The following is a 140212-nucleotide window of genomic DNA, read 5'->3' on the forward strand; positions in this document are numbered from 1 at the left end:
GTTTGTTGTGTGTTAATATGCAACAGACCTATATTTTCTCTCTTTCTGTGTTTCAATCTATCTGTCCTGCAGTCTTTTCTGGCTTTGGCACGAGACATACTACAACAATCCAGCAAGAAGCCAGTAAGCCAAAACACAAGATCAGTAATGCAGCGCTATAAAGAGTAATTTTGCATGCTCTACATACTGTATGACGGTAACGTAATTTTTTCGTCTGTTTGTTTGTCAGGGCCCCAGAGGTCAACAGGTGAAAATCACCAGCAGCACAGAGAAAAAATCCTCCAAGTGCGTTCTTCTCTAGACATGATTTCACTAGTGTATGGAAGAAAGAACATAGAAACTTAGGAGCGCCTGTGTTGACAAGGAAAAATGTGGCAGGGTTTGCAAATATCAACGACAGAGAGGTGCTAAAGCTCTGTTAAACTACACTATACTCCCTTTATAAGTTCTTCCACAAGAATTCTGCTGTCTCCAAAATAATATATGGATAAAGCAGCCCCAGTTTTTCAGACTGAACATATCCTTTATGTGACATCTACTGCGATAAACATGATTCCACAAAAAGTTGGAGTCTGACTCCGAGACCTTTAAAAAAAAAAAAAAAAAAAGGTCCCCACCATGGCACACATTGCTGTCACTGACCGTATATCTTTCTCGCTTACGTTATCGTTCCTACAACAGCACACCAGCACTTAAAAGAACTGCAGCTGTCTCTTAATGCTACCATTTCATTCATTTCTAATGTGTGAGCATGTGCAGGAGTAGCTTTATGGAGCTCAGTTGGCCGTAAAACACTAATGTGGTCTGTTTTGATTCACTTGATGGACACAGGGTTTTATTTAGAGTTCAAGTGGTCATAAGCATCTGAGAAATTGAGGTTTAAATACTACTGGGGAATTCAAATTTATTAAAGAGGACCTATTATGCAAATTTCCAAATTCATATTTTTTAGTCTTGGTCTCTGCTAAAGTAGCTTTACATGATTCACACCTTTTTTTAAATGTGTGACCTTTGTGCAGACCTTCCCTTTAAGCCCACATAAGGAATATGTGGGCTCTGACATGTATAAAACTGAGTTTTTGGCTCACATGAATTGCTTGCAAAAACAGTGACCTCATTATTATAAGTTTTGGCATTAGCACAGTGGCATATGCATAACAAAAAGGAAAAGCATGATAGGTCTGCTTTAAGTTATAAATGATAAAATGACCAGAATTGTTAGAGCGAAGGTAAAAACATGACGTACACATTAATGATGAAACAAGTTGGTCGCTGGACTTGAATGTGAAACAAGTTCTGTGTAAAACAACGCCTTGTTTTAATAGATGAATGGATTGAGAATGTGGATATAGATATTAGATATGGACAGTGATAAGTGCAATATGAGAAGATGAGTGGAGAGATGGGAAAAAAAAAGATGGATTAAGCAAGTGAATGGGCAGGATGTAAAAGCCTAGGAAGCAGCAGCGTGTTCATGTGTCCCTCATAGCGAATTGATTTAGTGGGTCTTGCCTTTTATCTGAAGTGCCTGGGAAAGCTCTTACTAAACGCTACCACATATTAGCGACATCTGACATGGCAGCCTCTCTGTTCAGGCAGTTTGATGATCGTTCAAAATAACCGATTGCAGGTCTTCATCTGATTCTGACAGATCTTTTTTTTCTCTACACACACGCTCTAAATTTCTGTTTTCTTTTGTAATTTCCTCCACATTGTTAGTTTTCTTACACCTGCCAGATTGTATGCAAGACCTGACGCTTGATGAATAAAATTGCAAAACTATAAATATATTGTTTGTTGTATTTTTTTAAGTTCCTGTTGGTACAGTGACGCAATAGTTTTTCTTTCCTGGTTTAGCATTGTCATAAATGTTATTCTCTGTATTCACATTTGCCTTAAGGGGCTTTACAGTTTGTACAGCATCCAACATCCTCTATCTTTAGATTCTCAATCTCGATAAGGGAAAAGCTCCCCTCAGAATCCATTTAAAGGGAAAAAATGAAGGAAACCTCAGGAACAGAGCAGTGATCCCAGATATGTGAAATAGTGAAATGACAGCTGCACAATTTCAATACTGAAAATCATAATGTTATCAATTAGGAAAAATATGGATACAGTGTTGTATTGTGAAAGACTTAGCTAGGCAGAACATCTTTTTTTCTTTAATTAAATACCTTAAATGACATCAATTAAGCGATGTTAAACTCTGTGTCCTAGTCCATAGACTTCATAGAAAAGAGGGACATAGGTTATAAAACTGTGTTGTGGGGTTTTTTGTTTTGTTTTGAAAATTCTTCAGTGTGAAAGCAATTTCATGATATTCAACAAGTAAGTGGTGGCTTTAATTTTTCAAAAGCACATTTTAAAGCATTCTTTAAAATTGGGGGACTTAATTTATTTATTTATTTTAGGGGTTTTTTGGGGGGGCACTGTCTGACATACCTGAGTGGGGGGGCTTTTATTTTGGAAATTTCAAATGCATTTAAGCCATAGTGAGTATAAAAGATGCACATAGCTACCATAGCATCACCCACCGGTTTGTGAAGCCTTGAGATTTGCTATCACCATCTTGGTTTCCAAAAGAAAAAGAAAAATGATGTGATGTGATGACTGACTGTGAAACTGTGCTCATTGGCTAAGGACTTGAGATTAAGAAATTGTTTGCCAATGAGCTGTGGTTTCACACCACAGATTTATTTTGAGACATAATATGACAACGATTTACAAAATACACTCATTAAAAATTATTATTATTCAATAGGACCCCACATGAGTGGCCAAGCCTTTAAACTCAGCAGGAAACTGTTGGCAGAGTTCAAGTTAGAAAGCAGTTTTGTGACTTCTATAGAACTGGAAGTGTTTTTGAAAGTTATCACCTTCTCAGAGTATTCAACACTTCCACATGGGCTTTGTTTTTCCGACCTGGAAGATATATCCATCTTTTATTTTGTCTGTGGTTAAAGCATACTGGACATTCCACACACACAAAAAAATAGGGCTTTTACTGTGAAAATCTATCATCCAAGTATAATGGTAACGTCCTGTAAGTCCCGTAGTATTTATTTTGAGAATCTGACACCGAGATCTGTTAGTCACTATGAGGGTCTTTGAACGAACAAGAAACATTACATATGATAGACACATCGCTGGTTGTTTTAGACGAGCCACCTACAGGACACACATTCTCACTACAAAGAATCTCTGCCACCGTCTATTTCTCTTTCTTTCTTTTTTAACTCTCCTGCCAACAGCAACTGCTTCGGGTTTTTGTGTGTGTTGTTGTTGTTGTTTTAATCGTCGCTGCAGCAGTAAAAGCTGGATCCTGTCGCTAGGCAACCACCCCTCCTTCCCAGCATCAGCACCAGGACTGTGTTAACGCTCTCTGCCGCATCACCGAGTTGGCTGCACGTTCTGCGTGCCTTGTCATCACGTATAGGGCAGGTTGTGGTTTGCAAACACGATCCGTTCCTCTGCCAGAGTCACAGCTCGGCTTGGAAACAGAGGAAGAGATGCGAGGGCAGCAGAGGGGAGGGGCGAGCAAACACGATAATGAAAGATAAACTTAAGTTGCTGTGCTATGAGGGGGCACGGGAAGGCTAAGCGGCTGTATTGGTGTGATGTCTGGTGAAAGGCTGTGAGGTAAACGTCGGGGGTACATACACACATTCACAAACACACGGGCTGAACGGGATGCCCGCGTGACTGCAGGGAGGAAAGAGGCGGCGGAGGAGGAAGAACAAGAGGAGGAGGGGAGTCTAGGTGCTTGTGTGGACCGCCGCAAAAACCTCCGAGGTGGAGTTAACAAAGATAGATAGTCTGCTGGTAAATATTCCAGCCTGGCTGCTATTTTGGTGCAGTTTGAAAATCGATGGAACATTTATTTCCTGTTCATGCCGGGATAGCTAATTAGTCTTAGGGTGATCTTAGGGTTTTGATCTCCTCGCCGTCTTTTTTTCTCTTCCGTGACAGGATAAGGAGCTGATAAAAAGGTCGCGGGAGGGGAGCGCACATGTTCAGATGATGTTCCTCAAGACTGGACGCACGGACTGACCCCCACATGCCGCCTCTGCTGGGAGTAAAACTACAAGCGAACAGCTGCTATCTCTGAGATGCTTTAGAATTTGCGGCCTGCTCGGGTCTCCAGTTACCGCAATGCCACGGGCTAGAGGAGGGAGAGAGGGACGAGAGGAGGTGGAGAGGAGGAAGCAGCAAAAAGCAAATGAGTAATAATAGCAATAATGTGAAGATTTAAAAGGAAAACGAATTGCCCAGTTTGCCTGTTAGCGTTATAATCAAAGAATGGCTGGGCAGCAGAATGGCGTAGACTGTACTATATAAGCTACATTGGCTTCTGAACTGAGTGGGGTGAAAGAGACGCTGTGTGGACTTAAAAGTATAAAAGCTGAAACATCAGATGAGGTGAGTATGGTGCCTGCGACTGTGTGGTAGCAGCTCATTTTTTCAACTTTCTGCTGACAAAGTTATTGGACTCACTGGCTGGACTACAGTGTGCACCATGGGACATTGCGCAGAACCTGCCAGTGGAGAATTTGGTGCATAACTGTGACAGAGCAGAGCTCTGAAGCCAGCATTTATGTCTCTCTCTCTCCTGCTCTCCTGTGCTTCTGCCCACACAACTTGTCTTATGAACCCGCTGTAAGCGTAAACCCTTTCCCTGCCTCCTCCACAAGCCAAACATGCCTTCACCTTCAGACTCTAGCAGCGTGGCTTCAGCCTCTGGGTCCCGGGGTTGGTCAGACAGCCGCAGGGGCATGTCTGGCCGGGGGCCTGGTGGAGCCCGACTGCTCCTTTACCTGGGGCTCTGCCACCTGGGCTTGGGAGCAATGGTCCTGGCCTTCTCTTTCACCAGCATGGCCTTCACCACCACTCCCCGCGTAAGGCAGTCCTGTCCATTCTGGGCTGGTTTCTTTGTAAGTGTAACTCGTACTGAAAACAAACAACAGTATGTTACAGCAGATATACTAAAGGAGGTATTTCATGGTGCACATGCTTTTTGTTTCCAGGTGGTGGCATCGGGGATTGTTGGAATAATCTCATGGAGGAGACCTCTGACGCTGGTGGTATGTGTAGCACATTGCATCAAATCTTTCTGAGAATTTCAAACTTTTCATCCTTTTTGGCATAAAAGTGGGAGTTTAAAATGTGCATTCTTACATAACTGATAATTGAGGGTCTTTGTACTGGGGTGTTTTGTCACTATGTGGTTTAAACAATTCTATATCTGCATGAAAAAATCTATCATATTTTATATTTTGATTACACTGTGCACATGAAGTAAAACACTTAGCAGGCTTAAGATTTCAGTGCATTCAGGACAGAAAACAGGACCAGGATCTAAAACAGGCACTTTCATTGAACATGTTCTTTACTCTGGTTGAAAGCATCTTGAACCATGAGATATCCTGCTGTGGTCTTTGGTTGAATGCCACACTCTAACTCAAACGTCATCTCTGTGTATCTCCACAGGTGTCACTGTTTATGCTGCTGTCTGCAGTGTGTGTGATACTCAGTCTAGCTGGCTCAATGCTGTCCTGTCAGAATGCACAGATGGTCAAGTCCATGCTCACCTGCCAGGTACAGTGAGCAATATTATGCAAGCTTCGTCTTCTACCTTCATGCTTAGATGCATGGAAAACGTGACAGGAATAGCTGCAAATATCCACTTTTGGTCTACCGATTAGTGCTTTACACCAATCCAATGTGTTTAGGTGGAAAATGGTCTGTGTGTGTGCTGTGCACGCACAGACCCCTGCTCCACAGATGAGGAAAAGCTGGTCCTCAACCAGGATAATGGGTGCCACTCAGTCAGAAAACAGCTGAAGGTAGGTAGAATATTTTTTGACCACACTGGAAATCCATTTTCCACATAAAAGATTACATAAACCAAGATTTTGTTTTCTTTTGAATGCATCGTCTATACAGGACCTTTTGTTCAGTGCGTGTGGTCTCAGCATTCTCTCCACCATCATTTGTACCCTGTCCACCGTGACCTGCAGTATCCACATATTCTCCCTGGACCTCCTGCACCTGGTAGGAACAGATTCAGCACATTTTACATTTAAAATGTGGACCCTGCAAATGTGCTGGACTGCTGCCTTAAGAGATTAGAAAATATATAGTGCTGTGAAGAAGCATTTGCTCCCTTCCTGATTTCTTTTCTTGCATATTTGTCACACTTACCTGTTTCTGATTTTGAAAAATGTTTAAACATTTAGATAAAGATAACTCAAACAAATACAAAATTCAGTTTTTAAATGATTTATTAAGGGAATAAAACGTCCAAACCCACCTGGCCCTCTATGAAAAAGTAATTGCCTGAAACCTAATAACTGGTTGTGCCACCATTGGCAGCAAGAACCGCAATCAACAGTTTGCAGTAATAGGCAATGAGTTTTTCAAACTCGCCATCAGACCCAACTGTTCTTTGCAGAAATGTTTTAATTCACCCACACTGGAGGTTTTTCCAGCATGCACAGCCTGTTTAAGATAAGTCCTGTTTAAGTCTTGACTTTGACTAGGCAACTCCAAAACCTTAATTTTGTCATTTTTAGCCATTCAAAGATGGACATTAAGGTGTGTTTTGGATCATTGTGCTCCTGCATAAGCCAAGTGTGATTGAGTTTCAGGGCATGAAATGATGGTTAGACATTGTCCTTCAGGATTTTCTGATAGAGAGCAGAGTTCATGGTTCATTCAGCTAAGGCAAGTCGTCCAAATACTGCAGCAAATTTTTCACGTAGGGCAGGTAGGTTTGCATATTTTTTTCCCTTAATAACAGAATTCATCCTTTAAAAACTGCATTTTGTATTTACTCAGGTTATCTTTGTCTAATTTTAAAATTTGTTTGCTGATCTGAAACATGTAAGTGTGACAAATATGCCAAAAAATAAGAGATCAGAAAGATAGAAGATACTTTTCCACAACACTGTATCTTTTAAAGATGTACCCAATTTTTTATTCCTGTCCAGCTGGCCCCACATCGCTCTCGGTCTGTCAACCCAGAATGCACCACTCCTCAGGATGCCTTCCTGACCAACATCATGGACTTTGAGGAGTTTGTTCCACCCATCCCTCCACCCCCCTATTATCCTCCTGAGTACACCTGCAGCTCTGAGACAGATGCTCAGAGGTACTAAACATGCACTTAAAATGCATCAATATCACTTGTGTTCGACGTTTAGTAGCCATTCACTTACATGATTAGGCTACATTTTGTAAAACCAAATGATTGATATTTTTGAATTCACATTTAGCATCACCTATAATGGCTCCATGGAGAGCCCCGTTCCCCTCTACCCCACTGACTGCCCTCCTCCTTATGAAGCTGTGATGGGACAGAGAGCTGCCAGTCAGGTAAGTATGTGTGTACTTGTATGCGTTTGTGTGATGGACTTAGTGAGAAGCTGATCTTTGTCTTTTGTGACTATCAAGGCCACAGTGTTTGACCCCCACGGCACTGAGCTGTCTGGAGAGAGAGGAACTTCCACCGCCTTCAGTGGAGAAGGTTAGCTAATGGAATATATGTTTTATGGAGCCATTTGCATTTGGAATATTAAAAAACAACTATTATTAAAAAATTATTAGAAAAAGTTACTAAAAATCAACATAATTATCATTTTAAAAACTAGTTCCAAACTTGAAGGGGTACTTCACTCCCAAACCAAATATACAGATTTTTATTTAGCCTTGTGTAGGCGAAGAGGGTGGGGGACGGTAACAATTGGATCCGGGTTGAAATGAAAAGAACGCCAGGCAGAGGTATTTAACACAAAATAAATCTTTATTATAATCAATTAACTCAATATTCATATAAACAGTAACAACAAAAAGAGACAGCAACGCTGCTTTAATGATAAATCAGACAGTCCAACCCAAAGAGATGGTGACCACTTCAACAAAGAAAACAACTATAAGGCTTCAACAGAAAAAGACAGCAACGCTGCTATTAGCAATTACTAGGCAGGCCAAACAAAATAATGGAGGCCACCGACACTTAAGGAAAACCACTGCTCAGTTAAGAGCTACTCACAAAGAGCCACACACAGCAGGCCTTTTCCACACCTAGACCAGTATCACACACTGACCAGCACAGAGGGGAAAACCACCAGAAGTCTCTCCCACATCCACACTGCTCTCCTCCAGCTTATATCACCTCTGAGGGTAATTGGTGGTCAACAAGGGCAAATGAGCAGCAGGTGTGTCCTAAAGGAGAAGGCAGGGACAGAGAGAGACAAGGGGAGGGGCAAGAAAGAAGGAGGAGGAAAGGGAGAGGACAACACCACGCCCACACACTCCCACGTCCTCACAGGATGTAACACCTTGCTTACATGATTGTAAAAAGACCAAAACATTAATACACATATTTTAATTAAAGCAATTTTCAAGCCATACAAGGTAGCATTTTAATATAGGTGTTACTAATCATATTAATAATACTCTGTTCTAAACCGGTACACAAACAGATGATTTAGGTACACCAGTGTTAACCTGCTATTAAAAAATATGACTGGTGTGAACTCTGTCTATCTTTTTCTTTTTTTGTTCGTCATAATTTCAGAAATGGGACAGTACTGTTGTTATGACATTACATAATTTTTGGGTTGTTTTTTTCTTTTCTTCCATTTTTTGTTCCTTTGTACACTGCAAGCCAAGTGCCATCTAGTGCAATTCAACAGAAAGGTCGACATCTCTACAGCCACAAGATGGACAGATACTTTTTTTAAACTACATGCTAGAGTAAAGAAAGAAATAAAAATAAAAATAAAGTGTGGTTAATTTTATATTGGATTAAACACAAGTGTTAAACCTCATCTGCCAGTGACTTTTTTCAAATGTCAGCAATGTACTAAAATCAGTATTCACTGACAGTAAATATATTGAATTAATCAGATCTATATTTCAAATTAAGACAAACTGAAAATGAAACATAAAGCAGTGTGTAAAAGTCTTGCACCACCTCTCATTTCTTTATATTTTGCTCCAAGGAGCCACATATTGTCTCTTTTTTTTTCAGTGATCATAAGGAATATTTCTCCAGGCTTTCTGAAGTTCTTGCAAAGTGTTTATTTGAGGATTGGTTCCTTTGCCACTTATTTTCAATCTAGTTTCTACCTGACCATTTTCAGATTAATGTTTATTTATGGGGTAAGGGTTAAGGTTATGCTTATCATGCCTCTTAAGACTGACCATTCAGGCATGAAAAGCCTCCTAATTCAAGGGATGAACTAGTGTTGTATCTGCACATAACAGAGAACTTAACAAAGAATCCATTTTTAACTGTGTCTTTAGACACTTTGTTATTAACAGCCTGACACAAAAAAACTGATCATTTGTTCACACAATATTTTTCCACCAACAAGGTGATTCCCAAAGAGAAGTGAAGCCTCATCAGAAATGGTCTCAGTGGAAGTCTGGCTGTCAAGAAGTCATTGTTAAGCAAGGGAAACAGGGACAAAAGGCTGAGGTATGCCAAGTTACACAAGAACTGGACAGAAAATCAGTGGCATTAGGTCTTATTGAGTGATGAATCCAAATGTGAAGTCGTTGGTTCAAATCATCAATAATATGTACAGAGGAGGTTGGGTACAATGATCTACAGCTGCCTGTAAATTATGGTTGAAGCTCTGCGATGGTTTGGAGCTGCAGTTCAGCCACAGGTGTTGGTGATCTTCCCAAAACTAATGAAAATATGATCACACAGAAGTACCCTAGAATTTTGATCCACCATGCAACACCAACTGGAAACTTCTGATTGGTAACGGCTCATTCTCCAGCATGACAATGATCTCAAACACACTGCCAATGGAGTGAAACCACACCTGGATAGAAAAACACACAAGGGAACACTCAATTGCAGGCTGACCTCCTCAGAGCCCAGAACTCAACATTACTGAAGCAGTTTGGGATCATCTCAACAGTAAATGGATCAAAAGGCAGCCAACAGCCAAAGAAGAGCTTTGAATGTCCCTCAAAAATCCTAGAACTATTCCTGAACACTACTTAAATAAATGCCAAGAAAGCTCACATAAAAAGATTTCAGGCTATGTTGAAGAAGTAAGGTGGTCATATCAAATTTTCGCTTTCAAGCTCATTAAAACTCCACAAACTCTGTGCAGTGTTGTACAACAGAAAACAAAAAAGCATTAAGTCATAATTTTTACTGACAATATTATTGCTGAGGTATAGTAAGGAGTTTTCTTAGATTACTTAAAAAGTCCTATAAATGAAATCAAAATGTAACATTTTCCCTACATAATAAAGGATTACCTTTTTTTCTTAGTGTCTATGGACAGTGGATCTCTGTTAATGTCAGAGATTGTGGACATCCCTGATGATTCCTCCCCCTCTGAGGACTCCTGCCTCTTGGAGGTTGGGCTGAGAAACCAAGGGGAGAGGCGTAACAGGAACGCTAGTGAGGGTGGAGACGGAGGAGATGGTAGGGAGTATATCAACTTAGGTGGCCCACCGTGTCAAACACCAGAGAGTCCTCTGGCAGGAGGGCCGAGATCCAGGCGATTCCTCAGAGGAGAGCGGTCCAACTCCTGCTCCTCACCCAGCACAGCCACCACCACATACAGGTGAGTGCAAACGTCCGATGCCAGGTTAAAATCAGAAGTTGAAACTGCAAACACATGCCAACATATGTTTTGGCATTTTCCGGTTTTGTCATCCAGGTCTCCAGTGTTGCGGCGCCAGACCATCCTGGCTAGTAGCTGTTCCCAGCTGGAAGCAGTAGGGAGTTGCACCTCTCAACACCAATCCTCGATCCCAGAGATTCGAGTTCGCCCCTCCACCCCTTCAGTCCAAGGAGCCATCCCAGCCTCTTCTGCTCCCCTTACCTCATCCTCCTCTGCTACCAGTGAGCAACCCCATCCGCACCAACCCCTGTGTCTTCACCGGAGAGCTGGGAAGAATGAAAGAGATGGAGAGAATGTACAAAAAGACCGGGAAGGCTTCCTACGCCTTGTGAGGTCACACAGTGAGCCAGGTCTGGGCTCCTCAACTGAGAGAGGTAAGTCAGACACCAACGTAAACACATGTCTTAAACTAGCTTTATAGATCCCATAACCTGTCTGAACTTACATTTCTCTAGTTGACTTTGGCTCTGGAAGCAGCAAGGCATCTATAGACACAGGTAAGAGCTCACTCCTATGGACCTTAAAGATGAGATAAACTTTATCAGGCAGTGTGATGTACAAATGTTCTTAGTTAAAGAGCTGAACCTTTGCTGCATTTCATCACCACCTCTGTCATCCTTTCTTCCTCTTTACTTGAGATTGTCTAATTAGAAGGAGAAACCCCAAAAGAGATCATGTCTCAGTTGTTTTGATCAGACATAGCTCAGCTCATTTACCGCTAATTGCCCTCATTCATCAAAGCCTCTTAGCAACGACTGGAAACGTACGCTTCAGAGGAGACATGGAGATCCAGCCCCATGTGCACGTGATTTATGAAACTTTTCCAGAACATCAAAATTAGCAGTGATTTGATTACATATTGATAAATGACATCACTTTGTGGAAACAGTAATGTGCCTTCTTATCTGCATTTTCTTTTTCAAAGGACAGACCCCAATGGATGGATGCTCAAGCAGCAAAGTCATGGATACAGTACGTCATGGAAAAATGCAATAATCCATGATTATCCATGATACAGGCCTTAATGTCACTATCACAGGCATAAGGTTTTAGGTAGCCTAATTTATTATGGGAGATTATTCCATCAGACACACTAAATAGTATGCTCTTTACTGTCTAGTCAGGGGGACAGTCTGGTACATTCTGTAATACCATGCAGCACTTCCTACAGTCTATATACACTATACCTCTTTGAATCATCAGCAGCAATATTTGTGTTTTTGCAGCTGTTTCATCTGCTTTTTTATTCAGCAAAAGTCAGAATGTTTGTAATTTAGCTGTTAAATTTCAGCTATGTCTACCTGTATGTTGTTTCCCTCACTTCCAACCTTTCTAAGTATATGTTAAGGTTGTTTTTCACCATTTTGTTTTTCTATCAGCTCAGGACTTTTTGGTTTGCAATTTTGTCTTGGACTCGGCCTACATCTTTATTTATATAGATTATACAGCAAGAATAAAAATATCAACACATATTGTACTGTAATGTGGAGGGATCTACAGTTTTCCTGTGGCATCTCCCCAATCAGACTGCAACTACTATATACTGCTGCAGTCACATTTTTTTTCTGTCTGCTGGTTGGGTGAAATTAGCTGAATGTCTAGAGTGAACAAAGATCCATATTTTAAATCAAGTAAATGGGCCTGCCCCTGGCAACTTTTCTAAGGTGTACCTTGCCTTTTGCCCTATGACAGCTGGGATTGGATGGGAGGATGGATAGATAGATAATTTATTCATACTTAGCCCCCTGCAGATCAGCATTATGCAAGTTGCTATAATGGTCTGCACAGCTCTGTGCCTGTGTCTGTTTTTTAAGGATATTTTTGACTTGGCATTGGGCTTGTTTTGTCACACAGACCTGGCAACTCTGCTGCTGGATCAGCTAAAAGGATATTATAGCTCTGCATGTAACATTTTCTTTTTCTTCTTATGCAAAGGCCCATCCTCTGAAGCGTGTCTGTTGCCCCGCACTTCTGTGCCTCCGGTTGCTGCTCTGCCCAGAAAAGGCAGCATCAAATTAGCAGCCACGGGGGTGCAGGTCCCCTCCAAACCTGCACCCACTTCACCGTTACGTTTACCTAAAGACTGCCACCGTTCTCTCGGAGACCTTAAGGCAAGTCAAAAAAAATTCTTGAAGGAAGTTACAGGAGCAGTAAGGTGGCAAATATGAACGGCTGTGCAGTCTGCTCATTCTCTGATCTCCTTGTGTTTCCGTCAGGTCACTCGGGTTCTGGTGGCTCGCTTCTTGCAGCGCTCCAAACGTAACCTGGCACCCCCATCTGAGCATGCTGGCAGCGCAGGGCAGGGACCTAAGAGAAGGAGTGGAGCTGAGGGTGCCAACCACTTGCCCTTGGAGCAGGTATAAAAAGAAGTCCTGATTACGCTGTTATGTCACTTTGCAGCAAACCTTCTGCCCTTTCTCACAACTTCATAAAAATATCTTCAGGTGTTGCGAACGCCTTGGAGCACAAGCCGCGGACAAGCCAACCATCATTCCCATCATCCTCATCGACGCGGACATCACCATTCCCACAGTGACAGTCGTCACAACCGACACTACAGCAGCCGGGCGCCTGAAGGGATCCACCTGCGCAGCTGTGGAGATTTAAGCTTCTCCTCCTCAGCGTCACTGCGTCGATTAGTGACACCTCATGCACCACATGGGTCATCGGGAGCTCTCTACTCAGAGTCTGCACTGTGAAAAGAAGAGGAGAGTGAAGGAGGGGTGGAGGAGGAAAATAGGTGCCACGCAAGATGACAAGGCTGTAGGGGGAAATATCTAGAAGCCTATTGAGATATTATTCCCTCCTTTGTCTCTTATTCACTTCCGTTTCTTGGAGCAAGCTGTGCAAATGGCCTTACTTAGTGGTGCTCTTTATCATGTGAACAACATCTTAGAGCTCCCTCACAGATCAACAGCAGTGCAGTGCTCTGTAGATGTTTATTTCTGATGGGCTCTCTTTAGAGAACCTATTGGCCAAGATCAACCTACCAGAAGCATCTTTTCTGCCACACCAATGAGCTCCTAACTCTGACTGGAAATGGAACTCAACTAGCATTCAGATTTACTTACACTTACTTTTAATCTCAGTCTGTTACACAATGGGTTGCAATATGCTTCTGGCCCTTTTGTACATTGCTATTCATTCACGGGATCGCTCAGGTGAAGTGATCAAGGAAAGCTCTTACTTTGTCTTCCATTGATTAAACAAAATGCATCATCATATAGTCAGCTGAGTACAATGTAAGATAAACAGACAACACATGAGAAATGCTTTCACATTACTGAGTTGCTAATTTTGTGTTTTTCTAATTCAGTCACACTTTTTCCACCTACACGATGGCCTTCGAAAAATAAGGCAGCCAGCATTCAGACACTGACATTAGTGCACGCCACAGACACAGGCTCAGCCTGTGAAATGTACTCTCTGTGGGTGGCCCCTGGACACGGTCATTTCATTTGCTCGTGCGCATGTTTTGCTACAACCGGCGATACAGCAGAAACCTTGTGCATTGAATCCTGACTGTCTGTGTAATTAAGTAACATGTCCTTCAGAATGTCTTTATCTGCATGTTTTGACTATGCTTCCTTTTTTTTCCTCCCCTTGCACCCAAGACCTGTGATAGTCGGCAGTTACAATGTATTTGTTTTAATAGCTAGCTCTAAGGACAAGGATCTGCAGCGCTCCCACGGGCTCCAAACATGCCTCTGTATCCAATTTGATTTTAATCGAGTTTCAATATGTGACACTGGCTAAAGCAGCTTGATCCTGTAAGATAAATAGGTGTAACTTGTACTCCGATGATATGAAGAGTCTCTCGCAGTAAATGTACAGATGAATTGATTAAGTGGTCAGGCTTCACAAAATGTGTTAGCACATGTCCCTGTGGACTCTACGGGTTGCTGATGGTTAGTTGAATGACAAAACAAAAAGAAAATCTTCCAGATACTCTCATGACAGGGAATTTATGATGGGTCTGGCAGCTCTGGGTACTGAATTTTGAAGTGTAATAATATATTTGTATCAGATTGGATTTCTTTTTTTCTTTAGAAAGACTTTCTGGTGTGCTCACCAAGTGATGATACTGAATACGTATCAGTAAAGGCACATTTTGGATACACTCATACGTATGTATCTAAGTTTAAAGATTTACACACATACACACTTACAGGCACATGCATACACCTATAAAGGCACTGAGCTGTGTTTCTACCTCCTGTCTTGCATAAAACATAATTTATTTCAAGAAATGTATATCTGTATTGCAGGCTTAACAGGACAGAGCCTTGAGATCTGAACAATAAATGTAATCTAAGTATGACACCTATTCCAGATTTTAAATGCAGTGTCAATGTATTTCATGAAATGAAATAAATGATAGACAAAATGCAGTGTTGTGCAAAAGTCTTCAGCAACTCCTCATTTATTTAGATTTTGCTAGTAAACTGTAAAGTAGCTTCAGTGTTTTATTGAAATATATGCAAACATAAATGGAAATACAGTGTATAAGGTCAATTTTAAGCAGCTATTATTTAGCTAATATTAAATGTACAACAGCGCCAGAACTCTCTTAGGCAAGATTTCTTATAATTTCTTATGTAGTCTTGAAGGATTGTTGTCCATGCTTCTAGAAGTACAATCAAATCTTTTCTTTGGGTGTTGGCTGCTTTTTCATTTAATTCTCTATCAACATAAAGCCACGGCTCTGAGGAGGCCAGTCCATGACTAATCATGTGTGTGTTTTTTTATCCAGGTATGCTTGTAATGCATTGGCAGTGTATTTGGTTTCACTGTCGTGCTGAAAAAAATAAGTTTTTAACCAAATCAGATACTTTCCAAATGGTATTGAATGTTGGATCAAAAGACCTGTTTTCCAGATTCAGCTTAAGAAATAAGAACAAATTGTGTTTTTTTCCAAGAGACTGCAAGTAACAAAGAGCCTCAAGATACAATTTAAAACTGTTTCTTTGCCAAGTTGTCTGGTATGTGTAGACACAACATTGGTTCATCTCATGCATTAGGTGCATTTTTATGCTTGAATTCTGTCAGATTAAATTGGATTAACAAACAATAAAATAAAGTAATATTTATGGTAAATGGCCTGTATTTATATAGCGCTTTACTAGTCCCTAAGGACCCCAAGGCGCTTTACATATCCAGTCATTCACCCATTCACACACACATTCACACAGTGGTGATGGCAAGCTACATTGTAGCCACAGCCACCCTGGGGCGCACTGACAGAGGCGAGGCTGCCGGACACTGGCGCCACCGGGCCCTCTGACCACCACCAGTAGGCAACGGGTGAAGTGTCTTGCCCAAGGACACAACGACCGAGAATGTCCAAGCCGGGGCTCGAACCGGCAACCTTCCAATTACAAGGCGAACTCCCAACTCTTGAGCCACAATCGCCCACTTATAATAATAATAATCTCAAAATGGCAAGATACAATGACTGGACTGAAAATTAATGAAAAGGTGGTCAATGTCCAAGGAAAAACAAACCTTTAAAAAAGCTTCAGCTATTGCTCAAGATCACTTTAAAAAATTACTTGCTCCATGCAAGCAAAATAGAAAGAAATGAGGAGTGGCTCAAGACACTGTAAAATACCTGTGTTGTATATAAGTACAAACTAGGATATAATATATTATTTTAAAAATACAGTATAGAAATTATCTATGTACTGAATAGGATCATATAATTTTCTTATATACTGTATACTACTGTGTACTATAATACAGTATAGAAATTTCTTCATTTGCTTTATCATACTCCTCTCTCCACTCTTGCCACCCCACTTAAGCTCCGCCTCTTCTCAAGTCCTATTGGTTAGCCATTGTGAAAGCCCATCCTGGTTCGATGCACCAAACCAATGAAACCCCTTAATGTCAAATGGAGCCTTTTAAAATCTCCGCCCATATTTAACCACTCGCAAGGAACACTGGGACATTTAGTTCGACTGCGGTGTAATAAAACAGACAGCAGCGTGATAGCAAACTACAGTCTGATATCCTGGTTTTAGGAGACGTTCACAGACTCCAGTTTGACAAGACTGAGAAAGTGAAGACCGGCATTTTATACTGTATTACATCGTGCAGTCTGGGATTACAGGGCGGCGTTATTATGGTGAGTAAAGGCATTTGTATGAATAAGAAACATTTTCATTCGTTATGTTATAACTAGCCTAGAAGGCAGAGTGAATGAAGGAAAACGATGTAAGCTAAAGTCAGCAAACGCTTCTTTTCATGATAACGGAACTAGCTAGCTAATAATAGTTTCTCTTTAGCTTAATCCACTCTGCCGGATAGACCATTGCCTAGTAGTGTTAAAGTAACCTGGTAGTGTTACAGTCACCTGGTTGATCCTCATCTGGAGCAACCATGTGATTTACCTTTACCTATAGAAACGTTTGTTACTGGTCGGCACAATTGCACGGTTGAAGGGTAATGAGACGCTTGCTGAGCTGGGTCTCCAGTGCCCATAAAATTATCCGGACCGTTTGGCTGACCGTGTCCCCCCTCGGGCCAAGAAACACCTCTCACCTGCTGTGCATCTCGTCTTTGCAGGGAGACAGAGTTTGCAATGGGACGCACAACAAGAAGGCTCTGCTTTCAGACCCTCAGCTGTTTGAAGACCAGTTTGAGGAGCTCGTCACAGAGCTCACAGAGAGAGACTTTACAGATCCCGTGCTGGCAGACGCATTGAAAAGACTGAGAGAGGTAAGTATGTATGACTGGTCTCTTTTTTTCCATTTAGCAGAGGGGGACAATGATATGTAGATGTTCATATGTGTTTTTGTTTGAGGTTTTGGTATACAACACTCCTGGAGGAAAGAGGAACCGAGGCCTTTCTGTGATTGGCTCACTCAGGGAGCTTGTCCCGCCCTCCCAGCTTACCCAGGACACCGTGCAGCGGGCTCTGTTGGTCGGCTGGTGCATTGAACTGGTGAGGGTTTGGTATGGCGTGCTAAATTAAAAGTCTGACCGTATTTCATTAATTTTTTACCCATTAAAAGTCAGTGTCGGTCACAGGTGATTTTAATTCTGTTCCAACCTAATTAAGCATTAAGATGTTAAGCTGCTTTAAAAGATTGCACTACATAGTTATGACCTCCTTTAAAGTCTGCAATCTTCAGTAGGGGCTTGGGACCACAATAAGCAGTACAAACAATATCATTACTACTTTAACCAGTAACTTTACACTATCCTCATCTGCAATCATGTTTAATCGTGATTTATCTTTAATCATTGTTGAGGCTGGATTTTACTAAATTGACAGGAAGGTAGCTGGAATATGCAGGTTGTGTGTCTTTAAAACTTTCTCTCACGAGCAGACTCTTGACTGTAGCTTTTAACACTTTGCACAAGTGCTACGTTTTCTAATTTAGGTGTTGCCGCTGTGTGTCTGATACTTGCAGCTTCAAGCGTTTTTCCTCGTGGCAGATGACATCATGGATGGATCTGTCACTCGGAGAGGGCAACCCTGCTGGTACAAGAAGGTGAGACTTAATATATTCCAGAAAAGGAGACTAGTATGAGTTTGTGCTGTGGTTATTTTCCCACTTCCCTCTGGTTACCTATATAAATCCTACCTATTGGTTTGCTTGTTTTTGTTTTTTTTAGGATGGTATAGGTCTGGATGCCATTAATGATTCCTTTCTGTTAGAGGGGTCAATCTACAGACTGCTTCGCAGATATTGCAGAGATCAGCCCTACTATATTCACCTCCTGGAGCTGTTCAACGAAGTGAGTCTTCTTGGCTGAAAGTGTGCTTGTGCATCTGGCAGCAAATTCATCACTTCGTTCGTAAAATGTATGCAGTAACGGCTCTTAAAAGCCAACTGAGAGACTGCTGAAGAGGTTATGACTGTGGTTACGCATGATTTCACTCAAATGTCCAGCTTGAGCAATATATTATTGCTTAGTTAAATCCGGCTCAACACTTAGTCATCTTCAGCATTGTCCACTGTCCACAAACTACTCCTCAGAAAATGCAAAACATCCTTCAATCCATTTTCTTTACCGCTTATCCCGTTCGTGGCAGTGGGGAGGTGGCTGGAGCCTTTCCCAGCTGCCATAGAGGGAAGAGAAAAAATGTCCTTTACAACATTTTCCTCAAGCCAACACTGTCATCTTGCTGATGTGTGTTTTGTTCAGCCAACCAATTTAATCAGCCTGCATATTTAGATTGTCATACAAACTAACCACAAAATTTTCAACACAGTTTCCTAATTCTTTAATTAAAATCTCTCAAATTATTCATCAGCTGTCAAAACATTTGCTTATTAAGTGACCGAACAGTTATTTCAGAAACTCAAGTACTTGTGAGTTTTTACTTACCTTGTGTGTTTTCTTCTTTCTTTTCCCCTCAGGTCACTTTCCAGACAGAACTCGGTCAGGCTCTGGATCTCATGACTGCTCCACCCAGACAAATTGACCTCAACAGATTCACCATCGAAAGGTCAGAAGGGGAGAGAGTGTTGAAAGATGAGTGTTGTTTATTGCAATAAGTATTTATTTCTTTTTCTTTTTTTGTCTTTAAGGTATAAAGCAATCGTAAAATACAAGACTGCCTTTTATTCATTTTACCTCCCAGTGGCAGCTGCGATGTATATGGTGAGTGTGTCAACTTCATGTTGCATAAAAATGGAGGTAAAATAATACAGCTTTAAAACACTCTTTGTACCTTTTTTCTTTTCCAGGCAGGAATCAACAGTGAAGAAGAGCACAGCAACGCCAAGCACATCTTACTTGAGATGGGGGAGTTCTTTCAAATACAAGTAGCTACTTTTCCTCATCATTGACCTTCATAGCATAATATTTCCCATTCGTTAGCTGCACGTGTTGCATAATACGCTGCTGACTATTCTGTTTTAATGACCATCTGATGTATTCTGTCACAGGATGATTACTTGGACTGTTACGGTGACCCTGCTGTGACAGGAAAGATTGGCACAGACATTCAGGACAACAAATGCAGCTGGCTGGTTGTGACAGCCTTGGAAATCATGACTCCTAAGCAGAGAGAAGAACTAGAGGTTGGGCCTCATTAAATAAATGCTTCTCTTCTGATCACGTAAAATTTATAAATATGTGGCAGAGTTGGGTTGCCACTGTGTAGAATTTTCATTTTGATGATGCTTAGCTGTACGTGCTCTTGTTTTTTATCCTTTAAATGTGCATTTGTATGGTTGTTAGTTTTAAAACTTTTCGTTTTTAAATCAACTGATATAATGAGCAAAATAATAATATTAACCGTATTAATACATTATGTTGCAGAGAAAGTAGCAATCTCTCTATCTAGCCCTGTCCCTTACATTCTTGTAATATTACTTTGTAATTAAGGGGGGGATTTTGAGTTAACATAGCATCTCATCTAGAGAGAATTTTCATACGGACAAGAGAGTAACCACTGTTTGTGTATACTGTCGTTAGACTCTGCAGTAGGATAGAATAAACATCTAGATCTGCTGCCGGGGTAGCTTCATTATTCATGTCAGCTGGTTGCAGAAATTAGTCCTTGGCATCGCCAGATGTTGCTAGGGCCTCAGTCACATGCCATAGAGACCAGTCAACGGTTACACTCTATTGTCTGCTTGTTGTACAACAAGTTGAGATACATCCAACTACAACAAACTACACAGCAACTTGATTTAGTGCTGGCAGTTATGCAGCTCTATGCTCTAAAGCTCGCATTGCTGGCTTGCGTCTTCTATAAGAAATCAATACTAGTTTCTGGTGGAGTAGTGGTTCAGCTCTGTTTGCGTCATATGATATAAAATTGCTAATCTTACCCTTAACTTTTCTTACTAGCAGATATTCAATGTTCTGGGCATCCAGAAAATTCCCCTGACGTATGTGATCATTGGTACAGTTTAAGTCGGTATTAAAACGTCTACACCTTTAATTCTTTGACGTTCATCTGTTCCCACCTTGTTTAGACTCATGACTAGAGTCATTTGTTAGTGTTAACAAGTTCATTTTGATCTCCTCCTCAGGGATGTTATGGACAACATGATGAAGCCAGTGTGGAAAAGGTCAAAGCACTGTACAACAGCCTGCAGATGCCATCATTGTACCAAAAATATGAAGAGGAAAGCTACCAGCGCCTCCAGAAACTCATCGCCAGCCACGCACAAAACCTTCCTCACTCTGTTTTCCTCAATTTTGCCCAAAAAATCTACAAGAGAAACAAGTGAGAGGGCTTGCTGCTTTGTAGAAAATATGTTAACAGCATCAAATACACAAGTCTGGTGACTCTTATGAATACGCACAAGCAGGTCCTCACTTATTTAAATAAAGTGTTTCAGACTTCAGCAGTGTAACTCAGTCAGGACTTTGTTTAATAGACGATGTCCTCTGTCAGAGGAATCTGACTGATAGAAGGATAACTTTGGAGTGAATCACAAAGGGTCTGATTTAACTTCAGTGTGCCTGAACTGAGGAACACATGAGAGGGATGATGGATTAATGTTTTTTTGATTGCATAATAAATGGGTGAATGCTGATGGCAGAGGACAGATGATGAAAACTGACAAACTGTTCCATATGTTTTATAGTGTTTAAAGTCCGTACTAGCCAAGAATTTATTGCTTTTAATAAATAATATATAGTGTATGAACAAACATGGTTGTGTACATTTCATCTTTTTGTGTGGTGGTATGTTGTTTAAAGAGACAGGATTTTTTTTTTTTTTAGCACAGCTTTTCCAAACATCCTGGTTTTATTTTGTATGCTTGCGTTATTTTACTTTCCTCACACAAATCAAAATTATTAACCACCATGATGCTAATAGTCAATGGTGTGTCCAATTTGCAGCCTGTAGTCAGTTCTAGTTTTCACAAAGCCTCACATACATCTGAGCAATCTCAGCCCAGCTCTCAAGCTCCTCCAGATTTGATGGTCTTCCCGACAGATTTACAAAGTCAGGGCTTTGTGCAGACCAGTCTTTAATGTTCACTTTGGCCATCTGGAAGCAGTTCTTCAACAGAGGCAACAAATGTTTTAAGTCACTGTCACCTTGGAAAACAAAGCGATGACTGCTTGAGGTTTTCTTCCAGAATCTTCACATATCCTTATTTCTTTGTGATTCCTTCCACTTTCATGAGATTCCCAATTCCAAATGCACTGAAGCATCCCCACCATGATGTACCCCCAATACGGGTGTTCTTTGGGTTGTATTTCTCTCCCTTCTTTCTCCAAACATAAGCAGCATCCCTGCTCTAGATTCAGCTCATCTGAGGAAAGCACTCAGCATATTTAGCATACTTTAGTCTGACTTCAAAATTTCTCGCAGTTTTTCTTTCCAGAGTGTTTGAAATCTTTTGCTTCCTACGTCTACGAGACTTGGTCTGTATTGTGTGGCTCCCTTTGAATTTCTTGATGATACTTCTCACTCCAGTTCTTGACACTTGGATATGCTGTGATACTGTTTTATATCCATCTACTGCTTTATCAGCATGAATAAGTCTTTTTCTCGACTCATAACTGATATCTTCTGTTTTTGGCATGATTTTTACTCAAGTGACGACTCAAACCCTTGCTGACATTTTTATACTGTGTTTAAATTGGAGGATAACCGTCAGCTTGAGCTTTGAGCACTACAAAATAATAGCATGTCATTGCACAGCAGTGGTTCATGATATAGCTCAATAAAAAGATCCGTTTTTCAGCGGGCTAATAATTTTGGTCATGGTATTTGTTTCTGAAATAATTTTGTTATTATGTACAAATAGAAATAATTGTGTGTGTGTGTGTGTGTGTGTGTGTGTGTTGGGAGAGGATAATAATTTTGTCCTTTTCTATATGTATTTAAATTGCAGTTAAACGCAATTAAATATGACTTTTTTATATGAGTTAATTTTCTGTTAAAGAAATCACCAAATGCATAAATCATGATAATTGGGCGGTGAACACTTGAGACTCATTATTTTAAGGAGGCAAAGCTAAAAAGGACTATAGATTAACTGAATGTGATGATAAGGCGAGGGGTAAGGGGTGTGGTTTGATCGGGGGAGGTGGGGGGATTTCTGGATGCTCGCGAGAAGACAGATGCTGAGGCTATTCGAGATTCACATTCTCACGGACTGGGGATGTGAGAGAGCCCGACGAGATGGAGACCTTCATCCATCTTTATCTGAATGTGAGTCAAGTGCATTTTTATCAGCTTTATCGTGCATGTAGATGTCTTTCAAGCGAACCTGCATGAGACGATCGGGTAAGAAAATCCTCCTCTTACCCCCCCGAGACTGCGTAGGATAAGACAATAAATTCCTCTGTTCGCGGTGGCATTTGTCGGATTAGATAGCTTTGCGTAAATACGCAAATAACTGTTTTGTCTGTTCTAATTGTAGTGTGAAAATGATGGTTTTTGTCTGAGTTGTAATAGGGGCGTATGGGCCCGTTTATCAGAGCGATGCGGGTTGGAGGTACTCCCCTCCTCCCTCCTCCACCCATCCACCCCTGTCTCCATCAGCTCTGTGGGATCAATAGATACAGGGTTAAACTCTGAGCACAGGACGGATTGCATTACATATGACGGTATGCTGTGTTTTATATTTTATTTCAAGGCTTAGTTTGCTAAGGGCCATCCCGACGGAGGCCCAGCAGTGTAAACAGGCACTCCAGTGATTTATATTCTTCAGTGATGTGAAGGGCACTGTGGAGGAATATATGAGCAATAGCCTTCAGTAGATGGGCTTTTAAAAAGCAGACTGGGTGTTGTTCTCTACCGCTGAGTGATTATTTCATGCTCCACTTAAATGTATGTGTGTTTTCTTTGTTATTTACGATTTGTTTCTTTTGATCCAGATTTCCATGAATATCATAGCCCAGTGAAGACGAGCATAACTGATGACAGTTATCAGACTATAAATTAGCTGACAATTATTATTACAAGGAGAATCATTTCATGTGTGTGGGTGGGTGTTTGAATAGTTGGGTGTTGTGTGACACCAGCAGATGAAAGGAGCCGTGAAGGTATCTTGCAGAAGCACTGCATACAAATAGAGAAGCTCTAAAAGTATCTATTTAGCTGCAAGATTGCAGGAATTAAGTATTCGAAATTTTGTATGGAAGACACCACCTTCTGTATTACACTATTATCACCGTTTGCATCATCTCACCATTATGACAATGTAATTTTTTGTTTATGTGGATATTATTATTCCCAGGGACGCTGGAGCTTATCCCAGATATTGTAGGGTTCACTCTGGACAGGTGCCCAGATCTGAATAATATTTTTGATCATATTAATAGTCATTTTAAGCCCTAACATACATTTTATATGTTAGGGCTACATTTTTCCAAACAGATGAGTCCCAGCTGTGGTCTTTAGATGTCTCAGTACCTACCATAGTACCTCTAAATCTTATTCCTAAGGTGTCAGAATATTTAATATTTTAATATCTAAATATATTTATATAATATTTAATATCTAAAGCTGTCAGAATATTTAATTTTTGGCTTTAAGAATAATTCTGCTAGTCTAAATAATAGAGCTACTTTTAGCTGCTCTCTCATTCACAAGGGGCCGACACAGTGAGTAGCTCTTCATGTTTAATTTGGCAGATTTCCTTCCAGGATCAAACCGGAAATCTTTCATTTTTTTTAGGCAAAGATGTAAACCACTGCCACATTAGAGAGCCAGTTTGCCAGTATAAAAAAAGTCTAAAAAATTATTTGCATTTTTTCTCAAGAAAAAGTCCCTTTGATTTGTATCCACAGCATATGGTCAGGGCTTATCAATGATGACTAAGACCTCACAGGGTTAAATGATTATTTGATTATGACTCTTGCTGATTCACTTTCAGTGAAACTGACTGCTGGAGAGGCTGTGGGATGGAAAGAGCAAATCTTTTCCATATATTTTTTTGACGATAGGACAGAATGGCATTTGGATATCTAGTTTTCAAATCTTATATTTAAGTACCATCACACCGGCTTATATATTTCTATCAAACCTGTAATGATCCTGGTTGCTCTGCATGTGTTAGCAGATTTGTTTGACTTCCTGCAGGAAAAACTAACCTTTATTTGACCTGATTATATTTGATAAATGCTTGAAAGGATGTAGTAAATAATAATAAAAATTCAAACAATGTAAACCAGACTTTGTGTGAAAGTGTACAGTTATAATTTAACACCGTGTTACACAGCAGTGTAATCTGCTGCACCTGGTTTTAAATATTTTATTTGTTTGTTTGTTTTTTACTTTTGGTTGGTTTTGCATTTATTGTTTGGATTGGTATGCTCACCTTTAATACTAAAAGAAAAAATCCCACCTCAACACACACACACACAGAGGAATTAAAATTAACTACTAAGAGTTCTCAACGTATTTATTTTAAGGGGCAATGCTTGACAATGTGCTACTCTAACTGTGAGTCACAGTGTGTGACTTCCCGGGCTGTGATAATTACAGAACAGAAAACCCTCAAAAGCAGTTGCCTTTTAATGAATAGTCTCGATGATGGGTTCGCTTCAAAGCTTAAACCTAATATGCAAACATGTGTAGAGTAAGAAATCGCTCTGCGATGAGCAGAAGCTGCTCGTATTTGTTATTCACTGTGTGTCTTCTTTGATGTTACAGGATCTTGGGAGTCACGCCAAGATGTGACTGTCACGGCGCGTCATAGTTTGGAGGCTCTACAATACTTGTTTCCATAGCAACAGAAATATCAGAATATCCAAAAAAGTCCCATTCCCACAATGCAGTCCTCTCAGCCGCCGAAACCGCGGCGCTTTGACGTCAGCAGACGGACCAATAACTTAGCTGCACCAAAGTCTCACGGCCCTGGGTTTCAGAGGGAGGATAAAAACATGAACACAATCACCACGCCGTCCCCACGCCGGGCCACCAAGGGTCCCACTGCTCCCTCCAGGACCAGAGTGGGCGTACAGCCTCGAGCTCCAGTAAGCCAGTCCAGGTTAAGCTCACAGAAACAGGGTTCTACTGTCTCTAAACTAGCTAAACCCAAACCCAAGAATGCCCGTGCATCTGCAGCAACTCAAATTGTACCCGCAGCGGATCCGCCTCCTCCGCTTCCCTCGGTTCTTCCTGTTGACCCGAACTGCAACGAGCCGAGCCTCCCGTGTCTATGCTGTGATGGCCGATCCCCGCAGGACAACAACAGCATGTTCAACCACAACCACAACAACAACAACACCATCTCCCTCAGACATCAACTGCAGCTACCGCCTCCACCGGCCCCGATGCCCCTGAGGCAGGATGGGATCGGGGCCAAGGAGCAGGCACAGGCAAAGGCCCAGATGGAAATTTCTGCGTGCCCTGCTGCCAGTCTGGAAAATGAAGAGAAGATTTCAGATGAAAACACTGAAGTAGACAATAAGAAAAATGCAAAGGTGGAGGAAGATGATGAGGAAGAGAGCAGCGGGGATATTGAGATTGATGATGAAGAGGACGATAACGATGACGATGAAGATGATGACACCCTGGTCCCCTCGTGCTGCGACTGTCCCCCCTCCCTCCTGGAGTTCTCGCTCTCCTCTTCTACCTCCTCTTCCTCCACTTCCATCAGCTCCTGTTCTGATCTGGAGTCTGACTGTGCCGATCAATCTGCCTCCATCTGCTCTTCCCAAGATCAAGACAATCTGTCCGTCTCTCTTTCCTCCAAAGACCACTCTCTCCTACAAGGCCCTGATAGCAAGCCTCCTGCTCGCTCACCTCCATCCCTCCCTCTGAACCGAAATCCCTTCTGTTTAACATCTCATTCCCCGAGTCCACCTTGCTCCCCAGATGAGGGTTACCCTTCTGCGCTTGACTCACCTTCCCCTGACTACTTAGGAGTCAAAGATGATTCTGAGGTCACCAAATTAGGCTTGCTTGACTTTCTAGAATCGGTCGGAGAATTTGGGAAAATGGAGCGGTTCAGCCAGGTGATCCAAGTGGCTCGCTGGGATCTGGACGGGGAACAGCACTGGGATGTTCTGCGGGATCGCTTAGATCACCTGGATCGTTTGGAAAAGGTGAACAGGGAAGTAAAACTGACCTACATTGCCAGACTCCACGAGAAGGGACTTGATCTTGGAGATCTGGATGAGCAGGACCTTTCGGATGTCATGGATGAAATGGGCAACATTGACATTCCCTGGAAGCTGTATAAAACACATGATGGAACGATGGGAGAATCTCAGGAGTTTTCCGATGCCGGGGTCGACTTAACCGCTCCGTCAGACTGTGAAGATCCCCTCGTTCCAGATTCCCTCACACCTTCCCCTGTTGAACCGCCACCTAGACCCCCAAAACCTCCAGCGCGACATGCCAGCGTGAGCTCGGACCTCCACACCTACATAAATATCAGCAGAGAGACCACCTCCATTGCTGTTTCCACCTCTCCTACATTGTCTACCTTCTCACCTAACTCCTCATCCCCCACATTCACCACTTTTAGGTGTGAGAAATCCCTACCTTCATCTCCACCATCCATTCCTCCTCTCCCTGCTTCTAAGCCAGTTCCTTACCTCACTCTGTATACCACCCCTTCTCCACCTCCCTCTATCCCCACCCCAACACCTCCTATCCCTCCACCTCGAAAGCGACACCTCGCACGGAAGGAAGCGCAGCGCCTCGCGGCTCTTCAAGCCGAACAGGAAAAGACCCCCATGTCCCTCCCCCCACCTACCACCCGCCCCCCACCACTCCCTCCTCCACCTGTTATCTCAGTCTCCTCTTCCTCTCCTCCTGCCATACCACCTCCACCTGCGCTGCCTCCTCCACCATCCTTCCACGCATTGGATGTAGAGATTCGGAAACTGCTCATGCTTGCTGGACTTACCCAAGCTGAGCTCCTCAAACTCAGCCCTGAGCTTGGTGTCTGTGTCGGGGGGTTAGAAGACGAGGGAGATGGAGATAATTTCATGAAACCGAAATCTCTGGAGTCGCAAGAGTTCAGTCTGCGGTACAGAGAAGAGGAAAGTGAGCCTGACACACAGCTGGTGGCCAGAGATCAATGGGTTGGCACTGAAAAGTTGGAGGGAGATCAAAAAGCAGATATAGCTGAAGAAGGCAAAAAGAAAGAGGAGGGCAGAGACACACAGAGAACAACGTCATTTACTGAGATGGCAAGGAGAAGGAAGAAAAACACTGGCTTGGCATTCGACCAGTACTACAGTTTAAGCAATACACATGAAGATAAAGCAAAGAATGTGAGCTTTGGGGCTTCCCGTTATTCTGCTGAGCCACCAGAGTCACCGCCGCCTCCTCCTCCCCCTCGCCCTCTGCCACCCATTCCTCCATGTTTGCCATCCCTCAAAGTCAGCACTCTGCCCGCCAACTCTGAACAACCTGAGCGTTTTGATTGGCTGATAGCATTCACACCTGAGTGTGAAGCCCCACCACAGCTGCCACCCCTAGAAAAGAGAAAGGCATATGTGGAAACCCAAAAGAAGCCCAATTCGTCAGGTACCTCTCCAGGGTCAGCTCCAAAGGTCACAACCTTTAAAGAGTTGCGTTTCCGCAACAAGAGCTCCTCTCCTCCGACTAAGGTGATCATTGAGCCCGATCCTGACCCCACAATAATCACTCCAGATCCAGATATACTCTACAACTTAAAGTGGAGGAAACATAAGGAGGGAAGTGATGGCAGCCAGTGGGAGTACACCTCTCAGGCTCAGGCCCTCTTCATGCAGCCGCCGCCAGCCCTCACCTCAATGGCTGCTCTGCAGGAAATGCTCCAGAGAGCTGATAAGGAGGGGGGGCAACTAGAGTTGTGCCCATCACAGAAGATTGGCTGCTCAGTCAGTGACAGCAGCCTGTGGACCTTGGGCAGAGAGTGGGAGGGGGAAGAAATTAAGAAGGAAGAAAAAGAAGGGAAGGACAAACTAAAGGAGGAGGTGGAGGTGAGAGGACAAGCTGATGGAGGACGGACTTTTGAATCAAGAACTTCAGGTGAGTGTGATTTTAGTGGTAGTAAATTGGAAGTTATATTCAATAACACAAAGTACAGTCCTGCCTGTGCATGTGCATAGAAGAAAGTAAACACACAAAAATAAGTCAGAGCAAATTGGATGACAGAACAGATCTGGGACGGGCAGATGATGGAGAGGAACAGATGGGGAAAAGGCACGCTCACAGTCGTCTTGCTCAGTTCTTCAGTGATGCACAAATAATATCCTTTGACATTACAATGAAAAGAAACAGAAAGCCAAGGGAAATGAAAAAAAAAGTACACTCATTTGTGGAAATGATAAATGGAGCCACGGAAGAGAGATGGAGCGGGAACAGGAGTCACTGAAAAGGATGATGCAATGATGCGATGGCAGGGGATAAACAGGGTGATTTTAGATAGGGGAGTAAGAAATGTGAACACAACAGTGAGAGATGGAAGAATATAGTGAGGCTAGTGAAAGTAATATGAGGAGAAAGGGGAGGTTGGAAACTTTCCAGCCAGTATTTCCTGTACGGGTTATCAGTGTGTGATGTCATCACAGACTTATTCAATTATTCATCCACTCTTCAGATTGAGGGGGAGAGGAATAATGGAGCTCACTCACTTTAAATCGGACTTTTTCCTGTTTTTGTTTTTTTCTTTCTTTGTTGGCATCCTGAAATATTTTCCTTCTCCCCTCTCTCTCTGCTTCTTTAATAGTTTTGAATCCCAGTTTTGGGACATTTATGTGTTTTTACTTATGCTGTCTCCACCCCAACACCCCACCCTTTGCTCCCTGCAGCACAGATAGCTCAGATCAGGTTACGTAGCTCATATGGTCCTACATTAGGCTACATTAAAACTAAGTTGTTCATGTACAGCAGGGTGTTTAAAACCAAGACTGGATAATTTTTTCTAAATGATTTATAGGTTAAAAATTTATAGGTTAAAAGTTTCAGATCTTTTCTCAAAACCACTGCAGTGAGGTAGGTTTGGGGATAGGTGTATACACCTTTAAGAGCTGAAGGGGTGGATCTTAGTACATGGACCAATTACTGCCAGCCAGGGTCAGAAAACTAGGAAGTATCATGTATTTGTTGCAGTTCAGACACAGCTCAAGTCTAACCAAGGTATGGTTGCTTTCTAGCTCCTTTTTTAGTTTAAGGTAAATACAGTGTAACGAGAGTCGGGGTGCCACTCTGAATTTCCACAAAGGCGGGCCTGATGATTGAGCAGAAAGGAACAGAAATCTGTTATCTGTTGACTGACTCAGCAGTACAGTTTTTACTGTGGTGGTGGGGAAGAAGGTAGAGAGAGATAGAAACTAAAAGCAGAGAGTGAGAGAGAAGGTGATCCGGAGGTGATGACAGCACGCACTGCAGTAAAGTACAAAACGTTTAGCAACACCAGTCACTGACTGTGGTTATCACTCATAACTCTCAGGTGTCAAACAGAAATCTGATGTCACAAAGAAAACGTGGATTCTTAACACGTGTTGTAGTAGGATGACTCTTCAGGAATGGCATTTTAATTATGATGAATTAAGCGAGTGAATGACAGACCGAGTCCTTCTACCGTGCAGCTGTGAGACTGCTCCGTAATTATTCTTTTACAGCCTCCGTGTCATTTCCTGTCATGTCAGACCCCTCCTAAGCGAAAGACTGTGTTTATTGCTCTTCATTGACTTCCATGCACCGTTGGTGTGTAACTGTCAATCAGACGTTTGACTGGAATAAATACTGCATGGTGTTTTGAAGATGACTGCTAGAATACACATGTGCATTTTTTCTCTCAACAGACACTAACATGTTCTGCATCTCTCTCTCCTTCCCATTTCTTTGCCGCCTCTTTCTTACTTTTATCTTCCTTGTTTTTCTCACTTATCCATCCTGTTTGGTTTGTTTCCATTCGGTTGTCTCCATTTTGGCATCATCGCTCCCTCATTACCATTTATGCTTGTGCGTCTGCCCTCTCCACCCGAACTCCTGCACTTTTTGGCCTTGCTCTCCCTTTGAACCGAGCAGTTTCCTCACCCCCGCTCTCCCTCGCCCAGTCCTCCCAACCCTACTTCCTCCACACCGCTATCCCTTCCTTTCGCCCAGGCTACTGTTACTCCCACCCCCTTGCAGATCCCAGGCCCCGCAGTCATGTAGGCCAAGGGCCCACAGACACACACAGAAACACACGGTGGACTCCTGCTGTCCACTCAGCTTGTATCCACAGAGATGAATCGAGCTCTGGGTTTAAAGATGAATCCCCGGCTGCTTTTGGTGTAGAGTCTCCACGTGACTGTGGGGATAAGTTTAAGCAAAACACACATTCAGCTTACCAATATAACAGCGATCCCAAAACCAATGAAAGGGACTTTGCAACTGAGTCAATCTGCAATCTTGACTCCCTTTACCAAAGTGATTCAGAGAAGCAGAATGATGCCAACGCCGTGTCTGTTAGCAGCACCGCTGAAGCTCCAGGTTGCACCACACCGTATAAGAATATCGATGTTATGATGATGTATTCAAACAGCATTGGTGCTAGGGATTCGATGTATTCAGAGAAGCGCTCACTCTCACACACAGACCAGGTCAGCATCAAGGCTAGGACATCCAAAGATCTCCCTCCCCTCCCCACCTATTACCTGTACCACCCTAAGAACTGCCCTCTTCACAGGGGGGCTCCCCCCCGCCTCTCTCCTATCGGAGCCCTCTCCCCTCCCCATCGCTCCGGAGCACCCCCTCCCGGTGCAGCAAGCTCCTCCCTCAGCTCCCCGCTTTTCCCCCGCTCGCACACCTTGCCTGCCCTCGCTGCTCCCCTCTACTATCCAAACCTCTACCCTCCTATACCGCCCAGGGCGCCCCCCCTACCCCCAAAACTCCACCAGGCTCCTCTGCAGTCACGCGTGGCGAGTAAGATCTCTCTCTCTCTCCATACATCTTACACTTTTTCTCCTTGTCTGACATCTCGCATGTCTGTCTATCTCTCTGTCTGTCTCTATTTCTGTCTCTCTTCTCTCGTCTGGATGTGGTGGCCTACACGCTTGTGTCACCTATGGCCCCGGGGGTTTGCAGATTTGAAAGAACTAGGTAACTGTAGCTGTTTTATATATCAGAAGGTGCGTCCCTGCAGGCCATCTGATACGTCTTATCTGCTCTGTCCTTTCAAATCCGCAAAGGGCCTTCAGAAGGGTAACAGCTGTTTCTGTCACAAGGTGTCTAGAGTCACTCTCATCACTGTCTCTCTCTCTCTGTCTGTCTTTCCTCACCTGTCTGTCTCTTTGTCCCGATGTTGTTCTTGTCGTCTTTTTGTTTTTGCATGGTGTACCCACACAGACACGTGCATTTCATGCAAAGCGAACCTTAAGTAGCTGCTTGATGATGATGTGATGCTAATAAATAAATAAAGTTTTCATTTTTATTTGTTCTGTGTTCGGTTAAGATCCACGGCATCCTGTCCATTGTACACATTTGCATTTATCGATCTAGTTTATATAAATACATTTATATAAACAGCAAAATGTACTTTACACCTACCCTTTGCACATGGATGTACTTTCTTCTGACCTGGTTCTTGTGGTAGTTCCTACACTTGTTTGTTCCTAGCTCTGCAGTTCCTCCGTGTATGCCTATATTAAGTATGTGAGTATTTGTATAACTGTGTTTGTGTGAGTTGAGGTTAATTGCATGGGATCCTGTTTAGCCCTGAAGCAGACAAAAAGTTGTGTTCACAGATCCAGTTGTGAAAACCTCATCACAGTAATCCTACAGGATGTGCTCGCTCACTGTTTGTCGTCAGCAGTAACGACTGCTTCCATCTGCTTCTATCTGGCTTCTTCATTGCTTAACTGCTCCTGCTAATAATGCTAATATTTTAGTTGTTTTGTTTCTTTTGGTGGCGATTCATTTTTTTTAAGTTTGTTAATTTGTATTTTTTTTTATCACTTGCATACAAAGTAATTGCGATATATATTTATTTGGGGTTTTGTTTACCATCGCTGTCAGCTGTTCGCAGTGTCTCATTCGCTGGCTCTGTGCTGAAGACAGACACACCCTGGATGGGCGAGGATGTGAAGCATCCAATGAGAGGTCTTGGCCTATCCTCTCTGTGCCTACAGGAAAAGAAAGGTGGGGTTGGATGTACATGTGCAGGATGTGCGTTTGTTTGTCTGTGCACGCTCTTCTAACCAGCTTTACACCCGGTTCTCCTCTCTAGCCCTGGTAGGCGCAGTTAGTGTGGCAGTGGAAGCCATATTGGCCCAGTTCAGTTCTTCAAGGACTGTGGTTCAGAAGGTCAGTACCTGCTGGTTTGATGACAGTAGCTAGAAGGACTGAGTGCTTTTTCATTTTTAGTCACCCTTTATAATCTATGTTTTTTTGGCTAAACTTCATGGTGTATTAAATTCATTATGTACCTTTGAAAATATTTCCCCTCTTCCTTCTTGTTTTGACTATTGTGTGCCTTCCTCCAGTCTTCCTCAGTTAACAGGGTACTAGAGTATCTTAAGATAACCCAGTTTCTTAGTCACAAGAATTTCTTTGTCAACTTGCTGCTCACTCACCACCCAAATCATCCCTCATTACATCATGTTGATCATCATCACACAATCCCCCTTTTCCACCCCTCCCTCTCTCTTTGAGTCATCCTTTTCATCTTCTTGTCCAATCGCTGCACATCTTCCTTCTCACCAAACACCCATTTTTTTCCCCCCCAAACCGTGCTCCCTTCCTTTCTTCTCCTCTCCTCAGGCCTTATCAGGAGACAGCGCTATAAATCCATCACTGGGCCGTCTGGTGCTGCAGTGCCTCTGCCCCGCCCTCCACAGCTTGCTGACTGATGGCTTGAAACCCTACCAGAGTGACCTGATTGCAGGCAGAAGGCCAAACTCTGCTTGGAGTCTGGTCCAGGCTTCAACCAGGGCAGGTAGCATATCATGCATCATAGCCGTGGATATTAAAAATCAGATATTATCCTGTTGTTCCTCTTGAGGTTTGGTTTCCTGGTTGATAGTGATAAACTCTGCAATTCGTCTGTCTCCACTTTTCTCCCACATCAGTCAATACTTGTTGATTTTATCGTCTAAAATGCTGAATAAAGTGAACACCAGGACACAGATATTGATTGGCCTACGAGTGCCAAGCTTCACAGCAATTTTTCACTCACTTCTGTAAGGTCCTTCATTGATCTCTCTCTCTCTCTCTCTCTCTCTCTCTCTCTCTCTCTCTCTCTCTCTCTCTCTCTCTCTCTCTCTCTCTCTCTCTCTCTCTCTGTGCATTTTATCCTCTTCCTCCCAACCGATCTTCCAAGGTCCTAAAACTCATGCCTTGTTCAGTCTGCAAGTTCGAGTTGGAGAGCTACCCCAGCTCAGACAGAGCAAACACAGGTTCAACGCATTCCTCCTCGGCCTACTGAAGTAAGCAGTGGCTATTAACAATCCTTGATCTCCACTGACGACTCGTTTAAGAGCATGCTATTCATTTTATTATTGCACTCACAAGGCCAGATTTACTAATGGTTCTGCGCAACCACAAAACCATTTTGTGGCATTCATTTTACCTCAAATTGCAGTAAATTGAACATAGAAAAAAGACTTGTTACATTTTGTGCCTGGTGTTGTTGTGATAGTTGCATTAGCAGTGTTCATTTATTTGGAATGACAGGATACCAGTGTGAGTACGTAACGACATGGGTGGATGGGTCAAAGTTGTGAGTGTGTGTAAAAGGTTCGACTACATCCTGTAACTCTTCGCTCGGTCTTAACTCTGCACGCTTAGATCTGAGCTCCACATATTTGTGGTCCGTAGTAATACTGGTATTTTGATGAAGTGGAGCCTAACTTAACCAAACTGAAGTGAACTGAAGAGTCCTGATGTTAAATAGGCAACAGGGTTATATTTTAGAGTGAGCTGATGGTTTTCAGTGTTTCAGGCATTTAGTCTCATTTCAGTTTATTTATTTATTTTTGCTCCTCTCTATCAGAGCTGTTACATACCATATTGGAATGTGGAGCTGAAATGAAAACGGGATCTTTGTTAATGTGTTAGAAAAATGTCTTCATCTTACAATATGTAATATTGACTGAAATAGGTATTTAGCGCTTCATACAGCCTGCAGGAAACAAAAAAGCAGATCATGCACTTGCATAGCGGCACAGTAACAGTATCTTCAGTAAGACACCAACAATAAATAGTGATTTGTGTTCTCCTACACATGGTGCAGGTCAGCTGTTACACATAGTGTGTAGTAACGCAGCTCTCGTCTGCGCTCCACCGGAGTCTCAGTCCTCAGGTTCACACTCAGTCTTCAGTCATTTCTAACAGTGGAGTTCAACCTTATATTAAAGATATTGTCTCTCCTCCAACTGCTTGTCATTTTCCTGAATTCTCTCACTGTTTTCAGAGAGAAACACTTGAGTAAAACCTGTACTTGCACTGTTTTACTACACCCTCATCGAGGCTGCTTGTTTTTAACCTGCTAATTTGTGCTGCTCTTGCAGAATGCTGAAATCAACTGCCTGCATTCTTGTTTATAAATTAGCACATTGTTAGTAGATCACCCACATAACTTTCCACTCCCATGGGCGCATTTCTGCATTTGGTAATTTGCTCCACTTAGTAAATCCGGCCTAAACTGCATAATAATTTCTGTGCACGTATCTTCTTTGTATCCTCGTTACTCATCTTCTTTCTGTTTTTGTCTCGTAGTACCAAGCTTCTTGACTTCTGGCTGTCTTACCTTCAGTCTTGCAGTGGTAAGTTTTCCTCTCTTCTAGCAGTTGTTGCAGTTATGAGCAGGGTGCAGTTTGCCAGGGTGGGGATGCAAATGCAGGGGATTTTCCCCTGTTTGATGAATAAATGAAATGAACTCAGAGTATCAGGAGACCGCTTGCCTGATCAGTGACTTCAGAATTTCCTGCAAAGGTGAGCTCCACAGCAGCTGCTGTGACGGGCTGATTGAGAAGAGCAGTCACGCGTTCATGTAAAAAGAACCTGTCCACAGTTCAAAGTTAGAGCAGGTGATTTGCGACACTGTAAGACGAGGTTACAGAAGAAAACAGGTAAGTGTTGAGAGAGAAAGGGGGAAGACACTCAGCAAAGGGCTGTGGGCCAGACGCAACCTGTGCCACCGAACACTGACCATAGGGTACGTGGTCACCTGCTGAGCAACCAGACTCATTTTTACACATTTTTTAACTCTCAAACTCGAAGATCTCCAATTGATTCAGTAAATGAATCATCCAGAGAGAAGGAAAGCGAAGCACTTCAGATGACGCGGGAAAGCAGAAAAACTCTTTCATCAAAGCAGGCTGTTTTCTTGATGTAGGTATATGCTATACAGGACTAATTAATATTTTTCAAATGCAGCATTTTGTTCTGTTGAAATTTGTACGTATTTCTTTTCAAATATTGAAGCTTAATGGCAAAATACTATTAATTGGATTTGGGACCTTATTCTTGCATGTCAAACCTTTTATACGGCTGCATTTGATCGAGACGTAAACATTAATATTTCTCTAGAGGCTGTTAATATTCCTCATATTAATTTCATTGAAAAGAATTCATGAGAATATTCTTGTAAAAGCTGTGGACATGTGTTTACGTCCTGAATTTGTTTAGTTGGATTCTGTAAACGATACATTGACAGCAGCGATAAATGCCATTATTTTCATGTCGTGGTGCAAATCTGGTTACAAGCATAAATGTAAATACTGAAACTGACCTCTCTCTCTCTCTCTCTCGCGCGCTCTCTTTTCTCAGATGTGCTGGAGACCTATTACCACCCCACCTCTTTTATGCGTCTGTCGCAGACCGCCTGCCAGCCTCTGTTTGAGGAGCTGCTCCTTGTGTTGCAGCCTCTGAGCCTGCTCACCTTCAACCTCGACCTGCTCTTCCAGCACCACCATTTAGAGCCAGAGAGTCACAGGCCAGAGATCCCCAGCCCTCCCTTTCCGGATCCTGGATCCCAACTTTCAACAAATGAGACAGCAATAAATGGGTCTCAATCCAAAACTCCAGACAGCAGATACAGTGAAAGCCTCTCAGAAGTAGACTTTGGAAGCCCAGATCATCAGGCAGCTAAAGATGCTAAATCATCACCTGTGACTAATTCAGATAATGGAGGATCGGCAGCGTCAACAGATACCAGTTTTGGACCCACAAAGGCTTCAGTCACTCAGGAGGAGACGAGTCCTCAACTGTTGTGGGTCCAGGAAAAAGAAATTGAAGATTTGCCTCCTCCTAACGTTGAGGAAGACAGCCTCGCTCAGCAGGCAGGACAGGTAGCCACAACTGTTCAACTCCTCTGCCTTTCTATTCAATGATGATTGTGTGATTATGCAGAAATTAATTTATCTGTTTTTTTTATTTACAGGTAATTCAACAAGGATGGGGTGCTGTGGTGCGCTGGGGAGGCCGACTGAGTCAGAATCTGGCTGAGTTGAGCCTCTCTGCAGTGAAGAAGGATGAGATGAACACAGATCTGCCAGATCTCCAGGCTCAGGCAGGAAGCGACTACACTCCAGTCAGCGGTAGTACTCAGGTTCCCTGGGGTCTGGGCCGGCTCTTTGGAGCCTCCAAAACTCCCACCAGCCCGACAGGTCACACACAACCAACCAGGTCAGTCATTAAATATGTAATAGTTATTATGTAGTCTAGACTACAGAAATTGGTTTTACTGATAATCAATCAATTGAATAAATTAAATGAAATCAGCTTCTGAAGACAATTGTCTGTGACTCATGCCTGTTTGTAATTTTCCAAGTTTCTGTAATTTTCCTCAGACGTCCCTCTCAGTGGTTTGCACCCGGTGTCACTGCGCTGACCCGAATGGTGAGCAGCAGCTCCACACCAATGCTGAGAAAGATCCCCGAGACTCTGGGAGAGACCGGATCAGAGTCCGAGAAAGATGTCGACACACTGGAGATGAAGGACAAACCCAGACCACTCAGGTACAGCAGACATAAAGTGATGGCAATGATGGATAAGGAGCAATGACACAGCATTGCTGTTTTCTCACTGTTACTGTTGCAAGCGCTGATTCTGTTTCCAAGTTTTAAATACATTTATATGACCTATATTGGCCTTTATAATGTAGACCAGGGGTCTCCAACTCCAGTCCTCGAGAGCTACTGTCCTGCAGCTTTTAGATGCGTCCCTACTCCAACACAGCTGAATCAAATGGTTGGATTACCTCTTCAGCACGCCATCAAGTTTGGCAAAGGTGATAACAAGCCATCCATTTGATTGAGGTGTGTCGGAGCAAGGATGCGTCTAAAAGCTGCAGGACAGTAGCTGTCGAGGACTGGAGTTGGACACCCCTGATGTAGACTGTCTTTGTTAAGTGAATGGTAACATCTCAAAGCCCAAAACTGGCAAAAATCAGATGACAGCAGTGTAATTTTGGGTCAGACCTTTACACAAGTGGGATCCTAGTCTGCATATGAAAGATGGATCCAACTTCAAGGTATGAGTAGTGATACCAAGCTAGTGCCTCAAATCTGCATGCTCTCTTCTCATCTGAGAAGCCCCATTGTTTACACGCCTGTGACAAAAAAAATTGACCCGTGATGTCAGTAAGTTGTCCCAATGATTTTATGGTCTCAATCGCTGGTTTCAAGTCAAATTTTACATTTCCATCCAGAGAAAATTAGATGATAGGGTTTGTCTGCCTTGTGAGTGTGCAGTGTCCTCTATTTTTCACCCAGATCTGGTTTCAAAAGACTAATATGGTCACAGTGGGTGACACAGTTATTTTTATGTCTTTTCTTTTGCAAATCAATATTTTTCCCCACTGATAAGGGCGGCAGGGGTTATACCAGAGACACCAGAATAGCTGCTGTTATCAGTCTGAAGTCTTGTAAACGGTGACTCATCCCGTCTGACATTATACGCTGACGTTACTCTTTGTGGCTGGTGTAAACGTCGATCACTGAGGCTGAGACAGTGTCTTCTGTCCCAGGTCGGTGCGAACGCTGTGTGACCACGCTGGATCCGGTTCCGAGCTCAGCTTCCGCAAAGGGGAGGAGCTCGTGGTGTTAGGAGGCGTCGATCAAGACTGGATTCGCTGTCGTCAGGGAGACAAAGAGGGGCTGGTACCTATTGGCTACACCTCTCTCATCATGTGACCATAACTGCTGCACTTAATCAACACTAAAAAAATCAATAAATAATTATAAAATATATATATATATATTTTAGGTGAGTATTGAGAGGTTATGGTAAGGCTGCACCACTCTGAAAGGGATATTTCACACAGGCTCGGTTACAGTTTGAGTTAAGGGCATAACACCATCTGTTGTGCTTTATGTGCATCAGAGGCAATCTGCAGCCCCCCCCCCCCCCCCCCCCCCCCCCCGTTATGAACATATTGGAGCTTTTCCCATCACAATCATTTCAGTTTGGTAGCGTTCAACTAATAGATTTTAGCAGCAGGAATTGAGCAGATGGTGCGAAATAATGACTCGACTCAAACTTGGATCATTTCAAACCAGAAGACCTTTGATCCTCGAGTGAATTATCCCTTCAAATGCCTTTTTTTCTCCATTTCCGCCTTGCTTGCCGGCCGCTGATCTGAAAGCGATCGCCAAAATTCTTTGCAGTCTGTCACACTCGAGTGCGTTCAAATCAGCGGCTATCTGTCGCGAGGAGGCGGCGGTCGACAGCCTGGCTGCAGGTCGTCGAGTGGGGAAAGCATGTCGGAGTAGTGGGCCGTAGCTCCTGTTGCATACTGCGTAGTAATGTAGTGAACTGTAGCTGTGTAGACCCGTTCTATTGACCTTTTACCCTTATTGACCTCTCATCTTTCTCACCTAGTTTATGTGTGTTTGACATGTTTCTGCTACTGTATTTGACTGTATAAATATACATATAAAAATATATATATATAAATATATAGCTATATAAAACGAGATTGATATTACCAAGATAGATAGAAAGGTAGATAAATATGAGAAAGTAGCAGCTTAAGGCTGCAGCCGTATTGATGGAGTGATTATTCATCTTTACATTTGCAACAACATGAAGCGGATGTCATACATGCAAAAACAAATGAATATGTGTTTATTTTAAGTATGCAATCCAGTATCTTCCCTATTGTGCGCTTTATGTATTGCCATTGTCATCATATTCATAACATGATTAAATTGAGCTCATACCTTTTAAACTCTGTATGCACTGTAATGTACCACGAATGCTCTGAATGAAAACATCTTAGATATCCCACAAAGTTATAGACGACAGCGACCTGTAGCCAGAATCTCACAGAGCCTCCGTGGGTTTTAGCAAAAACCCTCACAAAAGTCTGCCCCGCTTTCTCGGCACTGTCTGAATTTCAAATGAACGCAGTGAGAAAAACCCCAGATGTGATGTCGATTCATAAATGCTACAAGTCTGTGGGTTTGGTGGCTGGTCTTCACCTCGTACCTCAGCTTTTGTATTTATCTTAACCCCATGTTTGCCGATCATAATCATTGATATTAATGGTAGTGGTAGCAGTGGAAGTGATTCGTTTGTTTTGTTGTTGCTTAAATGAAAAGAAAAAAAAACCTGTTGTTTTGTGTCACATAATTATTAGTTATCTGTATCTATGACTATGCATATATTTAAATGCGCAACTAGAAGTGTGTTTAGTTTGTTATAAAGTCGATTTTAATTTGATGTTATCATGCAAGAGGAAACCGGAAGCATAAAACGATAAGTGCTTAAATTAAAAAAAAGAAGGAGGGCGATTTTTAAGCGGCCAGGAAAGGCTAACGCTAAAGGACCTCTATTCAATCAGCAGGAAAGTTCCATTGCTATTGATCAATCAGGGAAAAGATCAGTTCTGCAGAGTTTCAGTGTAGCATGCGATTGCTGGCAACAGTCCAGTAGCATTAACTTAAACCAGTGTCATAACTCATTATCAGGAAAAAAAAATGCCTACACAAGTGATTAAAAGAAATAAAAGAAACAAAGTCTAGATACAGATAAAATATCAGTAGACACATTTAGTTTGTTTCTTTCCGATGTGAGATTACAAATGCATTTGTTTAAAAGCTATTTATTTATGGGATGTATTATTTATTGATCTTGAGGTTTCTGAAAGGAATAGCTCGCTAATTATCCGGGTTTTTCGTGTGCGAAAATGCACGCATGGCCGTGTGTATGTGCGTGTATGTGAAGTGAAAGCAGAGATGAGTTCGAGCACTTCTCTGTCAGCGCATCCTGCACTTTCACTTGTGTGTGTGAGTGACAGTTAGTTCTGTTCCTCCCTCTCCTCTCTGGTGTCATGTAGCCCGTAGACATCCCGTTGTCCTACTGTTGCGTATAGAGTGCCCCTCTAGTGTCAGTCACTGTTCAGCTCCTGCATGTGCTTGTTTGTAAATACACCAAATAAAATATGTATAAACCAAACATGATCACCTGTTGGAGTCATTTTTTTTTGCACTATAGTTGATGTAAAATCCCCTATTAAGCCAGAACCTCAGCTCTATACTGAAGAGAACCTGTTTATGTGTTACAATGGTGGATGCTCAAAGTAAGCATGCTAAAGTTTAAAATAATGAGATTATTTTATGTGGAGGTAGTGAATGAGCCATAATCTCAGTTCAGTCAGGTTTTTCTGGATCTTTCTTGGATCTTCATGTTGTCATGGAGAGGGGATGCCCTTAATTAAGACATCTCAGGGACACAGCTCTGACTGTGAGGACAGCAGTCCATCTAAACAAGGTCCAGTGTAAGATAAATAAGGATTATTTTGAACTCTGAGCCATGGACTTTGCATGTTTCTTAATATCGATTGCATTTCATTTATTTGTTGATGTCTGAAATGTGCAAGATTACAGAGGAAATGAGGAAAGCTCATAATGTAGTATCCTGTAAAAACAACAACAATAATAAAAAAAACACAAAAACTTTTTTAAGCTCCTGAGAAATCATAATCTTCCCACTTTATTTACTCAGATCAAGATCTCTGGGTGTCTTTTGGACGTTCTGAAGGGCAGAAAGAGGAGAAAACGTCTCCAGGGCGAGCTGCAGCCCTCCCCCATCTTGTAACCGTTTCTGTGGTAGCATCCTCCTTTGTGGGTCATTATGGAGGACAACACATTGTGAGATATACAATCTAACGCCACTAGATAGCACTGTTAGCTCAAGCTGATGTTAATCAGCTTGAGCTAACCCCCGTCCCCTTATAGTAAACAAAGCAAGAAGGAGGTCTTTAAGCTGAGACACCACGAGCATTCAGGGTTTAGTACTAGTAGACATAAAATGCTTTTATTATTATGGATACAGAGGCAAAAAGTTTGAGCTGACATTCTATGGCGTTGAGTTATCACTGTTTTTTTTGTTTGTTTTTTTAAGCACATTATCAGAGGCAACAGGCAAAGGTTACATGTCATGCAAACTAGATAAATAACTCTTTACGTGTACCTTTGCTATAAAGTTAATCATCCACTGGCAATAATGTAGTGCTCTTAGTTTAAAAAAGGAAAGAGGGAAAAATATACATACAGTATGTAAACAGTCAAAGAAATTGCACTTTCTTGGCTTGTTATTAGAAGCCACACTACTGAAAGAGAGCAGAAATGTAACACTGGAAAAACTAAGTCACTGTCACTGATTGTCTGACCAAAAACAAAAGTAACGCTCGGCTAAAGAAAATCAAATAAAAACAACCAATAAAAGAAAACCCAAACAAACCAAACAGACAAGTTATGTCCTACAAAAAACAAAATAAATCATATACAATCATAGTCAACTTTAAGGGAAAATGTCTGATATATTGGTCAGCTGTATAGTTTCTTAAAAACATCTTAGTAAAATGAAAGGTTTATTAACTTTCATGTATAATCCAGACTGTATTGTGTATAATACTAATTTTACACGCTACTGCTGACAGAAAGAAAACAGGTCTCTCGATGTACTGTACATTCACACGTAACTAAACGCTTATGTTACTTCCAATAAGTGGATTAGCCCGATGTTCCTAAGATGAGAACAAACTACTTTGCATCTGTACAGAAAAATGACCTCCAATCTTCAAATATTCACAACTTTTTTTTTTCTTTTTCTTAGTTTATCTTAAAAAGGAAGTTCTTATATAGTCCTTATCAGAGGAGATATTGCTTTTAAAGACTGCATGAGTTCGCTTAGGTACGTACACAAGACAACATGGCACTTCTACAGAGCATTTGGGGCAAATCGATTCTCATTCCCTTTCCGCTCTCCTTCCTCCCTCCTGCCGAGGACATTCTGATTGTCAATGCTCTGAAGCAAAGAGTGAAACATTCTCAAAGGCAGTCTGAAGTAAACAAAAACACTTTTTACACGTCCACCTCTCCTCCCTCAGAAGCAATACTGAAAATAGTTAACAATAAACATTCCTATCGTGAATATATTTCGTCCATTTCTTTTAGCGGACACGACTCGAGCTGTCTTTGTTTTTTCTCCAAAAAATAACTTCTTTCTTAAAACCTCATTAGAAATTCTCTTGCAGCGATGCCAAAATTCCTATCACTAAGCCCACCCCCTCCCCTGCCTATTCACTGGTACATAGCAGACACTGTCTTGATAAAGTGAAGAAAACCCCCTAACACTGTCTCAACAGCTTTTAACTGGCTCACGTCTCCTCTCGTGTCATTTTCCCAAAGGTGCAATGTGACTTTGAAAGCTTACCAACTAAATGAGCGTTCAATTTTGACCTACTTAGGGCCCAGGCTACATTTTGTATTGCTCTGGGCAGCCTGCGAGCTCCTCGTCTCTTGGAAACGTCGGAGCTGAAATGCTGAGTACCATATAAGTCCATATCCAAACTCCCCTGCAATGTCCGTCTTTCCCAAATTTGCTTAAGGTGCTGAAGTAAGAGCAATCAAAGTGTACAGTATGTGTGTGTTTATAGTGTGTCCACTCAGCATACATACAGTCTTTAGTGTGCTTGTTCAATCAGCACTAGTGCAAATTCATTTCAGCTGGTCTGTTTCTTTCTTTCTTTTTCTTTCTTTCTTTCATACGGGACAGTCTATCTCTGTTTCTCTCATCCCTCACCGCTCGGACAAAAGATGTGTTGCCATGGTTTCATCCTTGATGTGGATGCCCTTCAGAAAGCTAGGATCAACACACTCATCTGTCAGCGTTTGAGATGTCTTTCTTTTGCATTTTCAGCTGGTATAATTCGCCAGATCTCGTCTCCTTTTTCTCGCTTCTTCTCTGCGGGACTGCCATTGTTAACAGCAGCGTTGTGACATCAGTTCATCTGTCCAGTGGTGGGTCCTGGTCCCTTTCTCAGAGTGGTCCCACCTACACAAAAGAAAAGATACTGTCAGCTAAATAGTACACATACTTCTGGCTTCTGCTTCAGCGGCAGACGTTTCACTTACCCCCTCTTTTTAGCTTATGAATGCTGCAGGTTCAAAAGTAAATCATTCAGCCGTTTCCTCCTCTGTTCTCTGCTGCAAACTTCTCCTTCCCCTTGTTTTTCTTCCTCTCCCTCCTCCTCATGTCTGCTGTGGGTTTTGGTGGGCTGGAGTGAACAAGTATGCACAGTTAATTTCAAAAGCAGATTTTTTATCCTTGTGGAATTTTTGCATTGTTAATATATATATATATATATTTTAATGTTTGTAGATTTGTTGACTCACACAGGGGCTGGCAGTGAACGAGCTGGAGGTGTCCTGACTTTGGTGGGGGGGGTCACTGCTGATAACCGTCACTTCCACCCCCACTGGATGATCTGAGGGTCAAAGGCCAAAGAGTTTTCTGTATGTTAGTGAAGGCGACGTAGGAGGAAATGAAAACTGCGCTCGTTTCTTTTACAGAAATGTCTGTAATTATGCAAGTGTCCTTATTTCCCCTTGATTTCTATCTGCAATCAGTCATGGAGTCTTTGATGGAAACTGTGTGTGGTTTCACTGTTAATGGGGAAAGTTGATGCCTGCTGGGTTCTTGGACACCAGCGGTGGATGACAGAAATGGGGAAACATTTCTGCAGGCTGAATTCTGTGGTTGGAAAACCACTTAGTTTTTGTTGCTGAGTATGATATGCAGAGACAAGCCAGTTGTGAGGACGGTGGTCTGTACAGCACACACGTACACATACATGCACACGTGGAGGAAAAGACACAACACAAGACGCCGAAAGAAGTCGGTAGAAATGAAAATGTATAGAGTTTAAACCACATACACGGGGGCATACACGAACACCTACAGAAACAAAAACTAACACACACACTTGCTTCATGGACCTGACTTGATGTGGCTGTCGTCCCCATTGGCTCCTTCACAGGACAGATGTCGTGAGTCGCCCTCCTCTCCCTCCCCCTCTGCGTCTCGTTCTCTCTCCCTCTCTATTCTCATCCGGATTTGTCTGTCTCTCACCAGCTCCCAGTTCCTCACAAGGAACACATGGTGCTTCACCACAAAGCTCCTGGCCCGGCACAAATGGAGAAACATGAACTGCTGACATTAGTTCAATAATATCGCAACAAATAGTTTAATGTGAAACGCGAATCGTCGTGTACTTTCCGTACCTCTCGCTGCTGGTCAAAGGCTCCATGTCGAGGTGCGGGAACAAGCTGGTAATGTCACTGGAGCTCTCCTCCTTTACAATAAATGCAGAGACGCGCGTAAGCTTCGGGACAGATTATTGCAAAAACATTCATCACTGGAATCAAATAACCACGAGCCACAAAAAACTCACCGCTGTCTGCTGATATGATGCAGTCCTCTCTTTCAGCCGGCCTGAGTGAATCAGAGAGAAAGAAACACGGTAAGAAAGAAATTATCCGGCAAGTCAGCTAAACCTGACGACATCTAACAACTGCTGTAACACTGTAATAGCGGCGACTCACAGTAACGCCGCTTCCTCTTCAGGGGGACAGCAGGCTGTCGGTGAAGCTGTAACCAAACAACATGAAAGTTAGATCCAAGGACATTTTTTTAAAAGCTTGTGCCCTGCAAAGTCTGATCTGGTGTGACTGTACCTGGTTGTGCTGCCAGAGCCACATCACATCATAGGGCAGCTGGAAATTAATTCTTTTTAGCCTCAGGTACTTCCCTGAAGACGATAAAGTGAGCTTAGCTGCATTACTACAAGAACATAGTACACACTAGCAGTGTTTACATTTTCTTATATACTCACCGACATGGATGGGAGCAGGTAAAAGGCTGTACTCGTTCTCCCCTGGCGTGTACTCCATGTTCTCTTTGCAGTTCTTCTGGGTTTGGGAGGGGGGGCTAGGAAAGATGCATAATAAATATTTAAACAAACAAACAAAAAATAAAAAACATAACGGAAAAAAAAACCCATTATAATAGTTTGTTTATGGATTCAGTCAACTCACTCTGTAGTTTTGTAATCATCAGAGTAAAGACCTGCCCTCAGGAATTTCTTCCTGGGAGGACCATCGGCCTTTTCCTCTCTTTGGATGGTTACGGGTTGGGGCGGAGCCTGGTCGACGTCTGACTGGCTAAAACATTCAGGGAGGGCGTCGCACTCAGATTTATCCTCAGCGACACTAAAAAGGAAAGCACAAAGAGAGAGATAGAATGATAGAGAGGGAAAAGAAAGAGAGAAAGGCACTGGTTTAGCACACAGTGCTGAAAACGATGGGTTAATAGGACAGTAGTGAGTGGTTGTATTGAATTTTCAAGTCAACCAGCTCAGGTGTTTACCTCTGATGACAGGGCGAGTCACTGTGTTTTCTCTTCCGTCCTCTCTTCCTCTTGGCCTGCAGCTCCGACTCCGTCACCTGCTGCGCCGTGTCGCCTCCTCCCCTGTCTCTCTCTGGCAGTCTTTCTTCTGTTCTCCCTCCCACTTCTCTCTCATCTCTGACGTGGCTGTGTCCTGGCAAGATTTCAGGTGAGGACATGGACGGCGTTGCAGATAAGTGCGCGAGGGAGGACACAGAGGAGGGCAGCGGGTGCTTCCTGGGCCGTCCTGGCCTTCTTTTGTTCTTCAGCGCCGCGCTGTCTGACGTTGGCACACTTTTCTGCTGCCCTCGGCTTCTCGAGTCACCTTGTAAACCTGAAGTCATCGAAATAACAAGGGGGGGGGGGGGGGGGGCAGTCGGAGGCATGAGGGGAGGGTGGGGTGTAAGTGGTGGAGAGGAAATGAGACAGATGTGGATCTGTGATTGAGCCGGCAGGAGGTGTGAGGTGAGGCCAGTCTAGGCTGAGTCATGCACATAGGCCGCACATTAGGTGAGTCACAACATTTCCTCTGACCATTTCACTTCTGGGAAACACATTAAAAAGTGATTTATGCACGCCACAAAAAACAAGGAAAAGAAAAACAGACATAAACACGGTGCATCATGCATACTTTTTCAGTGAGCATGCACAAATATGCACTAAGCACACTATTTATTTTTTACAAATTCGGTTACTGTGAAATACAACCCCAGAAAGCTCAGCAGCTACAGACGGCGAACGGATGTCAAATGTATTCCTCCGCTTGCAAAAACATTTTTCCTTTGCCCCCCGTCTGACCTCTGTGCTATTCCTTTATCCATCTCTCTGAGGTCATTCGTCTTTTTGTTCCATTTTCCACTGCCAGTGACAAGACTGACCACTCTTTCCTTATTGGATTTTTCCAAGTCAAATAGGCCTTGTTGGGCAGCAGTGAGGGATAGGCCAATCTTTAAATAGCCAATCTGGTGGTTAACTAATGACTGTTCTCACTGGGTAGCCCTAGGCTGCAACAGCGTGTGGTTCACTGCCGACCAGGAAGATTTCAAAGATTTTCTGGCAGATTCCCATCAAGACGCTGCTCTCCTGCTATAACACTTTATAAAAATTCCAGCAGATAGTGGTTGCTGAGAGGCTGTGTGTTTGTGTCAGGCATCGTCTCTCGCACAGCAGAGAGAGTCTGAAATTAGCTATAAAAAGAATGGAGTCTGATTTCCTCTCAAACACCCTCCAGGCTTTTGATGCATGGCTTAACAACACCTGAGAAAAAGCAGCGCTGTCCCTATACTGGGGACACTACTGGTAGCACAGTTTCATCTCCACATTGCACAAATATAAAAATCTGTCATACCGTGCAAGTGGAAAGAAGCTCTTGGCATAAATCTTATTCACTCAGCTAGCTGTCATGATTTGCTCGCTGCTGTCATATTTCAGTGGTAGGTACATTTGATGATAGATTCCCTGCTTTATCTAGATTACTGTCAGTATCCTATATATTCATATTCTCCGCCGTTGACACAGTAGCAGAACACAACAGCCTATTCGCAAAACTCAAAATGCTCTCAGTGGAGATTTCTGTAGCATTCATCAGCACAGTCACGCTGTCATGCGATCGCAGCCTCGCACTGATCGATCGGGTGAAAGCAAAGACTTGTCAGAGATCAAATCATTCATGCACCCTCACCTGCGTCTCTCCTCTCTGTCCACGCCGGTTCGTGTCTCCTCCACGACCTCTCTACATTTCCTTGATTCCTAATGGCCAATCCACTGCTCAGACCCCTCCCTCCTGTTGCTATGGCAGCAGACGTGAACAGGTTGGTGTGTGTCGGCGATGGGGACGTCGTGTACAGATGCGACTCTTGAACATCCTCGTCCCCATCTTCGTCCTCGCCGTCCGACGCGATCAGTCTTCCTGCATGCTGGTCTCCGGTGAAGCCTCTCCAGCTGGGGTTTGAGTTTCCGAACGCTGTAGCTCCCAGACTCCCAAATTTCGCCCAGCTCTGACCCAGGCCGCCCCATCCTCCTCCGAATGAAGACAGGTGAGAGGATCCCAGCCCCAGTGACGTGAGCGAAGTGTGTTTGTACCTGTCTGCGGACGATGACGATGAGGCAGCGGCAGCAGCGGCAGCAGCGACAGCGGAAAAGGAATCATTTCCATTCTCACGCAGCCAAGTTGATTCTTTACCCAGCATGCTCCCTGTTCCCCTTGCCACTTTCCTTCCTCCTTCTCCTTGCCCCAAAACGAACCCCAACCTTGACTTTGAGCAGGCCAGCCCCTCTCGTTCCACTCCATCTTCCTCCTCGTCCTCGTGTATCTCCTCCTCCTCGTCCACGTCTCGTTCGCAGTGCCTGTGACGATGTTTATGTTTGTGTTTGTGTTCACTCCTCCCGCAGCCGTAAGAGAAGCCGGATGCGAACCCTGAGCCGAGGTGTGGCCGTCCTCCACTGCCTACCCCGATATCCCCTTCGATTTCCCCTCCTAAAGCTCCCTCCCTCAGCAGCCTACTCCTCCGCCTGTGAAACCTAGGTGGATTAAGGAGAAAGTGGGCGTGGTGGGGCTGATGAGGGGCATACTGGTGGGGAGATGGAAGCGTGTAGGAGGGGAGGTGGTGGTAAAGTGTTGTGGTTGTGGGATAGCTGTTGTAGAAGCCCATATTCTCAATGGTCTCCTGAAACTTTGAAGGGCAGCCGCATTGCCTGCGGTCTGGCTTTCTGTTGCAGTGGCAAGGGTAGAAAGGCTGCGGGGAGAACGTGGGATTAGCAGAGAAAGATGACGGGTGAGGAGAGTAGAAGCCATTTAGATTGATCCTGAAAATGTTGGAGCGGTGGGAAGAGGAGGAATGATGTCGCCTTCCTCCGGCAGCATTCGCACTCCCATCAAAGCCTTGTCCCAGTCCTGTCCTCGCCCAGCTACGCCGTCCGATATGTACCTCGCTGAACTGACTGATTAAGTCTTCGAGTTCGGCCAGAAACTCTGGGTCCTGCATGTGCAGCTGCTGGTGCTTCTTCTTGTGTTTATTTTTCTGTCTCTTCAGTGCATTGTGCCCAACACAGGAATAATAGTCCGAATGAGTGCACTTGTTGTGTCCTGGACAGGGGCAGGGACACAAGCAGGTACAGGAAGGAGAACAATCGTAATCCCTGCGCCTGTGTCGATGTCGGTCTCTGTGCCGCTCCATGGTATTTGAGTTGGCCATGGGGTTGGTGTGTCTGGGGATGTGAGACAGAGGCAAAGAGACTGGAGAGGGACAGTCCATGATGGAAGAAAGGTGCCTTTGACCACCTAGAATCGCTCCTGACCCCTGACCCATCCTCAACACGCCCCGAGGTCCCCTCATCTCCCCTCGCTCAGAGACGCTGTTGTTGTCTGTTCCGATCCCGCTGTCGCTGGGCAGGGTCTCTTCGCTGTGTGATTCACTCCTCGGGGACGGGGTGGCCTCTTTCAGGTGGCCAGGAGAGCCAGGTGTGTGATGCAGTGGAGGGGTGGGGCAAGAGAGCTTACATGAAGACTGGTGAAAGGGGAAGTGATGCCTTCCCTGACATGGACAGCTCTTCTTCACAAAGGGAGAGAGCGATGAGGAGGAGGGAGGACGGGGGGAGGTACAGGAGGAGGATGGGGAGGGGAGGTAGAAGGGGTGAGGAAAAAGTAGGGAGGATGTTGGTTCTGCGAGGCTGCCCTCACTGTAAGGACTCTGGGCCCCACTGGAGTGAGTAAGAGATGGGGAGGGAAACGGGTGAGACGGAGGAGGCTGGGGTTGGTTAGTCGAGAAGAGAGAAGTTTCTGAGGGACTGGTAAACAGAGAGGAGTGAGTGGAGTTCTGGGAGTTTGAATTTAGGTTGGCGGTTTGGGATTTAGGCTTGCGTCCTCGCCTCTTGCCCATGTAGATGGTCCCCCTCTTGCTCACATTGATCTGAGGGCCTAGCTTACTTCCAAAGGAGGAGGACAGGGCTGAGAGTGTGTGTACTGTTGTAGCCTCTATCGATTTACACATTCTCTGAGAAGTCTCACCATCTGCTGCCTCTCCTGCCCTTCCTTCCTTTCCTAAATACCCAGACAGCATTACTTTGTGAAATCTCCTCTTCTTTCTTTTCTTCATCTCATTAATCAGCCTCCTGAGCTTTAGCTGCCTGTTTCCCTTTTCAGGGGGGTGAAAATCTTTACCACTCACTGTATGATCAGCGTGATTTAGTGCATCTCCACTCGCCTCCTCGGGGAAAGGTCGTTTGGGAGGCCGGCCACGCTTCTTGGGGCTGGATTTAGACTGAGCCACACACTGTAGTATTGCACTTGGCTCCAGCACAGGGGCTTTCGGAACTCCGTCACAGCCCCGGAGAGGCACCTCAGTTGCGATATCGTTTGGTGTAAGCTGAGGGGGAGGTTCGTCTAAACTAGAGCTGTAGGATTTAGGACGACCCCTTTTTCGGGCCGTGTTTATGGGGTTTCTGGAAGAAGGGGGGCTGGATTCTGATGTGGGGTGATTCTGCTTTGGGGTTGGAGGTTTGGTTGCAGAAGACACTGGGGAGGAGCTGCTGGTTAGGGAGCCAGAGGTTGCTGGGTGTGACTCATCACTCTGCTGAATAGTGGCTTTGGCAGGAAGGGGCGTCTTGGTGTTCTGGGTGAAACTCAGTAAAGGATTTTGTAGTGAATCAGAAGGAGCTTCCTGATTTTCCACTCTCTGAGCCCGGTGCACCAGCTTGGTCCAGCTGGGCCTTCTGGCTTTACGTTTTTTGAGCGGTCGGCTATCCTGCTCTTGTGGGGAAGAAGGGGGAGAAATGGGAGAATGGGCAGAAGGCGTGGGCACAGGGGGAGGAGCAGAAGAGGAGGGGTGGCTTGGAGGCACTGTTGAATGTCTCGAGACGTCCTGTTCTTTTGATTTACTCGTGTCACCTGTTGTTGTTGCTGCCTCAGCTTGTGTAACTGACTTGCAACTGTCATCTGTCTTCTCCTTCTCATCTGGTCTGCCTGTATTCACTAATTTGCAGGTTTTATCTAGCTTGCCGTTGTCAGCAGTTTCCCCACATTTTGCACTGTTATCCTCTATTCTTTGTCTGTCTGGGCTGAGCTTATCCCTCTTTTTCTCAACCTTTCCTCTGTCACTCTTTAGATCATCCTTCCGTATATCATCAGTTCTATGTCGTTCATCCTTTTCTTTTCCATGTCTCGATTTCCCATCCTTCCCTTTTTCCTTTTTCTTCTTCTTACCCTCCTCCTTTCTGCCCTCGTTTTTTGCTTTATCAGCCTCCAGCCTATCTCGCTTCGACTTCTTGTCTTTGCGTTTCTCTTTTTTTGCTTTTCTCTCTTTCTCTCTCTTTTTCTCCAGCGGGTGCTCTACAGAGGGATCGTGACCTTGGGATTGGACAGAGAGTTCCACAGCGGGGGATGACTGCGGTTTTGGGGTAATTGAGGGATAGGAGGGAGATTCTGGCCTGCTCTTATTGGAAAGGCTAAGTTCTTTATGGGAACCAGTGGAGGCTAGAGGTCTTGTTGAAGAGTCCATGGAAGAAGTAGAGGTGGAAGTGCTATGTTTTCCAACTTTGACTTTGGATGAAGTAGGAGTGCCAAGAATGTTAGAGGAGCCTTTCCCATTGGACAGGCCCTTCTGTTTGGTTGTCTGTACCAAACCATTATGCTTCTTGGAGGTGTTTTCATCATTCCTGGTTTCCAGTGGAGACTGCGTCTGGATGCATGGGCTGGAAGGAGTAGTTGAAGCTGCCTGGTCTGTTGTGGGTGAGCAGGGTTTGGGTCCTGCAAGGACGGGCTGGCCATTGACGCTCTGAGATTTGTCTTTCTTCACTCTCTCAGATGAATTCCCCTCTGTCTTATCGGCCAGCTTGATAGGAACCTGAGAGATGAAAAACAGAGAAAAAAGAAAGAAAGAAAAAAGCAAATCTCTGTCATAGGCATCTTTTAGTTTGCTGTCAACAACAGTGACGGACAATGAAAAAGAGACAGTAACTGAAATTCTTTTGTTATTGTTCCCCATTAAAAAGGACAGTGAAGATAAAAACGACTCAATCAAGCAGAGAAACGAGGGCACACTGAGGAGGAGAGAGTGGAAACAGGAATGGGGTTGACAAAGAGAGGAGAAATACAAAGGCAGAGAAACGGAGAGGAAGGGAGTGGGACAGGGACCGAGGGGGAGTGAAAGATAAATGAGAGCAGGTAGAGAAAAGAGGGGATGTAAAAATAGAAGAGAGGGACAGATATAGAGAGCCAAGCAGAGACAGAAAGAGAGGGAGAGAAAGCCTTGCTATTGGTGGCTATAAATTGCCACTAATACAGATGAGAAGGCTTGACATTTCATACTTGTTCTGTAATTTTGGTATGCTGTAGCTTGAGTGGCGTTTGTGCAGCTAAAGCTATAAGCTTTCCCTTGGGTGATTGTCATAAGGACTGATGGGCCAGTGTCTGTAATAACTCCAAGCGGTTGCCGTGCTGTTGTCCTATTTATAGGTCTGTTTTTAAAATGCACTGCTTGAGTTTCAGGATTGAGACAATGGCTGTTAGATAGATATTACAAGTGAGCTCAATGCTGGGTGATTTTGCACCACATCAAAGACTCTATGAGAATGGTGGTTAGCTGTAAAAAGCCTAAACAAAGCACAAAGGTGCCATTTCTCAAGCTAACTTCAGCTAATTGCAGATTTATTCAGATTCAGATCAACTTTATTAATCCCCCTAAAAAAGGGCAATCTGTTGGCAACTGACATGAGGAACGCTGTACATATGTGAGGCCTTGTCCTTAACTTACCTGTTTGGCAGACTTCGTCCCTTGGCTGGTTACGACAGGGACAGAGGCCGGGCTGGAAGCTGTAGAAAATGTCGGTGACAGCGACAGTGACTGTGATGACGAAGACAACAACGGTATTGATGATGTAACTGGTGGTGAAGCAGCAGATGCAGTTTGTTTGGATGTGGTCTGGACAGCATCCAAGCCTGAGTGTTGCTCTCTGTTTGCTTCGTCTGGGGCAGAGCTGGTTTTACTCTGCTGGCCCGCTCCCCCTCCTTCTCCATCGCCCTTTAGCAAACCCCCCCTGCCTTGTCTCTGATAGGTCCTGATGGTGGGCTTGCAGACGTAGCTCTCCAAGATCTTGGGCGGTTTCTTGGTGCGCTTGGTTTGGAGACCAATTCGGACTCTTACATTCCCCTCGGGGCAGCTGGCCTCTCTGCCAGAGAGCTGAAGCTGTTGCTGCCCCACGCTGCCACAGCGCCCCTCGATGAGCAGCTCCAGCACTGCCCCCTTGTCTCCTTCTCTCTTTCTTCCTCCTCCCTTTTTGTCCTCCTCCTTTTTTCCCACTGCCTCGCCATTCTCTACTTCCCCTCTCCTCTTTTTCTCTGCCACTTGGTCCTGCTCAGAGTCTTCAGGTGCAGAGGCGGGGTCCAGAGTGGAGGCTGTGGTCGGAGGGGTTCCCCCCTTCACTCTCTGGTCCATCAGAGAAGTCGGGGGGAGAAGTAGGATGCTGTGAGGTTACCAGTACAACACTTTAAAACGACTCCAGTGGGGTTGGTGGGGTCAAGGGTGAAGAGCAGAATGCAGGTGTCGATCACAAGGGTCACAAAAAAAAAAGATCCAGTAAGAGTCCAAGTGCAGCTCTGTACCTTCATCCGGCAAGGGAAGGTCTCTCTGATGTCCTTTACAGTTACACTGAGACAGAGTAAAAGGCAGAAGGAAAGTGGAAGAAAAGACAGAAAGATAGAGAGGCCAGTGATTAGTCATTTCAGTGAGCTAAGATGTTGAACAGCAGCAGTACAGGAATTGAGGGGAAAGTCCCCTTCCTTCAGGCAGCTGTAGCGAGGTGCTAAAGTCTGTGTCCACAGAGATGATCTCATCATCCAGAAAACCCAGGAGGCCAATCAACGTTGCTGATTCCCAGAATGTCGGCATTAGCTGGAAGACTGACTTACATTCCCCCCAAAAAACAGCCTGGGCTAGTTCGCTCCGACAATCCGCAAATATCGATGGAGCTAAAAGACAGCGAACACACCCCAAACCTCTACACTTTTCACTTATGTCGTAATCCTTCCCGTGTCTCTCCGCAAATCAATCTATCAATCAATCAGCTTCTGGCTAATTCAAACACTTGATCCAGTCTCCTCCCCTGCTCCCTCCACTGTCTTTGCGCCTTCTGTTCTCAGCTACTCCCACAAGCACTCCTCCTCCCACCCTTCCCGCTGCTGTACTTTCTTTTCTCTCCGAAACTCCCCTTTTCATGTTTGGCAGTAAGCTTTTGCATGCATTCTCTATTAGTCCCTCCACTCTCTCTCTCTCTCACTCTGTGTGTGTGTGTGTGTGTGTGTGTGTGTGTGTGTGTGTGTGTGTGTAGACCACACAGTAAAATGGTCAACTCATACACTGTATCCATGTTAATCAGAACCATATTTCCTCTTCCTTGTCGTTCTTTTCCTTCTCTCCAACTTAAATCTCTCCATTCACAGTCCGACTGTTCCCCTCCTCCCCTTTCAGTAGTGGTAACACAAATCCGTAGGAAAGGGTAAAACTTATTTTTGGAAAGGAGCGCAAATTCCTCCTCCTCCCATTGCTTCCTCTAAGTCAAGTAAGCTTTTCATTGACCCCCATTGTAAATGGCCCTTTAATGTGACATTATAGTGAAGTAACACACCCTAAAATAACATTCTCCTCACCAGGAAAAAACTTTCACTCTCATTCGTGGTGTTTCCAGACCGCTTTTCAACGTGTCGAAGGGAAGCAGCATCTTTCTGTCATGCTTCCTTCATTATTCGCTCTCCCTCATTAAGGGAGACACTCATCCATTTTCTAATAAAACACACCCGGGCAAGCATTCTTGCAGCTCTCTCCTGAGCGCCTCTTATGAAATAGCTCATCTGTCTCTCAGCGCTCTGAACTGCCCCCTTAGACTTACGAGAGCATCTCAGATAATGTTTTCATTTAAGAGCTCAGTGGGCTATCTCTCGTGCCTCTTGGTCCCTCCCTCCACACCCAAATCATAGAAGCTCAAATCAACATCTGTTTCAGTAACCGCTGTTATGTAACAGTTTTGGAAAGCATTTCCAAGACCAGTCCTCCTTACAATGAAAGAAAATGAGCGTAGAGGTGGACAGTGGTCCTCTTGAACTTAACTGCGGCAACTTTTATTATCAAGTCCACTCCAGAAGCCTGTGCGGAGGGGCCGTGAGCACAAGCAGTATGAGTTACAAACCTGTTTGTGAAAACTCGCCATAAGAGGAGAGCCAGAGTGGCAGGTTTTCAGACTTAAAAGGGCAAGCCCATTCAGCATCAGTCAGAGTGCATACTAATGGCTTTTTATAGTCTCCAGAACTATACCTCTCACACATAACTCAAAATTATTCTAACATTAGACCAGAAGCTATTTCCAGTGACAGGATGATGGGTTGACTTGACACTGTAGTCAGTGCGGTGGCTCGGGAGCGCCGAAGCAACGATTAAATCATGATAATGGCCCACCATATTTCCAGCCATCATCACCATCCCATGACAGCGTTATCATCGATAACTACAACACTATTATCATCTGCCTGACAACAGCATGAGCCCAGCTGGAAATTGGGCCCCTGTGATGGCATCTGAAATCACTGAACCACGAAGCCTCGCGGTAAGCGTACGGGGAAGTTTCTCACGTGAGTCCCCCTCCTCAGACGCGCACACGCACACACACTTTCCCTCTAGTTAGTGCGTTGGCCGTACATTGTGTACCCGGGTCGCAGCTGCGTAGGCTCACTGATGTTGCTACTGTAGATACAGTATGGGCAGTGGGGGTGTTACCGCACTGGAGCAACCTATCACTGGTTTACCGAGGACGTCAACAGGAGCTTCCTTCTCCATAATGACTTTGCGCACCTCGGAAAATCACTACCCGCCTGATGCTGTCGCACTTACAAATGATACACACATGCACGTGTTGTTGTTGTCGTCACTCCTGTCTCCTATTTTGAGACATATCGCACATCTACGCGCCCTAAAACATGACCCAGCTGCACGTTTCAAACTCAACATGGAAGTGGGAGGCTACGTAGCACGAAAAAATGTGCTTGCTGGTAGTGTTTGTGCTGGTGCGGATTAGTACCGAGCCACCTTTTTCCTCAGCCCCCCCTCCCCGCCTCTCCTCTCTCTCGCTCTCTCTCTCTTCTATCTGTCCTCTGCCAGTCCTTCTGCTGGTGTCAGCAACATTGAAATAAGAAATATCACCGTGCGGGGAGAACAGAGGGGAGGGAAACACACTCGGCAACAAGGGATAAAATTAGCGCAAAGCGGATGCACAAAATTCTTAACCTGCTGCGCTTTGAGCCCGCTGATGATGACAGGCCTGCACGCATTAATACGGACTGCCATGACAAGCAGTAATAAGGCTACGTAGGCTACTTACCCCGAGAGCGCGTCCCAGAGCCAACTGCGTTTAGGCAGGAGGTTAAGGTGTTGCTGTCCTGCTCTCCCCTTTCGCACCAGCGGCGATCCACGGCTTTTTGGTGCATTAGATGTTGCTTTGATTACATAACTAAGGCCAGCGGAGGTTAAAACACCCCCTAAAACCGAGTTTCAGTCCCATCAGAGCGCAGAGCCTACTGTGCAACAACATTGGCGCGGGTGTTTTCATAATCATACAGTCGACGGATCTCCGTCGGCGCGTCTCCGCAGCTAGGTGGCGGACTGGTTACGCTGGATCTTATTTTTTTTATTTTTTTGCCTACTTCTCTCTCTACCCCCCTCTCTCTTTCTCGCTCGCTCTCTCTCTCTCGGGGGGAGGGGGGGGGGGGAGTTACACCGCTCCCGCCAGTTATAATGGCTCAGATTGTGCTCTCGTATGCGCACAGCCTGCTAACGTGTCGTGGCGACGGGCTGAAGGCTGCAGCTGCGTGTGTGTGCGTGCTTGTGTGTGTGTGTGTGTGTGTGTGTGTGTGTGTGTGTGTGTGTGTGTGTGTGTGTGCTCGGGGTACAGGGCTGGCAGCGCAGAGGGGTTGTTGGATGTGCGGGAATGCAACTGCGTGGCCATTTTCATGTGGCCAGAGGAGGAGATAAAACGGTGGATACAGCACAGGATCTCATTGCGGTTCATAACAGGCGATCGGGGAGGGCTATTTAGGCGCTTAATAAAATGGCGACGACTTGGCGAAAGTAGGCTGCTGGTAGGATTTTGGGGAGCAGCCGAAAAGTTGCGTCGCGTCATGCAATACAAGATTCGGCTTTACGCGAGTGGGAGAGGCACGCGGGGATGGTAAAAGTTGATACGTGAGAGCTGTTTACCGCGCGTTTGGTAACATTTCCCCCAAATAATAAAAAGCACACAATTTGAACATGAAACATTTGCAGAAGTGTGTTAATATGAGAACACAGTCATAATTAGTAGTGCTAAAAACAACAGTCACAGATATATAATTACAGTATAGTAATGATTTATTTGGCAGTAGAAGCGGTATATTCTCCAAAGAGTTTAGTCCACTGTTAGGTCCTGATACGCATATAAGATTTGGGGAGCCCCCGTGCCTCCTATTCGCTACACACTGTTTACACCGTGACCTCTAAATAACCATTAAACACACTGCAGACTGCACCTGACCGCGCACGTCTGTATGATCCTGAATTTGTTAGTAGCACTAAAAGTCCTGAAAACACGCACCATGTAAGGAATATGTGACAAAAAGCAGATAGATGTTTGCCCCCGTAAGTTTTAAGTCCAATTAACAAGCACGCAAATTTTTACAAACCAAAAAGTCCTTCAGGCTCTCTGGGCCTCCTGGGAAAAAGTTGTTGTCTAACCCTTGTGACACAACCGAGTTTTGCTTGTTGTTTGCTTTGTTTTTTTTTAATTCTCTGTCAAACATTATTTCGAATAAAAAGGGTCCAGATTTATTCGACTGATACTGAAGCCAGGATCTCTGTATGTCAGTCAGTTTCAACGCAACCTTATTTTAAATGTTAACGACAGCGCTCGTCTATTTTAGGATCAGTGTACTCGTTATAACGTGAACAACTGGGAAAATAAAGTCGAACTAAAGTCGATCAAAGTGATTAAAGTTTAACAATTGAAATGCTCATTAAATACCTGCATTGGTGCGAATGACTAGAAAAAAACGAGAGCAAAAGAAAATCAATGCGGAACTGAATTTATGCTCAAAAAGTCGCATAAAAACTTTGATCACATTGAGATAGACAAATATCAGAGTCCTAGAGATGCTTAGAGACACAAACATCCATGTCTATAAGATGCCTATAGCATGTATGCATAATGAGAGCGTAAGCTTTCAAGATTATTCACAACGAGCACTAAAGATAAGAGAGATATGCTTTGCACACTTAATTTAATCAGCAATAAGGTTTTGTTGCTGTCGTTGCGATAAAAAGTGAATACTTGATCCGTTTCAAACACCTGCATAAGTTCTAAATGTTCAGAACCTTTCATTGTCAAACACATTATAAAATAGGTGATAATGCAGGGCATTCTTAGTTAATTACTAAAGAAATGAGCATTGCCGTACAGAAAATTTGGTCTTTCATGGGAGCAATTTTCCTGTGATTGTGGGTAGACGCAAATCTGCACACAGTAGACCATAGAGCAAAACAAAAAAAATCAGCATACTAATTGCAAGTCCAATTAATAAAACTAAGAAAATAATATTTTTTTTTATGTTATACAAACAGACACAAAATACAAGGGCAAATTAGTGAAACTGTGTCCAGGGGAGGACTCTGATACTCTGACCTAAAGGATAAAACATACAGAAGAAATAAAGTCAGAGATAAAAATTTATTTAAGAGTGAAGACAGAGTGTTGAGATGATGGAAGAAGTACTTTGAGAAGCTTGTGAATAACGGAAATGAGAGAGAGAGGAGGACAGATGGAGGAAAGTTAGTGGATCAGGAATTTCAGAAGATTAGATTTCAGAAGAGCTGCTATAAAGAGGATGAAGAGTAGAAAGGTGGTTGGTCCAGATGACAAGCCTGTAAAAGTATGGGATGTCTAGGAAAGATGAGAGTGGACTTTTTTCTTTCTTTTTTTTTTTTTTTACCAGATTCTTTAACGCAATCTTGGAGAGTGAGAGGATGACTGAGAAACAGAGAAGTGCATTGGTACTGATTTTCAAGAACAAAGGTGAAGTGCAGAACTGTAGTAACCACAGAGGGTTAAAGCTGATGAAATGCACCATAAAGTTACGGGAAAGAGTTGCTGAAGCTAGGTTAAGAGGAGAGGTGGGGACATGATGTTTGCTTTGAGGGTGTTGATGAAGAAGTATAGAGAAGGTCAGAAGGAGTTTTACTGTATCTTTGTAGATCTAGAGAAAGTATACGATAGGTTGTCAAGAGAGGAGAAGGAGGCATATCCTCACGCAGGACAAGCACGAGGACAGCAAGACAATGATGAGGTGTGGAGTAGGTGACAAATGGGTTCGGGGTGTTGGAGGAATAACATCGGAAATCATCTCTGAGGCCCTTTTTTGTTTGTAGTTTGGATGGACAGGCTGAAAAATAAGGTAAGACAGAAGTCTCTGTGGACTGATGTTTGCAGGCAACACTGTGGTTTATAGAGCATGGAGCAGGGGAAAGAGAGTCTAGAGTGGTGCAAGTGTGCTCTGGAGAAAAGAGGAATGAAAGCCAGTAGAAACAAGACAAAATAGATGTGTGTGGATGAGAGGGCAATAGAAGGAAAGATGATGCTGCAAGGAGCAGAGGTAGTCAAGGTGGTGACTTGGTGAATTGAAATACATGGGATCAATGATTCAAAGCCACAGACAGTGCACAAGAGAGGTGAAGAATAGCATGCAGAGAGGATGGAGTGAGGGGAGATGAGTCTCTGGGGTGATTTGTGACAGAAGGACAGCAGCAAGAGTGAAAGGGAAGGTTTAGAAGATAGTAATGAGACTGATGGCAAAGCAAACATAAAGACAAACTAAAACATACAAAATCTCATTTACTTAGTGCAATATATATTCCTATGCAATACACATTTCAATGTGGAGTAAATATCTAAATGACTGTGCAATATTTTTCTCATACTACACTGGAATTTGGGAACTACCGTCTCATAGCTGAAACTAATTTACATGTTACTTCTTTTCTATATATATATTTTTTAAACAAACACAACAACAACAAACAAAAACCTTAGTGTGCACTGTTTTATACACCATAAAGAGATATATATTTATAGAGTATTTATTTGACTTTGACTCTAATCTCTAAGAGTTACCTAGACCTTAGTGTATGTCTCCAAATTGCAAATACACATTTTTATCTTTATCTCTTATGATGTATGGTAGCAGTGACAAAAAGACAGCTGGAGGTGGGAGAGTTGCAGATGCTCAGATTTTCACTGAAGAATGAAAAAGATCAGAAATGAGTATATAAACAGGAAAGCTCAGGTTGAGCAGGTGGAGACAACGTTAGAGAGACAAGGCTGAGATGGTTCGAACATGTGCAGAGGAGGGATATACTGGACAAAGGATGCAGAGTATGAAGCTGCCAGGCAGGAGGAAAAGAGGAAGACCTCAAGATTGGTGGATGTAGTGAAGGAGTACACGCAGAGGGTTGATGTGACAGAGGAGGATGCTAAGGATAGGTTGAGATGGAGACAGATGATCTGCAGAGGTGATCCCTAAAGAAGAACACGAAGTATATTGCATGAGCAAAGACATTTAGCTGATTAATTTCTCATCATGAATATTCATCACGAGCCTTGTAACTTTTTTTGTTTAATCTCCAGGCAACTAATCTGATGGTTAACTGAGATGACTGTACCGTTGCTGTTAATCTTACCTAAATCCGGAGAACAGGGATATATCTAATGCTTTAAAGATCACTGTCTTTACCCTTTATAATGTATTAAACAGTCATAATAACTGTACCGTAATTATCAGAGGCCAAACGCCAAAGTCTGATAAACTCCATTTTCCTCATTTGTTGTCGCCTCGCCTCGTGCGGTCTGATTGGCTAAACCACCGCGTCACGTCACTTCCTTTGTGTGCAGCATGATGGCGGTGTCCATGACAGGTCTGGCACATTGACATCGGCTCGGTTTGTGCAGTATTTACTTTCCGTGACCGGAGTCTGGAGAGGCTTTTCAGCAGATGACGTTTGTCGAAATCTTCCTCACTGAACATTTAATGAAGTGAGTCGCAGGTGAGCAGCTTTCAGCGTCCGCGCGGCTCTGGGTTCGTTCCCGTTACTTATTACATACGTGTCTGCAGGACGACACAGCTAGCTGTTAGCTAACTGTTTATGCAAGGTTACAGGACACTGGTGTGTGTTTATATATCCTGGCGTTTTGAATTGTTTCTCTCTGTCCACCCTGTTTCAGGTCATGGCTCTTCACAGATTGTCCTCAAGGCTACGGCCAACGGTGAGGATAGGCTTTAGAAGCTGCTTCTTCGTAACCTGGACAGTACTTAAATATTTCACTTTATTGTCAAAACTGTCAGGTCAAAAATGTTTTTACTAACAGCTGTTGTGGCAAAATGTTGCAGGTAACCCACGTAAGGTCCCTTCACAGCGGTGGACGCAGGCAGCAGCAGGAGGCTGTGGCTGTAGACTCGGAACCGGAACCTTTCTCAGTCTTCAGGACACCGGAGAGCGACCCGGTAAGCAAGACATGAGGCAAAGCTGGATTCATACTCGTGTTGTTGGGATAAGTGTTGAATCATTAGTCTATTAAACATGTACCTGCCCAACATTAACTTAACAAAGAAAAGCAAAACAGATGAACAAACCACCACTGCCGTTCAACACACTGAAGGGAAAATTATTTAAACACAAATCTTTATTTTTAAAAAATTTTTAAGACTAAAAATCAGCTATAGCAAACAAAAGGTCCAAACTTACCAAAATGAAAAAACAAACAAAAAGAAAACGCATTATCTTCTATTTCAGGTCAAAAGCCACATGTTAGACTTTACATTTATTAGTGTTTGTTCCTTTTTTTCCTTTTTTTTTTTTACTATAAGTTGTTATTTTTCTGAATAGAGGAAATTGTGTTTGATCTAGCTGAATTTCTTTTACGTTCAGGTTATGTTGCATAAATGTGTTGCCTTGAAAAGCGACGCACTCACAGAATTTGGTGTCTGTTCAAAAGATTTGTCAGTGAGCATTGTCAGTCTTCATTTTACGGTGTTTCATTCTTTCTTCTGCTGTCCTGAAGATTTTTGTTTGTGCTGCATGAACTGCATGAGAACTCGTTCGTGACCATTACAGCCAGATTGAGATTTATACGGTGAAAATGGTTACAGGATGGTGGATAAAATGTTGTTATATAGAGAACGAGTATATATTTCTGTTTAGGGCAATCTGAGGGTTGCTGAGCAACTGACAAAGATCCAATTTAAAAACATTTTGTTGCAGCTTTTATAGAAATGCGACTGCATTGCTTATTCTTAAATCAGATATTTGGAATTTGTTGTCCCTTTAATTGAAATGACTGAAAAAAGCTTATGAGTTTGACCTGCGTTTCCTTCCAGGCATGTCATTCAGAGACGCACATCGGACAGTACTACACTCTGCCCTCTGCACATATCCGCACGCTGTTCCCTTCAGGCCTCCCTTGGCGCTATCAGCAACAGGTAAGTTCATCCTTGGATGTGAGATCTGCATAGAAAAGTTACAAATGTGACCTTGTTTGTAGATTACAGTGTAGTTTTTCTTAAATGATTTAAGCAGCACTGATAAATTCTTCTCCATGGTTTTAGGTGAAGACATTTAATGAAGCTTGCATCATGGTGAGGCAGCCAAGCCTTGAGGTCATCTCTTACCTGAAAAAAACAGACTACAGCAAACCTGCTCTGCGATATTTATTTTGTATCCTTCAGAAACACACCTGCGCTGCCACTTACAGAAAAGTGAACGCACTCTAGCTCTTGATCCTGATTAAAGCAGTCGTTGTCCTTATCAAGGTGTTCAGATGGGCAGAAGGGTACTGGGAAGACGATTTCTCTCTGTCACGCTGTCCACTTCTGCTACACACAGGGATGGCTGGTGCTTCATATTCCTGATGGTGAGACAGACACACCGGCTAAATGTCTGATTAGTAAACAGTAAGAAAGTGTTTGGGATGCGCTGATTCAATGGCCTGTTATGTGGCTCGTTGACTGGCATCAACCTGTCAGCAAATAAAATTACCTTTAGTGATGTTTTTCTGTTGTATGCGATCAACTTTCAACCACCCTGCTTGCAAATCCAATGATAAATGTATTAGTCGTTCAGAAAGAGTGTGGTGTCGGTTTAAAGGTCTTTAAACCTATTTATTTATTTTTAATGATGAATATATTATTTCACAATCGCTGCATCTCCTTCGTGAGAAGTTAACGATCAGTATCTTCTTTGCTCGCGCAGCTCATCAATGGGTGAAGAACTGCAAGGAGCTGCTGCCTTCATCCTATAACGCGTCTCGCTTTGATCAGCCATTACAAGCCACGACATGGTTACGCAACTTCAGGCTCACCAACGAACGCTTCCTTTCAAAGGTAACAATATGGACACAGTAATACGCAGTATTTAGAGTACTTTGAGTATTCAAAGTGAGATAAAGGCTTATCAATAAGCTGGACAAGTACTGGCTTTGATGTAGTTTAGGACTAACTTAAGTTATTAAATGACACCATTTAAATCTACCCGTCTTTACCCCGGAAAATGGTATGTTTGACATGGAGACACAGGTTCCTGTAGCATGTAAATTTCAGCGATGGTCTTCATCCAAACTTGTGTAACATTTTAAAGAAAAAATGTTCCACCAATAGCACACCTGGTTGAGCAGACGACCCGTGTGCCATAAACTGTGATCATTATTGATCCAGTAGTTTGGATCCCAGTCCACTTCATTCACTTCCAGCCACTCGCCCTCTTTCTGTCCCTACTTTAATGGCTAATCTATACTGTCCTTTCTACTAAATGCACCCCCCTAGAAAAAAAATGTCTATAAATAGTAAATATATGTACCCATATGTAACCACCAAACTTGAAAATTACTATAACTGGCTTAAATTTTCCTTCGTTAGATTCCGTCTTCAAGTCTTCTCCTTATGCACGTCCAGACCACTTCCATTTTTACGATGTTCTGTTCTGACTACTTGTACTTATGAATCTGTGATTTCACCATGGCAGGAAGTTTCTGTCTACACTAACACAATCTTGGCTCCTCATCTACCCTACACACCAGATCTGTTCTCCTCTGACTTTCACTTCTTTCTCAAAATAAAACCCTAAGGTTGCCATTTGAACACACTGGAGGAGATTCAGTATATATTGCAGGTGCACATATGCAAGTGGGCATAAAAGTAGTTCAAGGTAGCAAATCTAAAACTATGAGAAACATTGAAAGGGTTGGGTAAAAGTCTGGTGAGGAATTCAAATAGAAATGATGAGAGTTTAATGTTTCTGTTTCTTTGCCAGATAAAGACAAAGCATCGCTACATGTGGACAAAGAGAGAGTTCACCGAGGAGGGAAGTCTGCTAGGAGAGCTGGTGGATCAGGTGAGTCCTCCCTCTGTACAAATAAGTGGGAGTTCTGTTGTTTAGAGGATTTGTGTTTACCCTCCAAAACATTTTCATCATCCTGTTACTGATTCTTTTGTCCTGCCTGACTGATTCCCAACACACAGGTCATTAAAGTTTCATCTTTCACCTTGCCTGTGCTTGCTGGAGATCAATAGCGAATGAACTGAGCACTGATGGATCAGAACAATACTTTTGCACCATGCATGCTGACAAATGCTGCAGGAATTTATATGCAGCTTGTCAATTTCCCACTTGTATCAGTTGTCTCATTATTCCCATTTCTTTAAAAGATGATATATATATATATATATAGATATATATATATATATATATATATATATATATATATATATATATATATATATATATATATATATATATATATATATATATATATATATATATATATATATATATATATATATATATATATAAAATAATTTTTTTCTTTTTTTTTTTTTCTTTTTTTCTTTAAATGTAGGGGTAAGCTTGTCATATATATGGATAAAGCTTATATTAAGCAATTATCCTACAACAGCGAGTAGACAGATGGGTATCCAGGTTTTTTTTTCCTTTCTTCTTTTGGCTTCTGTATCAAACAGCTGGATGTTTACAGGCTTCCCCGTCCCACCCACACGCTACAATAACTCAGATTTTCTTCTGCTGCAGAGTTACTGTTATTTATATTCTTGATTTTGCTTCCATAACAAATGGTATTGCATCACTCTAGGGTATATCTCGTGTGAAGAGCAGCAGTGATGTTGTGGGGGCGGTGATGAAGGAGCTGAGGCTGCAAAGCGGGCAACCGGGTTCAGACTTCCACTTGGCCGTGGCAGTGGATGGTGTCAATGGCCTGTGGGGAAGATCCACCATCAAGAAGGAGGATAAGAGTGCTGTGAGAAGACACATATAGAGTCCTGTTATTCCTCAAAGATGTTTTCAGGCTTCTTCTACGTTTGCCACAGATGGAAAATCTCATGCGTCTCACTTTCTCACTGTTATCAGGTCGATCCAGAGGAGCTCACTTTGATTTATAACCTGAGGAAGCTCATGAGGAACGACTGGGTGAGAAGAGCACAAGGTGTTTACGAGAATATTACGTTGAAGAGATTTTCCATTAACGCTCTCTCTCTCTCGTTTTAGACTGGAGGCGCCATTATCGCCACTCTGTCCCAGACGGGATCGCTCTACACCCCCAAATCTGCCTACTTGCCTCAAGAGCTGCTCGGAGAGGTTAGAGGTCATTTGATTGTGCTTTATTATCTGTAGCACTCGCCCTCAAGCAGTGACGGCAGATTAGTCTTTGCTTGTCATTTTCAGTTTCGGCTATTAGTCAGGAAATTGCAGACTGAGCAACATTTTGTTGTCTGTGAGCATCAAATCATGCTGCATAACCAGCAATATTGTCAGAAAACAGATTTCTTGTGACATTTGTCAACAAAGGATGAATCTTATTCTTTGTTTAGTGCATACACGCCCTCTTTCTTTAGTAAGCTGGCTCTTCTATGCAGCAGCATGAATGTGAATGCTTCTGTTACTGTTCCCATTCTGCTCGCTGGGTTCAGTTTTGCAGTTATACAGCGTGACTGTGCCAATGCAGTCCGTTCTGTTCATCACAGCCATATTTGTCTGATGTATGCGTGTCACAAGATTCATTTGCAGATGGACCGATAAATCCATCTCTGTCGCCCACTTCTTACTTTGGATAACGATTAAACAATAAAACTCAAAGCAGGCTCGTAAAACATTCTGTTGGTGATGTAAGTTCACACTGTGTGGGCTTGACCTGAACTTTTTCTTTTCTTTTAAATGCATTAATTCATATTTAGAAATGTGCATTATTGATTTTTTTCCCCTTTAGTGCATCTATCTTATGTAAAGACTGATATTTGTTAGAGCCTGCAGTGCATGTTTTGCATTTTTATGATGATTCATACGTTCTCTATTTTTCTATTGTAAGTTATTGTCAGTATGTAAGTGATCATCAGCTGTATTGAAAGGCTTTAAACATGGTTGAAAGTGAGATTTGATGTTTTGTGTTCTGTTTGTGTTTTCATCATCAGAGGGGGTTTGACAGCATGGATCCATTCATTCCAGTTTCTGTGCCCAACTACAGCGAGAAGGAGTTTGAGAGCTGTTGCCTCTACTATATGGACCGCCACTGGCTGCAGCACCCACAGAGTGAGCGAGGATGGTGATGGTGACACTAATAACACGTAATTTAGGCTGTGTTTCTAATATTTTAATTTTTTTCCTCTAATCAGGTCGAACTGAGGAAGGGAAAAAAGAACTCGTCTTCTTGAGCAACAAGAATCCATCAATGTTGGACAGAATTTGTGGCTTCTTATGAGGATGCAAACAGATTAAAATCTCTCTCACACACACACACACACACACACACACAGTATCGGTCTACTAGAAATACAAAAACATACATGTGTCCATGTCTGTAATATGTATACTGTTGTAAACTATGATGCATGCGTGCTACTTTGATAATAAAATGTTAAAATAAAGAAAATAGTGCTTTTGGTTTTGTCAGCACTTTGATCTTATGTGGTCCGAAATCCTCAATTTCTGTCAGTGTAAATAGTTTAACTACACATTTAATCAATTAGATATCTTAATATAGGATACTGTAATGTGTAAAATTACAGAAATCTAAGTTTAATTACTTTGGTATATTGTGAGTGGCCATGGGGAAGGTGTTAGGAAAAGCTTTAAAATTGGATGCAGTTAAAAGTCCAGTCTTTCTCAGGGTGATTCTGGCCCCCAGGACTTTTGTTTCACACCCCGGAGTTTGGGTTTCAGGTACAGTCAGAAACACACTTTTCAAAAACCAGGACCAAAGTCCAGGTGGATCTGCTATACCGAGCAGGATTACTGGATTCACACAGGCATAGGAAAGGGTTGCTGATCACCATATGCTGGGAAAAAGTGTGTATTCCCCAATACCAACCAGCTAGCAAATAGAAAATTGTAATTTCAGTCATTAAGTGTCTACACCTATATATCTCTGGGATTTACTTAATGAGGTAAATTCTACAAGAGAATATAGCAGCCTCTCTGAACATTTGATAAATGGCAGTCATCAGGACTTTATGACTAGTTGATAAATAATTCACAGGGGTTGAATTTTACAAATTTTAATTAATAATTTTAAAAACTGTAACCAAACATCACTGGCTTACTTTTATGGTCCAAAGTTGTTTGTTGATTTATTATGATCTACTACGAATGTCGGTGAATAAAAGCAAGCTGGTTCAAAATGCAGTACTAGTAAATTTACTACTAGTCTAGTTTCATACATTCACCAGCTTGGAGACCACGTGTCCCATTTCCTGTTGGCCTGCACTGCATTTTTATCCCTCGTGCCCTTGTCCCACATATTACGACAATGTCCCACATTTTAATTGGCTCAGGTTTCCAAACGTGAAGTCATGTCTCACAACACACGTGTGACACAAAAAGAATCACGCAGACCTAGAGATGCATCCTCCCCGAAACCCAGATATGATAACCAAATGGAAAAGCCGCTGAAAAGCTAGCGTAACAGAAAAAGACATTACAATACAGAAATGGAGGAAGAACTTGACATTTATGCGTAAAGCCTATTTGATCAGTGAAGAAATCGGAAAAAGTCGTTCAAATAAAATAGCTTTTATTCCTTACAAGATGTTAGTAACAGCAGTAATCTGTTGTTATTTATTTATTTATTTTAAACTTTTTTTCAAAGCTTTCAGGTTCATAATTTCTCAAATATAGCGCATTGAGGTAGCTTGCTGTGAATTGGGGCTATATAAATTAAAATCAGCTGAACTGAAAACCTTTCTGAGGTTATTAATATATTTACAAAATATTTAAAAATATTTATTTTTGTAATTTTCCGTATATTGTTCTATTGCCCAATCGTGCAGTTACGTAATTGGCTTAGTATTTTCTTCCTTTGCACTTCTTGCTCTCTATGTTGCAATAAAGTGGGGAAAAAATGAAGGTATAGCACCACCTGGCTGCCGATGCGGAATATTGCATAGTTGTTCACGTGATCATATGTAACGTCACATGACTGGCTAATAGGGAGGAAGTGGGGAAAGTTGTTTGGGATGACATTTGATCAAATTGGAGAAACGTGAGGAGGACTGACCTTTCTAGTAACTCTGTAGGACATGAGGTAAACTGCAGGAGCGTCTAAGGTGAGCACATCTTCTTCTACGTTTACAAAGTGCGCCGTATGACAAGGATATTAGTAAAAGCACGCACCTCTGTCTGATACGTGTGTTTTTCTAAATAAAAACTCGCACTTCTATGTTTAAAACTACTCTGTTTGTAGATAAAATGGCCCTTTCATCTCTGTCATCTGTCCTGTGGGCGCTCCTTTTCGTGGCAGCACAAGTGATCCTCTCTGCAGGTAACCAGGAAAACACACAGTCACACACACACACACACACACACACACACACACACACACACACACACACACACACACACACACAGAGCTTGTGTGTCTTTTATTACTGCAGAAGAATAATTGTTAACTAGATTTATTCTTCTCCCAGGTTACAATAAATGTGTTGCCAGAAACTTTGGCTATGACTCTGTGGTGTGTGAATGTAATTCGACATATTGTGACAGCATTGGATCTGTCAGCCTACCTCCACTGGGCCAGTTCTCGTCCTACCTGAGCAACATTGCGGGCAGCAGACTGGAGGCCAGTCAGGGTGAAGTTCGGGCTAACAGCACTGGAGAAAGTGGGTAGAGGAGTGGCATTTTAAGATACCATCAGTGATGCTGGAGCAGGTGCAGAGCATTTCTGTCTGCTTTTGTGTTTCTTTCAGGGCTCAGGTTGACTATCGTTCCCTATCAGAAGTACCAGAAGACCAGGGGATTTGGAGGGGCGATGACAGATGCAGCAGCCATCAATATACTCTCTCTTTCTGCTGGTGCACAGGAACAGCTGCTGAGGCAGTACTTCTCCAGTGAAGGTACACTGCCACTGTACCGGGGAGACATAGCCTTACAGCCTACGAAAGGGCGATACAAAGTCAGGCAGTAAAATAATACTAATAGGTATAAGAAGGGTAACAGAAACGAGGAGATGTTAGACAGTTTGGGGTATTAAAAGGCACTTTTTTAAACTTGCATCAGCAGCATGATGATCATCAAAACATGTCATAGCCCAGTATCAGCACCAGTTATAATTGACTGAGTGATTAAAAAATAAAATTATTCCCCAATGATATACACAGATGTAACAAATATATGCAGAATAACTAGAAAAGGGTTTTGTGTCTAATTGTGTCTCCTTTTTTATTTTCTCTATACATTTACTGTTACACTGTTACAATGGTAGTACGACATCAGTGAGACAGCATGTCCCCAGTGATCTGAAGGGTACTTAGCACAGCAAACCCACTCACCTGCTGTTTAGACCTGGTGTGTATGAAGGGCAGCCAATCAGAAGAAAGTGTCATTAAAGAATGGGGCAAGGGAGCTAAAAAAAAAAGCTTGTTTCACAGTGGATGAAACTGCACCCAGGCCCAGTAAAATGCAAGTGTGGTGAACTGTAACGCAAAGCTGTTCTAGTAGAGTCAAAGTTTAAAGCTATAGAGCTGGAAATTAGTATTAGGGCCCTCTATAAAGTAGTCTCATCTAATTCAGTTACAGTTTGGTTAGAAATATAAAACCTGAGGACATGAAGAACAAAAAACGGTGCACATCCTGCCAAGCCCTGATCATTGACATCACTGGCCTGAGGCAAGTAATAGATGGTGCCATGATTACAGGATTATTGACACTTGTAGATGTCTTAGAGCAGCCAAAAAGGAAGAAAAAAAGCAGATCAAAACCAACAGTCATTCAACACAATTACCTTCATTCAGGAAGGAAAAAACGATTTTAACCAAAAATGGCCTTAGTTCAATTATTTTCCACTTCCCAGATGTCCTGCTTCCCTCCTAAGCTGAGGCCAGATGTGTTTATCTGGTTAACTGAAAGGAGGAAATTATTTTAGTGAAGCTGACTGCACTGTGGGAAAGCGGTCGACCAGTAAACACCAACAGCTGCCTGGCAAATGTACGGACAAAAAGGGTGGTACGTGGGTTTTTTGTTTTCTTTTCTTCTCCATTGGAAGTGGGCTGTCTGGGATTCCCCTCTCTGTGTGGAGGCTGCTCACTAGGACGAGAGTACAATGGCGTAGGTCGGCAGAAAACGCTGAAAGAGCCTTCTCCTGGTGAGGAGGTTGAAAGACTGTGAAAGTTGAGCACACCTGCAGAGTTCTTTTCTTGCCCAAAAACTACAACTACAGCCATGACTCAGCTACTATGAAGGGCATCCTGCCAGAACAGCTTCCTTGGACGTTGTTATTGATGCCTCAGATTTCTGGAAATCTATTGCATGGCTTGTTCACCAGTCTTCTAAAACATATTCTTTAAAGAGTTTTTACACCGTGGAATAAAATGCTATAATTGTTGAGTAATAATACTGATTTATCCCCCAGCTTTGGTTGTGTTGATGTGTTTTGTGGCAGGTATCGGCTACAGTGTAGTGCGTGTCCCCATGGCCAGCTGTGACTTCTCCACACGTCTGTACACCTATGCTGACACACCTGGAGACTATGATCTGCACAATTTCACTCTGGCCCCAGAAGACATCAACATGAAGGTGTCTGTCTTTTGTCTCGCACGCTGACACGGCCGTTGTCGCCCATGTCTCATCTTACCTCCTTTGTGTTCCAGATCCCTCTCTTGCAGCGTGCGCAGGCCTTGTCTCCTCGTCCTCTGTCTCTGCTGGCCAGTGCCTGGAGTGCCCCCGCCTGGATGAAAACGAACGGTGCACTCACAGGAAAGGGCTCCCTGAAGGGCCAGCCAGGGGGCAAGGAGCATAAAACCTGGGCTCAGTACTATGTCAGGTGACTTCTGTGGCTTAAAATCAGATTGATATCAGATATTGGAGGAGCATGATTCAAGAGAAATGTATTCTGTTTGGTGCTTTAATCATTTCCTGTCAGGTTCCTGGAGGAATATGCTAAATATAACTTGACCTTCTGGGCACTGACGACAGGAAACGAGCCCTCTGCAGGAATGATGACAAACTACAGGTCTACTCAGATGCATTAAAAGTTTTTTTCATATAAAAAATGTTAAGCATTGAGCTGTGGATTCTAAATTTTGCAGCAGACTGACAAGCATATTTGTCTCACTGCAGTTTTCAAGCCCTGGGCTTCACTCCTGAGGAGCAGAGGGACTGGGTGTCTCTGGACCTGGGCCCTGCCCTGCACGCTTCGTCATACCCACACACACACATCCTCATACTGGATGACAGCCGCATTCTGCTGCCCCACTGGGCCAAAGTGGTGAGTCAGTAAACAGAAGGGTAGCAGGAAAGGTCATGGCAAACTTTATTTTACCTGAGGCAAATAAGAAATTAAAAATGAATCAGTTTTAGGAGAATAAATGAATCCAAAACATCTTAACAAGATAACTTGAAAGCCTAATGTAGTGAAATACAAGAAGGGGAAGAGGGAATAAAGAACTTTTTTTGACTTCAAGTCTCACAAACTTGGTGTCCAAACTGTTCAGCAAAGGAAAAAATGTCAATCTGATAAGCTGTTGATAGAAATCAACCCAAAGAACGACGCTTGTCTTGCTATTTCACGACAGTTAAGAATCAGATGAAACCAGGCTAAAAGCAGATTAATGCAAATGTTCTGCAGTGGTTCAACAAATAAAGTCAAAACCACTAACACTGTAAGGCATCTTTCACAATTATGTTGAGTGAAGTGCATTATTTTTCCTTTTCAAGGTCTTGTTAATCACTGTTTCAACCATAATTTCCATTAACATGACTTGTGGAGGGATATTAAAGTATATATGGATGAATTAGCCACTTACAAACTCCAAAGGCTGATTTACACCAAAAAATAGGGAAGTTGTTGGATCTGCAAAAGAAAAATGCAAGCAACAGGCAAAACTGTGGCCCTGTAGTCTAATTTAACCAAATAACTTATTAAAATCAGTATTTACCCATTATGCTATAATTAGCTTCCAGTTAGCCTATTGAAGCTAGGGGAAGGACTTTAAGAAAAAAAACTTGGTGTCACTCGATGAAAGTCCAGAGGAGAGTTTATAGTGGTAAAATGAGTCGTGACTGGAATTGGAATCACATAAAAGGACATTTACTTTACTCAGTGTCTACAGCGGCTGTGAGGAAACGTATATTTAAAGACTTTACTGAAACCTTTTGGGAGGAAATAAATCCAGTATTTTGTGTATACTTTTCTAGGACTGATCTGGAAAATTGTGGCGCTGTTACTTTAACCACGTGGAAAGTTTTATTCCTTATCTCTGCCAAGGAGGTTTGCATGTGTGTGTCATCTTTCTATCTGTGAAGTTATGAGTGAATTCTGATAAAATTGAATGATTTATTGATAAAATCGACAAAAAGTCTTAATGCTTAGAAACTATGATTCTTACAAGTATGGTGTATTGTCAACACACAGAAAGTACCATATAAGGATTTAAAATGTCACGTCACGTTTGACCTCTGACCTGACAACATACGCTTATAGGGATATGTGGGGATTCTAAATATGTTAATATATTACGACATTGTTATTTACTTTACAGTAAAAGCTTATAGCTTTTAAATAAATACCAATTTGAGTACATTTACAATGTTTTATGAATAAGTGTTTTTTTTTTTAAAAACAAAGCAAAACTTTTTTCACTTGATATTTATTAGTGTACATTTAAACAAATGTACTAAACAATAAACAATCAAAATTATGTGAAGTATATTAAAATTAGCTATTGGTTTTAACTGCACTACAAAACTTCTTACATTTCAAAATAACAAAGAAAACAAAATGAATATGTAAAAATGCGAAAGGTTCCCCTTAATAGTAAATACTGTCCAGCGACTGAGCTGCCCTAGCAGAGGTTTGTGCTCTCTGAGTGCTTCTTGTTTTCGTTATTATTTTTTCCCTCTTGTCCCTCCAGGTCTTAAGTGATATTCATGCAGGAAGGTACATCCATGGTGTGGCAGTCCACTGGTACTTAGACAGCGTTGTGCCACCTGACATCAGCCTGGGAACCACCCATGACCTCTACCCGGAGTATTACCTGTTTGGCACAGAGGCCTGCGCTGGTTGGAACCCGCTAAACAAAGGAGTGATGCTGGGAAGCTGGGACAGAGCTGAACAGTATGCACATGACATTATAGAGGTAAGATCATATTATCTGATGCGTGGAGGTTTGTGCTTGTTCAGTCAGATCCACTGCAAAAAGAGAATTTGACAAGCTGTGAGCTGTTCCAGAAAGGTGAGTCACCTCCCTTCGTGCTGCAGTGCAGGTTGTGCACACACTCGAGAGACTGCAGGCCTGCAGGCCATCAAAGCAAGCTGGAACTGGTGTTTAGTTTCTTCTTTCTTCACTCTCTTTCAAGGGAAATTGGACTCCTTCCATTCTCTCTCTTTTGCATGGGTGAATTCAGGCTGCAGACGCTCTGAGAGTCCAGAGGAATTTGTTTATGTAGACGTGCAATCCCTGCGATAGTTAAACAAAATGCTAGTTCAGCAGGCTGACTAAATTACACATCTTACTACAAAACACAGAGGAGGTAGCAGATAGTAAACTGTGGGTGTTTTTCTCCACGGCAGGACTTGAATCATTATGTGGTCGGCTGGACTGATTGGAACCTGGCGCTGGACCCGAACGGTGGACCAAACTGGGTTAAAAACTTAGTGGACAGCCCTGTTATAGTGGATGCGACGCGTGATGTCTTCTACAAGCAGCCGTCTTTCTACAGCATGGCCCACTTCAGGTAGTCAGGATCTCTGCTCACACTGAATGCTACATTTCACCCGTTCCATTACTTCACTGAGATCTTCTTACATGATCTTTCTACACAGCAAGTTTCTGTGGGAGGGGTCTCAGAGAGTGGGGGTGTCTGCCAGTGGAGAGACACACCTGGAATTTTCTGCCTTCATCCGACCTGATGGCTCACTAGTGCTCATCATACTCAACAGGTAAGGCATATTTAATCTGTTGTAGGAAATGTGGCATGATGGGTAAACACTGAACTGTTTCTATGCTTTGTTTTTCTGTTTTAGATCATCATCAGACATCCTGTTTGAAGTCTGGGACCCTCCTGTGGGTTACATCCCCTCCACTGCTCCAGCTCATTCTCTGCTCACACTTGCTTGGAAAAGGCAGTGATCATTAAAGCAGTTTCTCAGACTGCATATTTGTTTCAGCTGAACCACATTAAAAGCATTTCTCTGCGAATTTGCACACAGGATGATCATAAAACCTCCTGATTTTAGGGCCTTAATTTTTGTTTAGCTCCTACCTCTGGACCAAGCAAGCAAGAGGAACCTCTGACATAAATGTAGGGCGATTGCATCACTTCAGCATTCCTTTTGGCAGTGTGAATACAAACAGGAAAAAAGCCCTTATAAGCCCCTAGTTCTTGAGAAAGATTTCAGTGTGGCTTTGGGAGTCTCCACAACTGTTTGGTCCAAAAACCCCTAATACAAAAGCTGTTTTATGTTTTAAGTTTCATCACACAGACATATTATTTTGTTTTGCTGTGATTTTTTTTTTTTTAAACATAACTTGAGTAATTCCTGTATTCATTTAAAATAACCACAGGAAACCAGACATTCAACACATTATTTCCCCTTTCAAATGTCTTGGGGGGGGGGAAAATGATGCCTGAAAAGAATATACACATTAGCCTGTGCTACGTAATCACTGGTGCCTTGATTTCCTTTTAATAACATGCTTGACATGGCTCTGATCAAATCATGTAATGCACTGAATCTGTAAATAATTTAAGTTGTTGCTATTTAATCATATTTGCTAAATAAAACAATGTTTGAAATTTGGAGGAACAACTATTACATGGATTGTGAGCAATGAAAATGAAACAATGACTTTTTTTTTCAGTTTATTAATACATCATAGACAGTTTATCATAGACATTTTTTTTCATATATATAATATACAGTTTCATTACCAAGTATTTCACATTTGGGCCTCCATTCTCATGTTTATTTCTTTGCAAATTTTAAGTTGTTGGACTAAAATTATTTACATCAAACAGTGATAAAATGTGAAACAAAAGACAGTCGTAAACAGGAATAAAATGACAGAGGGATGCCAGCTGTTTATACTATACACACCAGGAGGAGCATGTTGAAATATGAAGCATTGTATATGGGGCCAAGCTCTGAGGATTTATTTTTATTCCCTTGCTGGTACTATGGGTAATTGTTTTGTTTTCTTCTGATTTAGAAGAGTTCTGAAAGGTGTCTTGAATCCCTTACTTTCCTCTGTAGTTAGTCCGACCTGTTTGTGACCATTTTACAGCAGCAACTCCACATGATTCCTATACAAGACTGTCGTGCTCCTGAAACACTGCAGAGTGTGCACACAAAAACATAAACACCTTTACAGTCCAATCCAATTAAACACTAACATATCAACAGTCACTCGACATCTTCCTGACACAATCTCAACAAAGAACATTATACAGACCCTTCATAAACAGCATTTATTTCAGGGATAAAGGTGTTCATGCTGTTATGGGTTGCCTCTGTGCATGCGTAGAGTGAAAAAAAATCACCTACAGTCTTTTCATATGCTTACAGGGCTCAGTTGCAGGATTTAGGTAATCTTAAGATGAATAAAGAGGGAAAAGCATGAAGAAGTCTGGTATTTCTCCACCATAGTCTATTGCAGCAGTATATTTAAAGAAAAGATTTGAAAGCAGTTTCCTGGGGGGTTCAAAGTACAGAGGATATGGGCTTGATAAACAATCTAGGCTGGTTTGTTATTAGGCAATAAAAAAAAAGATAAATCTGAACTTAACTGACTCTTAAGACGTCTGCATTGGTACACAGGTGAGGAGAAAGGCATTATAATAAAAAGTAAAAATACAAAAACTCAGACAGAGATGATTATGACTGCAACGGAGATGAACAGAGGGAAATGAGAAGCATTTTGTCTTCTCAGTGGGCTGCTTGATGTAGGCGAGGAGAACTAAAGGGATGCGACAGGTGGGTGTCTCAGAAGGACCATCTCTCCTGTGTGCGAGGGTCCGTGGAGAGCGAGGGGGACTCTGATGGGGGCTGGCTGCTGCTGTCTTCTCCGTTCAAACTCTTCCTACACACTGGACATGTGTCATGCTGCACGGCCACAGAACAAAATGCAGAAAACAGTTGCTAAGCACAGTTTTCTCACAAGTGTCTGAGAAGAGTTTTAATAAGTGGAACATTATTTCGGGCCTGTTTTAAATGACGTCAGTCTGCTCTTTGTCTTTGATTGTGACTCATTTTTAAAAATGTTTCAATCTGCTCAGCCAATTATGTGCTATCCACAGCTTCCCAACTGCTAATATCAAATAACTCGAAGATGAATGCAAACAAATTTTCAGATTTGTAATTTTTTTTTTAACCTTTTGTCCCATGCAAATTCCAGGTAGATTTTCAAAATAACACATTCACAGAGGAGGATAACATACTAAAAGCACCATGCAATAATAAAAACACTGACTGTATCATTGCAATAAATAAACTATCGGGAAGCATTATTCAGCATACAGAAGTGGCATTAAAACAACACTTCATCAGTTCCACTCCATTATCATCAATTTAAGCTAAGTGTTACTCAGGTCCCACCTACATGGCATTTCCATCATGACTCAGATAATCAAATCACATATTTGAGGTTCCTGTAGATCTGAATGCTCTCAAATGCAAAGTGAATAAATAACACATAGAATCCTCAATGTCATGTATGGTCTCTGGTATGGTTATATTTAATAAAAATTCAACGTTTTTGATGTGACTCACCATTTCCAGCCACGGTACTATACAGTCTGAGTGAAAGAAGTGGTTACAGGGTAGCTGTCTGACGGGCTCTCCAACTCTAAAGTCCTCTTTGCATACAGGGCATTCCATACAGCAATCTATTGAAGAGGATATGTGTTTTTAAATCTTTTCCTGACATCAACACCCTTGTCATTTTTGATTGAGACAGCTTCACACATGTTTACAAAGTGGTACAGCTACGTTTCTTGAGGAGATATACATTACACTTCTCAACAGAGAATAACACAAAGTCCTGAGAATGCACCTGGACATTCATCTATGCCTTAAAGTCAGCTATCAACAGTCCTGCAGCAACTGGACAGCATAACTAGTCACACAGTTACAGCTGAGTGGGTAAAATAGGACAGCATACCAAGAAGAGGAAGTCAAGAAGAACAGAGCCAAAAGAGGAAAGAAAATTGGGGAGGTGAAAGACCAGGAAGCAAAAATATATATATTGTCATGGCTACTGGGCATTTCGTCCCTAACAGGCACAGTTTCAGAAGCTCCTTCTAACAGGCAGCAAGTGTATACAAGACATTTAAGTGCTGTGAAGATTTTGAAACAACTATGTATCAACAAAATGGACACTTTGTCCTTAGCTATTTTTTTTCAAAGCTGAAAACAAGTAAAAATAAAACATTATATGGAAACATGTCAATGAGTGCACATATACAACTAAAGCAAAGTAATACTTGGTTTAACATTTTTCTGGAATGCATTACTGATTATTTTGTAAGCGGACAGCATACAACACAATGACTTCAAGAGGTATGAATAGTGCGACCACTATTTAAAACACAAACTTAGTTGTAGTAGTAATAAATAGGGGTTTGACCTGACAACTCGAGCAATGGCAAAACTGCAATTTGTATTTCAAGGACAGAATAAAGAAACATCAGGGGACAGTGAAGGAAAAAAGATAATCAGAGGTGACTGACCGGCTTGTTCCTGAGAAATATTGACAGTTGGGAGTGAAGAGATCTTCTCCTTTTCTGCTGGCGGAGGTCCTGTGTTCTCCAGCTGACCTAGTAACTACACAGACACGGGCACATATGTAAATACATGAGAAGAACACAAATTTTGTAGACTATTTTATAGTTTGTTTACCTGTGTTATCACAGCATCTAATCCTCCCTGCCCCCATGCATAATCCCCAGGGTTAGAGTGCAGCATCCCTGTCCTGAACGAAACACAAATAGACCTTTTTAATAATAATAATGTTATTTTAAATTGTAGTAACACCTTGTTGCTCTATAATGTCATATTACCATGACAGGGGAGGGGAGCCAGGGATTCCAGAGTTGGCAAAAAGACCAGCAAGAAATTGTTGTACAATCCTGACAAACAGAAAATGTACAGCAGTTAATGTCATTACCAAAAATAAGATCGGTTCGGGGGAAAGCATAAATAGCACTGTCATTATAAGTGGGAGTATTCAAGGCAGAGAATAGAGCCAGGAAAAATGATGAACTAGTGTGTTACTCACCCTTCCACAGCAGGCGAGCGGTCTGGCCTACTGCTGCCTCTAGACCGGTATCTCCTCTGGCTGCTCAGACGAGGGGGGCGTCCTGGTCCCCAGTGTTCCCCAGCTCCTAGTAGGCCCCCCATAGATCCTCCTAGGCCTGCTGGGACAGATCCCCCAATTGGTCCCCCTCCTAACCCTCCTAGGTCACCGAAACTCCCCAGGCGCCCACCAGGGAGCCTAGGTTCTGAGTCTGGGCTGTCAATGTCTCTTGTAAATGGCCGCTCGACTAACAAGAGGTGCCATAGCTTGATGAAATAATAATAAAGAAAAGAACAGTAACAGAAGAAAAGGAAAAGATTAAGTAAAGTAAAACATACAATCATGTTAATTAAACCTCTTTATCCCGTATTCCTTCCTCAACTCCCCAAACCTTTCAGATCATGTCATACCTCTGCAAACTGTGTGGCTGTGTCATCTAGCCCATTGGCGCCGACCTCTAGGAGACTGAGGGAAACAGCGCACAAGGGGACAAAAGACTCATTATTAGCAACATGCACTGTTCAGCTGTAGCGTAAGCCTGGAACAAAACTGCAGAGTGAGCCTACAAGTTACAACAGTGCAACATCAGCGTTCTTCAGTACATGTCCATGCTCTTGTTCCAGCTAAAGCCTGTGTGTGTGTAGACATCATATGCTGTCTAGAGAAGTGAAATGGATAGTGACGATAATACAAAAACCTCTTACCTGGAGTCTTCTGTTACTTCCTCAATGAAACCCGAGTCACATCTCGGACAGATGTACTCCTAGAAATAGATTGAGCCATGTAAGAGTCAAATAGAAGAGGAAAAATTCATTTTATTTATTTATTTATTTTTTTAATTTCCTAGACCCTACTATTCAAACTATTCATACTACATAAACTATCCAGTAATTTAAATATTCTATTCTCAATTATATCAATTCTCACAGAAAAATAAAATAAAATCAGGAATCAATAAATACCTGGAATCTTTTACATTAAAATTCAATTACACTATCAACTGAAAGTATTTGTTTGTGTTGGTTAACTATACACCACTTTGCATGTGTGAAAATGAGATGTGACAAAAGGTAATATTCCATCACTGTCAAATCAGCATCCATTCTACAAAATAATTACAGCACGTAAAGACATTTTGCGGCCTAATATGGCACACAAAGAAGTACAGCCAGATAATATCAGTAAGAAGTGTGACGGCCTGTATTTTGTGAATGCAACCAAGTAGGTAGAGCTGGTCTGCCAACCACACCTAAAGAGAGGCGTTATAGAAAACCTGTGTAACAGAATGAGGAAAACACTGCTACCAGTTTATTTGTGCAGCTGGTGCAGTTGTACACTAAAAGCACAGACTTATAAACCATGAAAACAGGATAGAAGCGGGGTCATTTAATATACAGATAGGGTTATGAGAGATTAAAGCGATACCCTTGTTGAACAGCATATGTGTATTAAAAGTAGGTCACAAAAATACCAGCCTTTTGTATTATGCTTATACCATGCTTAAGTTCACATGACAATTTTAAAACTCATATTCGCACAGCATAGAGAAATTTGGGGATCTAAAATGAATTTTGTGGTTAAAACGTGTTAAGAAACTTTGCCGTAAGCAAAACAGTTTGTATCAGTTGAGTGTCAAATTGGACAACCTCACAGATTATACAGTTTGTTGTATAAAATGGACAGATGACTGAGGACTGGTGCCTGGGCTGTACTGTAGTAGCACAGGTCGACAATCTTAGGTGTTGGAGTCACTTAGCTCAGTGAAGACATGCCATAGGACTGACTGTGCCTGGGACACTTTAGAGTCAGTGACAAGGAGGACTGGAATTACCCTCAGCTGGATCATAAAAATAAAAGATTAATGTGTCCCTAGTGGTGATATAAAACCAGTCAACAGTTCATTGTGAATATTGTAATTTTTTTTTTTTTAAACAGGGCAGAGTTTGTCCACAGTATAAGATTATTTTTGTCCAAACAAAAAATACTTTCTTAAAGGACTATGACAACCAGCAATTTTTGTTTTTTTATTTATTTGGGGAGGGGGGGGGGGGGGGGGGGAATCTGAGATTTCACCTACAAAACACAACAAAACACCACAGTAGTAAACAGTGCCACTGAGAACTGTGAGAAAGCTACAGCTGACCATAACCTTGTATTGGAGTAGGTTAATTTTAGGTTGTTGTATTTAATATACTTGTAACACACTGAATACAAACACACGCCATACTATTTAAGACGTGGATGACATGTTTCAAACACGTTAAAGTTGCTAAGTATGTCACGGTTTAGGTCAGCATTGAGTCCAGAGTTTAGCTTCTACTTTTAACTTCAAAACTGAAACTGAATACGACATGTTTAACTATGTTTCCAAAAATCCCCCAACTCGTCCTGTCAACACTGCGTTTTTATCGGAAATTAAAAACTAACCAGCTGTCAGGCAACTAAAGTTAAGTGTGAAGCACTAAACAAAGGCAGCAGTAACGCAAATGTTTTCGACAAGTCCTTGTTGTTTTGAGGAAAAACACAACATCCCCCGAACTGTCACAGCAGAGCTTCGAGTACACTGCTTTGACAGAAACGTCTAGGAAAGTCTAACAAAACCTGTCGATATTTGCTTTTAATGTCAGTTTTTTCCCCCCACCCCTTTCCTTTGACGGAGCTCGTAGCTGGAGTTTATTTTAGTGAGTTAACAACAGCAGACGTCGCTAACTGCTAACAGGCTAGCTGGTGTTTAGCTGTAGCGAGAAAGCAAGCGGAACAAATGGCCGTTAGCGGTGAGGCAGAGCTGTCAGCCGGACGTATTCTAAAAGAGTCTGACAGATAAACAAGAAAAGCCTCTTGCTTACCGGTAGTTTGGGGTTTACTTCACCTTTACAACAGTGACAGAAAAACCGATGCGGGGGAACAGCCGCAGCCTCCGCCATCTTCCCCAGAGCAGCACAAACACTGACGTCGGTCCTCCACAAACCGAAGGCAGCCGTCCACCTCCAGCCCAGCATGCACCGCGGCGCCGCTGGCTGGAGTCCCAGCTCACCGAGGAGCGGAAGGAAAAGTGTTCGTGTGTTGACGTCAAGAAGCCGCACGTGAAGTGTTCGGTGCGGGTGACGGAGAATAAAAGCAGCATATGTTCAGAAACTTCTCAGCTTAAAAGGTTTGTTTAAAGTGTTAAAGAACGGCTGAAATGGTCAGCTGTAAATGTTAGCTTTTCAGTTAGCTTAGCATGCACTGCTCACAGGGTTAACTTGGGGTTAGACAAAACTATTTTCTGTACTCGACAAAGATGCTTCTGCACAATGTGTCATTTACACATGTACTTAGAAATTCATCAACAGTGGTTTAAATATAACTGAGGTCTGCAGTCGCTTAAATCTAAGTGGAAACTTGTTGTTTCTGTTCAGTAATGTGCAGTACAACTTTTAGCCTAGATAAGACCAGTTCTGTTGTCAGATTGTAACTACCAAAAATAATGTGGTTGCTATCGAAATATATCGACATAATCTGAAAAATAAAACAGTAATTTTTTTGCGTTCATTTTGTGTCACATTTTCTTTTTGTGACAAATCAGTTATACTTGGAAACACGAGTGTGGGGAGGTGTGGAGAGACAGTCGGTAATAATAACAGTAATACGTGATATTAGGCGCCTTTCAAAACAACCAAGGTTACTTTACGCTGAAGAATTGAAAAACAATATAAAAATAAGAAAAGATCGATCAAGTCAATAAAACAATATATAAAATCAGTAAGAGCAGAGGTTTAATATGATAGGTGGAAGACAGTCAGAGTGCATATGCCAGTTTTGAGACGAGATTTAAAAATGAAGAGAGTCAGTGTTGTGGATTTCTGGTCGGATGCAAGTCCAGAGGCGAGGAACAGAGCAAATGAAGCCTCTAGACCTCATGGTAGTCAAACAGGAAAAGGGCGATGAGATCGAGAGAAGAAGAAAATCTGGGATTGTGGATGAGTGTGTTGATGTGCAGAATTTCAGAGGGATGTTGCAGAGTGATGTTCTGTAATCAATAGGATATTTAACTGTGAGCCAGTGAAACTCCTGAAGTACAGGCATGTTGTAAGAAAGTGAATTTCTGGATGGACTTGAGAAGGAAGTTAAAGATGTCGATGGATGACGTAACCAGGATGGTGGTACTATTGAGTGTGAGAGATATACAGAGGTAACTAATGTTATAAAGACTGAGTGAGATTACTGCTGTGAGTTTGGAAAGAAAGTATTGCATGTCAAGCAAGATATGTGGACTTCAGCCAGAGGGGAGGGAGAAACTGTGGAGTTGTCATTGTTAATTTAGCTACAACTGTACAAAAAGTCAAGCATTTTATTATCAATATTACATGCCAGTGCTGTAAGTATTGTTTGGTCTGTTCATGCTGTTGGCAAACTAATTTAGGTAATATATTTTAAATCAGTTTTACAATGTGAACAAAATTTTTGGACTGTGAGAGCAAGCTGGAGTACCCAGAGCGAACCCACAGTGTTTCAAGTCCCCAGCTGTTTCAAATCCCAAGCTGGCTAGTAGATTCAATCCCAGGACCTGCTTGATGTGAGGTGATGGTGCTAACATTGGCCTAAAATGATTTATTATTAACTATAAATCAGATGTTGTAGTTTTTATGCTGTACTTGCTGCCCATGTTGGTCTTAATGCTGCTGATGAATTTCATACAATTACCAGGAAATGGACCAATTTGTTGATAGGGCTTCAGGCCTTATCATGAGTATTTTTAGGTCATACGGTTCCCATTATTAATAACATTATCATTATTAATGAGTAAGATGTTATTGTTTGTTTGAAGTTAGCTGCTTCAGGATTTTGCCTACTGATCTGTACTAGGGATGAGTATGATAAGATTTTGCTGATGGCAGTGACACAGATTTTGCTTATAGATCCAAGTCTTTGTTGATTCCTAATCATTTTTTGTTGTTGTTTGTTGTTTTTGTTGTTAAAAAAGGGTTTTCAGTTTCTGTTGTGCTTCAGAGTCTCTGAGTCTGAAGTTGGTATAGAACAAGTTAAAAAAAAAGTGATGCATGTGATTCAAGCGTGTGAGAAGTCCACTGTTAGAGACACATCCTACATTGCTTATTTTAGCATTCCTTTTTTAATTCTCCCCTTTTGAATTATATTTTTTTGTGTTCTTGTAGATAGAAACCATATATTGTTTGCACCTTCTAGTAAGGGGACACAAATTATTATGGGGTTTTATGTACATCTTAATATATGAACACATAGCAACCAGTGATTTGCACATAGCAACAGCAGTCCACCTCCGTCATAATAAAAATATATTTCACACACTCCATAAAAAGCATTTACTTCTCTGTAGAAATGTGTTAGTCTTTACAGAGATAAGAGTTTGGTTTTTGCAGGGGGCGACTTATTTAACCTTAAATTACAGATCTCTTGTATCCTGATATGATTCTAATTTCAGGTTTATTACATCCAGGTGTTAAGAAAAATGACACTATATTAAAGGAATATAGAGGAATACTGGAATGCTGTTTTTGTACTGATATAAGTAGTTACTTACAGCTATACTAGATTTTAGACCTTTCATCACCTGTGTGTTCCTGTTCTTTTGTTTGTGCAGATGACAGCCCAAGAAGTGCGCCTGTGTGGTCTTTTGCTGCGGGAGCACTTTGGAGAGGTGGTTGAGAAAGTGGGAACACACCTGCTCAAATGTGGAGCACAAAATTTAAGAACCATCATTCATGAAACTGGCCTCTCAGTGGACTTGGTAAGGAGTACTACACCAACTCTGCCTCGGCTTGTTAAGCTTGCTGAGTTTATATTTATTGTATTTATTTATATAACACTGTGTTCCAACAGCTATGGCTTTATGGCCATTTATCTGAAAATTCTGTCGTCTTACATTTTTATTTGTTAGAATTATTATTTTATAAAAAGCTAATTAGATATGATAGATGGCTCCATAGTGTAGGGGTTACACAGTTGTCTAACAAGTGTAGAACAGTACAAAGTAGCATTTAAGGGCATATGGTAATTAAGTTGAATGGAGCTTTGCATAACGAACAGAAGCAAAGATGTAGTTTTCTGAGCATAATACACTGGAAAAAAGGCAAAAAAGCGCACATAATTTGGAGTTACCTCATTAAATCCTACTTTTACCTTATTAATTAGAATAGATTTTTAAAAAATGGTTAAGCTGCAGTTCTTCTGCAGAGACCTTCATGCTTTGTGGTGCATAGTCTAACTCACTGGATTATAGGTATTAGCCTGCCATTGGTCACATATTTTACACTCTTATTAATCTCCAGTCAAGTTTTGTCAATTTTACCTTTCTCAAAAGAAATGTGGATCTAGAAACAACAACATCTAAGCTAGGAAACCAGACAATGAAAATAAGGAAAATGTCTTTTTTTGTTGTTGTTCTCTGCATTAGTGAAACTTGAATCGCATTGAATTCTGTCTTTACCTGACCGTTGTCAGTTATATTAAATATCAGAGGAAGCGATAAACTTTTTCCCTTCTTTCATTTGTTTATTTCCAAATCCAGGTGAAGAAGTCTCTGTGTGTCCTCGTGCAACACGGTGCCTCTACGTTCAGTTCAGGCCGCAAAGGACCCGGGAGCCCCACAGAGTATCACGCCAGCTGTGACCGAATCCTTAGGATTCTTCGCTACCCACGATACATCTACACTGCAAAAACCCTGTATGGTGACACAGGAGAGCTGATCATAGAGGAGTTACTACAGAGAGGCCACACGACGATGAGCAGCACCGTTAAGACGGTGGCAGACCGCCTCACGCAGAACATGGCAGGTCAGTGTTGGCATCAAGCAAAGAACACATACTTCTATCAGTGGATGTTTTGACAGCTGGATTTTGGTCTAGTAGATGGACATGCCATTTGCTACAACCAGTGTTTAAATGTTTATGTGGAAAAAAAATGTCAGGATTAGCAATTAAGGTTTCAAATGAATATCTCCCAAAAAACTTGGAGGCCTGTGAGTGAACCAGAAGTCCTAATATCTCTTTTGACTTTATCAATGTTGGACTTTTGTTAGAGACTCTAGTACTTGCACTGTCTTTGTAATTTAGCTGTGTGAAAAGGGAATTAAATATGACTTGGGTAACACCACTTTTTCTCTGTTGTTGCTGCAGAGGGCCTCACCATGGATTACAGTGAAGTGTCCTCGACTTTTTCCAAACTGGTGGAGACCCATTTTCTTCAGCGCTGCCCTCCATTGCCAAGAGTGGGAAATAAAGACAGTTCTGCTCCAAGTGAGACTCCTGCCACTCCTGGTACTCCGGCTGCTCCCGTTAACACTGCCCCACCCACACCAGAGAGCTTCCCAGAATGCTATAAGGTACCTAGTGTGACACTCATAGGGCGGGGCAAACGCCAGCTCGCCAGTGAGGATGGAGAGGAGCAAAGAAGCGCAAAAAGGGCCAAAATGGATCCACAGGTTAGTTTTTTTAACCTTTTTGGTTACTTTAACAAATTTGCAATGTCCTCCGTCCATTATATCTACCTTCCCGCTTATCATTCATGTGACCTTTTATTTCTCTGTTTGCCTCTCATATGCTCTGCTTCATTCGGCTCAGACACATGGTGACGAGGGGATTTACTGGCAGGTGAATTTTGAACGGTTCCATCTCCACTTTAGAGATCAGACCATCATCAGTGCTGTTGCAAACAAGCTGGACCAGGTGACGGGAAAAAGTATTATAATTTTTAATTTAAGGACACTCATTTACTTTCTTGCGTTATGAAGATTATTTTGTTGATTATTATTGTTCATTTATGTACACAACACCTTTTAAAAATGTGGTTTACAAAGGAAAAACAAAATATGCTACAACATTAGAAATATAACAAATGTCCACAAAAAACACAGTAGAGAGAAATAGTTTATTAATAAAAGGTACATTTTGATCATACATTTAAAGCTGCTGCTGGTTATGCAGGCATTAGTAGTTCAGGCAGGGAGCTCCAGACCTGAGAGTCCTTAGTGCGAAGCTTAGTCATTCATAAGAAAATATGGATGCCACTGTTATGTCATTAATTCAATTAATGAAGAAGTCATTATGAGTAGCGATGATATGAGCCTGCTCTTATTGTGAAAGAGCATGTTATAGTCACTATAAATGCATATATAGTATAGTATATGTGCGTATACTAGAATGATTTATTATTGTGATTGATTAAGAATTTAATGACTAATTATCTTCTTAATCCTCAATATGCAGACTAGCAGTGAAATAGTGAGGACCATGCTGAGGATGAGTGAGGTTACAACCTCGCCCATGGCCACCTGCACAAAGCCCCTCTCAGCCAATGAGATCTTCAGGTCCCTCCCACCCAGCTACAACATCCTCAGACCCATCTTAGACCAGTACCTCACTCTGCTGGTGGATGACCCGGTATGATCTGCAAACACCATATTATGTTTTCTGATCTTTTTTGTTTGTTTGTTTTTTAAATAAACAAAAAACACAATGTCTATATCTTCTTTTCCTCCTCTTTTTTAAGATGGAGTTTGTGGGGAAGGCTGGTGAAAGCGGAGGAGGGATGTTTGTTGTCAGTATCCTTTTTCAGATTTAAAAGGTCCTGAGCATTTTCCTATGAAGCAGCACACTGGTTGATATGATTTAATTCAGGAATCACGGTTGCTTTTCTAAGCTCCTCTCTCAGATCTGCACAGAGCACTGGCCAATCTGGCACGGGCCACACTCGAGTCTGTAGTACAGGAGAGGTAAGCCGGTGTGTATGTTAAATAATATATATAGCTGTGAGTGTCCTATTATCACCAGCTTCGTGTTACTGAAGTCACTCTTAATCTGACATCAGGTTTGGCTCCCGGTCGGCTCGCATCTTTCGTCTGTTGCTAAGAAAACGTCACCTGGAGCAGAAGCAGGTGGAGGACTTTGCTATGATTCCAGCCAAAGAGGCTAAAGACATGCTGTACACACTGCTGTCACAGAACCTGGTCCAGCTACAGGTATGCGGATGATGGACTGTTAGTTGTTTCGGTGTACTCAGAGAGAACCCACACATGCAAACTCCACATAACTGGTTGTGCCACTGTTGGCAGCAAGAACTGCAATCAGCCATTTGCAATAATTTGCCAATGAGTCTTTCAACATTGGGCCTCCTCACTGTGGAGGCCCAATGTTCTTTACAGAAATATTTTAATTCATTAAAATTTGAGGTTTTTCCAGTACGAACAGCCAGTTTAAGGTCATGAAAAAGCATCTCAGTTGGATTTAAGTCTGGACTTTGACTAAACCTTTGCACAAGCTACTGCATAAACTGAGTGAGTCTTGGATAATCAAGATGTTTTCTTGGCAAATGTTAGTCAAGGTTTGTGCTCTTTTTGGTCAGCTGGTGTTTTGTTCTTGGATCTCTCTCAATGGCGCTCACTGTGATTCGCTGGAGTCCCAAAGCCTTGTAACCTTTTCCATGATTGAAGTCAATGACTTTGTTTCTCAGCTGTTTCTTTAGATCGTGATGCTTTGCTTTTTGACAACTTTCAGCCTATTTCACTTTGTGAGACAGCTTCTGTTCAAGTGATATGTAATATATAGGTGCTTCTTTAGAACTGCATTTTGTATTTACTCAGCTTATCTCTGTCTAATATTATTTGATGATCTGAAACATGTAAGTGCGACAGGCATGCAACCCCCCCCCCCCCTTGTTTTTCAGGAAATCCCAAAGACTCCTGACTACGCTCCCTCTCGCACCTTCTATCTTTACACTGTTAATCAACTCCCGACTGCAAGAATGCTGCTCCAGAGCTGCTACAAGGTAAAACAGTAAACTCATTACATGTAGCCTTTAGAGTTCTGAACAGAAGAAGACAGCTAATTGTCTTTCATTCTGGTATTTGCCTCCGGTAACATTATCTCTAAATATTTTCCTTCTGCAGACCGTAGCCAACCTCGTAGAGCGACGCCTCTTTGAGACCAAAGAGAGCAAGTGAGTCTTTTCATTAGTGATATATTTTGATGCATCTCACTGCAAGGCAGATAAAATCTTTTGTCTGGCACGCACGTTGCCACAAAGAAATGGGTTGACGGTTTTTGGTTTACAGGCGCTTGCTGGAGAAATCTCAGCGAATCGAAGCCATCTTGGCATCTCTGCAGGTCAGCGGGGCCGAGCCCGAGCAGCTAACTGAAGTCGAGGAGATGATCACTGCTCCTGAAAAGCAACAGCTGGATACCTTAAGGCTTCACATCAATAAGTAGGAAGGCAAAACAGAAATTCTCTTTTCTAAAGGCGACAAGGCTCTTCGGTGGTTTAATCAAGTCCTTTTTTCACTGTCTTTTTCTCCTTTAGGTTAGATTCTGCAGAAAACCAAGTAGATGAAACCATCTTTCTTCTAGAGTCCTACATCAACTCAACCAATGCATCTTCATGACTTATACTTTGGAGTTTTATATTTCATCCATGCAGTTAATTTTTGTGTATGATTTCTGCGTGCGTGTCAAGTATGACTGTTTTATAGTTTATAGCTCGGATGTTTCTGTTTGGACTGAAATAAAATCAGATTTTTTTGCTTTACCTTTTTGTTATTACATTTACATCAGCAGTGAATAAATAAAGAACAAGAATTTGTCTTTAACTGTTTTAATTAAAGAACTGTGGTTTAATACACTTTGCATTACTTTAAAATTAGAAAAAGATTATTTACATAAGTGCCCCTGACCCTTGAAACAGTGGGTAGCGCATTACTGTTGAACCCCCTCCCCGATACTCTTTGGTCCTGAAGGCCCATCTCGGGACTATCTTTGTGTCTGCCAGGAGGGCTCTACTCATCTGACAGTCTTCATTGCAGATGAGTGTGTTCTTGGCAGCAGAAGTTTTGCTCAGTCCTCATGGTTTTCATCCTCTTCTCTCTGTTTGCGTGTGAAGAATCCAAGCTGATAAAAAAAACAAACAGAAAACAAGAAATTGAGACAGATTTACTACTTTCTGATATTTTCTTGAAGGAATCTGATGTGAAATTTCAGCTCCAAATACCTTCCACAGTATGAAAATAATGAGGGCCAGCAGCAGCAAACCCCCTATGATGCTACCAATCAGAATCCAGAGCGAGATGGGAATAGCTCGGCCTTTCAGCACTTCCAGCACAGTCTAAGGAAAAGAGATGAAGGGAGAGATTAGAGGAAATTAATTTTATGCATATTGTGCTGCTCAGGATTCTCTTGGGTCTTACCTCCCTCCAGACTGTTCCTGCGCTCAAAGTAATGAGGTTAGTCTCCTGAGCTGTGAGTCGATATACGCCTATTATCTTCACTGACTTATATTTGGCCTAGAGGAAGAGGCACACAGATTATGACCAATGTTTGTGCCACAGGAGCACAATTTAAAAATCTGCGTATGTTTTGTTACTCACATTTCTGAAAAAATCATCATGAACTCTGCGGCTGACCCGAATGATGGCATCCTTTCCTCTCGGAAGCTGCTTGACTTGGCACACGACCTCTGTGCACCATGACCTGCTGCAGTTCTACACACGAAAACATGTAAACATGAGCCATATTAACATCTTTGCTTTTGCAGTGTTCACCAGCAGCTCTGTGGCAATTTAGGCCCTTACCAACATGTCATCCTGCATCATGTCTTCAGGATGAAGGGGGCGCACATCTCCCTGTCTGGCCTTCAGCTGTGCTGCATCACTGAGCACGCTGCAGTTCACTGTGACCTACGGGGTAATTTACATATGTCAGGTACGATTTTAAAGCATGATAAGAATACACAGAAGCAGTACTCACGTTTATTGAGAAGACATCGGTGACAGTCATGAAGACTCTGTCACCTGCAGCCACAGAGGGCAGATGCAGACGCAGCTCCAGATTACTCACAGAGTAACAGCCGAGATTCTGCAGCTATAAACACAAACAAAGCTAAAAAGTTTGCCTTGTCTTATTTTTCTTACTGTGATTATAATTATATGTTTTTATTGGGACCTATATAGAGGATATACATTTACCCTGAGATGTGTGTAGAATTCTGGTCCAATTGCTTCCGACATTGTCCGAGTAGGATGGACCTCATAGCGGTTCAAATTAGATTCACTGCAAAAACAGGGAAAAGATCAGCACATAAATGCAGAGATAAACCAGTTCATGAGTTGAGCTTAACTAGATCGATGCTGTACAAACACACCTGCTAACAAAAAGGTCTGGTTCATACTGAACAAAAGTCTGGAGCTGAACACTGTTGTCCCCCAAAGTGTCTTGTCTCTCCACACTGTCACTGTAAGACAAAAGAAGGGTTACGAAAGCGTCTCAGTTTAAATGTCTCCTAAATACTCCAGCATCTCAAAACGTGGATGCAAACAGATGAAGACAGAATTATTAGCCCCCCTATTAAATTTTCTTTTTTTAAGTGTTTCCCAAGTGCTGTTAAACAGAGTAAGGATTTTTTTTTTTTAACACGGTTTTTCCAAACATCTTACTTTTACTTTGAATGCTTACAATATTTTACTTTGCACACATAGATAAAATTATTTCACAAAAACCAAAAAATACCAGTTTTTTTGCTGTAAAACAAGCTGGAGTCAGTCTCGCATGCATCTCCTGAACAATCCCAGCACATTCTTCTTTGCCCAATCTCTCAACATTTGATGTCCTCTGGCATGGACCTTTAGTTCACCCCACAGATTTACAGTGGGATCCAAGCAATAGCTTTAAGCAGCCCAGTCAGTAAAGTTCACGTTGGTCTTCTGGAGCCAGTGATTCACCAGCAGCGTATGTTTTGGGTCGCTGTAGTGTTGGAAGACCAAGTGACAGCCCAAACCCAGTTTAGCTGCTGACTGCGTGAAGCTTGTTTAAAAACTTCACATATCCTTCTTTCTTCATAATGCTTTCCACTTTGATGAGGTTCTCAGTTTCAGGCACACTGAAGCATCCCAACAGCATAATACACCCACCACCTGTTTCACTGTGGGGACGATGTTTGTTGGGTTGTACGCTTCGTCCTTCTTTCTCCAAACACAAGCAGCATCTCTGTGGCCAAAGAACTCTAGTTTTCGTCTTAACTGACCACAGGACGTACTTCCAGTACACATAAAATTCCAGCTTATTCCAGTTTATTCTATATTACTCCAGTTTATCCCAGTATGAAATATTTCTGCAGGTTGTTCTTAGCATACTTTAGTCTGGCTTGAAGATGTCTCTTATGTAGAAGTGGCGTTTTTTGTGCTTTCTTGCAGTCCATTCCTGCCCAGGGTGGCGTTGACTATCTTCTTTGAGATTACATATCTTGACTTGGCTAAGTCATTCAATAGTCTCTTGGCAGTTGTTCTGGGGTTTTTTTTTTTGACACATCTCTCACTAGTTTTCTTTCCAGAATATTTGAAATCTTTCACTTCCTACCTCTGCCAGTCTTTTCTGTTCTGTACTGTTTGGCTCTATTTGAATTTTGTGATGATACTTCTTACTTGTGAGCAGCAATAATTCTTTTTCTCAAGTCTAAACTGAGGTATTTTGTTTGTTGCATGCTGTTTTCTCAAGTGACAGCTCAAACCTTTGCTGTAGGTTTTATATTGTGTGCAAATTGAAAGATAACCTTTAATTTTACAAGTTTTGACCATTACAAAGTTAAAGCACATCACTGAACAGCACTGATTGGTGCTATGGCTCAATTAAAAAAAAAAAACAGTCAGTTTTTCTAATATTTTTTTCAAATATTGTCCTCATCTGTAAATACTCCAGCATCTCAACACGTGTGCATGCATGCTACTTTGCAGACAGCTACCTGGATGCATGGAGCTTCATTTTCACTTGATTGTGCAAAGATGTACAGCTGAATTCAAACTCCAACAGGAAGTTAACCTGCAAACAAAAAAGAGAGCAGCAACTTGCTGAAGTGCCACATCTAACCTGGAGGAAGAGAAGTATGTGTGGGCTGAGTTGAGTGATTGATGGAGCTATTTCCTCAGCACGAACGTACCTTTGACTGGGAGCGAAATACTGGATAACTGACATTGCATGAGTGGCTGTTGGCGCTAAGAGCTGTGCACTCGATCTTGAAGTGGGCAACCTCCTACGATGAAAGAAAAGACACGAAGAAAGAGAGGATCTGTGCATGTAGATAGATGTTTATGGTTACATGGTCCCTCATGTAATAGCAGTACATGTGCTGTATTTACCCTGATGCTAAGGCTGGAGAAGTGGAGGTTGCGTGAGTAGTGCAGCGTCAGGCTGGTGTTGTAGGCGTTTTCCAGTCTGTTCTGAAGCTGCACCTCCACTGCCAGACGCCTACGAGGGCTGCGAATCACATAAGGCTTTTGTCTGTGGAGGAAACACAATGAAAACTCACTGAGACCAAAAAAAGGGAAGAGAGGGAACACCAGAATATCTCAGTTCTGTACCTTGTCCCAGAGATGTCCATGTGTGCCTGTAGCACCAGGTCAGTTGTACACACATCATCCTCACCACAGTCTTTAAAAAATGGGATCTGGACAGGTATGGGAGGCAGGAGCAGCATGTTGAACGAATGTGGACAACAACAAGGATATATAGCGCTAATTTTTGTGCCACTCACAGATTTGTTGATAGTAGTCGGCCACCCTTCATCCAGCACGGGACCACTTTCTGTGTTGTTGATCTTAAACCACAGTGAGAAGCTGATAGGACGAATGTAATCTGCTGTGTCCTACATTGAAGACAGAAAAAATGTAAAAAAACAAAACAAAGAAATGTGACTTTCCCATCCTGCTGTGTATGAATGAAAGATGGAAGGTGTGTACCGACACTCACATAGACATGGAAGGGAAGTCTGTAGCACAGAGTTTTCCCTGTCTGGGCTCGTACAGCCAGCTGGGTCTGTCGGTGGGAGCTGTCATCAAACAGCGCCCGTGCTGACAACTTCCTGTCATCCAACATGGCCCGCACCCACAGATCTGAAGAGAAATCATGCAACTGAGGCAAAAACTCCATCGATAGGCTACTTAATGTAGGGTTTATAAAATATATACATATATGTATAAAATATATATAAATGTGTCAACCAAAACTGTTGCTGCGTGGTCTTGGGGAGCGGGACACGGCTGTAAAGCAGGCGGTGGCATTGAGACAGGCGGATTCTCTGCCTCCTCTCTGGCAGGTCTTCTGAATGACATTAATGGAGTGCGGCTGGAAGGACAGACTCACATTGATCTGGACGATGCTGCGAGAGCTAGAGACAGAAGGGACAGTCTCAAAAAGCAGTATTTATCCATTTATGTGCACAGTTATAATAGCCAGTAGAAATTTTTGTTATGATTCTAAATGTGGGAACTTGTTGTTTATAGATGATACACAAGTTATGTTTTATATGGCTCCATTATCTAACACTGCTTGCACTGCTTTCTGCCTGTTACACTTTCCATCCTACCCACCTGAGCAGTACAGCACTTCCCTGCGCTCCCACTGCCAAGTCTATTAGGTCATCTCCATCCAAATCCAATTGAGCATTCAAACTTCGGCCAAAATACTGCAGGGAGGGGGAAACTGATGATGCAGCTATCCGCTGTGATAAGGAGAGAGACAGGAATTAGTCTAAGTTCTGAGATGCACCAGTAAAACTTGCAGTTGTAAAAAGGGGGATACCTGTTTATAGTTGTGGATGACATAAATACCGTCTCCGTGATAAACATAGATGGCCCCCCGGTGTTCATCCTCCAGTGGGGCTCCCACCAGCAGATCCGTGAAGCCATCATGGTTCAGATCTGGAGTGGGTGCCAGTGCATAACCAAACCTGGCATCCTGGGACTTATTGTTTGACTTCAGCGTTCCATTGGATACAAAAATGTCCTCCTGTGAGACACGAAGAGGAGGAAACAAAGAAAGATGAGTGGATGGTAACAGGAGACCCTGTAGGAGAAAAACAGGGATATCATTCATTGTTGTATATGACAGGAATGTTTTCATAATAACTGATATGAAGGTGATCGATCCATGCTGCTGCTGTCTTACTCCATTGAGAGTGTAGATGTAGACTCGTCCAGCCTCCTTGTTTCCTGACCCAAGGTACATTGGAGCAGCAACCAGAAGGACATCAGTGATGCCATCCTGGTCGATGTCTAGCCCACACACTTCACTGCCGAAATACGAGCCAATCTAAACACAGATACATGTTATTTCATCTTACCGCCAGCAGGGGGAGCGCTTGCTTTAACCCAGAGAAATCAGACTCCTACTGTTTGCTGCTGAAATATTAAAAGCAAAAACAAACTGAAGGGAGACTCAAACAAGGGCTTTACCTGCTCTCCATTAAGCGCCTGCACAATGTTGACATCGCCTTCATCGCTGAGTTCAAACAGAATGACTTTGCCTTTGTGTTTGAATCGAGGAGCTCCAGCTACATACACCCTCTTCCAGTCACCAATTATCACAGAGGTCACCGTGTAACCTGGAAACGCGTATGAACACACCTCATTCAGCACTGAAAACCTAATCTAAGGCTCTTTAAGAGTTACATTAATGCTGTATCTTATATTAAACGGAAAGACCAGGAATGTTTACTTTGTTTGAAAAAAGTTGTTATTTGATATTTTATAAACCAATATTTGCCATTCTTTTTAGGAGAGTGGGGACGACTCACACTCTCCAGTATGGTTTAATATGGTCATCTGCGTTTGTAATACCAGGGTAAGTGTGAGCCATTACATGATTGTTTCATCAATGAAGATAGTTTTTTTTTAATTTTTTCTATTTTTTATTCAATACCACACACAGTAAGTGCAAAAACCAAAGCATTCAGTGTCATGTTTGGTGGTATGATGTGTGGTTACCTAAATAAGCAGCATGATTTTTGAGCTCCAGAGGAAACTCGCTTTCAAAGGCCTCTCTGGATGGCACGATTCGCCCATTGGTCCCTTCTTTCAACACACCCCCATCCCAGTCATAGGCCCCCACCATGCCAAACAAAATGCCATCCTGAAGAATGGAGCAGGGAATGAATGATGTGCAGAGATAAAACTCAACTAATTGCTGGCTCACAAAGAATTAAATAAAGTTGGACTTACATCTAGAGTGTGCGTGGAGAAGCCGATCTGAGACATCTCCATGTGGAACGAGCTCTCGTTGTAACCCAGCGTACCTAAAGGAGGAAAACAAGTCATTCCGTGCTCCTTTGCCCATCTCCTCCCTTCCCTTTCCTCTCTCTTTCTGATTGTTGGCATCCTCACTCACACTGAAGACAGACACTGGAGGTGGCAGACATTTCCTTTTTTCCTGTCTCTTCCTCTCAGATTTCCCTGAACATTGAAGGGTGGCATCGCTTTTCATCGTCCTTCCTATCATCTTCCCACAAATACTATGACAGCTGAACATGCCCTTTTTCAGTTTTCACTGCTTTGTTCATCCATGTACATCCTTCCCACACATTTCTTTCCTTATGTAATTTTCTTTGCCAATTAGACAGATAGAAAGCTATCATTTCTTTAATTTCACCACATTTATTCTTCAACACAGTCTGAACTCTCATAGGCAAGTTTTCTGTAAGCAGTCTTCGGGAATAGTTCTCCAGGCTTCTTGAAGGACATTCGGAGCTCTTCTTTGGATGTTTCTGCCTTTTGTTCTGTTCTCTGGCACATTGATCCCACAGTGCTTCACTAATGTTGGAGTTCAGGGCCTCCATTGTATTTTATAGAGGGTCATTGTCACCTGGTCTGCTTTGTACACATAGATGACAATTTGGATGAAAAACTTTCTGATTTCCAACGAGGCTTCAGTGGATCAGGTGGATCTCTCCTGTCCTGTGTCTGGACTTTCAGAAACTGTTCCCTTGCACTGCTTCTTTTGCTCTACACATGTCCAGTTTCCTAAAAACTTTTAAGAACACACTGCACATTATGCTAAGTTTTTTTCTGTATATTCAAAGAAACGGGGAAACATTTTTATGTATTTGTCTGTTGTGTGTAGACACAACACTGGTTCATCCATTCAGTCAGGTACCCTTTTTATGCTTCAGTGTTAACTGGCTTCACAAACAAAACAACTTTCCTCAGGTGCATGGGCAGAACTGAAAATTAGTAAAAAGAGCAGCCAATGTCCAAACAAAAACTTTGAGAGACCTTTGAAAACCCTGAAGAACTATTGCTCAAGACCACTTTAAAAATGTACAAGAAAATGTAAAAGAAAGTCTGAGTGGCCACTCAAGACTTTTTCACAGCACTGTGCAACCATTCAGTCTTTCTTGCTTGTGAGCAACAGCTAGCACATTTTATGCAGCACAACACAGCAGGTAAACTGCTGAAAAACCATGTGGATTGAAAGTCACCTTCAAGAGTGAAGATGCGATCTCCCAGTGCATCAACAATGTCGTTGAGCGCAGCTTCGTCCGTAACATTGAAAAAATATTTGTCATCAGGGTCGCTGGCGATGAACTTGATCTCCTTAATGAAAGTTTCAGGGTCTTGCTGTCTCCGGATGTAATGACCCAGGACCTGAAGAAAGTCAGAAAGGTAAAAGATCACATGGGAAATGAATGAGCACATAACACAAGCTCAGCAAAGTATTGATGAAAGACCACAGATGAAATTCTGATGTATACAAGCAGGTATCAGAGCAATTGCTCATCCATGTTTCTGCTGTGACTATCAGTAAAATCGACTGAGTTTGGAGATGTGCCAGTTTCTGTGTCATTTACCAATAATTAAGTGATACCAAAGTCAACAAATCGAGTGGAATGCATAAGATGGAAGAAAAAGGCAGCCACCAGAGATTTGTAAATGAGGAGCACAGGCCTAGCTGCGAGGTGAAGAGATGACTGATCCAGAGAATATACTGCAGCGGCAAAGGCTTATGGCTTAACGCCTGAAGTACAAATGAGAAAATTCCATAAGAGAAACCAAACCCAAGATCTCCCCCTGTGACTTTAGCTGCCAAGCAAACTAAGGAAATCCTCTGTTTTCAAAGGGCAGGGGTGCAGTGTGTAACATAAGGCGAGCCTGCGTATAAATATGTACATTATGAACTTGTAGAAGTTGAGAAATTCCACGCAGACTGCCAAATACTGCGAGCTCTCGCATGGGCATAAAAGGGCAACAGGGAAAGAAGAACTGTAAAGTAAATGTAACTCTTCTGATTGGTTTGTTTCCACTTTACAAGCTTCCAAACATACGGTGCTGCCTAAATGCTTTAGCCTCTGGGCTGCACTGATGTAAAAAACACAATTTTCAGTGACCGGGCGCTTTTTTTGCTCTTGTTTTGAGAGCTCCGACCCCCTTGGCGAGCCATTTTCACTGCGCACACACACGGGCTGCAGCACAGAGAGCAACATGAAAACATTCAAACCACCAAACCCACCCCATTCACTGTCGTTTGCTTCAGCCATTTTTTGTTTGTTTGTTTCAATATTTAAGTCTGTGACTGTGTATAAAATGTCTGCTCTAGCAGCACCTTAAATATCTGTCACTACCTGTTTGATTCCCTCCATGAAACTGTGGTTCACAAAGTATTTTGTTTCTGCAGCATATTTTATTACTTTCTCCAGGTGATTTTTGGAGCCAAAGAGTTTCTGGTATCATAGACACAATAAAATTTCATCTGTACTTCTCAAACCTTTTGTCTTTTTTTAAGAGACATTTTTCTCTATGATTCACACACTTTCCTTAAGTGTGGTAAATGGTCTATATTAAAACTGTTATCCAGAGAAACAGTGGCTGTAATAGCTGCTACTGGATTTTCAGAGTGGCGTTAGTTTGCCCACTAGTTTGGCTGATTAATTATTTTCATTCAAAACTATTGAATGAAAATAATTCATCATTTGCTTTGTGGATGATGAATCCAAACAACTTTCAAGATTCATCAGTATCACCAGAATCAGTTGTGCTTTGAATTTAGTCCTAACTGGGAACTGCTGGTGTCCTAACAGACCAAACCAGGGGTTATGCTGAGTAACGAATCTCCTTGGTGGGCCAAAGAGCCAATGCAGGCTGAGTGTGGATAAGAGGAAAAACACGGATCAAAAATGTTGAACAAAAAGTATTTTGTTGTAAAATAAATAAGTAAAAAATGTATATGGTGATTCTGTACAGAGCTTTGAATCTTTGTGGAAGATCCAGCTTCTTATCATGTTAAGAAAATAATAATTATCTCAAAGTAACAGATTTCTGTGATTATAGCTCAAACTATTATAAAGAATATTTAACATTTTCCTTTAACAATCACAGAAACGCTACAGACTTATCTGCATGCTCTGATACCACTAAAAGCTGCTAGAAGAACATTTCTATCTTGGCCCACCACTGCTTAATGAACAGACTGAAATTAGTTCCTTAGATGTTTTCCTGTAGCGAAACATTAAAGGAAGCAGATTCAGGGAGACATGGGAGAATATTCACTGATGATGGCTTGATTAAACTGCGGGATTTATTGTTCCAGAGGTAGGGCTTACTCGTTGTTTCAACAGAACAAGTTATTGAAACTGACTCGTACTGTAAATAAGCTTCTCCAGTCAGTGATCAGTTTATCTGATCTTCTCTAATCTACATCTGTTTCCAAAGTGGCCCTTTGCCACTCTTCCTGCATGCTTGGCTCATGTTCTCCTCTTCTGCGGTTCCAGCGGAGCCTTTAGGTTCGTTTGCTTCTCTTGTGGGTAGGGAGGGGTCTGCAACCAGTCCTGCCAACTAGAGTCTGTCTGGCTCTCAAAAACAAACCACGCCACCACTCGGTGTTTTTCTGTGTGTTGAGGGGGTCGGGTGGGGCTGGAAAGGAAGAGTTTTTGTTCCCAGTTGGCTATTTTAGTAGACCCAAGTGGGTCATTTTGTAATTTGGAGTTATTTTGGGGTGGGGTGGTGTTGATATTGTCTGGTTCATTCGGGGTGTATATATTTGCTATACCACTTTCACACAATGTGTGAGGAATGCCAGGGATGCGCTACACATCCTGCATATGGCGTCGATTAGTTGTCTTTTTATTAGTATTGTAGAAAGAATTTCTGAATCAACAATTTGAGCACCACAAAACGCACAAATTGTCAAATAAACCCCCAAAGATTATCGTTCTGCTGAGCTTGGACAACATGCACTCACAGCGATGGCGTATCGGGTGATGTTTCTTTCTTCGCACTTCTCCAGAGCACCTTCTAGTTCATCGCCATCGTGGGACTCTCCATCTGTGACTACGATCATCACCTTGGTGGCACCCTCCCTCGCTCCACGCTCAGGACTGAAAGCCTCTGTGCTACAAAGAATGAGAGAGAGACATATAAAGCTTTAAAAAAATATACGTCAGTTGGTCCTGCAGATCTTGTGAAACAGAATCAGATCTTAGACGTGGAGAACGAAAGAAAAACGGAGTCAAAGTGTAGCTAGGAAATGGATGAAAGGGAGGCTACCAGTGAGTATCAAGTAATTTAAATAGACATCCTCTGTAAGATAACACACAACATTAATCCTTTCTCTGAGAAAAAGAAAAAGCTAGTAAAACACGGAGTTTGAGTTGCTTTCATCGAGCGCGATATAAGTGGCCCAAGTCACAGCTGGACCTTTCCACAACTTTATTAGTCCAACTTGACACACATGCATCAGCTGCCAGTTGACTCCAACCAGTCACTGCGTGCAGTGTGGATGTGTCACTGCACACAAGAACCACATTTGTGCATTCCAGTCCAGCTGTGCTATGACACACAGACGAAAACTTGACAAACACACAAACAGACCCGAGCTGCACCCCATTTGTCTGGAGGAAACCTGTTCTCAGTGGGAGCTGATTCAAGCACTGAATAGGGTTGGTAAGCCTCACACACACACACACACACACACACACACACACACACACACACACACACACACACACACACACACACACACACACACACACAGAGTGAATGAGGCAGAGAAGTCACTGCTAGTGAACTCAGTCATTTTCAGGCCTAACTCCAGCCCATGACTAAATATAACGTTGTGGTCAGCCGCAAGAAACTCTGAGTTAAAAACAACAGTTTCCCCTATGCAGTCTGCAAATTACATAGGGTGCAGAGTAGGAGAGGAGAAAGAAAGGAGAGGAGTTAAAAGAAAAGGAACAAATGAACGAGAAAAGTCACATTAAGATGAGGGAAAAAAGCAACAAACAGAAAAACTACAAACACACGAATGGAGAATAATGACAATAATGGTACTATAATGCAAACTATAAGTTTTCATTATAAGAACAAGAAGAATAAAGACAGTAAAATTACATCAAACATTATGAGTGCAAAACCCACTTCGTTGTGCTTATCGTTAAAATTTAGTGAATTATACAGCAGAACAAATGTGATGGGAAAGATTGAAAAGAACGACAGAAGAGTGGGGGGCAGTGGTGGAGACAAGATTGGGGAAAATGAGGATACAAGAGACACAAAAACAGGCAAGAAACAAAGGAAAAATAAAAGGAAAAGCAAGAAACAGATGAGAAAGAAGGACAGGGAGATGAAAGAGCAGAGAAAGTGATGGGAGCTAATTGGGAGGCCTGGCTGTATTTACTAGCCATTTTATGGAGTCATAGCAGTGTGGTAATGACACAGCACAGCGGTTTGTGTGTGTGTACTTTAGTTGTTTTTCTGCGTGTGTGTGTAGAAGGGAATGGTGTGCGTCTCAGACGGGTGGAGCGATAAAAAAAATTAGTGGCAAATCCAATTCTAGATGGGTTACTTTATGTTAATGAAGCAGTCATCTAGTCTGCAATCAAATTGTACTCTAGTCTGGTACTAGTCTCATTTCATTATGCAAGGAGATACAAAACAATCAAGTTTTAGGTAAGTGTGTAACTACACTATACAAGAGGCAGTCAGATTCAGGTCAAGTCCTTGACTTTCCTCCCACAGACAAAAAATGTTCCTCATGCGAGCCGTTATTGTGAGCTATGTTTATGATTTAAAGTTAAAGTACTTCTAGCAGAGTGAAGAAGCACATGCATAATGTTTGGTGGTGTCATTATTGTGATACGGGATGGAATCTGCAAATGTTGTCATCTTTGTGCCTAAAAATCGAGAGTAAAAACCAAAGCAATCAATGGGTAAAACTTCCAGACAGTCACAGCTGAAACACAGAGTGAGGCTGAGTGACTCCTGGCTGCAAAAAGAAGTAAGATTGTGTTGAACTCTATGAATAAACTACCCTACTCCTCACTGAATTTAATACCTCACTAAAGTTTTTATAAGAAGTTTATGACCTCGATTCCCAGTTTCAGTTCTTTTTTAACATAACATGATGTTCATTTGGTGATTCATTCTCCTATTTAGAGTCCAACAGATAATAAAGCAGAGAATGCTTTGGGATGGGTCTATTTATTGATAAGTTGTTACTCTATGAGAGTGCAGTGTCTCCAGAATCTGAAGAAATCTCTGTGTGCAAGGGACAAGGCTGAAAATCAGAACAGGACCCCTGTGATGCCTCAGGCAGCACTGCATTAAAAGATTCTGTCTGTTCTGTGATCAGACAAATCCAAATGTGAAATCTGACAGTGAGAGGGTCCATCAAACATGTCATCTCTGATGATATTGGGTTGGATGAGTATCTATTGCATTGGCAGCTTGCACATCTGAAAAGATAACATCAGTGCTTAAAGCTATAGTGATGGACGCAGACTTAACTTAAACTTAGAAAAACCTAAGCTTAGAAAAACACATTAAGACAATAACAAAGTCAGCTAACTATCATCTCAAGAATATTTCAAGAATAAAAGATCTGATGTCTCTACAGGACCTGGAAAAACTAGTCCATGCATTCATCTTTAGTAGGCTTGATTACTGTAACAGCATCTTTACAGGTCCACCTAAAAAAAAATCAGTCAGACAACTACAGCTCATTCAGAACTAAGACCAAAAATGTGGACCACATCAGTCCAGCTCTGAGGCCTTTACACTGGCTGCCTGTCCGTCAGAGGATAGACTTTAAAGTTCTGATGCTGGTCTATAAAGCTCTGAATGGTTTAGGACCAAAATACATCAGTGACCTCCTGGCCCAGTATGAACCTTCCAGATCCCTCATGGATATCTGGATCCTGTTTTTTATCCGTTCCCAGAGTCAGAACCAGACTCAGAGAAGCTGCATTCAGCTTTTATGCTCCACATATCTGGAACAAAGTCCCAGAAAGCCTCAGATCAGCTGAAACACTCAGTTTATTTAAATCCAGGTTGAAGACTCACCTGTTCTCAGCTGCATTTGAATAAAGCCTTTGCCTATATAACGCTTTCTTTCTTTCTTTCTTTTTTTTTTTGAGGGAAGGCTTCGCATACAGTGGGGCAAAAAAGTATTTAGTCAGCCACCGATTGTGCAAGTTCCCCCACCTAAAATGATGACAGAGGTCAGTAATTTGCACCAGAGGTACACTTCAACTGTGAGAGACAGAATGTGAAAAAAAAATCCATGAATCCACATGGTAGGATTTGTAAAGAATTTATTCGTAAATCAGGGTGGAAAATAAGTATTTGGTCAATAACAAAAATACAACTCAATACTTTGTAACATAACCTTTGTTGGCAATAACAGAGGTCAAACGTTTACTATAGGTCTTTACCAGGTTTGCACACACAGTAGCTGGTATTTTGGCCCATTCCTCCATGCAGATCTTCTCGAGAGCAGTGATGTTTTGGGGCTGTCGCCGAGCAACACGGACTTTCAACTCCCGCCACAGATTTTCTATGGGGTTGAGGTCTGGAGACTGGCTAGGCCACTCCAGGACTTTCAAATGCTTCTTACGGAGCCACTCCTTTGTTGCCCGGGCGGTGTGTTTTGGATCATTGTCATGTTGGAAGACCCAGCCTCGTTTCATCTTCAAAGTTCTCACTGATGGAAGGAGGTTTTGGCTCAAAATCTCACGATACATGGCCCCATTCATTCTGTCCTTAACACGGATCAGTCGTCCTGTCCCCTTGGCAGAAAAACAGCCCCATAGCATGATGTTTCCACCCCCATGCTTCACAGTAGGTATGGTGTTCTTGGGATGCAACTCAGTATTCTTCTTCCTCCAAACACGACGAGTTGAGTTTATACCAAAAAGTTCTACTTTGGTTTCATCTGACCACATGACATTCTCCCAATCCTCTGCTGTATCATCCATGTGCTCTCTGGCAAACTTCAGACGGGCCTGGACATGCACTGGCTTCAGCAGCGGAACACGTCTGGCACTGCGGGATTTGATTCCCTGCCGTTGTAGTGTGTTACTGATGGTGACCTTTGTTACTTTGGTCCCAGCTCTCTGCAGGTCATTCACCAGGTCCCCCCGTGTGGTTCTGGGATCTTTGCTCACCGTTCTCATGATCATTTTGACCCCACGGGATGAGATCTTGCGTGGAGCCCCAGCTCGAGGGAGATTATCAGTGGTCTTGTATGTCTTCCATTTTCTGATGATTGCTCCCACAGTTGATTTTTTTCACACCAAGCTGCTTGCCTATTGTAGATTCACTCTTCCCAGTCTGGTGCAGGTCTACAATACTTTTCCTGGTGTCCTTCGAAAGCTCTTTGGTCTTGGCCATGGCGGCGTTTGGAGTCTGACTGTTTGAGGCTGTGGACAGGTGTCTTTTATACAGATGATGAGTTCAAACAGGTGCCATTCATACAGGTAACGAGTGGGGGACAGAAAAGCTTCTTACAGAAGACGTTACAGGTCTGTGAGAGCCAGAGATTTTCCTTGTTTGAGGTGACCAAATACTTATTTTCCACCCTGATTTATGAATAAATTCTTTACAAATCCTACCATGTGAATTCATGGATTTTTTTTTCACATTCTGTCTCTCACAGTTGAAGTGTACCTCTGGTGCAAATTACTGACCTCTGTCATCATTTTAAGTGGGGGAACTTGCACAATCGGTGGCTGACTAAATACTTTTTTGCCCCACTGTATTTCAGCAAGACAATGATAAACTCCATACTGCAGCTACTAGACAGCAAGACTTCAAAGAGTTCAGGCACAGAGCTGGCCTCGTTTTTCCTCAAATTAAATATATTTTCTCAGTTTGAATATTTGATACCTTTTCTATGTTCTCTTGTCAATAAAATGTGGATTTTTGAGATTTACAAATGATTGCATTCTGTTGTCAGCAACCCAACTTTTTTGAAAAAAAAAAAAAAGTCAACAATTGAAAGCAGGGGTTCCACAAACCAACAGATAATGTAACAGCAGGTGAGATACTACCCATCATTTGGCTCCTAATGCAGACTTTGTTTTGTGGAAACACTGCTATGTTTTGTTTCATGGGTCGTGTCACATGATAGCAGATGATAGCTGATATGATTTTTTTAGTTGGAGGACTTACTGAAGCATTTCTGTCCTACGTTTGCCTTGAATTTGGCCACCAATAAGTCCTTCTCTGTGATTAGTTTTCACTAACACTAGCTAGCTTAGCTCAAAAAATCCCTTTAATTGTGGGGGTTTCTTTGTGCATTTTCCCACAGCTGTACTTTTATAGCATGCTTATCAAGTTACGCACAGTAGATCTGGTCGGATTATTTCTACCAAATTAGGTGTGAAATGTTAATCATTTGAATAAACCATCATTCCTTCTTTCCAGTAGTCCCAAATAGTTCTCCTCAAATAGTTAGCTCTCAAATATGCCAAGCCTCAGAGCAGTCAACTTCAAGTCAAATCGAAATTCCTGATTTTTATGGCATTAATGTGAATAAAGTCTAAGATCAGTTTAAATCTGCACCGACCGCTCTCCCAGGAACTCGAAATCTTCTGTTGTTCTTTCGGGAGCTATTTTAGCTAAGTGCTTCATTTTAGGGTAGGTTTCTCATAAGGAGATGGTTGGGGTAAAGGCTGAAAGTTAAACACACAGTGAAGAAGGTTAACGTTGAGGTCAGGAGGTCAGGGAACAAATGCTGTAACTGTCAAGTCTTGAAAGAATAGTTAAAAGGCATCGTTCGTGAATTTAACAAGTTATACATGAGTCCTCATTATGTGTGTGTACGTGTGCACATGCATGCTGTACGTGTCTCTGTGTGTATTTTTACAGCTGTAGCAGAACTACTTGGCTGACCAGTCTGGGTCAGGTCATGCCACACCTGCAGCTGTGCTGAGCCAGCAGCCGGCTAGCCCAGCTCAGCTAATCTCGTTGTTTTTCTTACCCCGTCACTTTCCTGCCAGTGCCAGGGCTGCTATCTGTCCATCTGTGCATGAGTATGTGAGAGTGGAAGTAGATATGTTTATGAGAGTTAGTTTAGAAGTTATCTTTTGATAGTCCCGCCTCTTAATGTCAAGTTAATGCCTATATTTTACTTGTTTACACTTAGACACACATATACAGCATATAACTTAGCCCAACCATCACATTGGGCAGGGAGCGAAGATGACAGTTACAGTGAAAGCAAAAACTGGATTTCCAATCGCTGGCGTTTTAAAGTAAAAAGCTTTAAGACCTTATACTGGTTTCCAGGGGCTGCTTTTCCACTATCGTTTACATGTCCAACTTTTACCTTTAAATGTACCAGAAAACAGGAACCCTCCAATTACCTGTGTGAACGTGTGTGCGTGCTCAGAGACACACATACCAAAATAACAGTCACGGCCACACATCAGGTCTGGGTGTGGTGCTCTATGTGGGTATGACTTTAATAAAGGAGGAATTTTGTTTTGAAAAGAAAGATTTTTCACTGACCTGCCAACTTCTTTACACTTGGGTTACCAGCGTTAAAGCCCCCCAACATACCTCTACAAAGTGATGGATGTGTGGAGGAACTGGGTGACAGTGCAGCCATGAGGAAGTTATAGAAGACTGCCTCAAAGGTCCCTTATGCATTTTATCTGGATTTGATCTTGCACACTGTACTGAACCGCCACTTATTTCCTTATATATTTTTTATTTTAATTTTGAAGGGGTCTTAAGCAAAGGTCTTTCAATGTTTTTCACTGGTTGATCTTTGAGTCATTTTCAGTCCTTGTACCTGTTCATTTTCAGAGGATTTTGTTTTTTGTTAAATCGCTTAACACTGACTTATGACTTTTACCCTTCAAACAATCAAACAAACAATTTAGCAATTTACCTCGAGGGCCGGTGTCCTGCAGGGTTTAGATCTCACCCTGGGCCAACACACCTGAATTAAATGATTATTTCATTACCAGGCCTCTAGAGAACTTCAAGACATGTTGAGGAGGTTATTTAGCCATTTAAATCAGCTGTGATGGATGAAGGACTCATCCAAAACCTGCCCTTGAGGCCTGGAGTTGGACACCCCTGGACACTGAGTGGAGCCTCCGTCGAGGTTTGGAACTGCATTTCAGCTAGTTATGTTGGAGATGCAATACCATCTGGAAACCAGCTACTTCTGAAATTGTTGTTGGGCACTAAGCGTTTATGTATAGGGAGTGTAGAGTGGTTTGTTTCAGCTTTTTTGCTTACAACAGCTGCCTGAAATCAGTGAGAATGAACTCAAGAAGTAAACCTGTCCGAACTAAAACTATTGGCTGAAAGATACTTGTGTGGTGTGCTGCCACTACCGCTGACTAATTTTGAACAGAAACAGATCATACATTATGAGAAATCGAATAGTTTTCCATAAATTAAACATGGAGCATATTGTTAGAAAGGAAATTAGAGAAGAAGAAAACAGATCTGATTGCCATTATAACTGAAAATTATACAGTGATCTATTTATAAGCACCAACTATTGTTACAAACAAAAACCAAAGCGTCACATAGATTCCAGTTAACCTGCCAAATCTACAGCATGCTTTAGAATGAGAAAAATCATCCCCGACTAGTAAACTGCCATGCCTACCAGGCTGTTTCAATCGCATATGCCGTGCGCGTCTCCCGTCCCTCCTGTCGGCTGATGTTCTTGGCGGCCTCCACTACCTCCTGTGTGGTCTGGTAGTCCTTCAGAGACCACTCGTGAACAGCTACCTCACCATACTGCAGAATACCAACCTAAATATGGACACGCGAGGGCAAACACACGTACAGAAACACACAAGCATTTCAACAATGCCACATGTTATTGGTTGCGCCGGCACATAATTGTGGAAAGCAACATCTGAGACTTTTGTTTCTGGGTTGAACTATCTCCTTAAGTACCAGTCCTGTTCTTAAAGCAAACAGTGCACTTGGGGGATTTCTGAATTCATTCAAAAACCAGAGGTATTTCCTCTTCACCTCACATTGCCTGCTACCCCTTACCCCCCACCTCCCCTTTTCATTACTCAGTTCTCCTTTCACTCTACTAGTTGCTTTGCTTTGAATAATGTCACTAGAAACCTCACTTCCCCTCCCCAACTCATGCAGACACACACACACACACACACACACACACACACACACACACACACACACACACACACACACACACACCATCACCAAAACCCCCAGCTCCCATTCCCCTTCAACCTCAAGTGAGCTGGGCTCATGTCCCTTTACATTACTCCAACTATTCTTCTGGACATATTTGCCAAACTGGTTCCTAATATGTCCCTGTCAGCATGTTTTCATTCAAGGGACTAGCTTGTCTTACTGCTCTGGGCTGCAGCTAAGGGGTTCCAGATATTTAAGTGGGAGACTCACTCAAATTTAAACCCACAAGTTTCCATTACTAGTGTAAATAATATTTATCGGCTGTGCAAATACACACTGAATTGGAGTTTTACCTGCATCTGGTCTGAGCTGATGTGGAACTTGCTGAGGATGTTACTGAGGAAGTTTTGGACCTCGTACCAGGGGTAGATGCTGTTGGAGCCATCCAGCACGATCACGATGTCCATGTACGTCGAGCACCCTGCCAGATATGGACGTTTAGAAATGTTTGGTTGATTGAAGCAGGTCTGCAACATGTTTCTTTGCCGCACTTTGTGGGTTTTTTTGTGTTTGTGAGTGTGTTTGTGTAAGTATAGTTACTTTGTGCTGTTGGAGCGATTGCCTCTCTTGGTTCTAGGTCATCGCTGACTGAGGCACAGATGCCAGTGCTGAACATAGATGTACCACACTCTTGTGACCACAGTGGAGCACATGCCTGCAAAACAGATGCACACACGCGCGCAAACACACACACACACACACACACACACACACACACACACACACACACACACACACACACACACACACACACACACACACACACAGCATCTGTTTTACAGGTGAATTTCACAAGTAGCTGTAATTAATTTGAACAGAGTTTATTCTTTTTCACTGTTTGTTTTACGTGCACAAGATGTGTATCAAAGAGTTTAAAACATGGAAATGTGCACACAAACATACCCACAAACACACACAAAAACGCACAAAACGATAACAATTAAATCAGGGCAGATAGGGAACAAAAAGAAAACAAGTCACGACAGGGAATAAGTCATGGAAAAACTACAATAGTGTGGTTTGGAGGACAGGAGAAGGAAGGAGACTATTGTCGACATGCTGGCAGTCACAGTTGTCATGAGCGGTTTCACAGAGCTGGAGCACAAGACCAGTATGAGCGATTTAAACTTGATTGTGCTAAATGTAGGGAGGGTGAGTAAGGAGGTTGGGGAGGGGGCACCCTATAAAAAATATTTCTGCCTTCAAAGCGTGCCGTTTATTTGGCTTTCCATACCAAGAGGAAAGAACAGGGGCGAATGCAGAGACAAGAGATAAAAAAGAAGCTAGCAGAAAGACAAAAGAAGGAGACTGAAAGTGGGGTGAAGTGGGGGTAGAATGAGAGAAAGAGAAACATCCTGGTTTTTCTTGCCCTGTCATTATGGAAGGGTTTCTCCTCAGGCACACAGACAGGCAGAGAAGAAAGGATGGAGAGAGAGGGATGGGAGGAAACGATGGAGGGAGAAGATGGAGAAAAGCGAAAGAGGTGCTATGGCTTTTGGTAGGTCTGTCATTAACAAAGGGCCGGAGACGCATTCCGATCCTGTTATAGACCTGACCACTGGGGTTAAGATAAACACACACACACATGCCCGCACACATGCCTGTGCACACGCGCACACAAAAAACCCGCCTAAGCTGGCTAGCGTTTTTTGAACTGTACACGACTCCACGCCCGAAGAAGCAGTAAAAAACCTGGCAGACACCAAAACACGCAAGCACACTTGCCCAACATACACACAGAGTTACACAAAGAAGGCATGTAACACAAACTGCTGTCTCCTCGCTAAGGCAATAAGTGTGTGGGTCTGCAAGCCAGAAGCCTCAGAAGTGCAGAAATTAGGATAAATGAGTGAGTAAGATTTCAAGAAGTTTGTCTAAAAGCTAAAGTCTTAAACCTAAACTCGAGTTAGATTCTGTCCATAAACGTTGCTTTGCACTTGACTTCATCAGCTTGACTTTGAATCATTCATGTCTGGTTATTGTGTCAGTAACTACAAGCTCTGTAAGTTCTCACATTAATTAGAGTCATGGTAAAAAGAAAATACACCCTCCTTAAATTCTAAGGTTTTACCTATCAGGACATAAAATAAATTATGTGGTCCTCACGAGGTTCGATTAAACTATTTAAATACAACCTACACTGACAACCAGCCCACTGACATACTGCAGTTATTGACTATTGACCAGTGGCTCCAAAACAAGATCAAATCATGACCTCTCCTCCACTGTGCTTGACAGTATGTCTGAGGTGTTTGCGCTGATATGCTGTGCTTGGTTTTCACCAAACATGCTGCTGAGACTTATGACCAAACAGTTCCACTTTGATCTCATCTGTTAAATAGACATTACTCTAGAAGTCTTGTGGTTAGCTACTTTACTGTGTAACACGCTGATTGAGGCCTGTACTGTCTGAGATGTGGCGCTGGGGTTTTTTGCAGTTTCTCTGAGCATTGTAGAGTTTGACTTTGAAGTGAATTTTCTGTGACTTGCACTCCTGGGAAGATTGGTAACTGTCTTGAATGTTTTCCACTTGTTTGGAAATGGGTTTAAAACACCTTCCCACACTATGTAAATGTGCAAATGCATGTCCAAAATGAAAGAAAAGAAAGAGGAGGATCAGTGAATCGCTTGTGGTCAAATCTAAATTCAACTAAAAACACTCGAAGGGAGCGAATTCATCAGAATTCTGTTGAACAAACTCAACCTGGTCTGACCACATCCCTTCAGGCTCCCACCCATCAACCCACTGCCCATGTAGGAAAAATAAAAAGCCCCGTTTTCCAGTGTTGATGCCACATACCAGGAAGCCATCAGGTGAAGTTGGTGTGAGGGTCATTCCCAAGTGAGAATTCCTCAGATTTTTAGAAACGTTCTGGAGAGCCGTCTCACCTGAGCGACACAAACATCTTAGCTTTGAAGTAACAAATCCAAACATGAATTGAGGATTTTTTTCCTGCATATTTTCTTCAACTCATAGTTTCTCTCACCTAGATTCACTTTATTGCAGCTTGAGTTCTTCTCCCGTCCCACGCTGCATTTGTACACATCTCCTTTCCTGTTGTTGGGCGGCCCGTCCCAGGGAGCACCAACCAGCATCCTTTACGGAGTAATTCATTCATCATCAAAATGTCATCCATCGCCCGCTTTGTGTACATGTTATGACAGTTTATTTATGACTGTGTGGTTCCATTAGATTATATTTGACTGTCTCCCTCACAGACTTACGATTTCTCTCCATCTGCTTCATGCTGCAAGACGGAGAAGCCGAACAGCGCGTCCTCTGGACCGGTGAATATGCGCGGGTGCTTTACATCTATGTTGAAACACTGACAAAGCTCTGGAAGACATGACAAAGAACATTTTAAACACCGATGACAAAAAATGCTGGAATTGTAATGGTATTAAAACCATAACTTTTAAAGCATCCATCCATCCTCTTCCACTTGGAGCTGTAGCGTATCACTGTTATAGGGTGAGAGGTGGGGTACAGCCAATCTGTTGCAGGGCTAACACAATGGACAGGCAGCTATTCATGCTCACTTTCACCTTTTTAGCCAATTTGGAATAATCAGTTGCTCTTAAAGCCTGGTGTGCATGTTGGAGTGTGGGAGAAAGCTGGAGTACCCAGAGAGTACCCCCACAGACACAAGGAGAACATTCAAACTCCTGGCCTGGATTCAAACCCACAACCTTATCGACATGGTAGTACAAATATAAATCATTCCATCTACCTCTCCAACTTATGCTTTTTTATTTATTCATCTGTTCATGGAGCACTAAAGTTAATGCACTTACATAAACTTTATTCATAAGCTGTCAAAGGCCAGTGAAAAACTTGGACAACTGTGTGCACTATGTGTAGTTAGAGCTACAGTGAAGAGTAAGATTATTATTTCATGTCTTGGCCTTGGAGAAGAGAATTAGAGGGGACAGGGGGTGGCGGGTAGGGGGGTGTCAAAAAGATGGATAAACAAAGTGACCAAAGGCCGTCTCTGAGGAAAAAGAGAGTTCAGTCTAAGGGGAAAGAGGGAGACGAGAGAGAAGAGAAGAAGCAAAGCAAGGAAGGGTGTGGGTTAGAAAAACTCTTAAATATAGTGAGCTCCCTGTTATGACACACAAGCTGCCCTTCATACTTACAGGGAGAAGCGAGGGAGACACAGTGAGATGGTAGCTCACTGACTTGTTTACATCTGTAAGTAAGCTGAAGCATGTTTGAGCTGCTCGGTGCTGATGATCAGAGCTAAACTAAATGAATAAAGATTTAGGAGTCAAACAGCTTGAAAATAAATAACACGGATGTTTCAGCATCCATTTGAACCTTTTTAAAAGGGAAACATTAAAAAAGATCAAACTAGGTGCAGCAGAAAAACAGATCCTGGACTGTTAATTCGTACACATTTATTCCTCATAAGCACCTGACACATAAGTGACCCACAGCTAATCGACTTGCAGTCTGGGGACCCGGGTGTGTTATGCTAGGTGCAGCAAATGTAGATGAGATGAAGAAGAGACCACAGAGCTCATAGCTCACTTCTAGCACCACACCCTCACATTGTTTTTCAGTGTCAGACTTGTAATCTTCAATGCCAACAGATGCCAGCATAAGCACTGTGATGGAGGAAGGACTCGCATCTTCTACTTAAATACAGCTACTTATACTTTTTATTAGTCCTTTATTTATCTAGGTAAATAATCTCATTGAGATTAAAAATCTCATTTCCAAGAGAGACCTCATGGCAGTAGAAGTCTATACACTGTAGTCTACACTTATACTACGGTGTAAACACAACGTCCTGCATTGAAAATGTAAAAACATTTTTAAAGCAAATTATTTAAAATGGAAAGATCGCATCTTGGGATTTTTATACTACCCTGGTTCAAAAAGAGAAAGCACACACGTCGTTTTAGGATGCTATTAAATAGCTTAATTAAATAAAACAAAGAAACCAAAGATTAGTAGGAGTGGTTGTCAGCAGATTAGTGTATATGCAGGGTAAGTGTTCGAGTGAGTGCAAGAGAGGAGCAGAAAAAAAGCCCCCACGAAGGTCTGGCAGGGCTGCTTTAGACGGCCCCGAGCCTGCTCAGGTATGTTACATCCCAAATTAGGTCTGCTCCATCCACCAGTTACCCGGAAGAGATAGACAAAGGCAACAAAGAAAACAAGGTCAGCCCTGTGGCCGTCACAGTAGAAGCAGAATTTAGCTGTTGTGAGCAACTTCATGTCCAACTGCAAGTTATATTTGTTTCATTCATAACAGAACAGCCAGTATCATCATTTACTGCAAGTATTGAGTATCTAGCTGTCACATAGTGAGGGAGAAAGGGCAACGGTTACCTTTGAGATGTAGTGGAGGACAGGAAGTACTGGAGAAGTCATGAAAAAACTCACAAATGCCTAAATTTGTGTTTAAATGGTGGAAGCCAGGCTTTCTGCACTTTTCTTCATTCAGCCTGTGTTTAGTGGTGACTCGAACAAAATTCTGTCACGGATCCAAATTTTGGTGACTCTTAAGTTACACTGTGCAAGGAGTATTTAAGTTGTAGCTGAGGTAATGCTTTAGTGAGGTTGGTGTATTTTTTTGGGTTTCTGTCAACTTGAAATTAGAGCCTGGTCCCTTAACTTGGTATTTTTAAAGCACCCAAGTTAAGCTTCACGTATTATGCTTTGTGTTGGGTTGATCTGGTTGACTTATTATTTAATAATTCAATCATGCATTACCAATCGACGTAATATAACTAAGCTGTTCCAGCATTTCTCTTTTTTCAGTGTACATACAGGTGACATATATACGCTGAACGTGACATGTGAACCAATCCAATTTATCTGAGATTTATCTGATTTTGGCTTCATCTTTTGCATTTCAAGCTACATGTAGCAGATAGCAGGTTATTTCCAAACACCCATAAATAGACTGAGTATGTAATGGACAATACAAGTTAAAGAAAATGTTGTCAAGCAAACATTTAAGCAGATATATATGTATTTCCTGTTTCCACTGAAGTGGTTGAAAGTAGCTTATAGGATATGAGCCAGCTGGTATTTCTTGCCTACACAGTTCCCCATAGATTAAAGAGAGTCATCGTGTATTATTTTCAGTTCAGACTGAGACAGCTCTGCAGCTCTCAACAGTCGGTATTTAACTTGTCCCACTTGTGTGTCTACTGTATGTTATTTGTAGGGTGTGTTGGATGTGGTTGCTAAAATGGGCTTTCAGAATGGCTTCAGTTTACTGAGCAGTTTAGCAACATCTACAGTTCCTTCCTAACAGTTCTGTAACTTCTCCAGTACTCCCAGACTGGGAAGCAGACCAAAACACTGGTGGCATGATTATGAAACAGCTGCTTACACACTTGTGTCCAGGTACTTTCCCACAACTAAACACAGACAGTCACAATTCTGTGCAAAAGTCTTGCCTCACTCCTCAATTATTTATACTTTGCTTCTAAGGAGCCACAGTTTCCTAAAGTTTTTAAAATGGTGTTGAGCAATAGTTCTCCGAGCTTTCTGAAGGTCTTTCAAAGTTTTTCTTTGGACATTGGCTGCTTTTTCACTCATTTTTAGTCAGGTTCTTGTCTCTAACAATTTTTTCAGAATAATATTTGTTTGTTTGCTTTTAAAACACTTGACACTGACCTATAAATCATTCAGGTTAACCCAAAGGATAAACCAGTGTTGTCTCAACACATAACGGACAATTTAGCAAAGCACTCATGTTAAACTGTATCTTTAGGCACTTTATTGCAAAGAGTCTGTATGAACAAGCATTATTTGTTTCCATTTTTTTACTCGAATCAATGAAAAATGTAAGATAAGCCAGGTCTGACGGGCATAAAATGATATTTTTGTACCAGCAAAATGATTCCCGAGTGCTATTAGCTCAAAACTTGTTTTTGTGTCAGCGTAGTGTCATAGTGCCACAGCATTATCTTAAAGCCAGCAAAGACACGTCTGCGTTTTACCAAATTACACAAGAAATGGAAGAAAAATCAGTGGCAACAGGTCTGATGGAGTGATCATCCAAATTTGAAATTTATTGTTAAAATTCTCATCAGTGTGTATGGAGAAGGTCAGAGGCGAGGTTTTTGCATTTGCCGCATTTCAGAGAGTAGGGCTGGAGATCTTGAAACTGATGAAATTATGAACACAGAAAAGTACCATCAGATTTTTATCCACCACACATTACCATCTGGAAAGCATCTGATAGACAGAACAGAAGCCTGATTTTCCAGCATGAAAATGATCCCAATCACATTGTCAATGCAGTAAAAGCATACCTGGATAGAAAACCTCATAAAGGAGCACTGTGAGTCATGGACTGGCCTCCCCAGAGCCCAGACCTCAACATCAGTGAAGCAGTGATCATCTTGATGGAAAACAGAACAAAAGCTTTGAATGACATGAAAGCTGCCTGAGAGAGCGCAGGCTGTGGAAACAATAAAGGTGGTCATATCAAATATTGACCTTCAAACTCATTAGAATTTGACAAACTTCATTTGTGCCTTACACACTGTATTTCCATGTATTCTTGCACATATTTCAATAAATCGCTGCACGTATTTCTCAGTTTCCCAGCAAAATATAAAGAAACAAGGGGTGAATCAAGACTTTTGCACAGGATTGTACCTCCGCCAAGCCAATCAGATTGGGATTCCACTTGGTTTAGAGAATGAAACTAGATATGTTCAGTGTTTCTTTTCCGTCCCTGCTCATGCTTTTCTTACACACTGTAGTTTCTTCTACCTGCTTCTTCACTTTTCTCTACAGATTGTCTTTCTTGTAACATGACTGCATTGTCACACACATTTTGTCTGGTTTTATCTACATAGACGTACTCACCACATACACCTACAAAGATGGAGGCTTTCAGACATGGCAACAGCAGATATTCTGGTGTAGATTAAGTTATGTCAATAAATTATTACACGCAGAGACTTTTTGTCTGTCACCACTTTGAGTTTGACTTTATTGGTTGTAACTTACCTTGACAACAACTAGATGAGAACAGCAGTGACGCAGTGGTTAACCTGTCACCTCACAGTAAGAAGGGTTCGGGTTCAAACCTGCTGCCAACGGGTTCCCTTGATTTTATCATTTGAATGTTCTTCTTGTAGCTTTCTGGGCTCCCTCCAATGTCCATGAAAGCTAAATTGTTTGTGTTTTCTAAACTGGCCATAAACTACATTAGCCCTGTGATTGATTCTGACCCTAGAATAGCCATGAGGGGAAGATAAATGTGGTTGTAAAAAGACTCCTGACTTGGCCTTTGCAAGCACTTTGCTGCTGAGCTTATAGTCTCACTCTTTTTCTCTTTTTTTAAATATAAAATGATGGGCATTTTACAAAAGTTGGTCATACTATGGTTCACTAAGCAGGTTTCTGTTGATTAAAAGATGGAGGGAAGGTGAGATGAGACAATTCACCAACATGACCCTAACATAGGTAACACAAACCTAACCTGCTGAGCTCACTGTACCACAAAAAATTCAGAGACTTATACTGGATGTTTCGATGCATGCTTAATCATCCAGGTAGGTAAATCCCGAAACGTTTCGTCTCTTGGATGAGTGACAAAACGTTTCTCCCACTGAAAACGCTATGTCCAGATGAACAGAATCAGCTTTTGGGGATATACTGGATGTTGGAACAACAGAAGGCTGATTATTGGCCCGTACAAATAAACGTGCAATTTAATTCGATTCAGTGTAGCTCCAAATCACAACAACAGTTCCCTCAAGCTGCTTTACAGTGTAGAGTAACGGTCCTACAACATTAGAGAGAAAATCCCAACAGTTAGATGACCAGCTTACACATAATTTTTCCAACTGCACCAAACAACAACCAATTTTTAGATCAACTGATCAATTAGTTCATCATTAAGTATTAATAGCATTGCAGTGATGTTAATAAAATGTAATTATTTATAATTAGATCTTCTGGTTACACATTTACAGTTGATTGAGTGAGATATAAATGATGCAATAAAAAAGTCTATTATACTAACTATGTTATTCTAAAAGTGTTTATATTTAGTCGTCTATACTGGAAGAACCAATGAGCATTGTCTCAAACACTGCCTCACAGAGCTGCTGGCATGGTTGTAGACCCTTAAGCCTTGTTTCTGCTGATTTTGCACATCAGCGCAAGCTTCCAGTATTTCTTTATCCAAGCCTCCAGTGACTAAGATGAGCCTCATGCATCTATCCAGTTCTACACAGATGTTTTAACAGGCTTCAGCATTGGGGATCCGCGTAGGCAGCAGTATAATAATTCTGCAGTCTTTATTTCCCTTGCCAGAGAAAGAAAATCCATTTTCCCAGGCTTTTTGCAATTAGCTATTCTTTCAGATTGACACCCACCACCCGTCTTACACACTGCAGTAAACTGTTTCTCTCTTTTCTTGAGACAATGTCACCCACACTCCAACTCCAGATTTCTTCCCACATCAAAGCAGGGATCTGATAACAGCTCCTGCTACTGATGTTCTCTTTTATCCTCGTGTTTAGCTCATTCTCTCATGAGCCTTAAATTGCTCATTTTATTTATTTTTTGCCCACTCTGCTATAAAATGAGCAGACACACACGCTATAAATGCACCACAAGGACAAATCTCCCGTCTCAACCCCTGCAGCTTCCAGAAAACTGTACCATCATTCCCTGTTTTCCCTGTCCTGCCATCCCTCCTCTGGTTGTATTTTCATCTTGGTTTATATATGACACTTTACCACAAGCTGTCTGACCACCCATTGCCATGACAACTGCCGGCAAACATTTATCAAGCCAAACTAAGTCCAGATTCGCTCAACCACACGCTCAGCTCTGGGCGCTACTGCTGCTTGATGTGAATAGTTGCGATTGTGTAGTACAGTATATGTATGTGCATGCGTGTGCACATGTCGGGCAAAAGGAATGGAACTTAGCACTATAGTGTTTGGGGGACTACAAAGACATGCCAGCATTTAGAGCATTAACTAAAGACAATGATGTATATCCCTGTCCTCTTTAATTTACACGTCTGACTTACAGCACCTCTGTGAAATGTCCTCGAGCAGAGATGTCTTATTCAGTCTGTTTCTGTCATCTGTATTGAAGTGACTCATAATGTTCCTCCACTCATTCTCCCTCCTTCACCTCTTCTTATACCCTTCCACAGATTTTCTCTCCATTATCTCCATCGTGTTCTGTTCTAATCTCTGTCACCCTCTCGTGGGGAATGGGGGTGGACGAATAAGAGGGGGAGTAGGAATGAAAGTCAGCGAATTATGGGAGAGTAAAAGAAAACACGCAAGAAGATAGCTGGGAGAATAATAGCAAGAATTTATGAATGAGCAGTGAAACAGAGTGAAATATGCACACACACACACACACACACACACACACACACACACACACACACACACACACACACACACACACACACACACACACACACGCAAACACACCTGTGTTTGACATCTCAGTAAAAGCATAGCAGAGTGTAACAGACATGAGATGCCTGCTGACCACATCAGGGGAGTTCTGCTGAAGCCATTAACATTACACACATACTCACTCACCTACATGCTCCTGTGCGAGACATGCTTAGGCTTACAAACTCACACGCAGGGACGAGCGTAAACACTAAGCTATACTGCACGAATTAAAATAGAGGCTACATGGTTAAAAAGGTGAAAAAAACGTCGGCTTGTTCATGCTTTATTGAAACGTGTAATGGAGTGTAATGTGTAAAACCACACCACAGGCTGCTGGTGTTTCTATGAAGGGTATATGCGCCGGTGAGTGTAAAGCGTGAAACATTCGTACCTGATGCATTCCTCATTCATTCCTTGGGGTCTGAACAAGGGTGAAAATGGGCAGCGTGGATAATCACAAAACAAATTGCCACAAATGACCACAAATGGCAACATTTCCTTCTATAGATTAACCTCAGCGACTGTGTGTGATTTGACACAGGTACAGATTTAACATGCCTTGCAAAACATAATCTCAACGCCTATTGATCTAATTTTGCATCGTGGTTGCATGGCGTAGGGCAGCAGTTAACCACTGCTTATCAGCTGCATCAGTATGCAGACAACAATGGCCTTTTTCTTCACTTTCTTTCTGGTGGGTGGGAACGTCTCGGTTTGTTCTGTGGCACAGCGAACATGAGTACTGAAGGGGAGCTGATGTTCATGCTCCATGAAGAAACACACATGGCACAGGCACCATATTAGGGGAACTTTAGACATCAAGTCTAAGAGATGGCTGATATGGCCGGTGAGGTCGTGTTACACAGCTGCCAGGGTTTGTATGTGTCAGCTATAAGCGGATATGAACCGGTAACCTTTTGGCTCTGAGTACACGTATATCTGATGGTAGCTGGAGACCTCCAACAAAAATGAAATATGTCCTCAGTTCAAACATATGTGATAGATTTACTAAAGGATCTGACTTTGAACCAAGAACCGGTACTCTTTAGGCACAGCTTCCTTTACCTTTGATTTATTTGGCAAATGGAGTGTGTCCAGGTGTTTTAAGATTCCCGCTTTCCTTCTTTAAGCACAAAATCATCTGAGGAATGTCTTCATGGTCAGTAGTTTACTGTCACACAGTGTTAAGTGGGCCTCAGGGAGGCTGCCACACCATCACTGGCACATGCTGTCTTTTAAAGTTGAGGGAGGTTAATCACCAGTAAGAGAGGGCTGAGTGAGGGGTAAGGAACTGGGCAGTGGAGCAACACCAGAGCCTTATTTTACACAGAGATGAATATACTTAGATTTGTGTTCACAGCGTTGAGTTAACTGAATTAACTGAATGAATAACTTCACCTTATTTTAAACTGTCCTTCAGTTTTGTTTGGCTTTTTAAAGAAATGTAACAGGTTTTTTTTAAAGGTCTGAAATATAGGCTGAGATGTGGCTCTTACCTTTAAGGAGGAGGATAAACTCCAGGCACAACAGGTATTTACGCAGCTCCATTTATGAATCCGAATGAAAGAAGTCTCTCTTTAATGTTTTTTTCCCCCCTTTTCCCTCGTTTACTAGGTGGAAATGAGGAGCGTCGTTGCCCACCGCACACATACACAGACACGCTTGTTTTCAGCTTTTTCTCTTTCCAAGAGATGCGTAAAAGTCGGCCAAACTGTGCCGCGGTGGCATGCCACGTGCGTGAATGGGGTTCAACTTCAGGAGCTTAAATACTGATTCAACGAATAAAACGAAATATCTGGCTATGATTTTCTTCTTCTTCTTCTTCTTCTTCTTCTTCTCGTCTTATGTTAAAGTGAGCGAAAACGTCTTAAAAATGTAAAAATGAAAAATCAACTTTGTGACGTCTCAGTGACCCATGGCGTGACAATAACTGCACCTGTCCCATCCAACAAGAGGCCGCAGTTCCGACTCATTAAACCATTACAAATGTGTAACGCCTTCACAAACAGGCAGGCAGCAGCTTTATCCCTCCAGACTCCGGAGCGCGTCTTTGAAGCTCAAACTCCTCTGACAGAAACTCCGCTCATCAGTCCCAAAGTCTGAGGAGCGCTGTCGTGAGCGGTATCTTTGACAGCACGTTATCCATGATCCACTCCGCTTATTTCTCTTATTTTAGGCTCCCCTGCTTCTTTGTCCGTGTAAATATGTGTCTCTAGTAACGGATTTCTCTCACGTTGAAATGAAAGAGTGCATTTATCCTCACAGCTCCCCTCCCTCCATCCACCAGACTCCTCTCTGAGCAACTGGTTCACAAACCTCAAACCCACATCTCCCCTTTCTCTCCTCTCCTCGCACTCGTTTTTCTTTTTCAAACACTCAGACCGTTTCTCTCTCCTGTACACTTTTCTTCTTTTTTTATGATTTACGAATAAGGAGTCAAATTTCACTGTTTTTGACACCGTTTCTATGTGCCTGCAACGGGTGAGAATCAGAGTCAGTTACTGACTGCAGTTAATACAACATTAATCAATCCTTTTTTTCTTTCAGAAACCGTAAAAGACAAAACAAGTGTCACACTGGCAGGGGGGTGTGCTCAAAACTCCCAAATCAAATGCTGCTAACGGGGGAATAATGATTTATAGCACTCATCATTTCATAAGACTTAAGAGAGGCTGAGTAAGAGGTGGCCTCTCATTAAAACCAAATTTGGTTTTATGTACCAAGCGCTACTTCTGCTGTGACAGATCAAAATGTCTGATGAAAAGGTGACATGAATCTGAGTCACATGGAAATGAAACAGAAGTGCTCTGAATCGGGAAAAGTCACATTAAATTAGCTAACACAAAAACTGTGGACAATAAACATTACCATAACCTTTGGAGCAGTTATTTGAGATAATTCTGCTTAATTATTTACGAATTAATGATAAAATGTTTAATTCTGTGCTTTAGAATCAGTGCTGTAAAGTCACCCTTTGTTGAAATTCTTCTAGCCTAGTGGGCATCGCTTCAAGCGTGACAAGGGCACCATCTACAGGACAACAGATGTCAATGAATGCTTTCATGAGAAAAGGAATGCCGTAAACCACCGGTTATTGTTTTCACCGTTACCTTATCTCAGCCCCAGCAGGCAACAGAAAGAGGTTTTGGGATAACATGTCATAAAAACACCAAATTAAGAGATTCATTTTTTAAGAATGGTGCTCATTCCTTCAGTAGGTTTTCAGAGATTTGGGGAATCCAAAACAAGGAGCACTAATGTTGCTTTTGAGGCTTGTGGTGACTTATTACTTAATGGTGTTTTTCCATCTGTTATCCAACTCACAATGCTACACTAGCATAAAGTGGCCCAAAAGAGTAATTTGAGCATATAATTTCACCACGTGTGTTCTGCCATGCATCACACTGAGGCTTTTGATAACTAACTGATCAAAAGTAAGAACACATAAAAATGCAAATTTCACATAAAATCTTGCTTATCCAGGTTTACCACATCCTTAAATTTCAGTCATGCAGTGATCATTATTTTGAGCAGTGGTTTGGGCTAACCACCTTCCATGACATTTGGTATCTGTACTGTTGTACTAATGGCAGGAAAACACATGCTGAACTTATCTTATGTGCCATGATGACAATCTCCTGTCCCACCACATCTAAGAAGTGGCCTATTGGATTCAAATGTGGTGACTATGGAGGCCTTTTGAGTACAGTTAACTTGCTGATTTGAGCTTTGTGACATGAGTAGCTTCCCGCTGGAAGCAGCCGTCAGAAGATGGATACACTGTGGGACAGACACGGTCAGCAACAATACTTAGGCAGGCTGTGGTGTTTAAATGATGCTTAGATGGTACCAAGGAGTCATTTCTGGCAACAATTTTTATGCCAAATGTTGATCCTACCAGCTGAATGTTGCAGAAGTAATCAAAACTCATCAGTCCAAGGACTATTTTTCCGATCTTCCTATCCAGTTTTGGTGAATTGTAGACTAAGTTTCTTGTTATTAGCGGACATGAGTGGTACCCAGTTTGGTTTTCTGCTGCTGTAGCTCAACTGCTTCAGTTTTTGACATTTAGAGATGCTCTTCTGCATACCTTGGTGTTAACGTATGGTTAATTGATTTACTGTTGCCTTACTTTCAGCTCAAAGTCCCATTTTGGCCATTTTTCTCTGACCTTCTTCATCTGCGAGGCCTTTTCATCCAGAGGACTGCTGCTCATGGGATATTTTCTGTTTTTCAGACCAGCCCTTCTAACACCTACAACCATGCCACATATACAGTCACTTAAAGTACCCTTTTCCCCATTCTGATGCTCAGTTTTGACCATTACTATGTGCCTCACTGCACTGAGTTGCCGCCCTGTGATTTTGCATTAATGAGCAGATGAACCTGTGCACCTAATGAAGTGTAACAGGGCGACTTTAACCCTTGTGTAGTGTTCACGTTTTTATGTCTGTGTAGATTCTCAGTCATCCAGGTCATGGTAATCTAAGGAGCTTGTAAAAGAAAATTGACCCCTTTTCTTAAACATCTTCAAGATACTTAAAGAAGTCCAGTCACTTTTCTTTCATAGCTCCTGAGATGTTCATGTTTTTGTTAGTTAGTCACTTTTTGGGGGTCTGGTGGACGCACCGCATATTGGGCTTTTTCAAAGAAAGAAAATTAAACCCCAAGCCAAACCCAAACCAACCTGATGCCTGCTGGGAGAAGAGAGGATGTTAACAAGCCTTAGCCAAGTGCCAACAGATGTGCTTCCCCTCACACACTAACCATCCCCTAAAGACAGAGTCTGATAGAGAGGGCAGAGTGGGCAGGAGGATCACGCCTGCCATGTCTTTATTGGTTTTACCTGTTTGCATATATTATTCCTGAGTTTGCTGTTGTATTTGGTTTGTCGTTCTGTTTTCTTTCCAGTGTTCCTCCCTCTGCTTCTCGTCTCCTCTTTGAAATTCATGAAATACTTTCTCGGACTTCTATCTTTGCAGCTGTGTGCTCTGCATTTGCTCTACATGACTGCCCCCTTTTGGACACACCGCTGTGTGCATGGGTTGGCACTGCCTCTGCTTCCCCTGAAATAGGACTGGCCACCACCCGAAGACCACTGGTGACACTGGATTGTTAGAGTTAAGCACTGAAAGCATGAATTGGGACTCTGCAACTTAACTGTACATTTACTCAAATACTTTACTGAGGTACAGTTTAATGTATTTGTACATAAATATTTCTGTGTCATGCCATTTTCGATATTTTGCATGTAAATATTGTATTTTGTACACCACACCATTTTTTAAAGGTTCATTTATTTTATTTTGCAGATTTTAAACTATAAATATGATAACAGTTTAGTCTCTAATGATCAGAATTATGCACAGAATTAAAATTATTTACAACTGCAACTTTAAAGCAGTATACTCATTAATTTGAGGGAAATTAAGTACCGTATTTTTCAGACTACAAGGCGCACTTAAAATTCTTTAATTTTCTCAAAAATCAACAGTGCGCCTTATAATCCGGTGCCCCTTATGTATGAACTCTGGTTGTGCTTACTGACCTCGAACCGATTTTATGTGGTATATGACGCTCAAAAATCTGTCAAAAAATGTTTTAGTAGGACTTTGGTAAGCTACGAAGCCACACCGCTTGATGGATCGTCGGAGCATTACGGCTACCGTAGTTGGAATCCTCATCTGGGTCCAAACTCCGCTTCAGGTCCCAAAGTCAAACGAACACTGTGGCATCACTGAGAGTCAAAAATTGTCTAAATTCTTTCATCTATAATAAAATGATCAGTGTTGCTGCTTTATCAGGTGTAACAATTAAGTTTAACATCCAGGCATCCATGAAAACAGAATTTATTAAATTTAATGGAGTTAGAAGTCATAATACAGCATGTTCTGGTGTATTATGACTGAAAGATTTCTGAAAAAATTAAAACGTACAACTCTGCTATCACTTCCAACATAACTGAAGACAGAAAACTAGACAGTAGTGACTTTTGTAGGGTTACTGAAGTATAGTAACCCTATACTATAACAAGCTAGTATATAATGATTTGCTACGTGATCATAACATAACATATATCATAACATAGCATAACATAAACACAGGCTGTGTCTCAAAACGTAGACTGCATCCACAAATGCGTCCTTCTTTTCCCCGAAATTGAAGGATGGGTCGGGTGTGTCCTTCGTGGCCCACCATATCCCAGAATTCATAGCACGGCCCAGCCAATTCCAGTTTCCAACAATGGCAGCTGCAACTAAGTTTTAATATTACTCTTATCAATCTTTCTGGGTCACAAAATAAACTTTTAACATATTTTCAGGTGAGAAAATAACTGTGTAAACTTCAAAGTTCTGCTTGGTTCATCAAGACATCGGATATTTGCAAAAGTGCTCCAGTGTTTTTGGAGACATCTGTTACCCACTAGCTCAATAGCTAGCCGGGGGGTTCAATGGTCACTCGAGCCGGCGAGAGCAGCGGACTCCCGGCTTCATCGTTTCCAGACCCCCGCTGTCTTTCGCTACTTGGGTAAAACATGATATATAAGTCTCTCGGATAACTTTTTTGGTGTTTTATTTGTTCTGGAGTAAATCGGTTTGGCTGAGATCAAAGTTATTAGATTAGATTTGATTAAATAAAACTTTATTAATCCATCGGGTGGGTTCCTCCGGGATTTTCACACAATGAACGTCAAACAGAAAACTGATTAAACAGAAGTGTGAGACGGTCGAGAATTTACGCCAGTGAACTGTTAAATTTTAGATAGCAAGGAGCAGATGGCTAAGTTTATTAAACTCCACCGACACAGCCGTGATGCAAGTCTGAAGGCTAGACTGTCCTATTTCACAGCCTCGCACTTCCGGCCTTCTCGGTCTTCGAAGGATGCGGCCTATGTTTTGGGACACAGCGACAATGTAGCTGAAGGATGAACGCTAACCTTTTTCCACTCGATAAAAGTTAACGTGAGGGTTCCTGGTGGTTAGGGACAAATGCAATCGCATGGCAGGATGCTGTAAACGGACCAAACTTCAGTCAGGAGAACAACTGAGATAATCCATCCACAGTAAGAGGTTAGTCATTAATATACTGCAACAACATAGGAATAGAGCAGCTGTGAGAGAATTCAACATTAATGAATCAATGGTATGGAAGTGGAGGAAGCAAGAAGAATGAGCTGAGTAAAGTTTGACTTAATGCGCCGTATAATCCAGTGCGCGTTATGGTCTGAAAAATACGGTATATGTCGTACTAGTTGGCTGATTAAGTAGAATTGTGACTTTTAAGTAATAAATCAAAATACTTATTTCTAAATTTTGCACAAAAAGTTATTAATTGTCAAATCAGGTTTAATTTCTTGTGCAGTCACATTTTTATGTAATACATCAAACATATATATCAGGGCACAGGGATGTGTTTTTCACACCACTTTTTTACTATATTGATGTCTAATCAAATATTCTTGTGAGCACTGGGCTCCCCTGCCTTGTAATTGTTCTCCTATACCAAATAATTTAAAAAGTCCATGTGGGCTCACATGACAGTGAGATATTATGTTTACAGTTTTACTTTATCAGTGTGGTTTCACCTTTGAGGGACTCCGTCCTGTAAGAGAGACTCATGTTTGTTGCTTTAAATCACCCTACAAGAGTCCAAAAAGACTGACTTTCTTATTTACAGTGTTTTTCACAAGGGATAAAATGAAATGTCACCATCAGCTGTTCGATGACTGAGGTACTTGAACAAAGTATAACAGTAAAACTTTGCTTATTTTATTTTTTCATAAATAAATCTGTGAAAAATGGACTTTCTTCATCGGCTGGGTGGAAAGAAGACATGCTGTCTGCCACAGGATGTATAAAGATTAGTTGAACCCAGTTTTTGACCTTTTGCATAAACAGGTCTCAAAATGGCAATCGCTGGACTTTACAAAAATAAATTAACAATCTGCTGTGACTTGTGACTGTAAATAGTCAAGCTCCATATAATATCTTCTGCTTAAGAGTGTAAAAATATAGCTGTAGTCATAAAAGGATGCAAATACTATGCTGCTGCTATAACAAATGCCTCTTATTACCACTTGGTGTCGCAGTGTTTCAGTATTTGTATCTGTATTTCCTGGAAGAGCAGCCTCGTGGTGTGTGTGCACTCTCTAACCTCTCTTCAAAATTTGTATGGTTTCCTTTTAAAGCTAATTGCATAGCTCATCCGGGGCCAGCTTGTCTTCTGGTTGTCAGTACAATGTCTCATGATGGTCAGCTGATGTCAGATTCATATTATGCTGAATTCCTCCTTTCCCACTTAAAGGAATGCTGCAGAACATCTTTTTTTCTATCTCTGGCTTTTCCAGGGTCATCATGTGGCGATGGATTTCTGCCAGCGGCAGCACGCAGTGCACCGGGTTTACAGAGTAAACTCATAAGTGGCCAACACATCTTGAAGGACTCCATTTGCTTTGATTCATGAGTCCAGTGAGGGAAAGTTAATGATTATTGGAAAACTGACCTCACCCTCTCCGGCATTCCCCTTTCATTTACTGCAGAAATGACTTTGGTTTTCATCAGCGTCCTTGACATTATTGCCTCCACTTTCTTTCTTCATCTAGTGTCTCCCTACGCAGAATCCAGCAAGAGGCATCAGATATTCCCATGAGCTCTATGCACAATGACTCAAAGAAACATCAAGCCAATATTATTTTTGCAATTATGTATCCTAATGTGTTTGGCACATCTTGGGTTCTGTAACTCGACTAGCAACATAGTTGTGCTAACTGGCAGCAGCATTTAATGTCACACGCAATCAAACGCCGCTGTAGACAATCGCTGAGTCTTGCACTGAGGTGAAACCTGTGCAAGAGCCAACTCTCTCTGTCTGTCTCACACACACACACACACACACACACACACACACACACACACACACACACACACACACACACACACACCACAGACAAACTGTTTCACACCGGTTGGCATTATGCAGGAGCCCATTAACATCAATCATAAAATCAAACTTTTCAGAGTCACGCTGCTGTGACAAAACAGGTTAAATCAAAGCAGAGCAGATAACTTTTACAGCATTTAGCAACCATTGATGCACATTAAATATAATGTATTTATTTTATTCTATGCACAAGTAGGCACTGTTTTACTTTTTCTAGATCTTTCCCACAACTTTAAAGATGAAAACTGGTTAGACTTTAATATTTATGGGTTAGTTATACCATGCATATTTGCATAATTTTATTAGACTTGATAGTATATTAGATGACCATGTTGTCTTGTAATTTCTGGTCAAAGAATAAGAAATATGCCAGCAGAAACCGTTTCAAACTGCATGCGAGTTTCATAGTGTACAAAACAGCAGCAGAGGCTTTATGTTGGACTGATGTCTGCTGCTCAGTGTGTCTGCTTCGCCCTTTCCAGGCAAATCTGCATTTCAGCATGAGCTGAACATGGAATGTCCGCTGGGTGTACTACTTTAGTTGGCGGCTCTGTGGGATATTTTGCCTGTTGAATGATAAGTAAATCAACGTCAGACCTACAGTCTGGCTATGTAGATAGATAGATGCAGGGCTGTAGGAGACTATAACACCAGTGTGTTAAATTTCATCAGTACAGTACAGCAATTGTGATTTGTGGATAGTTAGACAGTAGTGACAGTGGGGTGTTAGTAGACAAGCCTTTTCCCCTTTCTGTCATCAGGAAGGGAGGCGTCCCCCCTGATGGGTTTGGTTGGAATTCTGCCAGTGTTTGATACTGGTGGTTGTGACTACGTGGCTTATTAAAGAAAGGTAAGCTTTTCATTTTAGTGATACCTGTTATTTTAATTGGTGTTGTTGGTCTTTGGGTTTCCAGTTTCTCCTACCTTCTGTGCACTGATGTCATGGCAGTAACTCATTGCATGGATATGGCATAGTTATTGATGGACTGGTTTGTATATTTCAGAAGCTGCTGATCTACTGGGATTTTCCCACAAAACCATTTAGGGTTTACAGAAAATGGTCTGAAAAAGAGAAAATATCCAATGGGTGCCACTTTTCTTAGTCAAAATAGCTTGTTATACCTGTCAGAGCTCAGAGGAAAATGGCCAGGCTGCTTTGAGCTCATAGGAAAACAAGCAGTTCAGATAACACTTGTTACTGCAAAGGTATCAGACGAGTATCTCTGAAGGCACAAGAGCACACTTGAAGCTTGAAGCAGATGGGCTACAACAGCAGAAGACCACACCAGGTACTGCTCCTCAGCTAAGAATGGGAGACAGAGGTTCACCAACACCACACATTAAAAAATTAGAAAAATGTTGCCTGGTCTGATGAGTTTCAATTTCCTCTGCAACATTTAGATGATAGAGTCAGAATTTGGCATTATGAAATCATGGATTGGTATCAATAATTCAGACTGGTGGTGGTGATGTAATGGTGTGGGGATATTTTCTTGGCATGCTTTTGCCCATTAGTACAAACTGAGCATCATTTAAACAGCACCGCCTCTCTGAGTATTACTGCTGATAATGTCCAACCTTTTATGACCACAGTGCACCCATCTTCTGATGGCAGCTTCCAGCAGGATAATGCACCGTGTCACATAGCTCAGATTAAAACTCCAACTAATTTTTTCCAACATGACAATGAGTTCACTGTCATCAAATGGCCTCCACAGTCACCAGATCTAATACAGTGCCGTTGGAATGTGGTGGAAGAGGAGATTCACTACATGGATGTGCAGCCACAAAATCTGCAGCAACTGTGTAATGCTATCAGGTCAATATGGACCAAAGACTCTGAGGAATGTTTCCATTTTTGAAAATCAGAAAATATCTCCTGAACTTTATAAATGGCAACCACACAACCACATTCCAGACAAAAGACAGAGGATTAGTTTAAAAGGAAATATGTTGAAACATGCTTACCTTTGTTAAAGTACAGCTGCATCCATCTGTTTCAGGTAGACACGCCACAGAGCAGAAAGATGATGAGACTTACATTGCTGATGTTCAGTGCTGTGACGCTCTCGATGTTTTGAAACCTTGTTCACTGAATGAGTTGGTCAAGTTCTATCCTGATTATATTTCATTCTGTTGGTGGTTATGTCTTCTAACCCCAATCATAAACAAATAAAGCTGGGAGGCACATATGTGTTGTGTATACGAGAGAATAAGAGCATGCTCTTGTGGTGTTAGCTATAGCAGCAAGAAGAGTTGTGAGCATTTCTGTGTCACGCTGACAGCCCGATGACTCATCAATGAACCAATTTTAAATTGTGTCTTCAGGATTCAAGATTCAATTCAAGTTCTTCAATTGAATCTTTGAAAAATTCCAACAATAACAAAATTTGACAGAAATAAAATAGTATTTTTGGATCTGTCTGGCCCTTAAGGACAAAAAATTTAGGACCCGAGAGATGCAGTTGACCCTTCAGTTGATCCATCTCCCATTCACTGAAGCCTCACCAGAAATGGTCTCAGTAGAGGGGCTTCTGTCATAAGCCATTCTTATAGAAGGACAACAGGGAGAAAAGGCTGAGTTGTGCCAAATTTGTAGTTTAAATTATCATCAGTATGTACTGAGGAGGTCAGGAGAGAGGTGCAACAGTGAGTGTCTACAACTATTTATAAAACACGGTGGAGGCTCTGTCATGGTTTGGGTTGCATTTCAGCCAGTGGTGTTGGGGATATTTAAAAAACTGAGAGAATTTTGAATGCATAAAAGTCCCATCAGATTTTCATCCAACATGCAATACTATCTGGAAAACATCTGATTGAGAACAGCTTCATTTTTCAGCATGACAGTGATCGCCAAAACACTGCCCATACAGTAAAAGCATACCTGGATAGAATAACATACAATGATACACTACCAGTCATGGATTGGCCTCCCAGAGCCCAGACATCAACAATATCGAAGCAGTCTGGATAAGTATTCCTGAAGAATGAAATGACAAGAAATCTTACCTAACAGAGTTCAGAATGTGGAAGGAATAAAGGTGATCATGCCAAATATTTTTATTCTAGCAAAAGTCAAAGAAATGAGGGGCATCTCAAGACTTTTGAATGTCAAAATGTGTTCTATAATGACTAACGCACCACTACACACACTGCGTTTACTATTTATTATGTATTCATGCTGTTGTAAAAGTGTTGGCTTGGTTTCTTGAAGACCAAACTATGAGGGAGAAAGAATTGGAAGAGGATCGTGAATTTCTTTGTGATCAAGTGGAACTCTTAATTAAAGTAGTACATGAAGGCAGTCATAGAGGCAGAACACAGACTGGGAATTGTTGGCATGTTCAGATTGGTACATAATCAGAAGAAGCAGTGGAAATGGGGTAACCAGACAAGAATGATGAAATCTGGGAGCCTAGGTATAATAATTTGGCTTAATTTTTGTGACTGCTAAGACTAAATGAGGAAACAAGTGCAGACGTCTGTGTCAGTGCTTCCAAACGTCTCAATTTCTGACAGTCTTGACTAAACCACACGTCTGGGCATTTCAGAGTAAAACTGGGTCAGCAGAGTCTCCAAAAGCCTCTGTTTTAGAGCTAAAAGTAGCATGTTGTGCACTAAATGCAAGTGTTGCAAACTTTCTAAACACTTTGAAACAAAGTTAGTGTGCCTGTAACTGTTACTTTGTGTCATTGCCTTGTTTGTGCATCTGTGTATTTCGGTGTAATCATCTGAAGTGCCCTGACAGGAGTGGCATATTTGTTTAGTCACCGTGTTCAAGTATCGACAGTCTTTTTCCAAAATGGATTACTCCACCTTTAATTTGTTCCCACGAGGAAAGCAGTTGCACTATTTTTGCTCTTTCAGTCATGCACCAATTTCCGAGTAGCAGCTCTGGGAGTTTTTCATGTACACACATGCTTTATGTGTGTGTGCGTGCACATGCGGCAGCCAATAAGTTTTCACAAGGTGTGTTTCCTCCAACCCTGCTTCTCAAATCACAGTGCTCTGCAACCAATCAAATGACACCACAGCGCACCTCACCCAGCATTACGCTGCGTCCAGCTATGACTCGCTGTTCCCAAGTGTGCTTGAGCGAGGAAAGAGATGGAGAGAGTGAGAAAGGGAGAGATAGGGGTGGCGGGGAAGAAGTGGATAAACATGGATGTTAATAGACTGAAATGAGGTTTTCCCGCTTTAATAATTAAAATGAATAATAAGTACAAGTTCAATCATAAAAAGCATTATGGTTGAAATATGTTTTTTCAGTTTACATGTGCACTTTTGTGTGCATGTTGTTTTGCATATTAATGCATGTGTGAGACTTTACTGAGTGCTGATCCTAAAAACAAGGAGTGAGTCATGTCGATTTAACAGCTGCAGCAGCTGTGATGCCTGATGGTCCCTCTGGACGCCTGCCTTCACACCCCCACCTCCATCTCTTTTGCACTGGACACAAAAAAACCTCAGATGTATGGATGAATGTATGAATGCATGGATGTGTGGATAGATGGATCTACATGTTGCGGTGGAACAGGGGACAGAAGACCAGAGGATAGGCCATATGGGTTCCATTCACATACGGGTTGCTTAAAGGCTGAAACATGATCTGTTTTTAAATGTCACACTTTTTTAACTGCACTGTCTTTTTTAATCATTTAAACATTAACAGTCTAAGCTGGGGAAAGTGCACGAATCCTTGGGCTAATCACATTAAGAAAGATAACTGGAGTCAGGAGTATTTGAGCTACTCTGACTTACATTTTCAGTTTGCTTTGCATGCACTGTGCCCCCACAAAAAGAGATCACAAGAGAAAGAGGCGAATGTCCTGAAGGAATTCTTAAACACCAAATAAGGATAAAAAAATAAATAAAGCAAGACTGCCAACTCAAGGCTTAAATGACTCTTTATTAATAAGCAAATGACTGGAGCTTGTTCATTCTGTTTTGTGTACTGATGAAACTAAGGTGGGATTAAGGCATAAAAAGGACACAAGGCAAAATCTTGATGTTTACATATGGTGGGTGAGCTTAATGACTGCTTTACTGTCTCTGTGCCTATTTAGCTTTCCTTAATTGATGGGGAAAATGGATGCACAAGCACATAATTAGCCTGCAGTGTCAGTTCTTTGCAGCAAAATGTGCCCGACTGTCCTTCCTGTCTCTATAAAGTTCACCCTCCCTCTCTCTATCTGTCTTCAGATGCTATCTCCCATCTCCTCTGTGTCCTGCAGTGTATCTAGAGTTCACCATTAAGTCTGTGATCAGATTTATTACATTCTTCACCTCTACAAAGACTTCATTCAGTTCACCTCCAGCATACTGTAAGACTATTGTCCTATACTTAGAGAAGGATGAGTGTGCTCATGCTACACTGTGATTTTGCAGTTTGGAGATTCCCCTCAGTGAATAGACATGAGGAGCCTCAGCAAATTGAATCCTTGGCCTCATTGTGTATAAGTGAATTTGTCATCTTTTATACAAATAGGACTGAGACTGCCTCTTCAGTCTCTGACTCAGTGTCTCCAAGTCTCTCGGTTGTGCTCCTCTTTGATTTTATTTTCCTTAATGGAAGGACTCTCTGGCCAGATGTTAAAGTGAGGATATTTTGAAGTCTGTCGGTTTGAGTCAGTGGGTCAGGGCGCCAGCCGAATACTTTTGATTTCCAGACTTCTTCCTCTGACCTTTACTGCATGCCTTCCTCTCCCTCTCATGCCTTTTCTTGGCTGAATAACAAACTTCTAATTTAATGGAGGAGGATAATTTGATTTTTGTTTGTGAGCTTATGGATGTGTTTAAAACTGTAGATTTCCATGTTCTGCAGCCAGTCCGGTGTGTGTGTGGCATGATGTCATGTGCACTATTCTTGACCAGTCTTTTACAAGAGACCTCAAAGGTTCCTGGGTGGTCTAATAGTGTTTGCCACAGGAGATTGGTGCACTTTACCTTCAGATGTGTGTGTGTGAGTGTAAATCAATATCCCGGACAGTGACAGTGTAGTGTGTGAGGGTGTTTAACCTGTCATCACACTGCCACATGCATACTTTCCCTATGAATATGTGTATCAGGAAGATGTAGTGGGAATGTGCTGCTTTTTGCCAGCCGTGCTCTCTGAGCACCCACAGGACATTTTTCTTTCTCTGACGCCTCCCACTCCTTTACAATCTAACCCAGAATGCACTTGACCCTTTTCCTCAGTAATTCCTTCAACCAGATCACAAATCACCTGTCTTGACTTTTGTGACACGCACTCAAGTATGCAGGCAAGAACACACTCAACTCCTGCATGCGTGTAAGTCATTTATCAAACGCCACCCTGAGTCAGCCATGGCCCCGGGGCAGCTAAACTAACCTGCTCCCCCACAAACTTCGACAACACCAACATCTAGTTTCTATTCAGTTATCTGCGATTGCCCATGGTTACTTGTTAGACATGTTCAGGTGGTGTCAAGTTTCCACTTAAATCTGATGGATGAAGAGCAGCAGTTGTTAATCATTGTGTATATGCATGTCTGTATTTTTTTCCTACAGTATATCCGTTACTGTTTCTCTTACAGTGTTGGCGTGCAGTATGTTTGTCCAGAGTTTGCCAAGGTATTCCCATATCTTCTTTTCCTTGCTATGTTTTCTCTAAAGCCAACAACCTGCAGAAATAACGATGCTGTCAGGATGTCATCAGCAGACACGAGTGCGCTCGGTGTCTTCTTAGTTATCCATACTGCTTTTTTCACCTGTTTTTGTGCACAGTGTTTTATAAACTGCATGTAGAGTGTGGGTGTTGGATGGTGTGTGTGAAAAGTTGACAGAATGTGTGTTTTCAGTTTTCTCTGTGAAATGCATGTTTTGAAGGCGTTTTGAAGGGGGCCAGACAGCTGCCTTTTACTGCCCCAGGGGGCAATAAACAGAGAGGGAGGGGCAGTTATTTACCTTTTTTATTAGGGCAGGAGGCAGAGGAAGGGACTTTATTGGGGTCACACCGTAACTATACACAGCTGCAGGGCAAGAAGAGAAATAAAGATGAGATAGTTCTTTAAAGAAAAAAGTTTTGTCAACGCTAAATTCCTCCCTCAGGAATCCATCTGTACTTTTTTTCACTTATTACATGACCGTAAATGTGTGTGGGATATTGTTTTGTCAATTCCCCCCCCCTGCCTCTTCCATTTCCAGGACCCTTAATGGCCTGCTTGTTGTTAAGCACATCTGCTGTCAATCAGCTGTACCCTGTAATCCAAGTGGCATTTCCTGCCATTAGAGGCACGCCCACTGCCCGAACTCTGACCATTTGACGATTGGTCAAGAGGTTCAACGTCTGGCCCAAAAAGATCTCGGGCTGACCTCTATTTGTCCAGTAACGCTCCACAGTTGCAATAATATAAAATCCATAAATGAGGACATTTAATGGATTAGGCTGACCTGTCAGAGATTCCTTTTAACCTTTTTTCCAAGAAGATCAATACCACTCTTGTGTCTGGGTCTCATCTACCTCAAATGGATAGTTAGTTAGCTTCAACAACCCTGCTCTTTGTATAGGCAGAAACACCCAGCTACCAACACCTCTAAACATGAAGTGTAAGATTAAAAAAAAAAAACACATGTAAATAAGTAGGTAAGGTCCTAACATTTGGTATTTATAGACTTTTTTTTTTTTTTAGTATATCACATTAACTAGTTGTGCTGGTTTGGGCAATTTTGCTGCCTCTGACTATAAACAATTTTAAAGGCTTTAACAATTGGTGAGGAGATATCTGTTTCGTCCTCTGGTCATTGTTTACAAATAAATATGTTTTTTTAATAATAAAAAGCTAAATAATCATCAGGTGAAACCAGGTGAAACTCCATGTCGACTGTTTACCTGCACATGCAACCAAAGCCTATGCAAATCTAATTGGTCAATAGAACTCGAACTACAGTAGAAACCTGTTGTCTACAGATTCTGCATTTTTATATGCAGACACATTACGTGGACAAAAGTAGTTGGCCATCTAAATCTTACACCTACAGGAGCTGCTTGGTTATGGAAATCCATCCACTCCTGGTGCAGCTTTTGCATTGCTGTTACTGCCAGACTGGGTTTGAACTTATATTATATACGTTATTGAATCAGCAGAGTCCTGGAAGCCAGATTACTTAAATCAATGTGTCAAGCCAAACACATATAATAAAGACATACGTGAAGGCCGGGATTTCCTGTAATTTTCTTCTCCTAAATTCAAACATAACTGAGCTTACCCTCTGTCTGAAAAACCTTAGAAACAATGTGTCTATTTTGAGCAGGATACGTCCTTGAAGATGCATATCAAACAAATACGTAGGACTGCTTTCTTTATTCTGTGTCTCAGATTAATTCTGAAAAGCTAGTTTGTGCATTTGTTACTTTTATGCTGGAAAATTATAATTCACTACCGTCAGGTTGCTCTTAAAGCTCTCTGAAAAGCTTTCACCTGATCCAAAATGCTGCAGTGAGTATGGACAGGGATCAGAAAGACAGAGCATATTTCTCCCATACTGGCCTCTCTTTATTGCCTCCCTGTTAAATCCTGAATCAAATCTAAAATCCTTCTCCTTTCATACAAGGTCTTGAATGATCAACTCAGGACTCACTGTAGATTTTTATTGTAATAGAGCACTTCACTCTCAGACTGCTGGCTTTCTTGTGTTTCCTGGGATATTTAAAAGTAGAATGGGAGGCTGAGTCTCCGGCTATCCGGCAACTTTCTTGTGGGGTCAACTCCAATTTTGGATTTTGGAGAAAGACACTCTCTTTACATTCCAAATGAGGCTTAAAACCTGCCTTTTTGATAAAGCATGTAGTTAGTTTTGTTAGTTATCCTTTAGTTACACTACTGGAGGCCCAAACATGCTGCGAGCCTTTCCCATGGTGCACTGAGCACTTTTTTCACTGCCTGTGTGTTTATATACGACTGCAGCATGTCGCTATATTTTTGTAATTTCTCTTCTTTATTCTATGTTTTTTCTCTTCTCTTTCTCCTGTCCAGTCATGGTGGATGGCTGCCCCCCCCACCCTCGAATTGGATGCTGCTGGAACTTTCTTCCTGGTAAAAGGGAGTTTTTCCTTCCCACTATTGCAAAGTGCTTGCTCGTTGTGGTTGGGGTTTTCTCCAGTACTGTAGTGTCTTTACCTTACAGTGAAAAATGACTTGAGGCAACTGTTGTCATGATTTGGTGCTATTTAAATCAACTTGAATTTAATTGAATTTGTTCCTAAATGCTTCCCCTTTGCCATAATATCACTTACAGCTCATTATTATACTCTTGGATTGGTGCATACCAGGTGTGGTGTGACCCAGTACTTTTGCCCATATAGTGGCCACATGTCTAGGCCTTAAATATGTAAAGGTGGAATCAATCTTCTCATCTAACTCTTGACTGGAAAGTGAGTAAGTGGATTAAAAACACAACATATCCCTGAAGTCAAGCAGCCTTTTAGGGCTTTAAAAGTATGAATCATTTAACCAACTGGCAAATAATATGGAAATAAAAGAAATGAGAGCCAGCTGCCGGGGAAACATTGCAAGATGAAACTGTGAGAGAAGAATAAGGAGGACATGTGGCACCGAGATGACTGACAGAGAGAGGGAAGGGAGGTTGGGAGGAAGCAAGACTAAACGGGAGGGGACAGACAAGTTATTCTAGTTGCAGACAGCTGACAGCAAAACCAAAATAAGATGGAGCCGTCTAATGGGCACACCTTCTGCAGCTACACTCACAAACCATAAAACACTGCTGGCACTGTTAAATGCGCTTCTGCTCCTAATGGTTTTCAACACAGGAGAGCAAAGAGTCGAGCTGAGTTAATGTCGTAGTTTATTGTTTTCCCATAGAAAGTGTTGTTTCCTACGATCACATTTCGTATAAAAGAGACACAATGTAAAAACCGACTCTAGCGTAGTAATAAATATAAAATGTCATCATGAGATAGAAAAAGGTTAAAGTTGTGAGGGCAGGGCAACAGAGAGGACAGAGGGACACATCAAAACTGACCCGGAGACTGGAAGAGCTCATAGATTGGTTTACACGTCTACAAATATAGTCTCACAGCCCATCTCCTTCCACACACACACTCACACTCAAACACACACAATGCCAAATACACAAGATGTTCCTTAGCAAGTCTAATACAATGCAGAAGACATGTTCATGTTCAAATCTTCAGCTGGTCACGTTTGATGGGTCTGGAAAGACAGACGGATAGCACAGTAGCTAAGACTATAGTGCACATGCGACATGCTAGATATAATTACCACACCTATTATATAGTGAAGCTAACATGGATGCTGGAATAAAACTATAGGCTGCTATTTCCCAGCTCTGACAAAGAGGAGCAATGACACAAAGCGGTGATGCTGTAGACATGGGGCGCGCTGAAAGGGCGAAAAGTGAGAAGTGCTCTTGTTCATTGTTGTCGTTCGTAGACTCTGGTGCATATCACATCATCTGCTCTCATGGTCTGAAAAGAAAGAGAGGGCAATGAGGGCAGTTAATGAGGATACTCGCACACACTGAGGCAAAAGTACTGGCATGGAGTTAGCCATAAATTCATTTTTAAAAAGTTAAAGCTTTCACAGAACAGCCATTCATGTTAATCCACCCTAAAAGTCCAGTTTTTATTGCCTCCAGCAGTTATGACTAACATAATGTCACTGTGCCAAACTGTTTTGACCAATCACTGTGTATGCAAAGAGTAAACACACTTTGCTTGCTTTCCCTCTCTCTCTTACACACACACAAACACTACAACTACGCTGGCTTCTAAAAACCAGTTGTGGGTTTGGTGCTTAACAAGACTTCAGGAGTCTTAAATGTGAACTATTTACTGCCAGCCCTCAAGCTAGCATCTCCCCATAAATACTTACTGTGTTTGCAATTTCTGCACTTTAAAAACAGTTCACTCCAGACTGAAGCCTGCGTGGTATCTTATCTCTAGCTGAACTGGTTTACTGGGTCAAATAAGAATTTTAATTAATGTAATTTAATTTAATTACATCAGAAAGTTTGTTTTAATCAACATGAAGTGCTAGCTGGGTGGGGTTCCCCATTAAGTGCAATTATGCTTCTGTGTTTATTTTTTCATTAGATTAGTATTTTATTGTAAGAAGGCAGCAGATATAAGTGGACTCCAAAAAGGTTATTTGAGCACAATAACTCAACTCTGTGTGGTGAGTGTCTTGCAAACACATGCAGCTAATGTCAGAAGTGCAATGCTACAGCCCATGCAGCCCTCGTTGCTATAAACAAAATAATATTTCTAGGTTTCACAAGTAAAACAAGATCCACGTAGCAGCTTTTGTCGTGGTCTGTTTGTCAGCCAGTTGTCTTGCTGTGACACGGAGTACACACTTTGTTCATGTGATGACAACTGAACTGTCTTCACGACAGCTGAATAAAATTTTGCTGATGGCAGAGTTTAAATAAGGGGAAACAACCTGGACTAAAGGACAAGCGCCCAACCCCCCCCAAACTGCAGTACTTTGATTGGGCACTTGAGGCTGGCACCAAAAGTAAGCCAATCCCCACAGACTGTAATTAAAAGATGGGCATAGCCAACGTGAAGATAACCTTCTTATCTTCATTTTTGACTCGAATGAGGACCATGATTTAGATATAACGTAATTATTGTGTATTAAAGTTAAAAGTGCGAACTGAGAGCATAAACTCATTGGGGAAGCATTTAATGATGTCATAGATCATGTGAGCTCAAGAGCTGTTGCACCCATAGACTTCTACACAGCTGGACTTCTTTTTGTAGCCAGAGGAGTCATGAGCTATTAGGTATTAGAAAAAAAATGCAGGGTTAAAGCATTTCTGCACTTGGTTTACGAGTCCTAGAACTGATGAGCATCTATTTTATACAGCCTGTAGTTGATCCACATGGACAAAATAAACACGTTTACAAACTGGTCTCTCAAGCTAATTTCCCCCTTCATGGCCACTATGTTAAGGGTGTAGCTTCTTCGACTGACAGGTGACTGGTAGCTCATGCAGATGTTGCTGGTTGGTGACTGCTGGGTTACTGAATTGGACCATGTCACTGTGTTTCTTGTGCTATATGCTGCACAGCAGTTAGCAAATGTCTGTGTGTGTGTGATCCTGTATAAATTAGGGATGTCAAATTTCCTGAAATTAGCTGACAACTTCGCACCTCATCCTATGGTCCAATTGCAATTATTTATGGCTATAAAATGATAAATGGGGATGTTCACAACGCTAAGGTCAAGGCTTCAAAGTGTACATTGGAGGCAGCACAGTGGCAATGTCCATTTTTTATATACAGTTCATAGTTCATTTTAAGATTTACTCCTTAGCCACTTTTTTAATAATGATCTTTAAAACACACTTTTTAAAAAAAAATTAGTTAATTTCAAGTCTGAAAATTCAGTTTAGTAGTAGATCAGTAGTGGATAGTGTACAATAATTTGTGAACTATAATCTATGGTAAAGCTTTGCACTTGTTAGTCTCCAAATCTAAACTCTTGCTCAGGTGATAGTTTGTGTGTTTTACCAAGATCAGCTTGCTGTCACTGGTGATCTCTCGGGTCCAAGATGTCTTAGGCCCC

The 140212-nt window shown here is 42.0% G+C and overlaps 11 protein-coding genes across 19 annotated transcripts in view; 7 read left to right on the plus strand and 4 right to left on the minus strand.

Annotated features, from left to right (window-relative positions):
• rab13 (RAB13, member RAS oncogene family) overlaps window positions 1-1786 on the plus strand; it is a 6669-nt gene extending 4883 nt beyond the window's left edge. The window contains exons 7-8 of the mRNA XM_026183976.2: window positions 73-123; window positions 230-1786. Coding sequence (XP_026039761.1) covers window positions 73-123; window positions 230-301 — 123 coding nt within the window. The 3' untranslated portion in view covers window positions 302-1786. The remainder of the gene's footprint in view (window positions 1-72; window positions 124-229) is intronic.
• A 2501-nt stretch (window positions 1787-4287) lies between these two features.
• Window positions 4288-13509, plus strand: fam189b (family with sequence similarity 189 member B). The gene is made up of 15 exons (XM_080308316.1): window positions 4288-4419; window positions 4662-4931; window positions 5025-5081; window positions 5488-5595; window positions 5730-5843; window positions 5944-6051; window positions 6990-7150; window positions 7275-7374; window positions 7453-7525; window positions 10301-10598; window positions 10695-11032; window positions 11114-11155; window positions 12594-12769; window positions 12875-13015; window positions 13103-13509. The coding sequence occupies exons 2-15, from the start codon at window positions 4698-4700 to the stop codon at window positions 13355-13357; spliced, it is 2205 nt and encodes a 734-aa protein (XP_080164442.1). The 5' UTR covers window positions 4288-4419; window positions 4662-4697; the 3' UTR covers window positions 13358-13509.
• A 3081-nt stretch (window positions 13510-16590) lies between these two features.
• On the plus strand, window positions 16591-21283 carry fdps (farnesyl diphosphate synthase (farnesyl pyrophosphate synthetase, dimethylallyltranstransferase, geranyltranstransferase)). Its single transcript, XM_026185719.2, has 10 exons — window positions 16591-16785; window positions 17226-17378; window positions 17464-17604; window positions 18077-18157; window positions 18282-18404; window positions 19031-19119; window positions 19202-19274; window positions 19361-19438; window positions 19562-19696; window positions 20657-21283. The coding sequence occupies exons 1-10, from the start codon at window positions 16783-16785 to the stop codon at window positions 20855-20857; spliced, it is 1077 nt and encodes a 358-aa protein (XP_026041504.2). The 5' UTR covers window positions 16591-16782; the 3' UTR covers window positions 20858-21283.
• A 1394-nt stretch (window positions 21284-22677) lies between these two features.
• Window positions 22678-40926, plus strand: rusc1 (RUN and SH3 domain containing 1). Of its 3 annotated transcripts, none has more exons than XM_026183335.2 (12): window positions 22678-22800; window positions 25249-28566; window positions 30571-31449; window positions 32542-32664; window positions 32753-32829; window positions 33286-33460; window positions 33845-33950; window positions 35242-35288; window positions 36295-36815; window positions 36908-37152; window positions 37317-37484; window positions 38495-40926. In XM_026183335.2, the coding sequence occupies exons 2-12, from the start codon at window positions 25368-25370 to the stop codon at window positions 38658-38660; spliced, it is 5706 nt and encodes a 1901-aa protein (XP_026039120.2). In that variant the 5' UTR covers window positions 22678-22800; window positions 25249-25367; the 3' UTR covers window positions 38661-40926. The 3 variants fall into 3 exon arrangements, with proteins under 3 accessions (XP_026039120.2, XP_026039122.2, XP_026039121.2); XM_026183336.2 differs by having other exon boundaries at window positions 22732-22875; XM_026183337.2 differs by lacking the exon at window positions 30571-31449.
• A 381-nt stretch (window positions 40927-41307) lies between these two features.
• On the minus strand, window positions 41308-57303 carry LOC113031341 (uncharacterized). Of its 5 annotated transcripts, none has more exons than XR_013912246.1 (14): window positions 56563-57296; window positions 52950-53843; window positions 47882-52040; window positions 46183-46534; window positions 45852-46025; window positions 45650-45744; window positions 45492-45565; window positions 45360-45405; window positions 45209-45249; window positions 45039-45109; window positions 44741-44935; window positions 44151-44242; window positions 43890-44032; window positions 41308-43809 (listed from the first exon to the last, which is right to left on the minus strand). XR_013912246.1 is itself a non-coding variant. In XM_026183332.2 (14 exons), the coding sequence occupies exons 2-13, from the start codon at window positions 53628-53630 to the stop codon at window positions 43904-43906; spliced, it is 6096 nt and encodes a 2031-aa protein (XP_026039117.2). In that variant the 5' UTR covers window positions 53631-53843; window positions 56563-57288; the 3' UTR covers window positions 41761-43809; window positions 43890-43903. The 5 variants fall into 5 exon arrangements, 2 of the variants coding, with proteins under 2 accessions (XP_026039117.2, XP_026039119.2); XM_026183332.2 differs by having other exon boundaries at window positions 41761-43809; window positions 44754-44935; window positions 56563-57288; XR_003273720.2 differs by lacking the exon at window positions 41308-43809 and having other exon boundaries at window positions 43891-44032; window positions 44759-44935.
• Window positions 57304-61112: 3809 nt separating this feature from the next.
• dap3 (death associated protein 3) lies at window positions 61113-67191 on the plus strand. Of its 3 annotated transcripts, none has more exons than XM_026185665.2 (13): window positions 61113-61339; window positions 61486-61527; window positions 61652-61765; window positions 62639-62740; window positions 62867-62975; window positions 63079-63171; window positions 63510-63640; window positions 64566-64646; window positions 65401-65565; window positions 65676-65735; window positions 65814-65903; window positions 66734-66851; window positions 66935-67191. In XM_026185665.2, the coding sequence occupies exons 2-13, from the start codon at window positions 61489-61491 to the stop codon at window positions 67018-67020; spliced, it is 1188 nt and encodes a 395-aa protein (XP_026041450.1). In that variant the 5' UTR covers window positions 61113-61339; window positions 61486-61488; the 3' UTR covers window positions 67021-67191. The 3 variants fall into 3 exon arrangements, with proteins under 3 accessions (XP_026041450.1, XP_026041449.1, XP_026041448.1); XM_026185664.2 differs by having other exon boundaries at window positions 61113-61296; XM_026185663.2 differs by having other exon boundaries at window positions 61114-61307.
• A 1532-nt stretch (window positions 67192-68723) lies between these two features.
• gba1 (glucosylceramidase beta 1) lies at window positions 68724-75555 on the plus strand. The gene is made up of 12 exons (XM_026183770.2): window positions 68724-68863; window positions 69001-69078; window positions 69227-69418; window positions 69506-69652; window positions 71197-71330; window positions 71405-71577; window positions 71677-71766; window positions 71874-72021; window positions 73667-73891; window positions 74326-74489; window positions 74578-74694; window positions 74779-75555. The coding sequence occupies exons 2-12, from the start codon at window positions 69006-69008 to the stop codon at window positions 74882-74884; spliced, it is 1569 nt and encodes a 522-aa protein (XP_026039555.1). The 5' UTR covers window positions 68724-68863; window positions 69001-69005; the 3' UTR covers window positions 74885-75555.
• A 144-nt stretch (window positions 75556-75699) lies between these two features.
• Window positions 75700-82047, minus strand: rnf115a (ring finger protein 115a). The gene is made up of 9 exons (XM_026183774.2): window positions 81895-82047; window positions 79753-79811; window positions 79459-79513; window positions 79031-79314; window positions 78813-78881; window positions 78652-78724; window positions 78483-78576; window positions 77524-77639; window positions 75700-76857 (listed from the first exon to the last, which is right to left on the minus strand). Exons 1-9 carry the CDS (start codon window positions 82045-82047, stop codon window positions 76738-76740), a joined length of 1023 nt encoding a protein of 340 aa, XP_026039559.1. The 3' UTR covers window positions 75700-76737.
• Window positions 82048-82058: 11 nt separating this feature from the next.
• Window positions 82059-89663, plus strand: polr3c (polymerase (RNA) III (DNA directed) polypeptide C). The gene is made up of 13 exons (XM_026183773.2): window positions 82059-82199; window positions 84648-84794; window positions 85575-85839; window positions 86182-86486; window positions 86626-86730; window positions 87271-87444; window positions 87554-87605; window positions 87716-87776; window positions 87872-88022; window positions 88727-88828; window positions 88950-88999; window positions 89115-89264; window positions 89360-89663. Exons 2-13 carry the CDS (start codon window positions 84648-84650, stop codon window positions 89439-89441), a joined length of 1644 nt encoding a protein of 547 aa, XP_026039558.2. The 5' UTR covers window positions 82059-82199; the 3' UTR covers window positions 89442-89663.
• itga10 (integrin, alpha 10) lies at window positions 89635-120383 on the minus strand. Its single transcript, XM_026183772.2, has 30 exons — window positions 120194-120383; window positions 111513-111624; window positions 111275-111384; window positions 111088-111176; window positions 108828-108942; window positions 108581-108708; window positions 107719-107867; window positions 100051-100201; window positions 97295-97460; window positions 96039-96112; window positions 95805-95949; window positions 95274-95422; window positions 94987-95130; window positions 94621-94827; window positions 94410-94540; window positions 94041-94207; window positions 93790-93932; window positions 93575-93685; window positions 93402-93487; window positions 93180-93321; window positions 92981-93073; window positions 92786-92862; window positions 91193-91282; window positions 91017-91101; window positions 90799-90912; window positions 90624-90728; window positions 90420-90533; window positions 90240-90335; window positions 90044-90157; window positions 89635-89943 (listed from the first exon to the last, which is right to left on the minus strand). Exons 1-30 carry the CDS (start codon window positions 120243-120245, stop codon window positions 89890-89892), a joined length of 3513 nt encoding a protein of 1170 aa, XP_026039557.2. The 5' UTR covers window positions 120246-120383; the 3' UTR covers window positions 89635-89889.
• A 17062-nt stretch (window positions 120384-137445) lies between these two features.
• crabp2a (cellular retinoic acid binding protein 2, a) overlaps window positions 137446-140212 on the minus strand; it is a 7502-nt gene continuing 4735 nt past the window's right edge. Inside the window, exons 3-4 of the mRNA XM_026185825.2 lie at window positions 140158-140212; window positions 137446-138105 (exon numbers count right to left, since the gene is read on the minus strand). The exon at window positions 140158-140212 is cut by the window's right edge and continues 62 nt beyond it. Coding sequence (XP_026041610.1) covers window positions 138052-138105; window positions 140158-140212 — 109 coding nt within the window. The 3' untranslated portion in view covers window positions 137446-138051. The remainder of the gene's footprint in view (window positions 138106-140157) is intronic.

Source organism: Astatotilapia calliptera, chromosome 11 (genome assembly GCF_964374335.1).
Source record: "Astatotilapia calliptera chromosome 11, fAstCal68.1, whole genome shotgun sequence".
NCBI classification, from domain to species: Eukaryota; Metazoa; Chordata; class Actinopteri; order Cichliformes; family Cichlidae; genus Astatotilapia; species Astatotilapia calliptera.

Coding starts and splice junctions, on each gene's coding strand:
- fam189b (XM_080308316.1), top strand. CDS start 4,698: ATGCCTTCACCTTCAGACTCTAGCAGCGTGGCTTCAGCCTCTGGGTCC. Junction 7,151..7,274: donor TCTGAGACAGATGCTCAGAG/GTACTAAACATG, acceptor ATTCACATTTAG/CATCACCTATAATGGCTCCA. Junction 13,016..13,102: donor ACCACTTGCCCTTGGAGCAG/GTATAAAAAGAA, acceptor AAATATCTTCAG/GTGTTGCGAACGCCTTGGAG.
- fdps (XM_026185719.2), top strand. Junction 17,379..17,463: donor CATTGAAAAGACTGAGAGAG/GTAAGTATGTAT, acceptor TTTTTGTTTGAG/GTTTTGGTATACAACACTCC. Junction 19,120..19,201: donor AACAGATTCACCATCGAAAG/GTCAGAAGGGGA, acceptor TTTGTCTTTAAG/GTATAAAGCAATCGTAAAAT.
- rusc1 (XM_026183335.2), top strand. CDS start 25,368: ATGCAGTCCTCTCAGCCGCCGAAACCGCGGCGCTTTGACGTCAGCAGA. Junction 33,951..35,241: donor TTCCTCCTCGGCCTACTGAA/GTAAGCAGTGGC, acceptor TTTGTCTCGTAG/TACCAAGCTTCTTGACTTCT. Junction 37,153..37,316: donor GGTCACACACAACCAACCAG/GTCAGTCATTAA, acceptor AATTTTCCTCAG/ACGTCCCTCTCAGTGGTTTG.
- LOC113031341 (XM_026183332.2), bottom strand. CDS start 53,630: ATGGACCAGAGAGTGAAGGGGGGAACCCCTCCGACCACAGCCTCCACT. Junction 45,250..45,359: donor GAAGAGGAAGCGGCGTTACT/GTGAGTCGCCGC, acceptor TGATTCACTCAG/GCCGGCTGAAAGAGAGGACT. Junction 44,243..44,753: donor CGACAGCCACATCAAGTCAG/GTCCATGAAGCA, acceptor TTTGACCCTCAG/ATCATCCAGTGGGGGTGGAA.
- dap3 (XM_026185665.2), top strand. CDS start 61,489: ATGGCTCTTCACAGATTGTCCTCAAGGCTACGGCCAACG. Junction 62,976..63,078: donor TGCTCTGCGATATTTATTTT/GTATCCTTCAGA, acceptor CAAGGTGTTCAG/ATGGGCAGAAGGGTACTGGG. Junction 66,852..66,934: donor CTGGCTGCAGCACCCACAGA/GTGAGCGAGGAT, acceptor TCCTCTAATCAG/GTCGAACTGAGGAAGGGAAA.
- gba1 (XM_026183770.2), top strand. CDS start 69,006: ATGGCCCTTTCATCTCTGTCATCTGTCCTGTGGGCGCTCCTTTTCGTG. Junction 69,653..71,196: donor GCAGTACTTCTCCAGTGAAG/GTACACTGCCAC, acceptor GTTTTGTGGCAG/GTATCGGCTACAGTGTAGTG. Junction 71,331..71,404: donor CAGAAGACATCAACATGAAG/GTGTCTGTCTTT, acceptor TTTGTGTTCCAG/ATCCCTCTCTTGCAGCGTGC.
- rnf115a (XM_026183774.2), bottom strand. CDS start 82,047: ATGCTGGGCTGGAGGTGGACGGCTGCCTTCGGTTTGTGGAGGACCGAC. Junction 79,812..81,894: donor AAGTAAACCCCAAACTACCG/GTAAGCAAGAGG, acceptor ATCTATTTCTAG/GAGTACATCTGTCCGAGATG. Junction 76,858..77,523: donor TAGTACCGTGGCTGGAAATG/GTGAGTCACATC, acceptor GTGGCCGTGCAG/CATGACACATGTCCAGTGTG.
- polr3c (XM_026183773.2), top strand. CDS start 84,648: ATGACAGCCCAAGAAGTGCGCCTGTGTGGTCTTTTGCTGCGGGAGCAC. Junction 85,840..86,181: donor CCTCACGCAGAACATGGCAG/GTCAGTGTTGGC, acceptor TTGTTGCTGCAG/AGGGCCTCACCATGGATTAC. Junction 87,777..87,871: donor GAGTCTGTAGTACAGGAGAG/GTAAGCCGGTGT, acceptor ATCTGACATCAG/GTTTGGCTCCCGGTCGGCTC.
- itga10 (XM_026183772.2), bottom strand. CDS start 120,245: ATGGAGCTGCGTAAATACCTGTTGTGCCTGGAGTTTATCCTCCTCCTT. Junction 111,385..111,512: donor GAAGCAGATGGAGAGAAATC/GTAAGTCTGTGA, acceptor TACTCCGTAAAG/GATGCTGGTTGGTGCTCCCT. Junction 95,950..96,038: donor TCTCCACGCACACTCTAGAT/GTAAGTCCAACT, acceptor TCCATTCTTCAG/GATGGCATTTTGTTTGGCAT.